This window comes from Natator depressus, chromosome 6 (genome assembly GCF_965152275.1).
Source record: "Natator depressus isolate rNatDep1 chromosome 6, rNatDep2.hap1, whole genome shotgun sequence".
NCBI lineage: Eukaryota > Metazoa > Chordata > Testudines > Cheloniidae > Natator > Natator depressus.
The window spans coordinates 3,103,724-3,244,372 of record NC_134239.1 but is presented as its reverse complement, the minus strand read 5'-3'; the positions used below and the strand labels follow the sequence as shown (position 1 = coordinate 3,244,372).

Here is a 140,649-nt window from a genome sequence, read left to right as displayed (position 1 = left end):
GCAAACCCACACATAGGAAAGACTATCAAGTCTTTACTGACACAGGGAGTACTACGTAGATGTACTTCCACGGCCAGTTCCCCGATTTGGCCTGTGAAGAAACCAGATGGTTCTTGGGGGTCTCACAATTTGTAATTTGTAACATCTGAATCAGATCACACCCACTTGTGCCCCTACAGTGGCCAAGATGCCAGATCTAATCAAGTCCTTTGATCCAGAGGCTGTGTGGTTTACTGTCCTTGACATCGGTAACAGCTTTTGGACATTATCATTGGCCCGCATTTCACAGTACCGTTTTGCATTTAGTTTCCAGGGGGTCCAATATTCCTGGACACGTTTACCCCAGGGGTATAAAAATTCTCCAGTTTTATTCTGTGTGCAATGAGGTGGGTACTGTCACAATTTTCTAAACCAACTGTTCTGTTTCAATATGTAGATGACCTTTGTTTGGCAACACGGACCAAGAAGGAGCATCTGAAAAGGCTTGACGAGCTCCTGCAGTTCCTAAAGGAAGCAGGGCTAAAATGCAATCCGGCCAAGGCACAGCTAATGGCCAACAGTGTCTCTTTCTTGGGCCTCATGCTGACAAAATGAAGTAGAACCCCGGCGCAACAGAAAGTGGATGCAATCCAAACATTGCCTTTACCGCAGGACCCAACGGCTTTAAAATCCTTTTTGGGTTTAACTGGGTACCACGGGGATTTCATTCCCAATTTTGCTTCCATTGCAGGTCCCTTGTACCAACTGTTAAAGAAAAGTGTCCAATGGAAATAGAATGCGGAACACCCGGAAGCAGTATCCCAGCTGAAACAGGCCATTGTCAAGGCTCCGGTGTTGATCACTCCAAATCCTGAGACACCCTATCATCTGGAGGTAGCGGTGAGTGTTAATGTGTTAGCGACTGTGGCTTCACAAGGGAGACATGGGAAAACCAGACCTGTGGCCTATGCCTGGCGTTTAATGTCATCAATTGAACTGAAGTATGACAATTGTGAAAAGTACCTATTGGCCACCAGTTGGGCCACACAACACTTATCTTTTCTAATCGGCCTCAGCCCGATCACATTACACTCATCGCACACTCCCCTTCAGTTCTTACTGTCCAAGAGGGTATAAGATGGGCAAGTCTCAGATGCTCGCTGAGCCCACTGGGCACTGATTGCTGCTGTAAGGGAAAACTATTGCAGTAAAACCTGTTGTTAGGACACCATCTTTGTTACCAACTGCCCTACTGTGCCAAGGGGAGCCACGTGTGTGCCCCGATCTTGATCAATTGGATCTAAGGGGGAGGGAAAAAGAAAGCTTTTCCGACCATTGATCCAGGAAACAAATTCCGTTAAGAGGTATCACTTCTTTGTTGATGGTTCTAGTTATTACCATCAAGGCAAACCTTATACCAGTTCATCCTGAGGAGAAAGGAGAGCCTTGGGAGAAGGCATATTCATGCATTCCACCAATACACTGAATTAGCAGCGGTGGCTTGTGTGTTGGAGTACTGAGTGCCGTTCTCCATCACCACCACGTACCAAAGCATTTGTCTGTTTTCAGACTCTGCGTGAGTATGCAATTCTCTCACAGAGTTTCTACCATGTTGGGAGACAAATGGGTTCACATCTTCTGATGGCTCACCTATTAGGTATGCATCGCTGGTGAAATACATGCGCTGGTTAGCAGTAACAATCTGTGGTCCAGGGTGGCCAATTAAAGTAAAAAATAATAAAAGCTCACTGGAAATTAGAACTCTATACTACAGAAAATGGGAAGGCTGATAAATTTGCTAGAGAAGGAGCCCGATCAGGGGAATTCTGGGATAAAAAAGTTCAGGAATATTCTATTACTACCCCTAGTCCCAGATGCCCTATTGCCACAACGAAAGTTGTACAGGCTGACATACTGGATTTAAAAGAGATGCAGAAATTGGATAGAGACATCGTGTGAGTAATCCAAGAGCTTTCCAAGACAGAAGGAGAAGGGTCGCTAACAGTAGATCCTTTGTACAGAAGATATGAGCAGCATTTTCAGGTGTTGGACGGAGTTCTCATGTATACAGAAGGTCCTTTCCCTGTATGGGTAGTTCCAGCTCACTTACGGAGGGAAATGATGTACATGGTTCATGACACTCCTACAGGAGGACACCAGGGAGTGAACAAAACTGTCCAGCTTCTTGCATCTGTGGGATGGTGACCACTTCTCAGGATGGATGTGCAACAATATTGTGAGAACTGTCTGGCATGTGCCCAAGCTAATCCAACTCCATTCAAAAGAAATGCGCCACTAAAATCTCAGGTGTATAAAGGTCCTTGGATGGCGTTGCAGATTGACTTTGTACGTCCTTTGCCAAGGACTCAAAGAGGTAACCAATACCTGTTAGTGATTGTTGATCCTTTTTCAAAGTGGGTTGAGGCATTTCCTCTGAAGGCCAAGACTGCAAAAGCCACCACCAAGGTCCTATTAGAGCAAGTCTTCTCTCAATGGGGGATCCCTGCAGAGGTGGAATCAGACCAGGGATCACATTTCACTGGACAGTTCTTTAGGGACTGCCTCAAATTAGTGGGAGTCCCGCAGAGACTACACATCCCATACAGACCACAGTCATCTGGGATGGTGGAATGATCCAATCGGACTATAAAAGTAATGCTGAGGAAACTGGTTGATGCCAATGGGTGTAACTGGAACACTCTCATGCCTCTAATTTTAATGGCATTGAGAGCGACACTGGCTGCATCTTCCGATAAAACACCCTTTGAAGTGACGACAGGCCGAACGATGCGATTACCAGAACATTTAATTTGGCACACCAGTGGCATTCAATCAGAGGGAATAAAAATGGATACCTACCTGCAGAATCTGCAAGAACATTTCAATCAAGTCCACTTGCAGGTAGCTGCTAAATTGGGGAAATCCAGACAGAAGGCAAAGGCCTACTTTGACAAAAACCAGAGAGAGAACACATGGGAGGCTGGAGACCAAGTGATGCTGTTATCATATAAAGCACCAGAACATGGGCTGTGTAACCAATGGATCGGACCCTTCCGAGTCATTGATAAACTCGGTTCAGCAGTGTATAAGATTAGGAGAACAGAAGGCAAGCATAATAGAGACAAATAGAGAAACAAAGCCATTTGTAATATTCTGATAACAGGGGGATGGGCATGGAGTTTAACCTTATATAAACTTAAAGATGAGGATGAAGGACAATATGAAGTGCTCATTATAGCTACTTTTCAAACCAAATCAGGAAGCAAAAGATATGTACTAAATGTGACATTTGATCTTAAGGTTATTGACTAGGAGTATGACAATCCAAATGATGTAACTTGTCCAATGATAAACCCAGGACTTGCTAGCCATCTCACCACAACGCCCATATTAGGGGAAGTGATTAATCAGGTTCGGTTTATGCGTATTCCTGTAGTGTTAAATTTGTCTAATTGGTATCTAGGAGAATTTAGCTATTGTCGCATACCAAAGTGGCTTCCTTTTTCTCAGTACGACTTGTGGATAGGGATTGCAGCCTATCAACAACAAGTGCAAGATATTGTTTTGTTGGGGATGGATAATGAAATCCATAAATCACATACCTCTAGGAGAAAGCATAGCTTGAATCTTCTTGGAAGTTTAGGATCCCTAACAGGACTATTTGGTTCAGGAGTGTCGATCTGGAACCGAGCGAATACTTGGAAAATTCACAAACATATAGATTATGTGTTACAAGAGGAAGCCAACCGAATGGTCAATCCAATGTTACAGGGAATAAAGGGATGGTCACAGGAAAAGCAATTTACTGTTCATAATATGTAGGACATAACCCAACTATTTAATGAGACCCAACGTAAAATTAATCCACTAATCGCTTTAAACAATGATCAGCACAGGGATCAACATTTAGAAAAGGAGATTATATGCCCTGCATATGGGGAATATGTTGTAAATGCAATCACTGATACATTACAATCCTTACGATTGGGAATGGTTTCCGACTTCATTAAAAATGAGCAACTGTTATGTTGGTACTGTCCAAATGTTTTCAAAGGCTGGAAATGGAACGATCTGCATGTTTGGATCCATGCCAGCATTTATCGGTGGGTGTTATGAGAGAGATGGGATCTGTGACACCTCACCCCAACCGAAACGGTTGTTCTCTTTCTAAAGGTTGTATGATGGCACAATCCCTGTATGTCTCTTTCACAGTCTTGATACCGGTATTTGACCCAGACAATGATGTGTACGGCAATTGGTAGCTGTACATTCTATAGGTCACCTCAAAGGCGACATCTATAGGGAATGTGTTAATGCACCTCCCCTGGTGGTCTATCACACTCCAACTCAGACCTGGAAAGTACCACAGATGGCCCATTGCTCTGAAAAAGGGCCTCAGTATTTCTGTAGGTGTAACATGTTTGAGACAGACACTGTTCTGTGTGGACTGCAGGGAGAGAAATTACGGAATTCATCATTGTCATGCCTGGTGAGGCTGACCAAGTGGAAGACTCCAATGGAGAGGGTGACCTATGCTGGAAATAGCCAATTTTGTGTGGTTACCAACCAAAAGAGGTACCAATATGGTCCCTTGAAGTGTTCTGTCACGGAACCAAATTTCTGTTTTACTCCAAAGCAACCCACTTTGATAGGGAATCAAGCTATTCCCCCATTCCCACTTTCGAAAACATCACCATTGTCCAGTCCGACGCAGCCTATCAGGATTTAACTATCCAAAGTACACCCACCTTTCTTGTCTACATTCCCCCACTAGGGTTACAGTTAAAGTCATTATTGGTTCGTAAGGAGATCCACCTCATACACATTACTAACAATATGAACAAAGCCAAACAAGTTATTACCCAGTTAATGAATGAGGGTGATAAGCCTGCAACAACTCCCGGGGAGAATTTTGGGTTATTATTTAAGGAACTGCAGTTGGGATTAATTTCCTTGTTTTAGGATGCCTGCAGTATAAATCTAACAGGCCCAAGCAGAGATCTAGACAGGCACCAAATGTTAAGGATAATGAATATGTATATATGGTGCCCACTCCAGAAACGTGCCAGGGTCCAAAATACTATCTTTATAATACCCTTCCTCCACCCCGACCGAGGGAAAATCTCCCCACAGATACTTAACCACCTACATACATAACTATGTGATGGGGTTCATTGTTGCAAACCACCCCATCAAAGGGGGGCGTGTAGCCTATAGGATTAACCTGCTTGCTTGCATGTATATTTCTTTTCATATAGTTTAAGTATTTGGTTTATTGTAGTAGGTTTATAGATTTATATTAAAGTAAGTTCGGCTGTAATGCAAGAAACTTACAGGGCATATCCTGTATATTGAGCTAAGGCAAAGTTAGCATATCCGTATCTGGGATCTTTCACCCAGATAGCAAAGTTGGCTTCCTATGTCTGGGACCTTTCACTCAGAGAGCAAAGTCAACACACACACACGTCTGAAACATTTCACATAGATAGATAGATAACGGTACAATGGCATGGGGGGTTCCAAGTCTGTACCCTCAAACTTAACAGGGACGCCACAAGGAAAGAACCAAAATAACCGAAAAAACAAAAATAACATGTGTGAATGATGTAATGTCATTAATAGGTATGTACACGACATCAATATGTACAAACATACCAGCCTATGGAGTAAGTGTACCCTAACATTTTGGGGGTGAGAAATGAAGTTTGGGCATCGAAGGAGGGTTCAGGCACCTGTGCCCTATAAAAGAGGTGACCCACCTTGCTAGAGAAAGCCTGTACTTGTTTTTCTTAGAACTTTCTTTCCAAGGGGACTAGGCTAAGCTTGGTTTCCCTAAGCTTTTGTTCTTAGTTTTGTTTATTAGGTTTTGATTTTAAGTTTAAGTTAGTTAAGTAAACTCTAAGGTAGCTTTGAGAGCTCTTAGCTCCAGCTTCTTCTAAGCTTTGCACCTCTCACTCAAGCATTGAGGAACCTGAACCTCCAAAGGGGAGGCTGGCCCCGTGTCTCTCATCACCAGGTTATCAAGGAAGGGTGTGAGTATATTAATCAAAGCTTTGTAGCCCATAATGCCATACGTATCTTTTGAATAGCAGTAATACAGTTGTAACTTTGTAACTCGGATTATTTTACCTATAATCACTACTTCATTTATCTTAATAAAAAGTCTTCAAGGATATATCTGTCTCAGTGTGAGTTCCCTGCCATCCCCCCGAGGGCCCTTTGAAAATTCTGTGCAGTCTGATTTGGGACAACAACCTTATTATCTTATAATCAGACAGATTGACGAGCCTAAAACCCATGCTATTCAAATTATTAACCTCCTAAATAAGGCAACAAGGGTCTGGGGGGTTAGAGCAAGGGGGCTGGGAGTCAGGACTCTTGGGTTCTATCCCAGCTCTAGGAGCAGAGTGGGGGCTGGTGGGTTGGGAAGGAGCTGTGGGGGAGCCAGGACTCCTGGGTTCTATCACGGGCTCCCTGACTGAAACGTAGGCCCACCCTCTCTGTGCCTCAATTTACCCACCTGTAAAACAATCCAGCTGATGATTGTTTCTCTTTGCACAGGGCCCACTCTTATGTGCCACTGCCCGAAAACAGTGTTGATATCTGTGGTCTTGATTCTCATACCCTCCACTGGGAGGGGTGGGAGCTGCGGAGGGCTGTCAGCTGAGGATGCTTCTGGCCACATCCTGGTGCCGCCTCTGCTCACGTGCTTACCGGCAGCCCGTGACTCATGTGGCCACAAAGAGTTGGGCCCCAGGAGCCCACATCATCTTGCCCGCGTCTGCGGCCCATTCCAGGACCCACGAATGGCTGGGGGCTTTGATGTGGACTGCAAGGCCCCTTTTGAAATGGGAAGGAAATGGCCACACCCTGACAGGTCCCCTCTGCTCCGCCCCAGAGGCAGCTGCATCTCACACATCCCTGGATGGGGAATGGCATTTGGCTGTTGGATTAAGATAGGAGCCGGTGCCCCTAGAAAGGAAAGGCCCCATTCTCCACCCCCCTGACTCAGTCAGTGCCCTGCCCTGGGGCCAGATTAACCCCAGCCAGCATCTCTGAAGGACCCAGCCATCTCTTCCCCCATGTTCCTCTGGCATTTAAAATGTCAATGCCCTGACCCAAGGACAAAAGGCATGAGAAGGGGGGGAAACAGAGCCACTGGCACAGGGAGAGGGGGAATGGGGCACACAGAGCCCATGGCATGGGGTGAGGGGAAATGGGGGCACACTGAACCCCAGGTGTGCAGGCTGCACAGAGCCTCTGGAATGGGGGAGGGGGAATCGGGGGCACACGGAGCCCCTGGCATGGGCTGGAGCCTTTTTGACCTGGCTGGAGAGCCTCAAAGTCACCCCCAGACTGGGCTCATACTCCCTGGTGCCCATCCACCCCTGAGGGATCTCTCTTTCTCATACCCATGGCCATCACTTCCAGAGCGTGTCCAGCTGAGCAATTCTCACCCAACTGGACTGTTACACAGAGATGTGAATGGCCCACCTTTAAGATGCCACCCTAGTAGCAAACACGCTTTCCCACTGCTGTCCGGCCGTGACTAGGGGGCCCGGGTTAGGAGAGGAAGGCTGTTGACCTTTCTGGACTTTTTGCTCTGTGTGATTTCTGGTAAATGCAAAGTAAAGGCTGGAAGCCAGTGACCCTGAAAGAGTTTTACTTCCAGTTTCCTATTGGCTCTTTTTCTCCATCATACAAAGCAAACCCACCTATCAATGTCCCGGGAAGGTGGGAGGGTGCTAGCCCACCCACAACTGAAGGCTCCGACACCAGCTCAGGGGGAGAAACCACTAACAAAGCCCAAGTTCAACTAAAGTCAAGGGAAAACAAAGGATCAAACAGGAACAGGGGGTTACAGGGCCATCCCTAGGGGGGTGCAAGGCCCAGGACAAGCCCCCTCCACCCAGGCCCTGCCCCTGCCCCTTCCCCTCCCTGCTCCAACCCTTACTCTCAACCTTCACCCCTGCTCCACCCCCAACCCGGCTCTTCCCGCTCCCGCTCTACCCCACTCCACCCCTTCCCGCAAGTCCCCTCCTCCGAGTGATGCGGATGAGGAGGCAGGCCCAACCTCTGCAGCCAGTGCCAGGCCACCCCATACACACACACACACACACACACTAATCCTCTGCATTACCCTGGGCCCCACATGGCCCCCCAAAGCACGGGGCCCAGGGTGGTTGCCCCAAACCATCCTATGGACAGGATGGCTCAGACTGGTGCCGACGTCTAGGTCTCCGGCAGCCACTGCGGGGGGTAGACCTCTTTGCGGAGCTCGTGCTGCACAATCCCCAACTAGGTGTAGGGGTCGCGGGGTCCCCCGCAGTGCGCCGGAGGCTGGTCCTGGCAGGAAGCACCAGGATCGGAGACTTCCTGCACTACGAGCGGAGCGGGAGGGACTGGATGGATCCCCTGGCTGTTAGTTGTTTCATGGGGCTTTCCAGCCCTCATAACTCCTGGCGTCTACTCCCGGAGGTGAGGACAAGCTTACCGCCCGCCTCTGTGGCTTTCCTTGAGTAGGTTCCATGAGAGGGTGCTCCCAGCCCGCCCCTCACCCCTGCCCTCTCGACCTTGTTATCGGGCCCCTGCCCCTCCTACCCACTCCTTCTGACAACTTGAGAAGGCTACATAATCTGCAGCCAGTTCGTTTCTGAATCACGTGAAGGAAACCTCTGAATACACGCCTGTGCTCCACACGTTTCATTTGCTCACCGTCATGTCCCACCCCAATACATAGAGCTAGCACCTTGTGCCATCTATTGAGGGTGAGGAACCCCAGTGAGCCAGCCTTAATTCCACCGGGGTTCTGTGGCTCGCCAGGAATATCAGCTGATGGCTCCATGAAGATACTTGCACATTTCACACCGATTCCAGGCACTTGCCCTTTTGTGGCACGAGGGAGACTCTGGTGCTTGTTTACCTCGACTGCACCAGGTTGCAGACCCCTTGGATGGAGGAAAAAAGAGCTGCCAGTCATACCGGAGCCCTTGGGGGAGGCAGAGGAAGGCGTGTGCCAACACACTTCATGCACCTTAAAGGAGTCTCTGCAGGGCCTGGAGGTTAGAGACTTGGACTTGCGTGCAGAGGCAGACCAGGCCCTGTCCTTCCTCCTCTGGGCAAGACTGAGAACCCCCACAGAGACCCAGTGCAGTCCTGGCCAGAAAAACCCCAGAGCTACCTTCTGGAGCTGGGACAGGAAATCCAGGGCGAGGCTCAGGGTGTTGAGCCAGTGCCAGAGCATGGACGGGACTAGCTGGTTGAGCACCAGTGCTTTACCCCACAGGAAAAGTCACCGGCACAGTCTGGTCCACCTCCACAGCCGCTCAGCCACCCTGCCCTCCAAATCCTGCCTGTTCTCCGATGGAGAGGGATGGGTGGAGGAAAGGTGAATGCTCAGATAGAATAGCAGACCCATGCTCCACTGGATGGCCTGAAGCACGGGTGAGGGAGCTCCGTTGCTCCCCATCCCCGACCACCAGATCAGAGCTCTCGACTCAGTTGACCCAGGAGGAGGAGGCTGCTGAGTAGATAACCAGTCAGGCCTCCACCTGCACCAGGGTGCCTGGTCCTGAACCAAGAGAAGCACTTTGGTGGCATATGCTGACAGGACCACCCAAAACTCCAGCTCCCAGAGCACCAACCCTATCAACCTCCACCAGAGGAGAAGGAGGAAGGGCTCAATGGCTAGAGTGTGCAGCTGGCCTAACAGCTGATCAGTTCAGTCAGGGTCAAGTTGAGCCTCACCAAACACTCCACAGAGGTGCACAGCACCTGCAGGAAACCCACAAACAGTGGCTCAAATGCGAACGCCCGCAGAGTGCCCAGGAGATACCCATAGTCCACCCTGTCGAACACCTTCTAGTGCTCAGGGAGAGGAGAGCGAACGACAGACCGTCCCTACACAAGAGTTCAAGGAGGTCCCCGAGCCAACCAGTGTGGACCCCAGTCACCAGGGCCATCCCTGGGGGAGTATGGGGCCCAAGAGAACCCCCCCTCCACTCCAGGCCCACCTCCACTCTATCCCTTATTTCAAGTCGCCACCCCACCTCTTCCCGCACCTGCTCTGCCCCCACTGCACCCCTTTTCCCAAGCCCCTGCCCTGCCTCATCCCACTGCTGCTCCGTCCCGCCCCCGCCCCCACTCTTCCCCTCTCCCCAAGCCCCCACCCTGCCTTTTTCCAGCTTCCACCCCTCCTCTGAGTGACACTGAGACCCAGCAGAGTGGGATGGGCTCAGGCCAGGTCACTCACTGCTATCAGCACCAGGGCCACTACTAGGCCCCCAGGGCATTCTGGACCACCCATCTGTCTTGGAAAAATCCTATTTTAGTTTAGGTATAAGTTAGAATGAAGGATAATAAATAATGTAGTATGTATTAAATGTATTCATGTATTTTGTAATTATTATTTGATGTACCCTGCCAGCCACCCTTTCTAAAAGCAGGAAGCAATGGCCTAGTGTGCCCTTGGTAAAGAGGCATCAGCCAGAATCTTGTGTCTGCAGCTGATTTCAAGGCAGGAATAGACTCTTAGGTTCACCACTTTGCTGTAAGTTTAAAGTTAGCATTGTGAAATAAGTAGAAGAGTGTGATGATTGGTTTCTTTAAATTGTGACTTGATGTTCCTGCTTAAATCTTCATACTGTTTCTGTGTAAATCAGTCCTGTTTTATGTGTGAATGAGGGATGTGTGTGTTAGAAGATAAGTGTGAAGGTCATCACTGGACCAGATATTCTAGGGAGGAACCAAAGACAGATCCAAAGGCACCAGGAGACTGCTGTGTACCCCAATAACATTTTGAGGAGCAGGGCAGATTGACAACTCTAAAAGGTGAGGCAAGCACCTATCAATCAGGAGAAGAGACCTGTAACCAAAACCAGTCTGGGGTAACTCCCTGAGGAATGGGTGGAAGGATGAGAAGAACAACTTAAGAAAACAAGCACTGGACAAGCACTCATCAAACGGCAATTGATTACAGCATGACGGTGCGAAACTCACTGACCCCCAATGAAGGAAAATTACTATAAAGCAGGGTGCTTTGTCATGGGACTTTGGGTTCGCCTTACCACAACTTCAGCACATTGGATCGTGACAGACAGAACCCAGCTTCCCCACTCGTGACCAATCTAACTGGCCATTAGATTGGTCTGAGCTACAGACTGGTAACTATAACATTGACTGATGGGACAGTGCGTGTGTATCTGAGTGTGCGTGTGTGTTTATGTGAGCATACGCTAGCTGATTTCATAGAATCATAGAATATCAGGGTTGGAAGGGACCTCAGGAGGTCGTCGAAGTCCAACCCCCTGCTCAAAGCAGGACCAATCCCCAATTTTTGCCCCAGATCCCTAAATGGCCCCCTCAAGGGTTGAACTCACAACCCTGGGTTTAGCAGGCCAATGCTCAAACCACTGAGCTATCCCTCCCCCCAAAAATTTACTATTCTATTCTTCATAAACACGGCGTACTGCCTTATCCCCTCAAAAAGATCCTGTGTGCTTCTTATAAGCATAACACATCCCCTAAAGTGTGGGGCCCCCAAAGTGTGGGGACCGGGGCGGTTGCCAATAACAGCCAAATGGCTTTCATTATGACCGTGTAGGCTAGGCTGAGCAGTGAGATGGGACACCAATTCTAAAGGTTGTGATGCAGAGGTCCCCCTCAAAGGTTTGGGGGAGGGGGACACAGGAGGGGGTGGCTATGGCGTCCGAGCTGGGCCTCCAGGTCACCATGTCACCAGTCGCTGGGGTATCCATTCTCCAGGCCATTGGCTGGGGTCCCAAGTTCTGTCACTGGTCCCTGTAACCACAACCTCCCTCTCCCATTATCTCGTTAAACCAGTAAAACACAGGGAAACTGAGTCCCACCACCTCTGCATGCACATCTTTGAAAAACCCAAAAAATCCCCCACTTCGTCACAGTAGGAATCGGGCTGCCTGCAACTGGATTCTCCTTAATTAAGGTTCTCTCTGTTTCTCTTCTTTTAGGGAGGATCAGAGACCAAACAGCCCCTCTCTGGTGAGGGACCCCGTCGCACCGGCCATGCCCAGATCTGCTGCTTCATCCCTCTCCTCCTTCTCCTGGGAGATAGGGGAAGGGGGGAGACTCCATCTCCAGGAAGGGTGCGGATCGGTGGTCTGCCCAGCCCCTGGAAGGGCAGGGGGCTCAGGTGGGAGAGGTGTGAGGTCAGGATATGCCTTTTTCCAGACTGGAAGAGGGAGGAGAGAGGGGCCTCAGAAGAGGGGGTGCGGTGGGGGCGGGGCCTCAGGGAAGGGGGCGGAGCACCCCCAAAAAAAACTAGAAGTCAGCGCCTGTCACTGTATTTATATGGCACAAAGCAAAGCCAGGCGACCAGAGACCTCTTTAGAAGCTGGGACTCACACTAGCTTCTGGCACAGACAAGGTAAGTGCCATTTAGTTATTGCAAAACGTTTGAAAATGTAGACGAGGAATCCCGGGGCAAAATCCTGAGTTCTTCAGGGGAAGGGGAGGGGATCCCCCTCCAGGATCTGACCCCACTTCTCCAGCTGGTGCCAGGTAGGGTAAAGGAACTGCAGCACTCACTCAGCTGCCCTGGGGTGTCTCTCTGTGTGGAAGACCCTCAGCCCTCCACTAACCCCCTGATCCCCTCCTTGACCCCCATTCTACCCCAAGTGCCCCTCCCCCATTTCTTCCCCCACTCCTTCTTGCCCCCCAGCTCCCCTCACTCTGCCAAATGAATAATTCCTTCCTGACCCCCAGATCCAAGCACAATGCCTGGGGGCAGGGAAAAGGTATGGACACTGTTACCCCTCAAGAAAGAGATCTTCGAGTCATTTTGGATAGTTCTCTGAAAAAAGAGTGGCCGTCAAAAAAGTGAACAGAATGCCAGGAATAATTAAGAAAGGGACAGATAATAGGACAGAAAATGCAATATTGCCTCTATATAAATCCATGGTATGCCCACATCTTGAATACTGCTTTCAGATATGGTCATCCCATCTCAAAAAAGATTGGAAAAGTTTCAGAAAAGGGTAACAAAAACTATTAGAGGTATGGAACGGCTTCCATATGAGCAGAGATTAATAAGACTGGGACGTTTGAGCTTGGAAAAGAGACGTCTAAGGGGAGATATGATTCAGGTCGATAAAATCATGACTGGTGTAGAGAAAGTAGATAAGGAAGTGTTGTTTACTACTTCTCATAACACAAGAACTAGGGGTCACCAAATGAAATTAACAGGCAGCAGGTTTAAAAGAAACAAAAGGAAGTATTTCTTCACACAACACACAGTCAATCTGTGGAATTCCTTGCCAGAGGATGTTGTGAAGGCCAAGACTATAACAGGGTTCAAAAAAGAACTAGATAAATTCATGGAGGATAGATCCATCAATGGTTATTAGCCAGAATGGGCAGGGATGGTGTCCCTAGGCTGTCTTTGCCAAAACCTGGGAATAACCGAAAGGGGATGGATCACCTGATGATTCCCTGTTCTGTTCATTCCCTCTGAGGTACCTGGCATTGGCCACTGTCGGCAGACAGGACACTGGGCTAGATGGACCTTTGGTCTGACACAGTATGGCCACTCTTAGGGACACACAGTGTGGGGGGTGAGAGGGCCTTGTTTCCTGCTCCAGAATCCTGTCTCACAAATAGGGGGGCAGAGATGGGGACTCAGGGCACCCCCAGATCCTGGAACAAACATAGGTAGGGGGCTGAGGTCATCCACAGATTTTGGCATGGCCAGAGCAGGGGAGGGAGGGGCTCAGACGCCCTCCATGCCTAAACCCTGCCACTCGCCCTGCCCCCTTGTCTCCCTTCCCAGTGTCCCGCCCCTCCCCACACCCTGTCCTGAGAGCAGAGAGGGGCAGGAGGCAACACACATCCCCGGAGACAACCCAGCACCCACAGGTTTCAGAGTAACAGCCATGTTAGTCTGTATTCACAAAAAGAAAAGGAGGACTTGTGGCACCTTAGAGACTAACCAATTTTTTGAGCATAAGCTTTCGTGAGCTACATCCGATGAAGTGAGCTGTAGCTCACGAACGCTTACGCTCAAATAAATTGGTTAGTCTCTGAGGTGCCACAAGTCCTCCTTTTCTTCCAGCACCCACAAACGCTGGCTCCCCAGCAAGTTCTCAGCTTTCAGTAGAACCCAAGAGTCCTGGCTCCCATCCCCTGTGACTGGGGTCTCAGGGGGGCCACCCTGGATCTCTATATCCCCTCTCTAGCCTGCCCGACCCCACTCCAGATTTACAATTGGATCACTGATGTCAGGATCTGGCCATTCCCCCCAGCCAGTCCCCCTCACTCTCCCTTCTCCCCCTGATCCTCCTGGATTCTTTGGGGGGGGGGGGATTTTGCTGTAGGTGGGGGTCCCTCTTTCTTCCTGCCCGGCCTCCCAATTGATGAACCCAGAGAGCTCAGGAGAGCTCAGCTCCCTGCACTCTGATCCAGCTGACATCTGCATCAGGGCGGCCCCTAGAAATGATGCCGTTCCAGCCCAGCGGCCGTGATCCCCACACGGGAGCCCTGTGCTTTGCTGCAGACAGGTAACCCATGGGGCATGTGGGTTGCGATCTTCTCTCTCTCTCTCTCTTCTCTCTCTCTCTTCCTGCAGGAGGGAATGGGGCTGTGCATATTTCAGCAAGGTCACCCTACTTCCTGTAGCTCACGTGGGGGATTCAGTTCCCGGCCCAATGAGGGGAGATTCATTTTGCGGGTGGGGTGGGCACAGGTGCGTATCTGCGCAGCTCTCTATTACATGGAATGAGAACTATTCACCCATGTGTCTCAGGTCCCCTACTACAGACAACCAACTGCCCCCTACTGGTCAGACTCAGAACTACCAGGTTGTATGTGTCCTAGTCCCTGTACTGCTCACATCCAGCAGCAACTCTCCTTCAGAATCGGCGGGCAATGGGGTAGGCAGGCTATAGCACAGGTTGTTGGAGAGCTCTTCTCTCAGATTCAGGGAGGGTCGTAGCAACTTGCAGGCTTCTGGGATGCTGCTAGGATGTGTTGTGCCTGTGGAACTGCCTGCCACTAGATTGTCGTTAATGAATCCTCTCTCTGTTTTTCTCCCTCCAGGGAGGCTCAGAGTCTGAAAGCCGCTCCCAGGTGCGGGGCACCATTGCATCAGCCATGGCGAGCTATGGTGCCTTCATCCCTCTGCTGCTGCTCTTCCTTCTCCCTGGAGTCTCCCCCGACTGCTACATGGTCACAGCTGAGGAGTGCGATGAGCCCATGGACTTCGTGCCCGCGCACAGCTTGGTGGGGGAGGGCATCGACGTGACCACGCTGGAGTGGACGGGGGCCAATCTGGTGGACACCAGTCTGTGGCGCCGCCCAAATGGCACCTGCACCCTGTGCGAGAACCGGCTGCAGGGGAGACAGCACCAGAGGCTGCCGCTGGCCGTGGTGGACTGGAGGGTCCACATCTCGTGCAACCGGGACCTCAGCAGCTCAGTGGAAGAGTCAGCCGCAGCAGTGGGCCGGGCACTGGCGTTGGATGTGAACAATGACTGGATGTCAGAGCTGGAGTTGCTAGAGGAGTCCCATGGCCCGGCCTTGGGGGGGTCCAAATCCCAGCTCACCAGCTACTCTTACCAGAAGGAGCTGCAGGACAAGTACATGTTCGTGCGCCAAGAGATACCCTGTGTGTATTACAGGTGAGAATCCCCCACCCCGCCCTGCTCCCTGCAGCCCAGCGCCCCCTACTGCTGCAGTGGGGTAACGAGGTAGCACTGACTGAAAGAGGAGAGCGTCTCCCACTGCCCCCCCTACCTGCCAGGGAAGCCACGGAGTGAGCACTGGGGAAGTGGGGCCAGTTTGTTCAGGGGGAAGATGCAGGGGGTCTCTGGTTGGTTCCTAACTCGTCTCTCTTTCCCCTCTGGGCAGGCTGAGGCTCACTCAACACCCCCCATTGGCACCCCAGTTCTCCCAGGCCCTGAGCAGCCTCCCATCTAGCTACGACTCAGCGATATACCGACGCTTCCTGGCCACGTACGGCACCCACTACGTGAGGCAGGCGGACCTCGGGGGGTACATACGGCGGCTGATAGCCATCCAGACCTGCCGGGCAGTGCTGGACGGGCTGACAGCTGCTGACATCAAGGCACGCCTCGATTCACAGTTCTTGCAAGACCTGGGCCTGAGTCAGACCAGCAAGCAAAGCAGCCAGGGTGAGGAGAGCTCCCAGATGCTCTACATGGAGAAGCGCATCCAGGTGAAGGGTGGCCACAGCTACTCCAAGCAGCTCCTCTCCACCAAGCAAGACGCCAACTCCTTCTCCACCTGGATGGAGAGCCTCAAAGCCAGCCCCGACCTGGTCGCCTACTCTCTGATGCCCATCCACACCCTGGTGAGACCGGGCGACCGCCGACGGGAGGTGCTGAGGCAGGCAATAAAGGAGTACGTGTCTGAGCGGGGACACAAGAAGAGTTGCCCTCGTAGCTGCCCACAAGGGGGCCAGGCCGACATCTCGGACCCCTGCAAATGCTATTGCTCGGGCAACCCCCTCACCAACTCCATGTGCTGTTCACTTAACCGGGGCACGGCCCGGCTGAAGGTCCATGTGCTGCAGGGCACAGACCTGTGGGGAGACACCACGTCGGCCACCGATGCCTACGTCAGGGTCCTCTTCCAAGGACAGATCATGGAGACGGGCCACATTCGTAACAGTAACAACCCCATATGGTCAAAAGACCTGGACTTTGGGCCAGTGATGCTGCCAGTGAAGCCCGAATTGAAAATCGAGGTGTGGGACAAGGACCTATGGAGGGACGAATACCTGGGTGACTGCAACACCTACCTTGAGGTCGGCAAGAGCGAGATGCTCACCTGCAGCCTTGAATACGGCCACTTGGAGTTTTCCTACATGCTGGAGTGTGGGCCCAACCTGGGGGGCAACAACTGCCATGAGTACGTGCCTGTGAGAGGCTAAGGGGCTAAAACTCAGGAATGCTGGCTCCCAGCCCCCTGCTCTATCCCACTAGCCCCTACCCCCTTTCCCGAGCATTACCAAGTCTCAAAAGAAAATAAAGCGGCTACACCTTTCCAAACTCACCCAGCCCGTCTCAGAGAGAGTACAGGGGGTTGTTTATAGGAAATCTCTTAGTTGTTTCTAGTAGTTCTAGTTTTGATGCACATAGAAACCATGAAACTAATAAATGTGTGTGTATCCTTGCATTATTTTGTTTTTATTAATAAAGGTTCTCCTCGCGCTCGCCAGCCACCCATGGGCTCTGTTGCCCCCCTATGGCACATGCCTGTGGTGAAGTATATCCCAGAGCAGGACAAGAAATTGGCACATAGGATGCATCGAACGGGCAAGTCAGAAAGTTCCCAAATTTGGGGATGTTTCCTTCATTGAATGAGTCTGGGGATTGGAGGCTTCTCAAATTCTAATGACGGGCGTCTACACTGACACTGGTTGATCACCAAAACCGCTCCTCCACCCCTTTTTCAACTGGAACAGTGTGTTGAAGTCCCCTAGTACAAAAAAGACCCAAAACAAGCCCTCCGCCAGAACAAGAGCTCCCCCACAAATCTGAAAGAATTAAAGCAACTTTTGAAAAAAGCAAGCCCAGTTCCGCCAGGTACAATCTGCCCCCGCCCCCTCCCCGGTGCCTCCTCTTGGGAACGCCCTCCCCTGCTCTCAGGTCCCCTGCTCGCTGCTTCTCTGGCACCACCCTGGTGCCTGTGGTTCTCCCGACCAGACTTTGTCCTTATAAAGCATTAAACTAGGGATTGCACCCTCAGTGCTACTGTCAGCTCAGCTCATTGTACCCCCATCAGTGCCCTGGGTACCCCACTTCCTGCAGTCCCTTTTTCCTCTCCCATGCTGGGAGCTCTGTAGCCCCCATGACAGGGGGTCTGTGCTCTCCATTCCCCCACCCTCCCATACCAGGGGCTCGGTTTGCCCCCTCCCCTTCACTCCCCTCCTACATGCCAGGAGCTCTGTGCCCCACAATTCCTCCCGTGCCCCCTCTTCTCATGTCTTTTTGGCCTATCGCAGAGCTCAGTAGTTAAGAACATAAGAGCGGCCACACTGGGTCACATCAATACTCCATCTAGCCCAGTCTCCTGTCTTCCAACAGTGGCCAACGCCAGGTGCCCCGGGGGAATGAACAGAACAGGGAATCATCAAGTGATCCATCCCCTGTCGCCCATTCCCAGCTTCTGGCAAACAGAGGCTAGGGACACCATCCCTGCCCATCCTCGCTAATAGCCATTGATGGACCTATCCTCCATGAATTTATCTAGTTCTTTTTTGAACCCTGTTATAGTCTTGGCCTTCACAGCATCCCCTGGCAAAGAGTTGACATTGAGGGTTCACGGTGTTGACATTTTAAATGCCATATGGACACTGGGCAGAGATGACTGTGCCCTTCTGAGATGCTGGAAGGGGTAAATCTGGCCCCAGGGCAGGGGCCTGGCTGGCTTCAGGGGATGTGGAGAATGGGACATGGGGCCTTTCCCCTCTCAGGGGTGGTGGCTCCGACCAAGCCCCAAGGCGGGGCACTGGCTGACTCATGGGGGTGGGGAATGGGGTCTTTCCCCTCTAGGGGGCAGCGGTTCCTATCAACCCAACAACCACACACCATTCCCCAACCGAGGGGTGTGTGAGATGCAGCTATCTCTGGGGTGGAGAAGACAGGACCTGTCAGGGTGTGGCCGTTTCCTTCCCATTTCAAAGGGGACCTCGCAGTCCACATCAAAGCCCACGGCTGCAGGTGGGGCTGGGGCTGGGCTGCAGACGCAGGCAGGATACTGTGGGCTCCTGGGGCTTGACCCTTTGTGGCCACATGAGTCACGGGCTGCCAGTAAGCGCATGAGCAGATGCAGCACCAGGATGTGGCCAGAAGCCCCCACAGGAGACAGCCCTCCACAGCTCCCGTCCCTCCCCCACAGTGGAAGGGTAGGAGAATTGAGACCACAGAGGTCAACAGAGCTTTGGGGCAGAGGCACATCACAGAGGGCCTAGCGCTGTGCAAAGAGAAACAATCATCAGCTGAATTGTTTTACAGGTGGGGAACCTGAGGCATGGAGAGGGCGGGGGTAAGCCAAGGTCAGGGAGCTGGGGATAGACCCCAGGAGTCCTGGTTTCCAGCCCCATCGCCCTCTGCTCTAACTCACTAGCCCCCACTTCCCTCCCAGAACCAGGAATAGAACCTGGAGTCCTGGCTCCCAGCCCCACCCTCCTCTAAGCCACTAGACCCCACTCCCCTCCCAGAGCTGAGGAGGGAACTCTAGTGGGTTAAATCTGTGGGGCCTTGTACAGCAGACACAGAAGAAGGAAGAACACTGGGAGTCTTTGCAATGGAAAATAGTCCATGGAGACCTTTACTGTACCAGTAGCCCATACCCCTTTCCCAGCTGGCCCCAGAGCAGGGGGGTTCGTTGGGAACGGGACACAGGGCCTTTCCTCTCTAGGGGGCACTAGACACCCTTCCCCACCACAGCTACCAACTACACAGGCATCCCCAACACAGTCACCTCTTCTGGCTGGCTTGGGCAGATGGGTGATGGGATCTGGGGCCTTTCCCGTGGAGGGGGTGCTTCTGATCGAGCCCCTGGTGGGGAGGACTTGACCGTGTGTTTTCATAAGGAACCCTCCGGGGCGGGAGGGAGGACAAGTGGGTCGAGATGGGCCAGAGCTTCTGGGGTTCCTACATACCCTGTCTCCCAGAAGACCCAACAAGACGAACATGCACGACGGGCAAGAAAAGCACAGAAAAGAGAGAAAAACGTATAAACCACTGACTCTCCCTCGTAGCCTCCCGGCTGGAGAAACACAAGCCCAGGCCTGGCTCCCATGGCCCATGCCGAGAAGTGGCAAACTGGTCCCAGCAACGGGTCAGCAGTTTTGGTCAGACGTATTCCTGGAGGTTTCATCACAAAATAATCCTTCATTGAAGTTTAACTTTCGGTTCCTGGAAATGCCAGGCCAGTCCTGGAGGGTTGGCAACCAAAGATGCTGCCTTGACCAGCTAAGTCTGACTCTTCTCAGGGAGAGGTGGAAAAAAGAAGGGGGGAAGGAAAAGAAGAGCATGGGGGAGAGGGTGGGAGCAGGAAGTCCATGTCTTACCTCCCGGGCCTTGTTTGGGATTCAGCCGGAGACAGTGGAGGTGGCAACATCACCTTGGGTCCCTCTGTCTCACCTGACCCCAGCTCAGCTCCTAGACCCAGGACACTGAAGGACCAACGACATCATGGTGGAGCCCAGGAGATGGTGCCGGTGGCTCCCATCTGTCCATCTGGCTCTACGGTGACCAGATAACAAGTGTGAAAAATTGGGACAGAGTGTGGAGGGTAATAGGAGCCCATATAAAAAAAAGCTCCAAATATCGGGACTGTCCCTATAAAATCAGGACATCTGGTCACCCTACCTGGCTCTCTCTCCATCCTGGAAAGGGGGCGCTGGCCCCAATAGCCCCTCCTCTCTTGCTTTTGTCCACCAATCAGGCCTCATTTCCGACCCGCCGATTTGGGTCCATTCGTTCCCATTCTCTTTAATGGTGGATCTCCGAGCCAGGCAGCATCAGAAGGAGACTAGGCACGGCTCGCTCATCCGCAGTCGCCATTACGGGAACAAGGCAAAAAACAAGGGATCAGGGCACATGTTGAGGTTCGGTGGGTGAAAAGCGTAAGATCTGCCATAGCAATTTACAGCTTAACCCCGCCACGGCTGCAGCTGATGGAGGAGCAATGGGGGTGTCTGCTGGGGGGGCTGCTCCCAGAGTCTGGCCCAGCTAAATGCTATACCAGAGTTATCTCCTAGGGATGCTCCCCAGTTAGATCATGTTTGATCCCTGCAGGGTGCTCTGTGGCCAGACAGCAGGAGTTGGGAGGGGGGCGCTTGTCACCCTAGACACGACGGAGCCGGTGGAACGAGCTCTGAGCTCACTGGGGTTTCTGTCTCCGTGAGAGAGAGATCAGGGCAGCGCTGCGCAAGGGACAGGTTTGTCAATCCTTATTGGACCCCTCTGGGCATACGGGGAGAAGACAGGGCCTTACCGGGAGACAGCCAGGTAGAAATGCAGGGAAGGGGCATTTTCTGTGCTGATCTCAGTTTTTCATGCTATCTAACCTAAATCTCTCTGGCTACAGATTTAAACTCTTGCTTTTTGCCCTGCTTTCTGTGGCCAGTGACAACAATTGATCCCCATCCTCTTTATACCAACCGTAAACATATTTAAAGACTGTTCCCAAGTCCCCCTTGTTTTCTCAAGACTAAAGAGGGCCAGATCTTTAACCTTTCCTCACTGGTCAGGTTTTCTAAACCTTTCTCATTTTGGTGGCTCTCCTCTGGACTCTCTCCAGGGTGTCCACATCTTTCCTAAAGTGCGATTCCCAGAGCTGGGCACAGTTCTCCAGCGAAGGCCTCACCAGTTCCGAGTAGAGCAGGACAATTACCTCCCACATCTTACTTACGACACTCCTGTTTGTGCACACCAGAAAATTCATTTTTTTCTCACCCGCATCACGCTCTTGACTCATATTCAATTTGCAATTCTCTGTAGCTTCCAGGTCCTTCCCGACACTGCGTCCTCCTCAAACTGAATGATTGAAGTGATGTGAAAACCTGCTTTTCACGCAGTTGGCTGGCTGTGCCAAAAACTGGGGGAGGGAATTTGGGGGGGGGGTGAACCTGAAAAGAAAGAAAAATCAGATGTTTGTTTGGCAAAGTGAGAGCACAGGGAAGAAATCATGTTGGGTGAAATGAAATGGTTTCATTTGGAGATTTAGTTGGGCTTATAGGGTAGAGAAGGGAGCTGAGCCAATGTGGCTGCCCTGAGGGTGAAACTTGCTCCCATCTGTCCACCCGACCTCTTCATCGCCACCCCAAAGTTCTCTCCAAAACGGGGCAGTTGCCAAAATAACCCCGCTCCTGAGTTTGTCCAGCAAGCCGGCCTCATTTCCAACCCCCCAGATTTGATCCGTTCATTCCCCGTTCCATTCTCCTTCTGAACCACACATATCCGAGCCAGGAGGTGCCGCCAGGACCATCGGAAGGAGACGAAGCAGGACTCGCTCAGCCGCGGCTGCCCTTACGGAAGCTAGGCAACAGGCAGGGGATCAGGACACGTGCTGAGGTTCCATGGGTGAAAAGCTTACTATCTGCCCTAGCGATTTGCGGCTAAACCCTACCGCGGCTGCAGCTGATGGAGGAACAATGGGGGTGTCTGCTGGTGGGCAGCTGGTCCCAGCGCCTGGACCACTTTGGATCCAGCTAAATTCTATTCCAGCCATAGGCGCCGACTCTATGGGTGCTCTGGGGCTGGAGCACCCACGGGGAAAAATTAGTGGGTGCTCTGCATCTACCATCAGCCAAGCTTCCCTGCCCCCCCACCTCCTCCTCCCGCCCCCCCCCCGGATGTGCCGCGTCCCCTCTCTTATGCCTACCTCCCAGCATTTCCCGAGAGGCCACCACCAAACAGCTGTTTCACTGCATTAGCACGCTCTGGGAGCGGGGGAGGAGTGGGAATGTGATGTGCTCAGGGGAGGAGGCAGGGAAGAGGCGGGGCTGGGGTGAGGATTTGGGGAAGGGTTGGAATTTGGGGAAGGGGTGAGAAAAGGTGGGCCGGGGGCAGGGCCTTATGAAAGAGGTGGAGTGCAAGTGGGGCCAGGGGAAGACCGGGGGATCGAGCACCCACGGGAAAGAGGAGAAGTCGGCGCCTATGTTTCCAGCATTCTCTGCTAGGGACACCCACCAGTAAGATAACGTTTGAGCCCCACAGGTGGCTCTTGGGAGTGCTGGTCAACCTAAGGGCGACAGAACCGCTGAAGCGAGCTCTGAGCTCCTTGCATTAGCCTGGGATTCTGTCCCTGTAAGAGAGATCAGGGCAGAGCTGTGCGAGGGGCGGGTTCATAAATCCTCATCGGACCTTGCTGGGCATACGGGGAGAAGACAAGGCCCTACAAGGCGACAGATCGGTAGAAATGTAGGGAAGGGGCCTTTTCTGTACTGATCAAAGTTTTTTCTAACTTAAATCTCCCTTCCTGCCAATTAACCCCATTACTTCTTGTCCTACCTGAGCAGTTGATCCCCGGCCTCTTTATACCAGCCCTGAACATATTTAAAGACTGTTCTCGAGTCCCCCTTGGTTTCTCAAGACTAAATATGTCCAGTTTTTTAACCTTTCGTCACAGGTTTTCTGAATCTTTTCTCATTTTTGTTGCTCTCCTCTGCACTCTCTTTAGTGTGTCCACATCTTTCCTAAAGCCTTTTTTGCAACTCATTCAATTTATGATCCACTGTAGCCCCTCGGTCCTTCCCTACACCAAATCCTCCTCAAACTGAATGACTTGGAGTGATGCCAAAAACTCGGGGTCGGGGGGGATTTCATTTTGGCTTAACCTGAAAAAAAATTCAATTTTTTGGCAAAGTGAAAGCCCATAAAAAATATCATGTTCGGTCAAATAAAATGCTTTGAGGGTTTTTAAAATCAAATGGGAGATTTTGATTGGAATTGAAATATCAAAATGTCTCAATTTTTTTCACCATTTTGGGGGAGCGAGAAAAAATTTCTGAAGTTGACACAAATTTGCTAAATTTCTTCTGTCAACTTGAATCTGTATTTTTTTATGAAAATTTTGGCCCAGTTGTAGCCCAGTTCTAGTTTTGGCCCCCTCTTGGGTTCTATCCTGTCTCAGGGTGAAGAGGGGAGTTTGGTTGGTCAGAGGGGTGGGTCTGGTGGGTCAGAGTGGTGGGGCTGGGAGCCAGGACTCCTGGGTTCTATCCCCAGCTCTGGGAGGAGATAATCATAAAGCCTCCCTAGACTCCTACCCTGAGTCAGAGCACTGCACATACAGAAGGAACTGACACAAAATGAGCCACTCATGGGGACTGGAGATGCATGGAGAAGCACTGCCCCCTACCGGTGGATACTGTAATTCAACAGGCCTAACAGGAGACACATTCAGGTTAGTTCAGTGACCCACAACCCCAAAGTCCTCACCCAGCACTGAGATGAAGCCATCTCTGGGGAGGGGCAGCTGGGGAACAGGTGCAGGGTAACGTCACAACAGGAGGGCCATGTTTCGTTCAGTCACTAATGCAACTTGGAAATGTCACTCCACATTGCAGCTTTGAGGTTAAGAATTAAAATAAAGTGCTTGGGGTAGAACCCAGGAGTCCTGGCTCCCAGCTCCCCTGCTCTGACCCACTAGCCCCCACTGCCCTCCCAGAGCTGCGGCGAGAACTCAGGAGGCCTTAACCCCTTGCCCGGTTAATGGGGAGAGCCAAAATCTGGCTTATGCTGCCGTGGATCAGACACAGCTTGGCTCGGGAGTGAAGAGACAAAGTGTGACGTTATTAATATGAACTGGGACCGAATAGATCATTGTTGCAATCAAGGTCCTGTAGTGGCACCAAATCGTGTATAAAGGGGGTCAAATAAGGTGTCTAAGCAAGGTTATGGTTCGCTGGTTATGATTACGCTGTCTGTTTGCATGTATCATTTTTGTATTTAAAGTTATAAGTATTGGCTCTATACTGTCTGTATTTCAAACTTTTGCTATACTTCTGGGTGACACCCCAGACAATTTGGCTTCAGCACTGCCTAGCCTGCTTGATGCCCCATTAAGGACCATCGGCGATACAACTGACCCACTGAGAGAAGGCAGATACAGCAAGGCTGTGACTCAGCCAGGCATGCAGGGACATGCCTATGGACAGAACTCTAAGGTTTTTCCAGGTCATGTGTTGGATAGTTTGTCTTTGGGACAAAGAAAGCAGAGACCACATGGCAAGAGACTATAAAAGGCTGCTGCAGCTCCTCCATCTTGTCTTCAGTCCTGCTTCTGGCCTCTGGAGGAACCTTTCTAGAAACTGAAGCTCCGAACAAAGGACTGAATGACCCCTCCCAGCTGTGGATGTTCTCCAGAGACTTGATTTGAGCCTGTACTTTATTCCATCACTGCTGCAAGCCTGAACCAAGAACTTTGCCATCACTGTGTGTCATTGATCCCATTTAACCAATTCTAGCTCTCATCGATATCTTTTTCCTTTTATGAATAAACCTTTAAATTTTAGATTCTAGAGGATTGGCAACAGTGTGATTTGTGGATAAGATCCGATTTGTATATTGACCTAGGTCTGGGGCTTGGTCCTTTGGGATCGGGAGAACTTTTTTCTTTTACTGGGGTATTGGTTTTCGTAACCATTCATCCCCATAACGAATGGCACTGGTGGTGATACTGGGAAACTGGAGTGTTTAAGGGAATTGCTTGTGTGACTTGTGGCTAGCCAGTGAGGTAAAACCAAAGTCCTCTCTGTCTGGCTGGTTTGGTGTGCCTTAGAGGTGGAGAACCACCAGCCTGAGGCTGTGACTGCCCTGCTCTAAGCAATTTGTTCTCAGCTGATACTCTCAGAAGTGTCCCACCAAGGGCAGCATCGTTACAGTGGCGTAGTCGGCAGGATCCACAGAACCAGGTCAATTAAGCTTTGGATCAGAACCCCACGCTATCCAAATTGGAATTTTTGTACTGAGAGTTTTGCTGGGTAAAGATCAGTGATCATGAGCCAGAAAGCGTCAGCAGAAGAAATCAAGCTGCAGTTTGAACATGAACAAAGACTGGCAGAAATTCGATTGCAGAAACTAGAAGCTAAGGCAAAAGTGGAAAGACTTAAGCTCCAACTCAAGAAAATAAAGGAACAACAGGAACTGTATCATCCTGGAAAGCCAGTTTCTCTCAACAGCAAAGATGGGCACAGAATCTGTCCAGCTTCTAACATCACTCTTGTTAAAGCAGATCTTGTCAAAAAGGAAGATTACTTACCAAATCAGAGAGTGAATGTTGTAGTCCTCTGTGAGTTTACTGTAAGCGTGCCTTTAGCCAGAATCCACCTTGAATGGAATGGTACTAAGCATGAAGTTATAGCTAGTGTAAGGAAGTTATTGCCTAAGGATTTTTTGATTGGGGAAGATATTAAAGCTTTGTTCAGTCCAGGTAACCAGTCACAGGAAAGGAATGATCTTAAACCTGTGTCTATTATGGGCAATGATTTGCTGGGGAGGGTTTCTCCAAATGTTTGTCTGAGAAAAGAGCAGTTTGTCTGTGAATGAAGTTTCTGAATGTCTGTCTAATGTCTCAGAAGTGAATCTGGAATTAGATCAAGCACAGAAAGCACTCATTGGTCAGGAAAATGTTTCTCAGGAGCAAATTAAAGTGGATGGTCAGGTTAAAGCCCTAACTGAGGAAGGAAAGGGTAGGTTTCTGATGGGAGAGGAGGGCAAGGAAATTTTGGAGCAGCCTAGGCAGCCTTGTGAGCTGATGGCTTTATCTAGTCAGCAGTTTGGGAAGGCAAGGATAATGGAAGATGAGTGTCCTGTACCTTACCTGTTACCTGCGTGGAGAATTGTGACAGTGAAGGAAATGTACCTGTATCTGTTAGGGGTATTGACTTGCCTAGGGAGGGAGCTACCCCAGTCTCGAAGCAGTTGTCTGTGAACAGCCCTGTGTGTTGGGACAAGGGAAATGAAATCCCAAGCTGCGTGACTATAAAAGGGGAAGGTTTCTCCAGCTCTTCTTTGTTGGTGGAGCAGACAGAAAGTGCCTTTCAGCCTGTGATAGTTGAGAATAGTGCCGTTGTCTCAGAGTTGGTTCTGGATTCAACTAAAGTCCAGGAAGGGACTGATCCTAACTTGTGTCTGCTAGGGAGAATGGCACTGGAACTAGGGTGTATCCAGTTAGTGTCTTAGCAAAATCCCAGAGACCAGACAATTCTGGTGTTTGTATTTTGCCTGTTGCTAATGTGTTGCTGGGAAAGGGTGTAGCAACTCTGTCTGATCAGGGTGATGCCCTAGCTGGGGCATGAGGAAAGCATAAAGGTAATTTGATTGAGTTGCCTACTGACAGTTTGGAAACTCATAGGCAGAAGAAAAAAATTCCTAAGCTTGTGTGTGCCAAAGGGAAGAAGAATGCTTCTAACCTTTTGATTATGAAATCTTGCCTGAAAGGGGATTGTGTAGGAATTTGCCTAATGAGCCAAAGGTGATTCTGGATGTAAGTGAAACTCAAGAGTTGGTAGTGGCTTAGCAGAGCAATGCTTCTGTGGAGCAAGGTAAAGGTGAATTGGTGCTTAGAAAGATTCCTAAAGAATAAAATTTTCGGGGTAGTCTTTGCAAGCAGTTTGCTGCAACTGAAGGGTGTGGATGTAATTTAATCAAGAAAGTTTCAGTTCCTAACAGCCAGAGGGTTTCTGTTGTGAATGGATCCACTGACTTTCCTTTTGAAAGATCCAGTGTGGATCGCTTAGAGAAGGTCTCAGAAGAAATGAAAATTGTCAGGGAATTTAAACAGCCCTATGACCAAGTGGCTGTGTTTGGCCAGCTTGTTGGGAAGACAACGGTGTTGGAACAGGAATGTCTCCACGCTAATTCTTTAAGTGAGCAGTCTGTGCTTCAGGGTCTGAGGACAGATTTGGTTACTGGTGTTTCAGAGCACAACAGTTGTATGGCTGAATGCTTAAGGATGCATAGGAGAGCGAGCAAACCCTCACCCTCAGACTCTTTGAATTTGTGTGGTATCTCTTTAAGACAGAGTCCAGCCTTGGAATTCGTAGCAGTTAAGGATCTGAAAACTGGTGAACAGGCTCCTGTCTGTGTTGATGCAAATTACCTGGCTGACAGGGAGAAGAAAGACTTGCTAATAGCTGCTAGCAAAGAGAGCACACCCAATCCGCCAGTGAATTCTGTTAAGCAAGAGAAATTTGGGTTTGATCCTTCAGGAAAAGGAGGAAAAAAGAGAACTTACTTTTGCAAAAGGAAGCCACAGGGTAACCCTAAAATGCTAAAACCCCAATGGTATTGGGCCAGAGGTGTGGCATGACACAAATAATTGTAAATGGACACTTGCAATGAATTTGTTGTTATTGCTAATTTTGATTTTTGTAACTAATGTGTTGACATTACCAAGGACTGTAAAAATATGTAATGTATCCAGTCTTTTGGGAAATCCCTTGAACTAGTTAAAAGTAATACATAAGAACACACTACAGTCATCACTAGGACTGCCATCCTCATGCCGAGCAGGTGAAGTGACAGCAGCCACCCCCTCCTCTGCCTCCCTCCCTCAATCCCTACCCTCATATCATCTCTTCATGCCCCTACTCTGCCCCAAGGGCCGAGCTCCACAGCGCAGCCTGGTTTACATAGTGGGTGCCCTACATGGCCTGGAAGGGCTGGTACACGGATGAGTGGTAGCTGGGTGGCAGGAGCTGCAGGGCCTGGGTGAAGTGGGGTGGCAGCAGTGGGCTTTAGGATCCCTTAACCTTCCCAGAGGGAAAAGAGAGAAGAATTAGGAGCCAAACAGAGACCTCCCCCGGATTCCCTGGGGCAGGGGCTCTGTGGTGGGTGACCTCTCGTTGCGGTCAGTCCTGGCCCCGTTGCCCAAGTGCAGCATTAGGGGTTGCTGTTCTCCAGAAAGAAGGGCGGGGTGGCTCGATAGAGGATGCTGTGCTGCAGGGGGCCATCAAGGGGCGCTGCAGGGGAGTCTCACCTGTCATACACACAGGACACCTCGTGGTGCACGGATATGAACTTGGCCTGTGCTCCTTCAGGTAGGTGTAGCTGGTGAGCCAGGATCGGGAACGCCCAGGCCAGGAATTGGGACTCATCCAGCAGATCCAGCTCCAACTTCCAGTCATTGTTCACATCCGACCCCATTGCCTGGGCCGGGTCCATGGCTGAGTCTTCCACCAAGCTGCCTAGGTCCCGTTGCACCAGCTGTGGACCCTCCAGTCCACCATGGCCAGCAGCAGCCTCTGCTGCTGGCCTCCCTGGGGCAGGTTCTGGCACAGGCTCCAGGGACTGTTCAGGCCGCACCACAGGCCGGGGTCCATCAAGCATGGTCACGTCGATGGCCTCCCCCGCCAGGTTGTATGCAGGCAGAGGGGTCACGTTCTCATCGCACACCTCAGCCTTGCTGGTGTAGCACTCGGGGAAGACCCCCCAGGAGAAGGAGGAGGAGGAGAAGGATGAAGCACCAGATCTGGGCATGGCCGGTGCGATGGGGTCTCTCACCAGAGAGGGGCTGTTTGGTCTCTGATCCTCCCTAAAAGAAGAGAAACAGAGAGAACCTTAATTAAGGAGAATCCAGTTGCAGGCAGCCCAATTCCTGCTGTGATGAAGTGGGGGATTTTCTGGGTTTTTCAATGGTGTGCATGCAGAGGAGGTGGGACTCAGATTCCCTGGGTGTTACTGGTTTAAGATAGAGTGACGTTGTTGTTACAGGGACCGGCGATGGAACTTGGGACCCCGGCAAATCACCTGGAGAATGGATACCCCAGCGACTGGTTACCTGGTGATCGGGAGACACAGCTCGGATGCCACAGCCGGTTCTGGCCAGCAGGAGAACAATGGGCTGCAGAAACAGGACCCCAGTGACCTGACCAGGTGGTTCCAGACCTAGAGGAACAAAGGACAGATGAGAGGAGAGGCTGAAAGGAGAGGAGGCCCAGGCGACCCTGTTTACCTGGACAGAAAACAAAGGACGGGGCAGGGCTTGGGGGCAGGTGATATCAGAGGCTCAGCTGCAAAGCTCAGGGTCTCTGGACTGGGGAGAGGGAGCAGGCAGACCCCACCTGGATGCAGGAGGGACTGAGATGTGCTGTGCGGAGGGAGGCCAGGCCTGAGAGCCCTGAGAGTTCCTTCGCTGTGTCCAGACATTCAATGAACCCTCCTGTTTTATCATGGCTGAGAGTCGTTCTGGGCTAGAGAACAGGGTGGCATTGGACCCTCTGGGAGTGGAGGCCCCGGGGGTCCAGTCCAAGTGGACTCCCTGAAGGGGCCCATGGCAAGAAACAGGCATGCTAAAGGCTCAGAGAGGTGCAGTTCCAGGAGACAGAGAGGGTAACCCTGGAAGAGAGTGGACCCCCGAGAAGGGCTTTCACACTGAAGGGGGTTCTCCCCAGGGACCACACCGGGCCAAGAGTGGGCACGACCTGTGAGTCTGTGACACCTGTGTGGTGCTCTGGGATGGACTCCCCATGGTCAGAATGGGCCACCAGGACTGGCAGAAATTGCCTCTCACTCTGGCTGAGTTCTCAGAAGCCCTCCGTCTCCTGCCTACTGATCAATCTCCAGGCATGGACAGACTGACCGTCGAGCTCTACCTCGTGCTCTGGGATGTCCTTGGCCTGGACCTTGCTATTGTCTGGACCCAGTCTGTAGGGAGCACAGTGCTACCGCTATCATGCAGGTGAGCCATGCCCACCTTGAAGGGGGACCTCTGCAACACAACCTTTGGAATTGGTGTCCCGTCTCACTCCTCAGCATAGCCTACATGGTCATAGCAAAGGCCATGTGGCTGTGATTGGCAGCTGCCCTGGGCCTCATGCTTTGGGGGATCAGGGGTGCGCTTCAGGGGTGTGTGTTATGCTTATAAGAAGCACACAGGATCTTTTTCAGGGGATAAGGCAGTACGCCGCGTTTATTAAGAATACAATAGTAAACCAGCTAGTGTATGCTCACATAAACACACACATACACATTCACTGTCCCACCAATCGATGTTATAGTTACCAGTCTGTAGCTAGGACTAATCTAACGGCCAGTTAGATTGGTCACGAGTGGGGAGTGGTGTCCTGTCAGTCATGATCTGATGCTCCCAAGTTGTGCCAAGGTGAACCAAAGGTCCCAAGGCAAAGCACCCTGCTTTTATAGTAATTTTCTTATATTGGGATCAGTGAGTTTCGCACCGTCAAGCTGTAATCAATCACCGTTTGATGAGTGCTTGTCGACTACTTGTTTTCTTAAGTTGTTCTTCTCATCCTTCCACCCATTCCTCAGGGAATTGCCCCAGACTGGTTTTGGTTACAGCTCTCTTCTCCTGATTGATAGGTGATTGCCTCATCTTTTAGAGTGGTTAATCTGCCCTCTTCCTCAGAATGTTTTTAGGGGTATACAGCAATCTCCTGGAGCCTTTGCATCTGTCTTCGGTTCCTTCCTAAAACATCTGGTCCGGTGATGGCCTTCACACTTATCTTCTAACACACACATCCCTCATTCACACATAAAACAGGATTTATTAACATAGAAAGAGTACGAACATTTAAGCAGGAACATCAGGTTACAATTTAAAGAAAACAATCTTCACACTCTTCTACTTATTTCACAATGCTACTTTAAACCTATAACAAAGTGGTGACCGTAAGGGTCTATTCCTGCCTTGAAATCAGCTTCAGACACAAGATTCTGGCTGATGCATCTTTACCAGTGGCACACCTGCCATTCCTTTCTGCTTTCAGAAAGGGTGGCTGGCAGGGTACATCAAATTATAATTACAAAATTCATTAATACATTCTACATTGTTTAGTATCCTTCATTCTCACTAACTCAGACCTGAACTAAATAAGACTTTTTCACTACAGATGTGGGGTCCAGGGTGGCCTGTGGGGCTAGCAGGGGGCCCTGGTGCTGGCAGCAGCAAGCGACCTTGCCTTAGCCCACCCCACTCCACTGGCTCCCAGTGACACTCAGAAGAAGGGGTGGAAGCCAGAAAGAGGCAGGCTGGAGGCTTCAGAGAAGGGGTGGAGTGAGGGTGGGGCAGGGCGAAGCAGGGAAAGGAAGAGGCGGGGAGGGGCTTGGGGGAAGGGATGGAGTTGGGGTGGAGCAGGGGCAGGAAGAGGTGGGGTGGGGGCTTGGAAGAAGGGGTGCAGTGGGGGTGAGGCCTGGAGTGGAGGGGGTCTTGGGCCCTGTACCCCTCCATGGATCACCCTGGTGACTGGGGTCCACGCTGGCTGGCTCAGGGACCTCCTTGAGACCATGGGTAGGGATGGTCTGTCGTTCACCCTCCTGTCCCTGAGCAGAAGAAGGCGTTCGACAGGGTGGACTATAGGTATCTCCCGGGTACTCTGCGGGCGTTCGAGTTTGTGTCACTGCTTGTGGGTTTCCTGCAGGTGCTGTGCACCTCCGTGGAGTGCTTGGTCAGGCTCATCTGGATCCTGACCGAACCGGTCAGCTGTCAGGCCAGCTGCACACTCTGGCCATTGAGCCCTTCTTCCATCTCCTCTGGAGGAGGTTGATGGGGTTGGTGCTCTGGGAGCCAGAGTTGTGAGTGGTCCTGTCAGCATATGCCAATGACGTGCCTCTCATGGTCCAGGACCCAGGTGCCCTGGTGCATGCGGAGGCCTGCCAGGCAATCGACTCAGCAGCCTCCTCCTCCAGGTCAACTGAGTCAAGAGCTCTGACCTGGTGGCCGGGGACGGGTGGCAGGGGAGCTCCCTCCCACCCACGCTTCAGGCCATCCAGTAGAACACGTGTCTGCTACTCTACTCACTTTTCCTCCACCCATCCCTCTCCATCAGAGAACAGGCAGGATTTGGAGGGCAGGGTGGCTGAGCGGCTGTGGAGGTGGACCAGACGGTGCCTATTCCTGTGGGGTAAAGCACTGGTGCTCAACCAGCTAGTCCTGTCCATGCTCTGGCACCCGCTCAACACCCTGAGCCTAGCCCTGGATTTCCCGGCCCAGCTCAAGAAGGTAGCTCTGGGGTTTTTCTGGCCAGGACTGCACTGGGTCTCTGTGGGGGTTCTCAGTCTCCCCCAGAGGAGGAAGGACAGGGCCTGGTCTGCCTCGGCACGCAAGTCCAAGTCTTCCACCTCCAGGCCCTGCAGAGACTCCTTTAAGGTGCATGAAGTGTGTTGGCACACGCCTTCCTCTCCCTCCCGCAAGGGCTCCGGTATGCTCGGCAGCTCTTTTTTTCTCCATCCGAGGGGTCTGCAACCTGGTGCACAGGAGGTACACATGCACCAGAGTCTCCCTCATGCCACAAAAGAGCAAGTGCCAGGGACAGGAGTGAACCGTGCAAGTACACGCCCGTGTTCAGGGCTCCATGAAGGAGCCATCAGCTGATATTCCTGGCAGACAGCAGAATCCAGGTGGAATAAAGGCTGGATCACTGGGGTTCCTCACGCTCAATAGATGGCACAAGGTGGCACCTCTTCATATTGGGGCAGGAGACAAGGGTGAGCAAATGAAAAGTGAGGAGCATGAGTGTGTACAGATGTTTCCCTTGTGTGATTCGGAAACGAACTGGCTGCAGATTATGTAGCCTTCTCAAGTTGTGAGAGGGAGTGGGTCGTGGGGGTCTTACAGGGCAGGGGCCTGATAACAAGTTCGAGAGGCAGGGGTGAGGGGCGGGTGGGGAGCACCCTCTCACAGAACCTACTAAAGGAAAGCCACAGAGGTGGGCAGTAAGGCTGCCCTCATCTCCAGGAGTACATGCCAGGAGGTATGAGGGGTGGAGAGCCCCATCAAACAACCAAGTGCCAGGGGACCCACCCAATCCGGTCGGCCCCCCCATTCATAGTGCAGGAGGTCTCTGACCCTCATGCTCCCTGCCAGGATCAGCCTCCTGCGCACTGAGGGGGACCCCGCTACCCCTACACCTAGTTGGGGAGTGTGCAGCAAGAGCTCCGCAAAGAGATCTACCCCCGCAGTGGCTGCTGCAGACCTAGACGTCAGCACCTCTCAGAGCCATCCCTTTCATAGGATGGTTTGGGGCAACTGCCCCATGCTCCATGCTTTCCGGGGCATGTGGGGCCCAGGGTGGCCCAGCGGGTTAGTGTTGGGGGGTGGCCTGGCCCTGGCAGCTGGGGTCGGGCTGCATCCACTTTAGTATCACTCTCAGGAGGGGAATTGGGGGAAGGGCTGGAGTGGGGGCAGAGTAGGGGTGGGAAGAAGCGGGGTGGGGCGGAGCAGGGGTGAGGGTTTAGGGAAAGGGGTGGAGCAAGGATCGGAAGGGGAAGGGGCAGGGCCTATGGCAGAGGAGGACGGGGTTGTCCCGGGCCTTGCACCCCCCTAGGGATGTCCATGAGACGCATGGCTCTGTAACTTCCTGTTCCTGTTTGATCATTTGTCGTCCCCTGAATTTAGTTGAACCTTGGGCTTAATTAGTGGTTTCTCCCCCTGAGCTGACACAGGAACCTTCAGTTCTCAGGGTGGCAGGTTTTGAATAATTTTTGGTGGTGCCCAGAAAAGGTCCAAGTCCCGTCCCCCCACACCTGCCTTGTAAGCCAATATATATTTTTTAAAATAATGTTAAAATGTGAGGGCTCTGGGGTGGGGCTGGGGATGAGGGGTTTGGGGTGTGGGAGCAGTTCAGCAGAGGGTTGAGGTGCAGGGGTGAGGGCTGTGGGGTGGGGACGGGGATGAGGGGTTCAGAATGCAGGAAGGGGCTCAGGGCTGGGGCAGAGGGTTACGGTGTGGGGGAGTGAGGGCTCTGGCTGGGGGTGGAGACTCTGGGGTGGGGTGGGGCTGGGGATGAGGAGTTTGGGGTGCAGGCAGGCTGCCCTGGGGCTGGGGCCCGAGAGGAGGACTCCCCCGCAGCACACTCACCTCACACCACTGTCCCTCTCGGGCCCCTCTCTGGTCCAGGAAACCTCCTCACCTCCCCTGCTGCTGCCCCTCACTGTAGCCTTACCGGCAGTGAGGGGTGGGTCTGCCCCTTGCCCAGCGTGTTGTGGGTGGGCTAGCACCCTCCCGTCTTTCCAGGACTTTGATAGGTGGGTTTGCTTGTATGATGGAGGAAAAGAGCCAATAGGAAACTGAAAGAAAAACTCTTTCAGGGTCGCCGGCTCCCAGCCTTTACTTTGCATTTCCCAGAAATCACACAGAGCATAAAGCCCAGAAAAGGTCAATAGCCTTCCCCTCCTAACCCGGGCCCCCTAGTCACGGCCGGACAGCAGTGGGAAAGCGTGTTTGCTACCAGGGTGGCATCCTAAAGGTGGGCCATTCACATCTCTGTGTAACAGTCCAGTTGGGTGAGAATTGCTCAGCTGGACACGCTCTGGAAGTGATGGCCATGGGTATGAGAAAGAGAGATCCCTCAGGGGTGGATCAGCACCAGGGAGTATGAGCCCAGTCTGGGGGTGGCTTTGAGGCTCTCCAGCTAGGCCAAGTAGGCTCCAGCCCATGCCAGGGGCTCCATGTGCCCCCATTCCCACTCCTCCCATGCCAGGGGCTCTGTGTGCCCCATTCCCCCTCCCCCCAAGCTAGTGACTCTTTGTTTCCGCCTTCTCATGTCTTTTCTCCTGACAGACTGACATTTTAAATGCCAGAGGAACACAGAGGAAGAGATGACTGGGTCCTTCTGAGATGCTGGCAGAGGTTAATCTGATGCAGGTCTTTCCCCTCTAAGTGGTGTCAGCTCCTATCTTAAGCCAAGAGCCACACGCCATTCCCCATCCAGGGATGTGTGAGATGCAGCTGCCTCTGGGGTGGAGTGGTGGGGACCTGTCAGGGCGTGGCCATTTCCTTCCCATTTCAAAAGGGGCCTCGCAGTCCACATCAAAGCCCCCAACCATGCATGGGGCCAGGACTGGGCCACAGACGCAGGCAGGATGGTGTGGGCTCCTGGGGCCTGAGTCTTTTTTTGATACGGGACCCCCTGTCTGACAGACTGCTTTTTTTCTTGCTGGAACAAACTGTCCTCTGGGGGGAAAGGAGCCATGGGTGGACCTGCTGGGGATGTTGCTGCTGCTGGAAAAGGCCGATCCTGTCTCCCAGAAGACCCAACAAGATGAACACACATGAAAGGGGACAGAAAAGACCAGCAGAAAGAGCAAAACTGTTGTAGCCTCATAGCTGGAAAAACAAGGCCCCAGACCCCGCTCTGACCAGCCACTTCAAGGCCTGGCAAACTTGTCCCAGCAATGGGCCATTTTGGTAGCCAATTTTGATAGGATGTATTCCTGGAAGGTCCATCACATGACATCATCTCTGCAAAAGATGTGGTCTGGGCCAGCAGCGCCAGACTCTTCTCAGAGAGAGGCGAAAAGAGCAAGAGAAAGAGGCGAGAGAAGAAAGAAGAGGGGGAAGGAAAAGACGAGCATCAGGGAGGGGGAGGGAGCAGGACGTCCACATCTCACCTCCCTGGCCGGGTTTGGGATTTAGCCAAAGCCAGCGGGGGTGGCAACATCACCCGTCTGTCTGGCCTGATCCCAGCTCAGCTCCAAGGCCCAGGACAATGAAGCCCCAATGATGTCATGGCGGTTGGGTCGCCAACCTTCCAGGACCCTCCTAGAACCTCCAGGAACAAAAGATTCATCTTTCATTAAAAATTCTGTCTTGTGATGAAACCTCCAGGAATATGGCCAGCCAGAATCGGTAACGCTACCTGGTAAAGACCAGGAGACGGTACAGGTGGCTGCCCTGATCGCTAACCTTGCTCCCATCTGTCCACCTGGCCTCTTCATCACCACCCCAAACTTCTCTCCAAAAGGGGGCAGTGGCCAAACTAGTCCCTTCCCTCCTGATTTCGTCCACCAATCAGTCCTCCAAAATTATTATCTGTTAGGGACTTCCATCATTAAGATAATGTTTGATCCCTGCAGCGTGCTCTGTGGATATATAGCAGGAGTTGGGAGGGGGTGCTTGGTATCCAAAATACTGAAGCTGCCTAATTGCATTATGAGCTCCCTCGAAGGAACACCACCCATAGCCAGGAATGATCAGTTCTCATCGTCTAGCCTGAATAAAACATCTTTGATATACTCCCTTAAATCATCAGTTTTGCCACCAAGAAATCTAGTGTTCTCCCTTGAACCATTGTTCTTTTTTGACAAAGACCCCTATAAATGCTCAAGTAAGCGTTCTGATGCCTGGATCCAAAATCTGCATCAGTTACATTGGGACTTCTTCTTCTCCTGATTGAGGGTGCTGGGGGCTCTGCTTGTCTCCAGTGCTCCAGACCCTCAGCTACCACCACCACCTGGGACCCCCGATCGATTCAAACTTCAATTCAAACCCTCCCCCACCCCTCTCGTGAGTGTTTTTGGCTTCCCCATTCACTCTGCAGCAACACTCCTCATACCTAAGCTAAAGACCTCTGCAGCGCCCAAAAACCCTGTGGGGTTTGCTCATCAAGTGGGTTACTACCAGAATAATTGTACCGTGAAAGTGGGGTTAGGGATGTGCTGAACCTAGAGCCTATGAGGATGGAAGCTTGAAAGTGCTGTTCGACCCAGCCCGCTCAGGCGTGCTCTATTCCAGTGCAGTGCCCATGGCATATGAGGGTGGCTGGCAGCTTGGAAGTGCTGATCAACCCAGCTTACTAAGTCCAGGGACATATAAGGGATCAGCTTTGGAGTGCTGATTAACCCGGTCCTCATAGACACGCTTTGTTAATGTGTGTGTGTGTGTGTGTGTGTGTGTGTGTGTTCATCTGATTCGGGGGCTGGAAGAACCCAGCTCTGGGGAACCTAGGTCCTGCAGGATAGCTCTATGGGAGGGAAGGTGCAGCAGGGAGAAGTAGAGCTCTGTATGAGACCACAAGTGACACAAGCACTGATAGAATTACAGAACACACACACTCCCCACACACACACAAAGAGTAACCCTCAAAAATGAGTGTAACCCAAAGTAACAGGCAAATCTGGTAACACACCCTAGAGGCGATGGGGGTCTGTGGAAAGAGCTACGAGCTCCTTGCTTCAGACTGGGTTTCTGTCTCCATGAGAGAGAGATCAGGGCAGCGCTGCACAAGGGACAGGTTTGTCAATCCTTATCGGACCCCGCTGGGCATATGGGGAGAAGACAGGGCCTTACTGGGCGACAGCCAGGTAGAAATGCAGGGAAGGGGCGTTTTCTGTGCTGAGCCCAGTTTTTCGTGCTATCTAACCTAAATCTCTCTGGCTGCAGATTTAAACTCTTGCTTCTTGCCCTGCTTCTGTGGCCAGTGAGAACAATTGATCCCCGTCCTCTTTATACCAGCTGTGAACATATTTAAAGACTATTCCCGAGTCCCGCCTTCTTTCCTCAAGACTAAACATGGCCATATTTTTAACCTTTCCGCACAGGTCAGGTTTTCTAAACCTTTCTCATTTTGGTGGCTCTCCTCTGGACTCTCTCCAGGGTGTCCACATCTTTCCTAAAGTGCAGCTCCAGGAATTGGGCACAGTTCTCCAGCGAAGGCCTCACCAGTTCCCTGTAGAGCAGGACAATTACCTCCCACATCTTACGTACGACACTCCTGTTTGTGCACACCAGAAAATTCACTTTTTTCCCACCCGCATCACGCTCTTGATTCATATTCAATTTGCGATTCTCTGTAGCCTCCAGGTCCTTCCCAACACTAAATCCTCCTCAAACTGAATGATTGGAGTGATGTGAAAACCTGCTTTTCACGCTGTTGGCTGGCTGCGCCAAACACTCACAGGGGGGAAATTTTCGTCTTGGCTGAACCAGAAAAGAAAGAAAAAAACAGATGTTTGGCAAAGTGAAAACACAGGGGAAAAGTCTTGTTGGGTCAAATGAAATGTTTCGGTTTGGGGGTGTTGGGGTATGTAAGGGTTAAATAAAGACCTGGGTGACCATGGTAACAGGGAGTATGGCCCAGGCAAGCAGTATTTCTTGATAGATAAAGTTTGCTACCCTTCTCCTTCCTTTTTGCTTGTTAAGGATAGATAAGCGTTGCAGCTGCATCAGGAATGCGGTTGTCTAAAGAATACCCATTGTATAAAGTACTGTTATCTCTCCTCTCCCTTTTTCCCAGCTACATAAACGAGCTCGGGGTCGTGCCTCCTTCCTCCTGCCCCTGAAAATTGCTGATTAAGGGAATCTGTGGCTACAATTACTGCAAAGAAATGTATATTGAAGGTAAAAGTGCCTGCGTAATATGCTTAATGCTGTAAATAGTAAACAGGGGTGGGTATAATCATATTCAGTGTATGGCTATTAATATTCAACATATGGAGGGTGGAGTCACATGAGTTAGGGCAGGGGGTCTGGAGCCAGGACTCCTGAGTTCTATATGGGGAATTTCAATTATCCCCATATTGACTCGATAGATGTCACCTCAGGATGGGATGCAGAGGTAAAGTTTCTTAACACCTTAAATGACTGCTTCTTGGAGCAGCTGGTCCTGGAACCCACCAGAGGAGAGGCAATTCTTGATTTAGTCCTAAGTGGAGCACAGGATCTGGTCCAAGAGGTGAATGTAGCTGGACCGCTTGGTAAGAGTGACCATAATATAATTAAATTTAATATCCCTGTGGCAGGAAAAACACCACAGAAGCCCAACACTGTAGCATTTCATTTCAAAAGGGGAACTACACAAAAATGAGGAGATTAGTTAAACAGAAATTAAAGGGTACCGCGCCAAAAGTGAAATCCCTGCAAGCTGCATGGAAACTTTTTTAAAAAGACACCATAATAGAGGCTCAATTTCAATGGATACCCCAAATTAAAAAACAGAGTAAGAGAACCAAAAAAGAGCCACCGTGGCTAAACAACAAAGTAAAAGAAGCAGTGAGAGGCAAAAAGGCATCCTTTAAAAAGTGGAAGTTAAATCCTAGTGAGGAAAATAGAAAGGAGCATAAACACTGGCAAATGAAGTGTAAAAATACAATTAGGAAGGCCAAAAAAGAATTTGAGGAACAGTTAGCCAATGGCTCAAAAAGTAATAGTAAAAAAATTTTTAAGTACATCAGAAGCAGGAAGCCGGCTAAACAACCAGTGGGGCACTGGACGATCGAGGTGTTAAAGGAGCACTCAGGGACAATAAGGCCATTGCGGAAAAACTAAATGAATTCTTTGCATCGGTCTTCACGGCTCAGGATGTGAAGGAGATTCCCAAAACCGAGCCATTCTTTTTAGGTGACAGATCTGAGGAACTGTCCCAGACTGAGGTGTCATTAGAGGAGGTATTGGAACAAATTGATAAATTAAACAGCAATAAGTCACCAGGACCAGATGGGATTCACCCAAGAGTTCTGAAGGAACTCAAATGTGAAATTGGAGAACTACTAACTCTAGTCTACAACCCTATCATTTAAATCAGCTTCTGTAGCCGATGACTGCAGGATAGCTATTGTGACACCAATTTTTAAAAAGGGCTCCAGAGGTGATCCCGGCAATTATAGGCCTGTCAGCCTGACTTCTGTTCCGGGCAAACTGATTGAAACTATAATAAAGAACAATATTGTCAGACATATAGATGAACATAATTTGTTAAGGAAGAGTCAACATGGTTTTAGTAAAGGGAAATCATGCCTCACCAATCTACTAGAATTCTTTGAGGGGTCAACAAGCATGTGGACAGAGGGGATCCAGTGGATATAGTGTACTTAGATTTTGAGAAAGCCTTTGACAAGGTCCCTCACCAAAGGCTCTTAAGCAAAGTAAGCTGCCACTGAATAAGAGGGAAGGTGCTCTCATGGGTTGGTAACTGGTTAAAAGGGTAGGTATAAAAGGTCAGTTTTCAGAATGGAGAGAGGTAAATAGTGGTGTTCCCCAGGGGTCTGTTCTAGGACCAGTCCTACTCAAAATATTCATAAATGATCTGGAAAAGGGGGTAAACAGTGAGGTGGCAAAATTTGCAGATGATACAAAATTACTAAAGATAGTGAAGACCCAGGCAGACTGCGAAAAGCTACAAAAGGATCTGTCAAAACTGGGTGACTGGGCAACAAAATGGCAGATGAAATCTAATGTTGATGAATGCAAAGTAATGCACGTAAAAAAGAATAATCCCAACTAGACAGATACAATGATGGGGTCTAAATTAACTGTTAACACTCCAGAAAGAGATCTCGGAATCGTGGATAGTTCTCTGAAAACATCCACTCAATGTGCAGCAGCAGTCAAAAAAGCAAACAGAGTGCTGGGAATAATTAAGAAAGGGTAGATAATAGGACAGAAAATATCATATTGCCTCTATATAAATCCATGGTATTTCTTCACACAACGCACAGTCAACCTGTGGAACTCCTTGACAGAGGATGTTGTGAAGGCCAAGACCATAACAGGGTTCAAAAAAGAACTAGATAAATTCATAGATAGGTCCATCAATGGCTATTAGCCAGCATGGTCAGGGAGTATGTCCCTAGCCTCTGTTTGCCAGCAGCTAGGAATGGGCGACAGGGGATGGATCACTGGATGATTCCCTGTTCTGTTCATTCCCTCTCGGGCACCTGGCATTGGCCACTGTCGGAAGACAGGACACTGGGCTAGACAGACCTTTGGTCTGACCCAGTCTGGCCGTTCTTAAATTCTTATATTACTAAATAAGGGGTTTGGGGATATTGTAGCAAATTTGTGCATTTACATATTAACTTAGATAAAGAAATGTGATGTGATTAACCTGGTGCTCACTTGACGGTGCTGTGGAGGGGAACGAGTTATGCAAAAAAGAAGCCCATTGACTCAATCCGCTTCTGGGTCCCCCTGCTCCTCTCTCTAACATCAGGAACTTTAAAAATAAAATAGAAGATTTTGACTGCAATTGAAATACCAAATTTTGTCAAGATTTTGGACCATGTGAGGGACAGGGACGGAAACAATTTGTTGAAATTGACACAAATTCGCAAACTTTCTGTCCGCTGGAATCTGCATTTTTTTTAAAAAAAAATTGAAAATTTTTGCTGAGTTCAGGCCGGGAATCTGAGCTCCCCAGCTGTGGCTCACCTAGGACCTAGCCCCGCCTCTGAGAAGGGAGTGGGGTCAAGTGAGTTAGAGCAGGGGGGCTGGGGCCAGGACTCCTGGGTTCTATTCCTGGCTTTGGGAGGGGATCATCATAAAGACTCCCTAGAGTCCGAGTACCGCACATACAGAAGGAACTGAGGGTAAAGGAGCAGCTCCTGGGGACTGGAGATGCACGGAGAAGCATCACCGCCTACTGGTGAATACTAAATTTTTTATTAAAGCTAATGTTTGGAATCAAGTTTACGTTACAGGGGTTTAAAGGAAAGGCACTGTACATCTGGGGGTCACGCTTGGATTATGAGAAATGAAAAGTCTTGGTTATAAAGCTGACAAGATATGGACAAGGGTGGAGTTTGTCCCTTGGGCCATCGGTGTCTGGTGGATCTTCTATAGACGGATACAGTCTGTCAGGGAAGGAAATGGGTTATTTCCCTGACTGTGTTCCTTGCTGGAGGTCTCCCGGGGACTGGAGATGCATGGTGAAGCATCGCTGCCTACTGGAGGACACTGTCCTACAGCAGGCCTAAGAGGAGACACGTTTAGGTTACTTCAGTGATGAACGACCCTGAAGTACTCACCCAGCACTGAGATGCAGCCACCTCTGGGGAGGGGCAGCTGGGAAAAGGAGGCAGCATCTCAGGAGGCAGCAGATTGGGGGGGGATGGCTGTCTCCTTACTGGTGCCTGGCACCTTTGCTCTGCACCCCCAGCCTCTGCTTCCCTCCATTCCCATCAGCCCCTGATCTACTGCTCGCCTTGGCCCCTCCCCTCCGTCACTCTCCCCACCAGCTCTCAGTCTTAGCACGGCCTTCACGCTGCCTGTGTTGTGCCAAGGGGGGGCCCTCACCCCCAGGCCTTGGCTGACCCCTCTCTTTCCTGGCCCACCGCACCCCCTGCTCTTTGTGTTTACAGGGATGTCAGCTGGCCAAACCCCCCACAACAAGCCAGGGAGGGGTCTCTGACGTCCTTGTCTCTCCACTCCCGAGCCAAGCTGTGTCTGACCCGTGGCAGCATGAGCCAGATTTTGGCTCTCCCCATTAACCCGGCAGGGGGTCAGGACTTCTGGGTTCTCTCCCCAGCTCTGGGAGGGCACCAAGTTCCAGTGGGTTAGAGCAGGGGAGCTGGGAGCCAGGACGCCTGGGTCCTACCCCGAGCGCTTTATTTTAATTCTCAACCTTTAAGCTGCAATGTGGAGTGACATTTCCCAGTTGCCTTGGCAATGGAACGAAACATGGCCCTCCTACTGTGACGTCACCCTGCACCTGTTCCCCAGCTGCCCCTCCCCAGAGGTGGCTTCATCTCAGTGCTGGGTGAGCGCTTTGGGATCCTCGGTCACTAAAGTAACCTGAATGTGTCTCCTGTTAGGCCTGTTGAATTACAGTATCCACCAGTAGGGGGCAGTGCTTCTCCATGCATTTCCAATCCCCATGAGAGGCTCATTTCGTGTGCGTTCCTTCTGTATGTGCAGTGGTCTGACTCAGGGTAGGAGTCTAGGGGGGCTTTATGATTATCCCCTCCCAGTGCTGGAGAGAGAACCCAGGAGTCCTGACCCCCTGCTGGATAACGGGGAGAGCCAAAATCTGGCTCATGCTGCCATGGGTCAGACACTCTGACCCACCAGACCCACCCCTCTGACCAACCAAACCCCACTCTCCACCCTGAGCCGGGATAGAACCCAGGAGGGGGCCAAAGCTGGGGACCTTGGAGTCCAAGCTAGAACTGGGCAAAAAATTTCATCAAAAAGTACAGATTCAAGTTGACAGAAGAAATTTAGCAAATTTGAGTCAACTTCAGAATATTGTTTCTCACTCCCCCAAAATGGTCAAAAAATTGAGACATTTTGATATTTCAATTCCAATCAAAATCTCCCATTTGATTTTTTAAAACCCTCAAAGCATTTTATTTGACCGAACATGATATTTTTTATGGGCTTTCACTTTGCCAAAAAAATGAATTTTTTTTTCAGGTTAAGCCAAGATGAAATCTCCCCCCGATCCTGAGTTTTTGGCATCGCTTAAGGAGGATTTGGTGTAGGGAAGGACCGAGGGGCTACAGTGGATCACAAATTGAATGAGTCAAGACCATGATGCAGTTGCAAAAAAGGCTTTAGGAAAGATGTGGACACACTAAAGAGAGTCCAGAGGAGAGCAACAAAAATGAGAAAAGATTTAGGAAACCTGACCTGTGAGGAAAGGTTAAAAAACTGGACATATTTAGTCTTGAGAAACCAAGGGGGACTCGAGAACAGTCTTTAAATATGTTCAGGGCTGGTATAAAGAGGCCGGGGATCAACTGCTCAGGTAGGACAAGAAGTAACGGGGTTAATTGGCAGGAAGGGAGATTAGGTTAGAAGAGAGAAGGAAAAGCTTTGATCAGCACAGAAAAGGCCCCTTCCCTGCATTTCTACCCAGCAGTCATCTTGTCAGGCCTTGTCTTCTCCCCATACACCCAGCAAGGTCTGATGAGGATTTATGAGCCAGCCCCTCGCACAGCTCTGCCCTGATCTCTCTTACAGGGACAGAATCCCAGGCTAATGCAAGGAGCTCAGAGCTCACTTCAGCGGTTCTGTCGCCCTTAGGTTGACCAGCACTCCCAAGAGCCACCAGTGGGGCTCAAATGTTATCTTACTGGTGGGTGTCCCTGGCAGATAATGCTGGAATAGAATTTCGCTGGATCCAAAGTGGGCCAGGCGCTGGGACCGCGGCTGAGCGAGCCATGCCTAGTCTCCTTCCGATGGTCTTCGCAGCACCTCCTGGCTCGGATATGTCTGATTCAGAAGGAGAATGGAACTGGGAATGAATGGATCAAATCTGAGGGGTTGGAAATGAGGCCGGATTGGTGGACAAAATCAGGAGCGGGGTTATTTTGGCCACTGCCCCCTTTTGGAGAGAAATTTGGGGTGGCTATGAAGAGGCCGGGTGGACAGATGGGAGCAAGTTTCACCGTCAGGGCAGCCACCTGTACCGTCTCCTGGACTCCACCAGGTAGGGTTGCTGATTCTGGTTGGCCATATTCCTGGAGGTTTCATCACATGATAGAATATTTAGTGAAAGATTAACCTTTAATTCCTGGACATACCCTGCCCCCCATTGTTCCCCCGCCCCCTGCATTCACAGTAGAGACAAACACCTCTGTCTGAGCCCTTTCCAGCGTCTGCTCCTATTCTTTGTCCAACACCACACTGCTCTTGGCTGCCGAGAGAGTAAGGGACTGGGTCAGCTCCCTTCTCTACCCTTTAAACCCAACTGAACCTCCCAGAGCCAGGGATAGAACCCAAGTTTCATCAGTCCCAGCCCCCCCTGTTCCAAACAGCTCCCTCCCATCCAGGAGGTGGGAATAGAACCCAGGAGTTCTAATTCTTAACCTCTATGCTGCAATGTGGAGTGACTTTTCCAGTTGCTTTGGTGATTGAATGAAACCTGGCCTGACTTGTATTTTGTAATAATAAATGCTAAATAAAGCACTTTTTAAAATGTCCCATGTTACAAAAGGTTTGATTCTCGTGTGATTGGCACATGTGGCTCCCCGTGTGTAAAGATTGTTCCCCAGATGCTCTGCCCCAGAGGTGGCTGCATCTGAGCACTGGGTGAGCCCTCCTGGTGTGATGTCATCATGTCGCTGTTCCCAAAATGCTGGTCCCCAGAGGGGGCTGCATATCGTTACCAGGCAGCCCTCCTGGTGTGCCATCACCTTGTGGCTATGCCCCAGCTGCCTCTCCCCAGAGGTGGCTGCATCTCAGTGCTGGGTGAATACTGCAGGGTCATTCATCACTGACATAACTTGGATGTGTCTCCTGTTAGGCCTGCTGTAGTATGCTCCCCAATCTGGGTCGATACTGATTATGTACTATGTATGTACCTTGTGAACCTTGTAACTGATATTTCTAATCTCTCATAACTCGAGCCTGACCCCAGATGTACAGTACCTTCTTCCTTAACTTGTGTAACTTTGACTTTAAACGTTAGCGTTGATAAAAATTTTAATATGCACCAATAGGTGCCGATGCTTCTCCGTGCATCTACAGTCCCCGGGAACTGCTCCTTTAACATCAGTTCCTTCTGTTTGTGCAGTCGTCTGACTCAGTGTAGGCATCTAAGGAGGCTTTATGATTATGCCCTCCCAGAGCTGGGGATAGAACCCAGGAGTCCTGGCTCCAATCCCCCCACCCCTGCTCTAACCCACTTGGCCCCACTCCCCTCCCAGAGCTGGGATAGAACCTGGGTGGGCCAGGGCTTGGGGAGCTCAGGCTCCCGGCCTGAACTGGGCAAAAACTTTCAAATTTTTTTTATTTTAGATGCAGATTCAAGTTGACAGAGAAATTTTGCGAATTTGTGTCAATTTCAGCAAACTGTTTCCATCCCCGTCCCTAAAATGGTCCAAAATTTTGAAACATTTTGATCTTTCAATTCCAGCCAAAATCTTCTTTTTGTAAAAAATCCCTCCACCTTGAAGCATTTCATTTGACCCACGATGATTATGTTCCTGTGTTCTCACTTTGCCAAACAAACAACTGATTTTTCTTTCTTTTCAGGTTCACCCAAAACTAAAATTTTCCCCCTGAGTGTTTGGCACAGCCAGCCAACAGCGTGAAAAACAGGTTTTCACATCACTCCAATCATTCAGTTTGAGGAGGACGCAGTGTCGGGAAGGACCTGGAGGCTACAGAGAATCGCAAATTGAATATGAGTCAAGAGCACGATGTGGGTGAGAAAAAAGTGAATTTTCTGGTGTGCACAAACAAGAGTGTCGTACGTAAGATGTGGGAGGTAATTGTCCTGCTCTACTCGGAACTGGCGAGGCCTTCGCTGGAGAACTGTGCCCAGCTCTGGGAGCCGCACTTTAGGAAAGATGTGGACACCCTGGAGAGAGTCCAGAGGAGAGCCACCAAAATGAGAAAGGTTTAGAAAACCTGACCTGTGAGGAAAGGTTAAAAATCTGGCCCTCTTTAGTCTTGAGAAAACAAGGGGGACTTGGGAACAGTCTTTAAATATGGTCATGGCTGGTATAAAGAGGACGGGGATCAGTTGTTCTCATTGGCCACAGAAAGCAGGGCAAGAAGCAGCCAGTTTAATCTGCAGCCAGAGAGATTTAGGTTAGATAGCACGAAAAACTGGGCTCAGCACAGAAAATGCCCCTTCCCTGCATTTCTACCTGGCTGTCACCCGGGAAGGCCCTGTCTTCTCCCCGTATGCCCAGCAGGGCCCGATAAGGATTGACAAACCTGTCCCCTGTGCAGCACTGCCCTGATGTCTCCCTCACGGAGACAGAAACCCAGTCTGAACACACACACACACACACACACACATTAACAGAGTGTGTCTATGAGGACTGGATTAATCAGCACTCCCAAGCTGACCCCTTATATGTCCCTGGACTCAGCAGGCCGGGTCGAGCAGCACCTCCAAGCTGCCACCCTCCTATGCCCCGGGTTCAGCACGTCTCTATCCCCACTTCCACATTACAGTCGTTCTTGGTCGTAACCCACTTGATGAGCAAACCCCACAGGATTTTTGGGCACTGCAGGGCGTGACATTGCACTCCATATGATTTCATGAAAATATGGTAAGAAGTTTGAATACAAGGTAACTGGAATGTGCTTCATGCAAAAGGTCTCTTGTAAGGTACCATTACAAAGCTTATAATCTACTGAGTGTGGTCATCCTATTTGTCTGAATGTATCATTCTTGTATCTGAAACTGGGAATATGACATATAACTCTGAGGTCCTATTGTAATTTTGCAAAGTGTGGGCCATTAATGGTGGTTTGGAATCTTGATGGCTCCCATCAACTAGGATAATTGACTGTAGATGGCTCTGTTTACTTGCAAGCCTTCCCATGAGTCAGGCCAGGGAAGAATGAAGGCTTGGGGTCTCACAGACCGTGTGACCATGTCACCTGGTACTGAAATCCATCTTAAACCTGGTGCTTTTCCATTTAGAAGGAGCGGTGGGGATCCAGAGAGACAAAAGATTCCCGTCTTGTACCAAACCTATGTAAGGGGCTGGAACAGAACAAAGGGGCTACAGTCATGAGAAATCCACTAGCTACCACCTGAGCTGGAACAAGAAGTGTACCGGGGAAAGGATTGGGCCCAGACTAGAAAGGAGTCTAGTCTATGAAAGAAGCTTATTTGAACATCTCTGAGGGTGAGATTTTATTTGTAATCAGTTTCTTAATGTATTAGCCTTAAACTTGCGTGTTTTGTTTAATTTTGCTTGGTAACTTACTTTGTTCTGTCTATTACTTGGAACCACTTAAATTGTACTTTTTATATTTAATAAAATCACTTTTACTTATTAATTAACCCAGAGTAAGTAATTAATCCCTGGAGGCGCAAACAGCTGTGCATATCTCTCTATCAGTGTTATAGAGGGCGGACAATTTATGAGTTTACCCTGTATAAGCTTTATAGAGAGTAAAATGGATTTATTTGGGGTTTGGACCCCATTGGTAGCTGGGTGTCTGGGTGCTAGAGACAGGAGCACTTCTTAAGCTGTTTTCAGTTAAGCCTGCAGTTTTGGGGGACATGGTTCAGACCTGGGTCTGTGTTTGCAGCAGGCTAGCATGTCTGGCTCAATGAGACAGGGTACCAAAGTCCCAAGCTGCAGGGGAAATGGGCTTAGAGGTAATCTCAGCACATCAGATGGCAGTCCCAAGGGGGTTTCTGTGACCAGACCCATCACACAGGGGTCTTTAGCTTAGGTACAAAGAGAGTTGCTGCAGAGCGAATGGGGAAGCAAAAAACACCCACAAGAGAGGGAGGGAGGGTTCTCACCTCTCTGTGAAGCTTGAATCGATCGGGGGTCCCAGGTGGTGGTGGTAGCTGAGGATCCGGAGTGCTGGAGACAAGCAGAGCTCCCGGCACCATTAGTCAGGAGAAGATGACGTCCCGGTGCAACTGATGCGGAGTTTGGATCCAGGGATCAGAACACTTACTTGAGCGTGTATAGGGGTTTTTGTAGAAAAAGAACAATGGTTCAAGGGAGAATACTAGATTTCTTGGTGGCAAAACTGATGATTTAAGGGAGTATATCAAAGATGTTTTATTCAGGCTAGACGATGCGAACTGATCATTGCTGCCTATGGGTGGTGTTCCGTCGAGGGAGCTCACAATGCAATTAGGCAGCTTCAGTATTTTGGATACCAATAGTGGATTTATTAGTAGAATTGGTCTGATAACTACTGAGTTGGGGGTGTGCAGGCATGGGTTCATTAACATCAGGAGCAGAGATTTCCCATCATGCAGTGCTTCCCTGCTTTTCTGGTCCCAGAGTCCAGTGCGGTTCTTGCCTTGGAATTTCTGTTCTCCATGCTGTATGCCAATGGAGATGCCTCCCTGTCCCATCTTTGATGCAAATGAGGCTAGGGGAGTTGCCTTAATCCTGTCACCCTTGTCCGGAGGGGCTTTGGTGTGTCTCCCTCTGCCATTTCATTGCTTTTTGTAAGTCTTTCTTCTGAGCGGTTTTGATTGGAGCAGAGGTTGGGGCGGGGGAAGGTCCTTTGTGAGGCAGACAGGCTGTATACTGTGCCCTGGTTTCCCAAAAACACAGAGCTGGTAGGTAACATGTGACAAGCGACTCCCGCCCCCAACTCCTGCTATATATCCACAGAGCATGCTGCAGGGATCAAAAATTATCTTAATGGTGGAAGTCCCTAGCAGATAATAAAATTGGAGGCCTGATTGGTGGAGAAAACCAGGAGGGGAGGGACTAGCTTGGCCACTGCCCCCTTTTGGAGAAAACTTTGGGGTGGTGATGAAGAGGCCAGGTGGACAGATGGGAACAAGTTTCACCCTAATGGCAGCCAGCTGTACCGTTTGCCAGGCCTTGAAGTTGCTGGTCAGGGCGGGGTCTGGGGCCTTGTTTCTCCAGCTATGAGGCTACAAGGGTGAGTCAGCAGCTGAATTTTGCTCTCCCTTCTGGTCATTTCCGTCCCCTTTCATGTGTATTAATCTTGTTGGGTCTTCTGGGAGACAGGATCGGCATTTTCCAATGGCAGCAACCTCCCCAGCAGGTCCACCCACGGCTCCTTGCCCCGCAGAGGACAGCTTGTTCCAGCTAGAAAAACATCAGTCTGTCAGACAGGGGGTCCCTTACCAAAATACAAGGCAAACCCCCCCACCCACCCGGGGCTGGATCAGAGAAGCGTTCCCTTGATGGGAAAGGCCCCAAATCCCATAACTCACTTCCCTGAGCCAGCCGGCAGGGGGCCAAGGTGGAAGCTGACTGTGTGGGGGACACCTGGGCAGGGGCTGGCTGTGGTGGGGGAAGGGCCCCAAGTCCCATTCTCACGCACCTGAGGCTGCCAGCCCCCTTCCCTCGGGATGGAGTGAAGCTGGCATCCCTAGAGGGGAAAGGCCCTATGTCCCTTTCCATCCAGCCCCTCAGCTCTGGGGCCGGACAGGAAGGGGAGTTTAGCCGATTGGTACAGTAAAGGTCTCCACGGCTTAGTTTCCATTTCAAAGGCTCCCAGTGTTCTTCCTTCTTCTGTGTCTGTCACACAAGGCCACAAAGGGCTCTGGGAGGGGAGTGGGAGCTGGTGGTTTGGGAAGGTGGGGCAGGCAGCCAGGACTCCAGGGTTCTATCATGGGCTCCCTGACTGTGACCTAGGCCCACCATCTCCCTGCCTCAGTTTCCCCACCTGTAAAACATTCCAGCTGATGATTGTTTCTCTTTGCACAGGGCTCAGCAGGCCTGCTCTGATGGAACTCTGCCCCCAAAGCTGCATTGACATCTGTGGTCTCGATTCTCGTACTCTCCATTGGGAGGGGTGGGAGCTACGGAGGGCTGTCTGCTGAGCGTGCTTCTGGCCACATCCTGGTGCTCACGTGCTTACCAGCAGCCCGTGACTCCTGGTGGCCACACCAGCCTCCCTGCGTCTGCAGCCCACTCCTGGTTCCACCTATGGCAGGGGACTGTTATACGGACTGCAAGTTCCCCTTTGAAATGGGAAGGAAATGGCCATGCCCTGACAGGTCCCCACCACTCCACCCCAGAGGCAGCTGCATCTCACACACCCCTTGGGTGCGGAATGGCGCGTGGCTCTTGGGTTAAGATAGGCGCCGGCACCCCTTAGAGGGGAAAGACCCCATTCCCCATCCCCCTGACTCAGTCAGTGCCCCATCCTGGGGCCAGGTTAACCCCTGCCAGCATCTCAGAAGGACCCAGCCATCTCTTCCCCCGAGTTCCTATGGCATTTAAAATGTCAATGCCCTGACTCACGGAGAAACGACATGAGAAGGGGGGAAACACAGAGCCACTGGCATGGGGGGAGGGGGATGGGGCACACAGAGCCCCTGGTATGGGGGGAGTGGGAATGGGGGCACATGGAGCCCCTGGCATGGGCTGGAGCATTCTTGGCCTGGCTGGAGAGCCTCAAAGCCAGCCCCAGTCTGGGCTCATATTCCGTGGTGCCGATCCACCCCTGAAGGATCTGACTTTCTCATATCCATGGCTACCACTTCCAGAGTGTGTCCAGACAAGCAAGTCTCACCCAACTGGACTGTTACACAGAGATGTGAATGGCCCACCTTTAGGATGCCACCCTGGTAGCAAACACGCTTTCCCACTGCTGTCCGGCTGTGACTAGGGGGCCCGGGTTAGGAGGGGAAGGCTGTTGACCTTTTCTGGACTTTGTGCTCTGTGTGATTTCTGGTAAATGCAAAGTAAAGGCTGGAAGCCAGTGACCCTGAAAGAGTTTTACTTCCAGTTTCCTATTGGCTCTTTTTCTCCATCATACAAAGCAAACCCACCTATCAAAGTCCCGGAAAGGTGGGAGGGTGCTAGCCCACCCACAACTGAAGGCTCCGACACCAGCTCATGGGGAGACACCACTAACAAAGCCCCAGGTTCAACTAAATTCAGGGGGAAACATATGATCAAACAGGAACAGGAGGTTACAGGGCCATGCCTCTCATGGCCATCCCTAGGAGAGTACAAGGCCCGGGACAACCCCCCACACAGGCCCTTTTCTTGCCCCTTCCCATCCCTGATCCACCTCCTTCCCCTAAACCCCCACCCCTGCTCTGACCCACTCCAGCCCTTCCCCCAAGTCCCCTCCTGTGAGTGATACTGATGTGGATGCAGCCCGACCCCTGCTGCCAGTGCCAGGCCACCTCCCACATACACTAACCCTCTGGGCCGCCATGGGTCCCACATGCCCCCCAAAGCACGCGGCCCAGCGCGGTTGCCCCAAACCATCCTATGGACGGGACGGCTCAGACTGGTGCCCACGTCTAGGACTGCGGCAGCCACTGAGCGGGTAGATCTGTTTGCGGAGCTCCTGCTGCACAATCTCCAACTAGATGTAGGAGTAGCGGGGTCCCCCTCAGTGCACTGGAGGCTGGTCCTGGCACGAAGCACCAGGATCTGAGACCTCCTGCACTACGAGTAGGGGAAAGGAAGAGATTGGGTGGATCCCGTGGCACTTGGTCGTTTTATGGGGCTCTCCACCCCTCAGGCCTCATGGCATGTACTCCCGGAGGTGAGGGCAGCCTTACCACCTCCCTCTGTGGCTTTCCTTGAGTAGGTTCCATGAGAGGGTGCTCCTCACCCTCCCCTCACCCCCGCCCTCTCGACCTTGTTATTGAGCTCCCGCCCCGTGAATCCTCCTGCCCCCCAACCCACTCCCTCTGACTACATAATCTGCAGCCGGTTCATTTCCGAATCACGCGAAGGAAACATCTGTACACGCTCCTGTGCCACACGTTTCATTTGCTCACCCTCGTGTCCCACCCCACTACGTAGAGGTGGCAACTCTATGTATTGACAGTGAGGAACCCTGGTGAGCCAGCCTGTATCCCACCTGGGTTCTGTGGCTCACCAGGAATATCACCTGATGGCTCCATGAAGGTACTTGGACATTTCACACCTATCCCAGGCACTTGCCCTTTTGCAGCATGAGGGAGACTTTGCCACATGTTTCCCTCAAGTGCACCAGGTTGCAGACCCCTCGGACGGAGAAAAAAGAGCTTCTGGGCGTACCGGAGCACTTGGGGGAGGCAGAGGAAGTTGTGCACCAACAAAGGGCCTGGAGGTGGAAGATTTGGACTTGCGTGCAGAGGCAGACCAGGCCCTGTCCTTCCTCCTCTGGGGGAGACTGAGAACCCCCACAGAGATCCAGTGCAGTCCTGGCCAGAAAAACTCCAGTGCTACCTTCTGGAGCTGGGCCAGGAAATCCAGGGCCAGGCTCAGGGTGTTGAGCCGGTGCCAGAGAATGGATGGGACTAGCTGGTTGAGCACCAGTGCTTTACCCCATAGGAAGATGCACTGGAACAGTCCAGTCCACAGCCACTCAGCCACCCTGCCCTCCAAATCCTGCCTGTTCTCCGATGGAGAGAGATGGGTGGAAGAAAGGTGAATGCTCAGATAGAGTAGCAGACCCATGCTCTGCTGGATGGCCTGAACCACAGATGGGAGGGAGCTCAGCTGCCACCTGTCCCCGGCCACCAGGTCAGAGCTCTTGACTCAGTTGACCCGGAGGAGGAGGCTGCTGAGTAGATAGCCAGTCAGTCCTCCACCCACACCAGGGTGCCTGGGTCCTGAACCACAAGAAGAACGTTGGTGACATATGCTGACAGGACCACCCAGAACTCCGGCTCATCGTCCGGAGCTGTCAAGTTTCCTCCCCCACTCTGAACTCTAGGGTACAGATGTGGGGACCTGCATGAAAAACCTCCTAAGCTTATCTTTACCAGCTTAGGTCAAAACTTCCCCAAGGTACAAAATATTCCACCCTTTTGTCCTTGGATTGGCCGCTACCACCACCAAACAAATACTGGTTACTGGGGAAGAGCTGTTTGGACACGTCTTTCCCCAAAAAATACTTCCCAAAACCTTGCACCCCACTTCCTGGACAAGGTTTGGTAAAAAGCCTCACCAATTTGCCTAGGTGACTACAGACCCAGACCCTTGGATCTTAAGAACAATGAACAATCCTCCCAACACTTGCACCCCCCCTTTCCAGGGAAATGTTGGATAAAAAGCCTCACCAATTTGCATAGGTGACCACAGACCCAAACCCTTGGATCTGAGAACAATGAAAAAGCATTCAGTTTTCTTACAAAAAGACTTTTAATAGAAATAGAAGTAAATAGAAATAAAAAAAAATCCCCCCTGTAAAATCAGGATGGTAAATACCTTACAGGGTAATTAGATTCAAAACATAGAGAACCCCTCTAGGCAAAAACCTTAAGTTACAAAAAAGACACACAGACAGAAATAGTTATTCTATTCAGCACAATTCTTTTCTCAGCCATTTAAAGAAATCATAATCTAACACGTACCTAGCTAGATTACTTACTAAAAGTTCTAAGGCTTCATTCCTGGTCTATCTCCGGCAAAGACAGAATATAGACAGACCACATATACCCTTTGTTTCTCTCCCTCCTCCCAGCTTTTGAAAGTATCTTGTCTCCTCATTGGTCATTTTGATCAGGTGCCAGCGAGGTTACCTTTAGCTTCTTAACCCTTTACAGGTGAGAGGAGATTTCCTCTGGCCAGGAGGGATTTTAAAGGGGTTTACCCTTCCCTTTATATTTATGACAGGAGCAGATGGAGGAAGGGCTAAATGTGTGCAGCTCGCCTGAGTGTGCAGCTCACCGGACAGATGACCGGTTCAATCAGGGTCAAGCTGAGCCTGACCAAGCACTCCATGGAGTTGTACAGCACCTGGAGGAAACCCACAAAGAGTAGCCCAAACTCGAACGCCTGCAGAGTGCCCAGGAGATACCCATAGTCCACCCTGTCAAATGCATTCTCCTGCGAATGACAGATCGTCCCTATACACGAACTCAAGAGGTCCCAGAGCACACCAATGTGGACCCAAGTCGCCAGGGCCATCCCTACGGGAGGAACGGGGCCCACAACAACCCCTCTTCCACTCCAGGCCCCCACCCCCACTCCACCCTTCTTCCAAGCCCCCACCCCGCCTCTCCTCACAGCTGCTCTGCCCTCACTCCACCCCTTCCCTCAAACACACACTCTGCCTCTTCCCACCCCTGCTCCGCTCCACCCCGTCCCCAATCCACCCCTTACCCCAGAACCCACCCTGCCTCTTTCCGGCTTCCACCCCCTCCCATGAGTGACACAGGGAGCCAGCAGAGTGGGGTGAGCTGGGGCTAGGTCGCTCGCTGCTGCCAGCACCAGGGCTCCTGCTAGCCCCACAGGCCACCCTGGACCCCACATCTGTAGTAGAAAAATCCTATTTTAGTTTAGGTATGAATTAGTTACGATGAACAATAATAAATAATGTAGTATATATTAAATGAATTGATGTATTCTGTAATTATAATTTGATGTACCCTGCCAGCCACCCTTTCTAAAAGCAGGAAGGAATGGCCTAGTGTGCCATTGGTAAAGATGCGTCTGCCAGAATCTTTTGTCTGCAGTAGATTTCAAGGCAGGAATAGACCCTTATGGTCACCGCTTTGTTATAAATTTAAAGTTAGCATTGTGAAAGAAATAGAAGACTGTGATGATTGGTTTCTTTAAATTGTAACCTGATGTTCCTGCTTAAATGTTCGTACTGTTTCTGTGCAAATCAGTCCTGTTTTATGAGTGAATGAGGGATGTGTATCTTAGAAGATAAGTGTGAATCTAACTAACCATTAGATTAGTCCATGCTACAGACTGGTAACTATAACATCGACTGGTGGGACAGTGCGTGTGTGTCTGAGTGTGTGTGTGTTTAAGTGAGCATACGCTAGCTATTGTATTCTTAATAAACGCGGCGTACTGCCTTATCCCCTGAAAAAGATCCTGTGTGCTTCTTATAAGCATAACACATCCCCCGGAAGCGCGGGGCCCCCCACGCTATGGCCATGTAGGCTATGCTGAGGAGTGAGATGGGACACAAATTCCAAAGGTTGCGTTGCAGAGGTCCCCCTTCAAAGGTGGGCACGGCTCGCCTGCACAATAGGGGTAGCACTCTGCTCCCTACGGACTCAGCCCAGACAATGGCAAAGTCCAGACCAAGGACGTCCCAGAACACGTGGTAGACCTCCACGGTCAGCCCATCCATGCCTGGAGATTGATCAGTGGGCATGAGAGGGAGGACTTCTGAGAACTCAGCCAGACTGAGAAGCAACTCCTGCCAGTCCCAGTTGCCCACACTGACCATTGGGAATCCATCCCAGAGTACCTTGCGGGTGTCATGGACCCACAGGTCGTGCCCGGTCTTGGCCCTATGCGGTCCCTGGAACCACAGCTCTCTGAGCCTTTAGCATGCCTGTCTCTCAACATGGGCCCCCTCAGGAAGTCCACTCAGATGAGATCTCCACACCCAGAGGGACTAATGCCACCCTGTTCTCTAACCTGGAGCGACTCTCAGCCAGCGTAAAACAGGAGGGTTTATTGAGCATAGGAACTCTCAGGGCCCTCAGGCCTGCCCTCCCTCAGCACAGCACATCTCAGTCCCTCCTACATCCAGGTGGGCTCTGCCTGCTCCCTCTCCCCAGTCCAGAGACCCTGAGCTTTCCAGCTGGGCATCTGATATCACCCGCCCCCAAGCCGTGCCCCTGTCCTTTGTCTTCTGTCCAGGTAAACAGGGTCGCCTGGGCTTCCTCTACTCTCAGCCTCTCCTCTCATCCGGCCATTGTCCCTCTCGGTCTGGAACTGGCTGGTCAGGACTCTGGGGCCCCGTCTCTGCAGCCCATTGTTCTCCTGCTGGCCAGAACCAGCTGTGGTGTCCAAGCTGCATCTCCCAGTCACCAGGTCACCAGTCACTGGGGTATCCATTCTCCAGGCCATTCACCGAGGTCGCAAGGTCCGTCGATGGTCCCTGTAACAACAACCTCACTCTCCCATTAACTGGTTAAACCAGTAACACCCAGGGAATCTGAGTCCCACCCCCTCTGCATGCAAACCATTGAAAAACCCAGAAAATTCCCCACTTTGTCAGACCAGGCATTGGGGTGCCTGCAACTGGATTCTTGTAAATTAAGGTTCTCTCTGTTTCTCTTCTTTTGGGGAGGATCAGAGACCAAACAGCCCCTCTCTAGTGAGGGACCCCATCGCACCGGCCATGCCCAGATCTGGTGCTTCATCCTTCTCCTCCTCCTCCTCCTTCTCCTGGGGGGTCTTCCCCGAGTGCTACACCAGCAAGGCTGAGGTGTGCGATGAGAACGTGGCCTCTCTGCCTGCCTACAGCCTGGTGGGGGAGGCCATCAACGTGACCATGCTGGGTGGACCCCAGCCTGTGGGGCAGCCTGAAGAGTCCCTGGAACCTGTGCCAGAACCTGCCCCAGCGAAGCCAGCAGCAGAGGCTGCCGCTGGCCATGGTGGACTGGAGGGTCCACAGCTGGTGCAACCGGACCTCAGCAGCTCGGTGGAAGACTCAGCCATGGACCCGGCCCAGGCAATGGGGTCGGATGTGAACAATGACTGGAAGTTGGAGCTGGATCTGTCGGATGAGTCCCCATTCCTGGCCTGGGCGTTCCCGATCCTGGCTCACCAGCTACGCCTACCTGAAGGAGCACAGGCCAAGTTCATATTCGTGCACCATGAGGTGTCCTGTGTGTATGACAGGTGAGAATCCCCTGCAGCACCCCCTGCTGGCCCCCTGCAGCACGGCATCCTCTACCGAGCCCCCCGTCCTTCTTTCTGGAGAACAGCAACCCCTAATGCTGCACTAGGGCTATGGGGCCAGGAGGCACCACAAGGGGAGAGCACCCACCACAGAGCCCCTGCCCCAGGGAATCCGGGGGAGGTCTCTCTTTGGCTCCTAATTCCTCTTTCTTTTCCCTCTGGGAAGGTTAAGGGACCCCAAAGCCCCCGGCTGCCACCCCACTTCACCCAGGCCCTGCATCTCCTGCCACCCAGCTACCACTCATCCATGTACCGGCCCTTCCAGGCCATGTAGGGCACCCACTATGTAAGGCAGGCTGCCCCGGTGGGCAGGGGCCTTGGGGGAGGGTGGAGAGTGGCGAGGGGCATGTGTGCAGGCCTTGGGGAGGGGGCAGAGTGGGGGCGGGAAGAGATTATATGAGGGCAGGGATTGGGGGAGTGGGGCAAAGGAGGGGGTGGCTGCTGTCACTTTATCTACTCGGCACGGCAGTGGCAGTCCTGGTGGTCACTGTAGCATCCCTGCCCCACCTCCTCACCCAGTGCTTGGACCCCACACGGCCTAGGAAACCATGACAGCTGGGGTCTGCAGAGCTCTGTGCCAGCCTGGGTGGGCAGCGGGCTTCCCCCAGCCCTGGGATCAGCGGGGTGGGCAGGGGAGTGGATTGGACTTTCCCCAGTCCCAGCTTCAGAGGAGAGACGGGAAGGGTGGGGACTTAGTCCCCAGGAACGGTGCGCATCGGGGGTCTGCCCAGCCACTGGGGGGGCAGGGGGCTCACCCGGGGGTGGTGGGAGAGGTGTGAGGTCAGGGTATGCCTTTGCCCAGACTGGAAGAGGCAGGAAAGAGGGGCCTAAGGAGAGGGGGTGCAGTGGGGGTGGGGCCTCAGGGAAGGGGGAGGAGCACCCCCAGCGAAAACTAGAAGCCAGCGCCTATGACTGGATTTATATGTCGTAAGGCAAACCCAGGTGACCAGAGTCCTCTTTAGGAACTGGGAATACTCCAGCTTCTGGCACAGACAAGGTAAGTCCTGTTTTGTTATTGCAAAACATTTGAAAATGTAGAAGAGAAACCCTGAGATCTTGAGGGGGTGAGCGGGGAGATCCTCCTCCAGGATCTGACCCCACTCCTCAAGTTGGTGTCCGGGTGCAGAGGGGCTGAGGAGGGTAAAAGAAGTCCCTCAGCCACCGCACTAGCCCCTGATCCCCTCCTTGACCCCCATTCTACCCCAAGTGCCCCTCTCCCATTTCCACCCCTACTCCTTCTTGCCCCCCAGCTCCCCTCACTCTGCCCAATGAATAATTCCTTCCTGACCGCCAGATCCCAGCACAAGCCTGGCGGCAGGGAGAGGGTATGGACACTGTTACCACTCACGAAAGAGATCTTGGAGTCATTGTGGACAGTTCCCTGAACTCATCCACTCACTGTGCAGCGGCAGTGAAAAAAGCGAAGAGAATGCGAGGAATCATTAAGAAAGGGATCGATAACAGGACAGAAAATATCATCTTGCCTCTGTATAAATCCATGGTACGCCCACATCTTGAATACTGCGTGCAGCTGTGATCGCCCCATCTCAAAAAAGAGATATTGGAATTGGAAAAGGTTTGGAAAAGGGCAACAAAAAGGATTAGGGGTATGGAATGGCTTCCGTAGGAGAAGAGATTAACGAGACTGGGACTTTTCAGCTTGAAAAGAGACGGCTAAGGGGAGATGTGCTTGAGATCTACACCATCATGACAGGTGTAGAGAAAGTAGATAAGGAAGTGTTGTTTACGACTTCTCATCACACAAGAACTAGGGGTCACCAAACAAAATTAAGAGGGGGGCTCAGGTCGCCCACAGATCTTGGCCTGTCCAGAGGGGGCGAGGGAGGGACGAGGGAGGGGCTCAGACCCCCCCCCCGTGACTAAACCCTGCCACTCGCCCTGCCCCCTTGTCTCCCTTCCCGGTGTCCTGCCCCTCCCCACACCCTGTCCTGAGAGCAGAGAGGGGCAGGAGGTAACACACATCTCCAGAGGGGACCCAGCACCCACCAATGCTGGCTCCCCAGGAAGTCCTCAGCTTTCAGAAGAACCCAAGAGTCTTGGCTTCCAGGCCCTGTGACTGGTGTCTCACGGCGGCGGGGGGAGAACCCGAGATTGCTCAATCAGGGCAAACTGCAAAGGATGGAGCAGACGATCCCCAAAACTGGTGGTTTTTCTAATACTTAGAGTCACCAAGCCAGCAACAAAACAGCTTCCGCAAGAACTGACTGGTTACTCAGAAGCCAGAAGAGTTCCCTTAAAAAAAACCAGCCTTGGGCTCCAAGCCAGACAGCCAAGTCAAATATGATAAGGATTACTGAAAATCTTACTCATCATATAAACATACTGGTGAAATTCCCCACCCGGTCAGTGACTATTTCAGCTCTTACCCAAGTGCACGCTTACAACCAACCCTTGTCAACTAAACTAAACGTTATTACAAAAGAAAAGAGAGAGTATTGGTTAAAAGATCATTATCCATACAGCTAGGAATAGAGTTCTTAGGTCAGTTTCATAGTAAAGATGGTGAGCTGCAGAACGGCAAAGAGTCCTTTTCCCAATCGGTTCATCAGGTTATAGTCCCAAGACAGCCAATGGCCAATATCAGCGTGATCCAGACGGGAGCCGGAGACCTCAGTCTGGCGACTCAAACTTCCCCCATGAAGCTTAAGCAGATCTGAGATGGCAGGATCAGGGCCCAAGAGTTCTTTTATAGTTCGTGGCTTTGAAGTAAAACCTTCTCTTTCCAAAGGACCACCGGTAATTAGCTGCATGGATTAACATTATGTAACTGCCCACCTCCCATCATTTACAAGTAATTAACTGCACGCCTAAAAGAGGGTGAAGACAGCGATGTTCCTACATTTACAGTTAACATCTCCTTTGGATCTCTGAATTTACAGAATATAGTGACAGGCAGGAACCGTTTGGTTACATTGTCAACCTATAACAGCATATATGGAAACACACACAAAACACAATCATTATCTCCTAATATGTCTCCAAAGGTTGAATATGGGCTAGTTAGTCTGCTAGTGTTTAACCCCTCTTGGCCCCGTGTCCCCCACCCCCCTTCTAACCCCTAGATCCCACTCCCCTCTCTGAGCCAGGGATAGAATCCAGGCATCCTGGCTCCCAGCCCGCACCCCCCCACACACCCCCGATCTAACCACTAGACCCAATTCCCCTCCCAGACCAAAGGAAAGAACCCAGGAGTCCAGGCTCCCAGCTCCCACCAGCATCCCCTGCTCTAACCACTAGATCCCGCTCCACTCCCAGAGCCAGGGAAAGCACCCAGATGTCCAGACTCAGAACCCACTCCCCTCCCAGAGCTGGGGAGAGAACCCAGGAGTCCTGGCTCCCAGCCCCCCTGCTCTAACCACTAGACCCCGCTCCCCTCCCTGAGCCAGGGATAGAATCCAGGAGTCCTGGCTTCCTGGCGCCCCTCTCTAGCCTGACTGACCCCACTCCAGATTTACAATTGGATCACTGATGTCAGGATCTGGCCCTTCCCCCCAGACAGTCCCCCCACACTTTCCCTTCTCCCCCGATCCTCCTGGATTCGTTCGGGGGGGGGGGATTTCGCTGTAGGCGGGGCTCCCTCTTTCTGCCTGTCCCGCCTCCCAGTTGATGAACCCAGAGAGCTCAGGAGAGCTCAGCTTCCTGCACTATGATCCAGCTGACATCTGCATCAGGGTGGCCCCTGGAAATGCCACCGCTCCAGCCCAGCTGCCGTGATCCCCACACGGTAGCCCTGTGCTTTGCTGCAGACAGGAAATCCATGGGGCAGGGGAGCCTGGGGGAGGTGCTGGGAAGCAGCAATCGGGGTAGCTGTGGGGACATCACCGTACCCCAGGACCCACGCCAATGCTCCCCAGAGCTCTCTGGGTGGCTGTTCCCCTGCTGCCCTGCCCCAGAGGGGCTGCATCTCAGTGCCAGGTGAAGGAGCCTGGCACATACAGCGATTTAGGAGGTAAGACATGAAGGGAATTGAGGACACTCGTGTGGGTGCGTTTCTCTTCCTGCAGGAGGGAATGGGGCTGTGCATATTTCAGCAAGGTCACCCTACTTCCTGTAGCTCACGTGGGGGATTCAGTTCCCGGCACAATGAGGCGAGATTCATCTTGGGGGTGGGGTGGGAAGCAGGGGTGGGCACAGGTGCGTATCTGCGCAGCTCTCTATTACATGGAATGAGAACTATTCACCCATGTGTCTCAGGTCCCCTACTACAGACAACTAAACCAACTGCCCCCTACTGGTCAGACTCAGAACTGCCAGGTTGTATGTGTCCTAGTCCCTGTACTGCTCACATCCAGCAGCAACTCTCCTTCAGAATCGGCGGGCAATGCGGTAGGCAGGCTATAGCACAGGTTGTTGGAGAGCTCTTCTCTCAGATTCAGGGAGGGTCGTAGCAGCTTGCAGGCTTCTGGGATGCTGTTAGGATGTGTTGTGCCTGTGGAACTGCCTGCCACTTGATTGTCATTAATGAATCCTCTCTCTGTTTTTCTCCCTCCAGGGAGGCTCAGAGTCCAAAAGCCGCTCCCAGGTGCGGGGCACCATCGCACCGGCCATGGCGAGACCAAGTGCCTTCATCCCTTTGCTCCTCCTCTTCCTTCTCCCTGGAGTCTCCCCCAACTGCTACACAGGCACAGCTGAGGAGTGCGATGAGCCCATGGACTTCGTGCCCGCGCACAGCTTGGTGGGGGAGGGCATCGACGTGACCACGCTGGAGTGGACGGGGGCCAATCTGGTGGACACCAGTCTGTGGCGCCGTCCAAATGGCACCTGCACCCTATGCGAGAACCGGCTGCAGGGGAGACAGCACCAGAGGCTGCCGCTGGCCGTGGTGGACTGGAGGGTCCACATCTCGTGCAGCTGGGACCTCAGCAGCTCAGTGGAAGAGTCAGCCGCAGCAGTGGGCCGGGCACTGGCGTTGGATGTGAACAATGACTGGATGTCAGAGCTGGAGTTGCTAGAGGAGTCCCATGGCCCGGCCTTGGGGGGGTCCAAATCCCAGCTCACCAGCTACGCTTACCAGAAGGAGCTGCAGGACAAGTACATGTTCGTGCGCCACGAGATGCCCTGTGTGTATTACAGGTGAGAATCCCCCACCCCGCCCTGCTCCCTGCAGCCCAGCGCCCCCTACTGCTGCAGTGGGGTAATGGGGTAGCACTGACTGAAAGAGGACAGCGCCTCCTACTGTGCCCCCACCTGCCAGGGAAGCCAGGGAGTGAGCACTGGGGAAGTGGGGCCAGTTTGTTCAGGGGGAAGATGCAGGAGGTCTCTGGTTGGCTCCTAACTCCTCTCTCTTTCCCTTCTGGGCAGGCTGAGTCTCGCTCAAGACCCCCCACTGATGCCCCGGTTCTTCTGGACCCTGAGAAGTCTCCCACCCGGCTACAACTCATCCATATACTGGCCCTTCCTGGCCAAGTATGGTACCCACTATGTGAGGCAGGCAGACCTGGGGGGGCAGGTGCGGCAGCTGACGGCCGTCCAGACCTGCCGGGCAGTGCTGGACGGGCTGACAGCCACCGAAATCAAGGCGCGCCTGGGCTCCCAGTTCTTGCAAGACCTGGGCTTGAGCCCGCTCTCCTCCAGCGCCCAGTCCAGCAACGAGAGCAGCCAGGGCTGGGGGAGCTCCCAGGTGCCTTACATGGAGAAGCGCATCCAGGTGACAGGTGGCAACAGCGACTCCAACCAGCTCTTTTCCACCGAGCAAAATGCCAGCTCCTTCTTGACCTGGATGGAGAGCCTCAGAGCCAGCCCCGACCTGGTCTCCTACTCTCTGATGCCCATCCACGCCCTGGTGAGACCGGGCGACCCCAGGCGGGAGGCGCTGAAGCAGGCAGTGAAGGAGTACGTGGCTGAGCAGGGGCACAGGAAGAGTTGCCCTTGTAGCTGCCCAAAAGGGGGCCAGGCCGACACCTTGGACCCCTGCAAATGCTACTGCTCCGGCAACCCCCTCACCAACTCCATGTGCTGTTCACTTAAGCGGGGCATGGCCCGGCTGAAGGTCCATGTGCTGTGGGGCACAGACCTGTGGGGAGACACCGTGACCGACACCGACGCCTACGTCAAGTTCTTCTTCCAAGGCCAGCAGCTGCAGACGGGCCAAGTTAAGGAAGATAACCACCCCATCTGGAGAGAAGACCTGGACTTCGGGCCAGTGACGCTGCCAGAGCTGCCCAAACTGGAAATGGAGGTGTGGGACGAGGACGTATTGAAGGACGACCTCCTGGGAAGGTGCTACACCTACCTCAAGGTCGGCAAGAATGTCAAGCTCACCTGCAACCTTGAACACGGCCACTTCAAATTCTCCTACACACTGGAGTGCGGGCCCAATCTGGGGGGCAACAACTGCCATGAATACGTGCCTGTGAGAGGCAAGAACTGAGGAGTCCTGGCTCCCAGCCCCCACTGTTCTAACCCAGTAGCCTCCACTCCCCTCCCACAGCTGGGGATAGAACCCAGGAGTCCTGGCTCCCAGCCCCCGCTGTTCTAACCCTCCAGCCCCCATTCCCTTCCCAGAGCTGGGGTCCAAAACCAGGGGTCCCAGCTCCAAGTCTCATGAGAAAAAAAAAGGGCCTGAAACAAGCCCAACCCATCTCAGAGGGAGAGTTGTGTGTGTATTTGTGTGTGTGTGTGGACGGGGGCGGGGGGGGGGTTATACAAATTCCATTATCTTTTTTTCAGTAGTTCTAGTTCTTTGCTGCCTACAACAGGAAGTTACACATTAAAAACAATAAGCGCTCACGGACTTCCCTTGTTAAGGAAAGAGGTCACCCTCTCGCTCGCCCCCCGCCGCGGGCTCCGGTGCCTCGTGGTGGGACGTTCCCGCATGGCACCGTTGAAGCATCTTCCGGCGCGGGATGCAGCGAGAGGGCAGGATTTTCTTCACTGAGAGGGAGCGGGGGCAAATTCTGACGACGGGCATGAGTCACCGAAACCGTGCCGACCACCGGTTTTATAGCGCGACTTTGGTAGGGTGAGCAGATGTCCCGATTTTATAGGGACAGGCCCAAGAGTCGGGGCTCTGTCTTATAAAGTAACCCCCCGCCTCCGTCCCGATTTTTCGCATTTGCTCTCGGGTCATCCTACGCTTTGTGCCGAAGTCTCTTCGTACACAAAGGAAAGAAAGCTACCTCCAAATAAAACAAGCCCCAAACCACCACCACCCCCGGCCGTCGCTCTCAAAAAATGTAAGCAACCTTTAAAAAAAAAAAAAAAAAAGACCAATTCCACTTATTATAGGGCAGTGGTTCTCAAACTTTTGTCCTGGTGACCCCTTTCACACTGCTAGCCTCTGAGTGCGACCCCCCCCCCTTATACATTAAAAACACTTTCTTTAGGTTGAACGCTATTATAAACGCTGGAGGCAAAGCAGGGTTTGGGGTGGAGGCTGACAGCTCGCGACCCCCCCGTAATATCCTCACGCCCCTCTGAGGGGTCCCGACCCCCGGTTTGAGAACCCCTGTGATAGGTGGACTTGCCCGCCTCTGGCGCCCCCTGCTGCCGCCTCTGGGGAACGCCCTCCCCTGGCCTTCTGGGGCCCCTGCTCACCGCTGCCGCCCTGAGGGGCTGGGAAGCTCCCGACCAGGCTTAGCCCTCGTAAAGCATCAAACTAGGGGTCGCAGCCTTGGGTGCTGCTGACATTCGAGCTCATTGCACCAGCGCCCTCTGGGCCCTCTCCTTGCAACCCCTCCCAGTTCCCCTACATGCCCAGGGCTCTGCGTGACCCCCATTCTCCCTCCCCCTAGGCTAGGGCTCTGAGTGCCCCCCATTCCCCTCACCCCGCCATGCCAAGGGCTCTGATTTGGGATTGAGCCGGAGCCAGCAGGGGTGGCAACATCGCCTGGGTCCCTCCATCTGGCCTGATCCCAGCTCAGCTCCTAGACCAAGACAACGAAGGCCCAAGGACGTCGTGGTGGAGCCCCGGAGATGGGGCCACTGGCTCCCCTCTGTCCACCCAGCTCCCTTCATCCCCGCCCCCAGTGCTCCTCAAAGGGGGGCGGTGGCCAGAATACCCCTCCCCTCCCGCTTTTGTCCACCAATCAGGATCGGTTCCGACCCGCCGCTTTCGGTCCATTCGTTCCCACTCTCCTGGGGGATGCTGGATCTCCGAGCCAGGCGGCGCTGCAGCCCCAAGAGATGCCTGGGCAGATACGGGGAAGGGGGGCAAAGCAGCACCCCCTCCCTGCCGCGCCCAAGGGCTGCGGGGGCAGGGTTCAGCACTCCCTGTCTGGCTTCAGCCGGGGGACTTCAGGGGTGGGCTTCAGCCCCCCTCTCCTGATTCAGCCAGCGTCTCTGCCGGCGGGCATCAATCCCCCCACCGCTGCGCAGTTCCAGGGGTGGTCTTAACCCTTCTCCTTGGGCCTTGGGGCTCTGGCAGTGGGCTCCATGCTTCAGCCCCTGCCTCCCCCCCCAGCTATGGGGCTCTGGGCTTCGCCCCCTCCCCCCAGATCCAGCCATAGGGCTCTGGATTTCAGCAGAGCCAACCTTACTGGGTGCCATGATCAAGGTGATCCTGGGGTGCAAGAGCATAGAAGGGAGCTCACGGCCAGTGCGAGAGGCGGGGGGGGGGGCACCAGGCCCGGGGCGATCCGTGAGGGAGGCAGCAAGGGCCAAGGGCACCAAAATACAGCTGTACGTTATTTTTATTATTGAGTCTGCAAAAAAGACCCTACATAAATAAATGACAATGATTCGGACGTGTATCTGTGCTCACTTATTTGTTTTCCCTACAGTTAATTAACAATTATACAAAAAAAAAGGGGGGGGGGGTCAGAGCGGCTTCCAGCAAACGTTGGTGTCGGCACTTTGAGGCCAAAGGTCCATCGAGACCAGGGTCCTGTCCTCCGACAGTGGCCAGTGTCAGGTGCCTCAGAGGAAATGAACAGAACAGGGAATCACCCAGTGATCCATCCCCTGTTGCCCATTCGCAGCTGCTGGCAAATAGAGGCTAGGGACACCACCCCTGCCAATAGCCATGGGTGGACCTATTCTCCATGAATTTATCTAGTTCTTTTTTGAACCCTGTTATGGTCTTGGAGCTCACAACATCCTGTGGCAAGGAGTTCCACAGGTCGACTGTGCGTTGTGTGAAGAAATACTTCCTTTTGTTTTAAACCTGCTGCCTGTTAATTTCATTTGGTGACCCCTAGTTCTTGTGTGATGAGGAGTAAACACTTCCTTATCTACTTTCTCCACACCAGTCATGATTGTATAGACCTCAATCATATCTCCCCTTAGCCGTCTCTTTTCCAAGCTAAAACGGCCCAGTCTTATTAATCTCTCCTCCTACGGAAGCCGTTCCATACCCCTAATCCTTTTTGTTGCCTTTTTCCGAACCTTTTCCAATTCCAATATCTCTTTTTTGAGATGGGGCGACCACAGCCGCACGCAGTATTCAAGATGTGGGCCTACCATGGATTTATACAGAGGCAAGACGACATTTTCTGTCCTATTATCGATCCCTTTCTTAATGATTCCCAGCATTCTCTTTGCTTGTTTGACTGCTGCTGCACGTCGAGTGCATGTTTCCGGTTACTTCAGTGACCCCGGTGTACTCCCCAGGCACGGAGATGCTTCCACCTCTGGGGAGGGGCAGCTGGGGAAGAGGCGCAGGGTGACGTCGCGCCAGGAGGGCTCGCCGGGCGCTGAGAGGCGGCCGCTTCTGGGGCAGGGCAGCAGGGGAACCATCTTTGCACGCCGCCAGGCACTTGCGCCGATCGCACGAGAATCAAACTTTTTGCCACCCACGGGACGTTTTTCACATGATTTATCATTTTTATTACAAAATACAAGTCAGGCCTCATTACATTCAGTCACCAAGGCAACAGGGAAAGGTCACTCCATATTGCAGCTGAGAGGTTAAGAATTAAAACAAAGACCTAGGGCAAGAACCCAGTCGTCCTGATCCTCTGCCTGGTTAGTGGGGAGAGCTAAAATCTGGCTCATGCCCCAGTCAGTCAGACCCAGCTTGGCAGGGGGGGGCAAGTGGAGGGGCAAGGAGGTCAGAGACCCTTCTCCGGCTTCCCGTGGGTGGTTGGGTCAGTTGACACCCCCGCCCCATCCACAGGGATCAGGGGGTGGTGTAGGCCAGGGAAGAGAGGGGGCAGCCCAGGCCTGGGGGTGAGGGCCCCCACTTGGTATGCCGCAGGCAGTGTCAAAGGCCATGCTAAGGCTGGGGGCTGATGGAGAGTGTGATGGAGGAGAGGAGCCAAGGAGAGCAGTAGAGCAGGTGCTGATGGGAGTGGGGCAAAAGCATGGGCAGGGGGGTGCAGGGCAAAGGTGCCAGGCAGTGGGCCATGTGGAATGGCGCCCCTCCTGCCAGTCAGCTGGGGGATAGAGAGGGTCAACTGAGGCGGGAGTGGGTTTGAATGGGATCATGATTAAATACTGAGCCCCAGTGGGTTAAGGCACAAGAGACATGGGGAGGGTGGCCTCCCCTCAGACCTGGGGATAGAACCCAGGAGTCCTGGCTCGCTGGGGGGGACAGGATGCCCACCCCAGAAAAGCCACCATGCTGCATTGGCACTTACCTCACTGGCAGTGTGAACAGAGACCGGCCCCACCCTGCCCCCTAGAGGGAACCTCCCGTTAAGGCAGTGATGGGGCATTGTGAGCAGGGAAGGTCGGAGGGCACACCCCACCCCCCTGGCAAACAGCAGCCCATGGGCCTAGGATGCCCCAATACCCTCACTGGGGCATGGAGTCCCCCACCCTAAGGAGGGGAGTTGGGGAGAGCAGCAGGTACACAGGAAGTGGCACCATTTGAGACAGGAAGTGGGCACACCTGGAGAGGGGGGCGGGGCACGGACCATACCACAGAGAGCAGGCCCGCCAGAGACAGGACGCTGACACCAGAGCGGAGGGGCCGGAGCACGAAAAGGAAGTTGGCGTTACCATAACAGGAAGTAGAGACTGAGAGCAAGAGGCAGGGCCCACAGGAAGCCGATTTTCCCCAAACAGGAAGTAGATACTGGCAGGAGGGGCGAAGAGACAAGAAGTGGGCTTGGCCGGGTAGAGGTGGGCTTAGAGGAAGTTGACTTGCTTAGTGCATGAAGTTAATGCTAGTGTGAGGGGCTTTGCCACGCAAAGTGGCATTGCCCAAAACAGGAAGAAGCTCAAAGGGGAGGGACAAGGAGGACGAACCGTCAGACCAAAATGCCACAAATTCACAGACCTCGGAAAATCAGAGGCTCTTCAGGGTGGATCTCACCCCTACTCCAAAGGCAAGAGATACGAGGAGTCCATAGAAACCGTTCTGGACAGGAAGGGGCTGGCTTGTGCTTAAAGATCAGGATTTGAACCCGGCATTCGCTCCGGCCATCAGTGCATAAACCTCCCAGCAGGGGGCAGTGGTTCCGCTGGAAGACGGGGCCGCGCTCACGAATCCTGAAAGGCAGAGAATATAGCTGGGGTTAGAAACACAATATGGGCCCACCCAGCCCCAGCATCCCCCTCCATCTACAGCAGTGGTGTGTGCTGAGGGGTGATTACGCCCCATGGTACTTACCAGCAAGCCCCAGCCCCACAGCAAGGGGAGAGGGGGCGGAAACCGGACGCAGGTCTAGCCGGTGGCGATGGCCACTCCAATGATAACCACAACGATGACCACGGTGACCGAGAGGCAGATGATGATCATGACCTTCTTCTACCAAGCCCCGCACAGAAAGGGAAAGTGTTAGCGGGCGGGGGACTGAACCCAGGACTCCTGGCTTCCCACCTTCTGCTGCTTAACCCACTAGACCCCACTCCCCTCCCAGAGCTGGGGATAGGACCCAGAAGTCCTGACTCCCAATCAACAGTGAGGTGTACAGAAAGCGGGATGCGGGTCCTTTCTCCTCGAGCGGCATTGGTTCTGATCCGATTGCTAAGCTGGGGGCCGGGGGGGTAAGACTGGTTTGCTCAGTGGGGTGGGAAGGGAACATCAGGGGACCCACCTTGCGGGCTTTCTGCTGGTTCTCCCTGGCCGAGGTGAGATGTTGGTGTCCCTTATGGACGTAGTTCTCCGAGTCCAGGATGTTCTTCTCAATCCGGTTGATCATCTCCCCCTACAGCCCAAGGGAGAAGGAGGTGGTTGTGATACCCTCAGCCGGTCCAGGATTCGGGGAACAGGGAACAAGGGTGAGAGACGGGGGACTATGAGGCGGGAGAGCTGAAACGGAGGGGAGATGGATAGGAAGCGGCCCTTCCCCACACAGGAAGTGGCCATTGGCAGTGGGGGGCGGGAATGGGCAGGGCACACAGGAAGTGGCCCTGCCTAAAACAGGAAGCGGATATTGGCTAGAGCGGGCAAGTGGAAGTGGTGGCTGGCGGGAGAGGGCGGGCCCGCGGGAAGGAGCCAGCTGCCCAGAAGAGCAAAGCTGTGCCCCTGGGGGGGTTCTGGGCCCCCCCATACCTGCAGCTCCACCTCGATGGCGAGGTAGGTGAACATGTCATGCAGCTCCTGGATGCTGCGCTCCAGCTTGAGGATCTCGTCATGCCGGGTCTCTATCTCGTTCAGCGCCTGCTTGGTCACACGCGTGTCCTTCATGATCTGGGAGGGGAGGGAGGGGGTCAATAGCCTGGCCTGGCCAGACCCTGCCCCCCCCCCATCATTCTCCCACACACACACACACACACACACACACCCCCATCCCTGGCACTCACGTTAGAGACAAACACCTCCGTCTGGCCGCTCTCCAGCATCTGCTCCAGCTCTTCGTCCGACACCACGCCGCCGCCAGCTGCCAGGAGAGTAAGGGACTGGGTCCGCTCCCTTCCGTACCCACTGGACCCCACTCCCCCCCCTCACAGCAATGGATAGAACCCAGGAGTCCTGACTCCCAGCCTGCCACACCCATCCTAACCCACTAGACTTCACTGCCCTCCCAGAACCAGGGATCGAACCCAGGAGTCCCGACCCGGGTCTAGTGATGCAACCCTACCCGTAAGCCCAATATCGAGAGATTTGGTCAAAATCGGTGCCCTTTCACCTTGGGACAGTACTGTAGTGCTCTTGCGCCATTGACAGAATGGATAAAGACACCGACGGCTTGTGATCTCCTTGTTCTTCTCCTTGTTAAGCTGCCCTTGGAAGCTCAGATCCTTGGGAGTTAAGCCCCAAACAAATTACACGTGGAAACGTGAGCGTATCTGGCGATCTTAGGGCAAACGGAGCTGAAAAATCAGCCCGGACAGTTCCGAGATTTCCCCCAAACACACCCAGCCAGAAGAGGCACCATCCTCAGCTCTCAGCACGTCGAACTCCCACACGGCAGGGCCCGACGAACACGACTCCACCCCGAGCAGGGCGCAGCGTAGGGTCGTTGGGGTTTGAAAAGGACACTTGTTTGAAAAGATCCGCGCTGAGCAAGGTCCTGGCCGGGTCAATGGCTGGATGGGAGACCTCTGTCAACAGACCCCACACCCTTCCCAGGGCCGGGGAGAGAACCCAGGAGTCCCGACTCCCAGCCTCCCTCCCCCATTTCCAGGGCTCTCACCCACCAGACCCCACTGCCCTCTAGAATCCGGGGATAGAACCCAGCAATCCTGGCTCCCAGCCCCCCTGCTCTAACCCTGGCCTCCCCAAGGACATTGGAACAGGTTTATCGTCCACTGATTCCCCTGCATGGATTTGACCCATGAATTCCAGCCCCACAGCGCAGACCCCTGCTGCTCTAGCTCCAGGGGTCACCTCCCTTAACAGGTAGCAGCTTTACAGCCTCTGTACACAGCTGAAGGGGGAATGCCATTGGCTAGTAGCAGTGGCTGGTTGTTATCCTCACTGCAGACCTAAAGGAGGTGCTCCATTAGCAATAGGCCATTAGCCCATATCGATGAGCCACTAAAGGGGCACGTTCACTCGACAGGTTACATCCCAGGGCCCTCCCTAGGGACTAGGGGCAGGACCGTCTGGCCAATGTAGAATCCCAGTCGGGGATCTGCTCCGTCAGAGGGGCAGGACCCATGGCTCTGCACTGTCAGAAGGGCAGGACCCCTTGACCAGTCCAGAACCCCAGCCAAGGACAAGGACCATCAAAGGGGCAGGACCCCTTGGCCAACCCAGAGTCCAGGTTGATGTTCTGGACTGACGGTGAGGCGCGATACACGGCTCTAGACATCGTAGGGGCAGGATCCGGGGGGGGATGGAGGGAAAGGCCCCAGGCTAGGCCCAGAGGCCGGCACTTACTGATCTGCAGCTGGCGGTGGATTCGCTCCACATTGCGGTCCCGGTACTGCGACTGGATGGTGTTGCACTTGTTGATCAGCTCCAGGAACTGCTGGGACAGGATGCCGTGCTGGGAACGGGGAGGAGAGGGGGGTTAATCGCAGCTCCTGGGCCCAGACCCCGCCCCCCACCAGCACCCGCCCCCCACCAGCACCCTCTTCACAGGCCCCTCACCTGGGTTCTCTTCATCCGGTTGTTGATGGCATTTCTGTTCTCGTCCTCCTCGCCCTTCTTGGGCTCAATGGCTGGAGAGAGACTGGAGTTGATGGAGAGAACCCAGGAATCCGGGTTTCCAGCCCTGCCCCCACCCCACCTCCACTCCCCTCCCAGAGCTGGGGACAGAACCCAGGAGTCCGGGCTCCCAGCCCCCCAATTTCACACTCACTTTTCAGGCGGCGCCGAATGTCTTTGGCCAGGTCCTTGATCTCCTCACGCAGTCTCTGCAGATCTCGCTTCATGTCTGGGGCAGATTAGGGGGTGGTGTCAGATGTCAGCCGAGCCCCCCACCCTCCCAGGGACAATCCCAACCCCAGACTTTTAAGGGGTCCCAAAGATAAGCCTAGATCCATCCACTCCTGTGGGGAAGTTCAAGAGCCCTCCTCCCCAGGACTGATCTAGGCAAAGCCCTCCACTCCCCAATACTACCCAAAGAGCCCCCCTTCGCCTGCCCCACATATTCCCCCCCCCGACCGCCCCACATATTCCACCCACCAAACTGCTCCCCACACACCAACTATACCCTTTCCAGACCTTCCCTTACATCGCCTCATGTTCCCACCCCAGATTCCCCATGCCTGCAGATCGCCCCATAAGCCTGGTCACATGCCCCTCCACATCTCCCTTTGTGTTCCCCTCTTACAAATTTCCCCAAACCCCCTTTCCCATCCTCCCCAACCCACCCTTCCAGTTCCCCTCATCCCCCTGCCTCTTCCCCCTCCACTCTCCCAGACCCCCACAATACCCCACCTCACCTCCAGCTTCCTAACCCTACCCCACACTTCCTCCTGAAAGCCCTCCCTTCCCAACACTACCCCGTACTCCTCCCTGGCACCCCTCCAGCCTCCATACACATAAACCCCTTGCCCCAACCCAGACCACCCACACCCTGCAGGGAACCCACAAACCATGCCCCTCCCCCCCAACCCAACCCTGCCACGGGGACCCAGAATTTGGCACAGGCCATGCATGATGCCATGTTACAAGCCACATTGGGACAGGGGGCGCATTGTGTCAGTGCTGGAAGGATTCCTGCCCCCCAGCCCTGCACCCCGCCCCCCCCAAGCTTACTGTCCTCCGGCAGCGGGGTGGCCAGAATCGTGGTCTGATGCTTTTCCAGATCCTTCACCTTCCCCTCCAGGGTCTTCAGCGCCTCGCGGATCTCCTGGGCCTGCGGAAGCGGAAAACAGACAGAGATGAGACCACCCTGCAACCCGGAGCAGCCAGTCCCCAGCCCTGGGGCTGGATCAGAGCCAGCGCCCCCTAGAGGGGAAAGGCCCCATGTCCCGTTCCCCACCACTCTGGGCCAGCCACGCCCCCACTCTGGGACTGGAGTTGGCGCCCTCTGGAGGGCAGAGGCTGTGTTACCGTCTGGAAAAACTCGTCCAGTGGCTCCCCTTCCTCCTGGAACTTGGCCGATCCTGGCTTCACGACCAGGACCATCCTCTCGGCCCCCTCATCGTCTGAGCTCCCGTCATCCTGCGGGGAGGGGGAGGTCAGGCACTGGACACGGAGCCCCGCTCTGCAGCCAGCTCCATCCTTCACACCTCACCCATCCTCCTCTGCTCCCCCTTCCCGCCCAGGCTGCTCCCCCGCCCCCCATCTCCTTCTTCCTGCCCCAGCCCCTATCCACGCCCCACCCTGACCCCTGCCCTTCCGCCCACCCCCCCAACCCGATGCCCAACACTTTCCACCCTCCCCCACTATACGTGCCCCACTCCAGCCCCCGCCACCCACTCTGCCCCTCTTCCCTGGGCATGCTTTGGCCCTGATCTCCCGGCCCCATATCTGTGCCCTTTCCCCAACCTTCTTTCTGGTCCCCCCATTCCCTCGCCCCCACACCAATCCTCATGCCATCAATTCACTGGCTCCAGGTCCTTGTCCTGGCCCCACTGGGCCCAGCCTGGCACCATCCCCCACCCCACCCCATCTAACCCCAGCTACGCGAAATCCATTAACGCAGCAGCTGGGGAGCTCAGTAGGGAGCGCTCTCCCCTTGCAATCGGCGCTGGCTCCCCAGCTCTGCCGCAGATGCTCTGTGTGATTGGACACGGGACTGCATCTCTGGGCCTCAGTTTCCCCATGTGTAAAATGGGGAGAATGATCCTGCCTTTGTCTGCTCGGACCATGAGCTTTTCAGGGTGGGGACTACCTCTCCCCATGTCAGCGCAGAAGGCCAGATACCAGGGTGAGGGGCATGGACAGAGGGAGATGGGGCTGGGGAAAGAGCGGAGGTGGGAGGGACCTCCCTGGGCACAACAGCCCGGGGGGAGGGAATCAGAGGGGGGAGAACAGCCATGGGGGAGGGGACAGGAGAGGGGAACAGCCTAGGGGGAGGGGGGAAGACCCTGGGGGTGAATGGGGGGGAGCAGTGGGGGGAACATCCCGGGGGGAGGGAGCCAGAGAGGGGAACAGCCTGAGGGGAGGGGGGAAGAGCCTGGGGGTGAATGAGGGAGCAGTGGGGGGGGGGGAGGACTCCCAGGGGGAACAACCCAGGACAGGGGGGAGCAGAGGGGGGGAGGGGGCTCACGGGGGGCGGGGGGAACAGCCCAGGGGACAGGGGGGGAGGGAGTTCCCTAGGGGGAACAGCCCGGGGGGGGGGGAAGCAGAGAGGGGAACAGCCTGGGGGGAGGGGGAAGAGCCCAAGGGTGAATGGGGGGAGCAAAGGGGGGGCGACGCCTGGGGGGGAACAGCCCGGGGGAGAGTGGGAGGAGCAGAGGGGGGAGGGGGCTCCCTAGGGGGAACAGCCACGGGGCGGGGGGGGGCTCTCACCTCTCTGAGTTCCTGCGTTCGATCCCTCATGGTCTCTCCCAGCCGTAGGGGCCCCCCCACCCCTTCAGCCCGCCCGATATGGAACTCTCCCGCCTCGCTCTGCCCATGCGCAGGGCGAGCGCCACCGGAAGAGTAGGAATCCCGCGCCGGAAGTAACTCCGCCCCGAGAGGAAGTTGCCCCGAAGCGTGTCTGGCCCCGGCAATGCAGGGGCGGCGGGAGGGCCGGAAGTCGCTGACCCCCAGGAGGCAAGGGCCGCGACCGGAAGTGGGGTCGCCCCGACAGGATATCGCCCCATGCCCAGGAGTCTCCGTCCCGGAAGTTGCTCTGCCCTGACCGGAAGTTGCCCTCCCGGCGCAGAAACACGTCACCCCGCCCTTAGCTCTTTTGGCTCGGGTGCGCGCCCGAAGGACACCATAAAGATACTGGGGTGGACAGACAGTCGCTCTGGTCCTCCCAGATCTCTGTGTCCGCAGCTCTGCGCGCTCAGCCAGCTGCTGATCCGGCCCCAAAAACCACCGCGTCGGGACACGCACAGCCCCAGAGAGACCAACCATAGAGTGACCAAGCCAAGAGAGACCAGAGAGTCACCTTGTCAACTCCAGGGCGGGGAGCTGGCGCGGGGGCGGGAAGAATGGGCTACGGGGCCTTTCATAGAATCCTAGAAAATCAGGGTTGGAAGGGACCTCAGGAGGTCATCTAGTCCAACCCCCTGCTCAAAGCAGGACCGATCCCCAACTCAATCATCCCAGGCAGGGCTTTGTCAAGCCGGGCCTTAAAAACCTCCAAGGAAGGAGATTCCATCACCTCTCTAGGTAACACATTCCAGGGCTTCACCACTCTCCTAGTGAAAAAGTTTTTCCTAATATCCAAGCTAAACCTCCCCCACTGCAACTTGAGACCATTACTCCTCGTTCTGTCATCTGCTACCACTGAGAACAGTCTAGAGCCATCCTCTTGGGAATCCCCTTTCAGGGAGTTGAAAGCTGCTATCAACCCCCCCCTCATTCTTCATTTCTGCAGACTAAACAATCCCAATTCCCTCAGCCTCTCCTCATAAGTCATGTGTTCCAGCCCCCTAATCATTTTTGTTGACCTCCGCTGGAAATTTTCCAATTTTTCCACATCCTTCTTGTAGTGTGGGGCCCAAAACTGGACACAGTACTCCAGAGGAGGCCTCATCAATGCTGAATAGAGGGGAATAATCACGTCCCTCAATCTGCTCGCTATGCCCCTACTTATACAGCCCAAAATGCCGTTAGCCTTCTTGGCAACAAGGGCACACTGTTGACTTATATCTAGATTCTCGTCCACTGTAACCCCTAGGTCCTTTTCTGCAGAACTGCTGCCGAGCCATTCGGTCCCTAGTCTGAAGCGGTGCATGGGATTCTTCCGTCCTAAGTGCAGGACTCTGCACTTGTCCTTGTTGAACTTCATCAGATTTCTTATGGCCCAATCCTGTAATGTGTCTAGGGCCCGCTGTATCCTATCCCTACCCTCCAGTGTATCTACCTCTCCTCCCAGTTTAGTGTCATCTGCAAACTTGCTGAGGGTTCAATCCACATCATCCTCCAGATCATTAATGAAAATATTGAACAAAACCAGCCCCAGGACCAACCCTTGGGGCACTCCGCTTGATACCTGCCATCAACTAGACATGGAGCCGTTGATCACTACCCGTTGAGCCCGATGATCTAGCCAGCTTTCTATCCACCTTATAGTCCATTCATCCAGCCCATACTTCTTTAACTTGTTGGCAAGAATACTGAGGGAGACGGTATCAAAAGCTTTGCTAAAGTCAAGGAATAACACATCCATTGCTTTCCCCTCATCCGTCAAAGGGGCCCATACACTGAAAGTGGACGAATACAGAGACAATTAGCATGGCCCCCGACCAAGGATGACACACTAATTGTGAAGTGGCCTAGTGGGGAGAGCACTAGACTTAGACTCAGGAAACCTGGGTTCTTTTCCCAGCTCTACCACTGGCCTTCTGCATTACCTTGGGCAAGTCACTGCCTCTCCCTGTGCCTCAGTTTCCCCTTCTGTAAAGTGGAGATAAAGACACTGATCTCCTAGAGTGAGACAATGTGGGGCTGGTCTGGGAAAACCCACCTATCAATATTGCACATACCTAATGAGTTGATGCACATTATTAGGTGTATTATGGTAGCATTTAATAGAGACTCAGTGATTTGCCAAGGGTCACACAGGGAGTCAGTGGCAGAGCTGGGGATAAAACCCAGGAGTCCTGACTCAAAGTCCAGTGCATTAATTACAGGATCTATGATGCCTCCCTTCCGGCAGCTGGCTGGAGGATCGTCCTGAATCCATGCCAAGTGCCAAATCCACAAGCCCAACTTCCCCTTTGACATTGGCAGGTAAATCCCAGGGTATTGCTTTCGGCAGCAAGGCACTGGCTGCTGCTCTTCTCTTCTCTGTGACTGAACGCCCATGCTGCTTGCTTGGCACTTTCCCTGCCTGTCTCTCTGCACAATGAGTCAGGGCTGGAAATCATCCTGGTGGGAACCAGAGTGAATTAATTCGTCCCGCCAAGGCCAAGCTGCAAAGCCAAGGGGACAGAGCAAGGGACAGTCCTCAGTCCCAACCTGCAGCCCCTGCTATCCCAGCCCTGGGCTCCTCCTGCCCCACACTCAGCGGGTGCCCTTCCATCCTGCCCTGCAGCCCCCTGCTATCCCAGCCCTGGGTTCCTTCACCTCAGCACTGCTGGTGCCCCTAAATCCTGACCCACAGACCCCTGCTGTCCCAGCCCTGCGGTCTTATACACACACAGTGCTGTCAAAGCCCCTCAGCCCCAAACCACAGGCCCCAACTAAACCTGGCTGCAAACCCACCATGGTCATTTCTGACTCCCCTCAAAGTCATCGGTTTAACCCCACTTCCTAAGGATGAATGCCAAGTGAGTCAGCCCTAATTTGGCTCCTCCCCTTCTGAGCCCCAGCCCTCTTCCATGCTGACTCACCCCTTACATTCATGGCCATAAACTAGCTGCCTTGATTACCTGACACACTCCAGCATGACTCACATGCCATAGCTACTGCTTCCAGTAAAAAAGGACTGTAGAGAAAAACCACCAGATAAAGTCATCCATTTATTCATTCTTATCTATTAGGTGCACTAAGGTGGCATCACTGACCTTGTGGGAGATCAGGGTCCCTGTCGTGCCAGGTGCTCCACAGACACAGAGTGAAAGAAAGAGCCTGCCCTCAAGACTTCCCCATCTTAGGCCATGTCTACATGAGAACTTAGATCAGCCAAACTGTTGTCGCTCAGGGCTGTGAAAAAAACACCCCACGGAGTAGCATATTTGGCCGGCATAAGCACTTGTGTACAAAACGGTATGTCGATGGGACACGCCCTCCTGCCAGCATAACCACCGCCCCTCGTTGAGCTGGTTTTATTACATCAAAAGGAGAGCGCTCTCCGGTCGCCATGAAGCGGCTACACGAGAGATCTTACAGCGGCGCAGGTGTATCAGAACAGCTATGTTGCGGAAAGCTTGTAAGTGTAGCATGGCTTCGTATATTATCACAAACAACATGCATATCTTTCCACAAGGGCACCAATCCATCCTTTCAAGTCCTAGTCATCCATCCATCCATCAGCCCATCATTCTGTCCATCCATCCATCTTGACAAGCTGTAGACATCCATCCTCCCATCATCCCGGCTATACCCATCCCTCCTTCCACCCATCCCAACTACACCCATCCCCCCTTCCACCCATCCCGGCAAAACCCATCCTTCCTTCTACCCAACCCAGCTACACCCATCCCTCAATCCACCCCTCCCGGCTATACCCATCCCTCCTTCCACCCATCCCTGCTATAGCCATCCTTTCTTCCACCCACCACAGCTATACCCATCCCTCCTTCCACCCACCACAGCTATACCCATCCCTCCTTCCACCTATCCCATCTATACCCATCCCTCCTTCCACCCATCCTAGTGATATCCATCCCTCCTTCTACCCATCCCTGCTATACCCATCTGTCCTTTTTCCCATCCCGGCTATACCCATCCCTCCTTCCACTCATCCCACCTATATCCATCCCTCCTTCCACCCATCCCAGCTATATCCATCCATCCTTCCATCCATCCTGGCTATACCCATCCCTCCTTCTACCCATCCTGGCTATAGCCATCCTTCCTTCCATCCAAGGTCTAGACATTGAGCCATCTAATCTCTGTCCCTCCTTCCCTCCATCCACCTATCTCTTCTCTAACTCTACCTATCTCTTCTTCTATCCATCCATCTATCCTCTACTTTTCCTTCCTTCCTCCCTCCTTACAGCCATCCATGCTGTACCCTTCCTTCTTCCTTTCTTCCTTCCTTCCATCCATGCCTCCAAGCCCTTCATATAGCTCTGTCTTTCACCTCCAGCTCTCTTAAAATCAGTGCCGTGGTTCTAAATGGTACCAATACTTTTGAATGTCCCCCTCACATCTCGAACACTTACATCTAATTCCCCAGCTGCAGCAGCCAAAGGAGTCTAGGACCACTCGTTGAACACGCCCATTGCAGACAGGACCGGGTGTGGTGTAGCTCACAATGGCTATTTGGGCTTAACCGTAAATTCCCTTCCAAGGGGAATGATTTGTTCACCATACAATTATACTGGTCCAGCAACAATTGTGGGGGCAGCTATACTGGGATAAAGGAGTCGTATCCTGGTAGAACCTATTCCCCTTCCTGTATTGGACTAGCTATACTGGGATAGGTAGTTTTATCCCAGTTTAGCTGCATCCATGCAGCGGGGATCATATGGCTTTAACGAGGCTAGGATAGATAAACCGGTGCAACCTGTGGTATCAGGCTCAACGCTTACTGTGAGAGCAGAGCGCCCCCTACTGGGCCCACCACGCCCCTTGCAGCACAGCACCCCCAGAGCCGCTCACTGGGGCATTGGGGGCCAGCACTGACTGTCGTGGGGGGGGGGGGAGAGAGAGAGAGAGTGCTTTGATTTTTTTTACCGCACACATTGTGGTGTTGAGCAGCTATCCATGGCTGTGAGTGTGTGTGTGTGTGTGTTCTGGTTGGGTGCCCTACACAACCACAACATACACAGTTCCCTCACACCACAGCAATGAGTCCTTACACAACCACAGCATAAAAACACTGAGCCACTGACACCACAACACTGTGTGCCCTACACAACCAAAACACACCCAGCTTCCTGACACCACAACAGGGAGTGAGCTACACAACCACAACACAGACCCACAACCCTCTAATATCACAACAGTGAGTGTCCTACACAGCCACATCACACTCACACACAATGCCATAACTGTGAGTCCCCTACACAACCACAACACATACAAACATTCTCTCCCAGTCTTTCATGCACACACTCTCCAAGACAAACCCCAGCACAGAGACCCACAATCCACACTCAACACTGTCACAAGCTAACACACTTAAGAGGATGCACACACACTTTCACAACTACACTTCAACACCCCTCATCTGCTGACAGATACACACATACTTTAGCACCCCTCATCTCCTGATAAAAAACACACACAAACACACAACCTCACAATCACACTCCAGTATCCCTTATCTGCGGATATGCACACACATGCACACACACACTCTAAAAACCCTCTCATCTGCTGATAACACCCACCCCCTCACAACTTCACTCTTACACTCCACATTTGCTGATACACACCCACACACACAGCTGCACGCGCTCTAAAACGCCTCTCCTCTCCTGATGTACACAACACACACTGGCGGCTTCAGAGCAAGGCGCACGCCCCCCCAGTGCCCACTCCTGGAACAACACACCTAGCTGAACCAGCTGGAGGCAGGCTCTGAGGCAGTCACTCACGCACGCACACACACACACACACACACACTGCAACACTCACAGACACACACACATTACACACTCTCTGAGACATTCACTGACACAAACACTCACAGACACACTGACACACGGACACACTAATGCTCTGAGGCACACACACACACATTGAGATACTCACTGACACACTGCAACACTCACAGACATACACTGACACACACTCTGACACACACACACACACTGAGGCACTCACTCATGCACACACACACATTGCAACACTCACATACACACACACTCTGAGACACTCACTGACACACACACTGACCCACTGCAACACTCACAGACACACACATTCACAGATGCACTCTGACACACTCACAGACACACACCAATACATGCTCTAAGACACACACCCACTGAGACACTCACTCACACAAACACACAGACACAGAAATACTGACACACTCACTGACACACACACTCACACACACACACACACACACTCTGAGACATTCCCGGGTCACACACTCACAGACACACTTGCAGACACACTGACACACAGACACACACTGCAACACTCACAGACACATACGGACACACACACTCACAGACACACACTGACATGCTCTGAGATACACACACGCACTGAGACACACAATGACACACACTGCAATACTCACAGACACACACAGTCACAGACACACTGACACACGCTCTGAGACACACACACACACTGAGACATTCACTGACACTCACAAACACTCTGACACACAGACACACACAGACACACACACTCACAGACTCACTCTTACACACTCACAGACACACACGCACTGAGACACACAATGACACACACTGCAACATTCACAGACACACATACTCACAGACACACTGACACTCACAGACATACACTAACACACACTCTGAGACACACACACTGAGACAATGACACACACTGCAACACTCACAGATGCACTCTGACACATGCTCTGAGACACACACACACACCCCGAGACATTCACTGACGCTCCCAAACACTCTGACACACAGACACACACACACACTCACTCACAGACACACTCTGATGCATGCTCTGAGACACACACACACACTCACACACACACACACCCCGAGACATTCACTGACACTCCCAAACACTCTGACACACACACACACTCACTCACAGACACACTCTGACACACGCTCTGAGACACACACACCCCGAGACATTCACTGACACTCCCAAACACTCTGACACACAGACACACTCTGACACACGCTCTGAGACTCACACACACACACACCCCGAGACATTCACTGACGCTCCCAAACACTCTGACACACAGACACACACTGCACCACTCACAGACCCACACTCACCGGCTCACAGACCCACCCAGTGACACACCCGCCGAGCCACTCACACGCACAGACCACCCCCAAAGCTGCACAGCCCCGCCCCCCCCCCAAACTACAACTCCCAGCGCTCCCCTGGGGGGAGGGGGGGCAGGCGGGCCGGGAGGGGGTGCAGGGAGCATGCCCAGACCCCCATCTCCCCCCTCCCTCCATCCTTCCCCTGCATCCCCCCCCCCGCCCCCTCTGCTGCATCAGCACCAACCTCCCTCCATCCTTGAGCAGCGGCAGCAGCCTCCCGCCCGGAGCAGGGAGCTTCGCCCGGCGCTGCAGTAACCCAGAGCCTCCCCCCCACCCCCACCTCCTCCTCTCCCCCCCCCCACGCCGCCCCGGCAGCAGGGCCCCCCTCCCCGCCCGGCTCGCGGGGTCTGCGGCAGCTGGAGGAGGGAGCAGCGTGAGCAGCCATGAAGGACCGTACTCAGGAGCTGAGGACCGTAAGAGCCAATGTCTCCTTTCTACCTAGCCTCGGGGGGACCCCCCCACATACCCCCAGGGCCGGGGGGGCGAGATCCCTGACTGCCCCTGGGGAGGGGACACTGGGGGGCGACCAGATCCTCCCCCCCCTCCCCCCGCCAAGCTGAGCTCTCCAAGGGGGAAGGGAGATCAGACCCCCCCCTCCCCAAGCTGAGCTCTCCAAGGGGGAAGGGAGATCAGACCCCCCCCTCCCCAAGCTGAGCTCTCCAAGGGGGAAGGGAGATCAGACCCCCCCCTCCCCAAGCTGAGCTCTCCAAAGGGGAAGGGAGATCAACCCCCCCCCCAAGCTGAGCTCTGCAAGAGGGAAGGGAGATCAGACCCCCTCCCCTCCCCAAGCTGAGCTCTCCAAGGGGGAAGGGAGATCAACCCCCCCCCCCAAGCTGAGCTCTGCAAGAGGGAAGGGAGATCAGACCCCCCCCCCAAGCTGAGCTCTCCAAGGGGGAAGGGAGATCAGACCCCCCCCCTCCCCAAGCTGAGCTCTCCAAAGGGGAAGGGAGATCAACCCCCCCCCCAAGCTGAGCTCTGCAAGAGGGAAGGGAGATCAGACCCCCTCCCCTCCCCAAGCTGAGCTCTCCAAGGGGGAAGGGAGATCAACCCCCCCCCCCAAGCTGAGCTCTGCAAGAGGGAAGGGAGATCAGACCCCCCCCCCAAGCTGAGCTCTCCAGGGGGCGGTGGTGGTCGGGGCAGACCCCCGAGCTCAAATCTCCCAAGGGGGGAAATTTAGATGGGGGGGGTCCATTGCTGAACTCCCAGGGAGTGTGTTTGGGAGGGGATCCAGCCCCCCCCATAGGGACCCAGAGGGAGGGGATGAGTTGGCGATAAGGTGCGGGGGGATAACCCCTCCCCGGGATATATTTCTGTGGGTCTATGGGAAGGGGTATGTGTGATGGATGCGGCGGGGGGGGGGGGTGATTCAGACCCCCCCAACCCCTTTCTTTCTAGCTGCATCCAACCCACTCCCCACCCCCTCTCTGGTGCCCCAATCAAATCGGACTTGTCTGTTTCATAATATTTTCCCCTGGTGATATTTCGCCAGTTTCCTGGCCAGGATTCCTATCCCCACCCCCCCTCCACTCTCCTTTGGGGGTTTTCTGGGAGGATGCAGGGGGGGGAGGGAGGGAGGAGGATTGCAGTGGCAGGATAAAATATATATATGGGGTGATGGAGAAAGAACCACCCCTTTTCCTCCCCCCCACCCCCAATTTATGTCACAGATCAAGGTTGGGGCGGTGGGCGGGAGCTGGGAATCTGGGTCTTTGCAAATCGTTCTCTCAAGGGAAAAGCAGGATCTATTTCTGTCTGTGATTCCTGTGGGTTATATTGGGCTCTGGTTGTGTGTGTGTGTGTGTGTGTGTGTGTGTGTGTGTGTGTGTGTGTGTGTGTGTGTACGTGCTTGCTCATTTCACTCCCCTAATAAAAATATCGCAGATGGCGAGAAAATTCTCTCCACCGGGATACACGCGGTTCAGGCGCGTGTGTGCGTGTGCGTGTGTGTGTGTGTGTGTGTGTGTGTGTTTAACAACAAATACCCAGGGAGAAACACAGTTTAATTACAGCCTGGGGGGAGGGGGGGGAATCCTTCCAAAATTGCTGGTTGATTTGCTTTCCGCTTTGCTGCTGGTGGATGGATGGATGGATGGATGGATGGATGGATGGATGGATGGATGGATGGATGGATGGAGACAGACAGACAAAGCTGCTCGGCGGATGGAGTCTTAAATAAGTGGTGGCAAGCGCGCCCTTCTGCAGTGAACAGAAGCGGGGGGCTTTTTCCCCCCTAGGCTGCGAGGCGGGAGGCAGGGAAGGCTGGCTGGGACGGAGGGACCGGGAAAGGCAGAGAGGAGGAGAGAGGCAGCCGGGACTGGAGCGTGCTCTTTGGTTGCAGGGACACAGGGATGGACGGAGGCTGGTTTCGGTGAGCGGGCGGCGCGCCCCTCGCTACGAGGATGGAGGGATGGAGAAAGGCAGCGAGGCGGAGAGATGGGAATGGGTTTCAGAGCTCCGGGCTGCTCCTGGGGAGAGTGAAGGCGGCTGCCTTCTCTGTGGCCCTTGGCCCAGGGGCCGCCAGGACTGAGGGGGGCTGAGGCCTGCGGGAGGCCCTGGGCCCCGCGCCCCTGGCCCAGCGGCAGGTGTGGGCAGGTGGGTGCAGGGAAGATGGCCCGGCTGGCTGCTGGCGCAGTGGGTGCTGGGGCGGGTTTGCTGCAGGGAGCGGAGGGGGGTTTTCGCTCGGCGGTGGGGAGTGAATGCAGCAAAGAGACACAGGGTGTGTGTCTGTGTGTGACAGAGAGTGTGTGACGTGCGTGTGAGCGACGTGTCTGTCAGCGTGTGATGAGCATGTGTATGTGATGTGTGTCTGTGTGTGAGCGACGGCTGTGTGTCTGTCAGTGTGTGTGTGTGTGTGTGTGTGTGTGTGAGCAATGCCTGTGTGTCTGTCAGTGTGTGTGTCTGTGTGTGAGTGATGGCTGTGTGGCTGTGTGTGTGTGGCCGTGTGTGAGCGACGGCTGTGTGTCTGTCTGTCTGTGTGTGTGTATGAGTGATGGCTATGTGTCTCTGTGTGTGTGTGTGTGAGCGATGGCTGTGTCTCTGTGTGTGTGTGTGTGTGTGAGCGACGGCTGTGTGTCTGTCAGTGTGTGTGTGTGTGTGTGAACGATGGCTGCGTGTCTGTCAGTGTGTGTGTCTGTGTGTGAGCAACGGCTGTGTGGCTGTGTGTGTGTGGCTGTGTTTGAGCGACGGCTGTGTGTCTGTCAGTGTGTCCGTGTGTCCGTGTGTGAGCGATGGCTGCATGTCTGTCTGTCTGTGTGTGTGTCCGTGTGTGAGCGATGGCTGGGTGTCTGTCAGTGTGTGTGTGTCCGTGTGTGAGCGATGGCTGCGTGTCTGTCTGTGTGTGTGTGTGTCCGTGTGTGAGCGATGGCTGTGTGTCTGTCAGTGTGTGTGTGTGTGTTCATGTGTGAGTGACAGCTGTGTGACTGTCAGGGTGTGTGATGCGAGAGAGTGTGTATGTCTATGTGTGAGCAATGGGTGTGTGTCTGTCAGTGTGTGTGACATGTGTGACGTGTGTGTGTATGTGAGTGACGAGTGTTTGTCAGTGTGTGTCTATGTGTGAGCAATGGATGTGTGTCTGTGAGTGTGTGATGAGTGTGTGAGAAAGAGTGTGTGTGTGATGTGTGTGTCAGTATGTTTGACATGTATGTGTCTGTGTGAGAGCGGTGGGTGTGTCTGTCAGTGTGTGAGTGTGTGAGACACTTGTGTCCATTTGTGTGATATATGTGTGTCTGTGTGTGAGCAATAAGTGTGTGTCTGTCAGTGTGTGTGAGAGAGTGTGTGTGTGACGTGTGTGTCTGTGTGTGAGCAATAGGTGAGTGTCAGTGTGCGTGATGTTTGTGTTGTGTGTGTAAGTGTGTGTCGTGTGTATGATCTGTGTGTCTGTGGGTGAGCAACATGTGTGTCTGTCAATGTGTGTAATGTTAGAGAGTGTGTGTGTCTATGTGTGAGCAATGGGTGTGTGTCTGTCAGTGTGTGTGATGTGTGTGAGTGTGAAAGAGTGTGTATGTGATGTTTGTGTGTCTGTGTGTGAGCAATGGGTGGGTGTCAGTGTGTGATTAGTGTGTGTGTGTCAGTATGTGTGTGTGTCCGTGTGTGAGTGATGGGTGTGTGTTAGTGTGTGAGTGTGACAAGACTGTGTGTGACACATGTGCATGTGTGAGCAATAAGTGTGAATCTGTCAGTGTGTGTGATGTGTATCTGTGTGTGTGATGTGTGTGAGCGATTGAGCGTGTATGTGATCTGTGTATCTATCAGTGTGTCTAATGTGTGGGTGGGTGGGTGAGAGAGAGAGTGTGTGTTAGTGTGTGGGTGTATGAGAGAAACTGTATGTGTGACATGCATGTGTCATTGTGTGTGTGGTGTGAGAGTATGTGTGTGATATGTGTATGTCAGTGTGTTAGTGTGAGTGAGTGTGTGTGAGAATGACATATGTGTGTCTGTCGGTGTGTATGTTAGTGTGTTATATGTGTGTGAGTGGCATGTGTGTCTGTCAGTGTGTGTGTGAGAGAGAGAGTGACACATATGGGTCAGTCACTGTGTGTGTGTTAGTGTGTGTGTGAGAGAGAGAGATGGAGGGGACACTCAGAGTGTGTGTGAGTGTGAGAAAGAGAGCTGTGTGTGTTGGTCAGTCAGTGTGTGTGAGAGAGAGTGAGTGTGTGATGTGTGTGTCTGTCAGTGTAAGTGATGTGTGTGAATGGTTGTGTGTGTGAGAGTGTTTGTCAGTGATGTGTGTGCCCATGTCAGTATGCATGTCTGTGCATGCGTCAGTGTGTGTGTGTGTGTGTGTGAGAGAGAGAGAGAGAGAGTGTGTCAGTGTGTGTGTCAGAGCGTGTGTTTGTGTCCGTGTGTCTGTGTCTGTGTGGGTGTGGCTGCATGGGTTATAAAACCAGGGACGCTGGGTGGGAGATGGCACGCCCACATTTGACAGACACATTTGCACATGCCCACACATCTGACACACACACACACACACATCCACCACCATCCACTCCGAAACACACACACCATACAGCCTGACAGCAGATGTCTCGTGTGCTTTCTCTCCCATCTGGGTGACTCTGAATGTGTGGGTGTGTTGTGGCCCCACAAACCTACCCTGCTGGGCTGGCTGGGGGAGCTGCTTACCCGGACAGTGCTGAGCGGTGGGGAGACACTGGCATGACAGCTCCCACCGTGGGGCAGCGGCTGGCATGAGGAGGCCCCGAATTGCCCCCCTGCCCCTGGCACAAGGCCACATGCGAGCCACATCTCGCCAGAGGAAGCTAGGGGCTAAGATCATCCAGTTAGGGGGCAGGTCCCGGACGGAAGCTACCCCCCACCTCGCCAGGTAGATACAAGGGTGTATGGGGATAGATAGATAGATAGATAGATAGATAGATAGATAGATAGATAGATGAGAGGGGTGTATGGGGATAGATAGACAGATGAGAAGAGTGTATGGGGATAGATAGATAGATAGATAGATAGATAGATAGATTAGATAGATGAGAGGAGTGTATGGGGATAGATAGATAGATAGATAGATAGATAGATAGATAGATAGATAGATAGATAGATAGATAGATGTGAGGGGTGTATGGGGATAGATAGACAAATAGATGAGAGGAGTGTATGGGGATAGATAGATAGATAGATAGATAGATGAGAGGGGTGTATGGGGATAGATAGATAGATAGATATGGGGGTGTCTGGGGAGAGAGAGAGATACTCTCCCTCCCTCTGTGTGGGTACAGATCTCTCGGTAGCGCTGGCTCTCCCTGCCCGCAGCACTGGGCTCTTGGCAGTAGCTGGGTGGTTGGTGGGTACCCCGGGGGCTGCCATTCGGGCCCCCCCACAGCACAGGCCGTGTGTGTCTGTGTGTGTCTAACTGTGGCTCCACGTTCCTGCCCACCAGTCCCTCCCTGCCAGACAGCTGCAATGCAGGTGCCCGGGGGGAAGAGGGCAGCCGCAATGGGGCGCTTCTGTCTCTCCCCGTCAGTCGCCCCAGCTCAGGGTGCCTGGCAGGGGGCAGATACTTGGCTGGGGTCTGGGCCTTTAGCACTGGGTTTTATTGGCTCCTCTGGAAGGTTTCACTGCAAGGGGGTGGTGGGGGTGCCAGTCCAGCAGACAGAGACATGCGGACACAGCCAGACAGCCAGACTCTCTCTCCCCGCAGCACACACACACACACCCCAATACACACACACAGTCTCTCTGTGAAACACACATGCTCACTCTCTCCAGCATACACCCTCTCTCCAATACACACACACACACTCAGAGACACACACTTGCACTTTCTCTCTCACACACACAGACACACACAACATCTCTGTTCCCCCACACAGTCACACTCTCAATGTCTCCCTCACACAAGCACACTGTCACACACACACACACACACATTCGCTCTCAGACACACAATGTCAAAGATGCAGAGCCACACCCCCGCACACAAGTCTCACAGATGCTCACAATCTGTCTCATACACCCTCAGACACACAATCACACACACACAACCGCTCCCACACAAACATAACCTCTTTTACACATACAGACATAGTGACACACACAGAGATACACACAAGCTCTCCTGAACACACACAGAAAGACACAGCCTCTCTCACACACACACACAGTCACATAGACACATGCTGTCTCTCTCCAACACACACACACCCTGTCCCCTCCCAACCCTCTCAGCCCTGAGACCCCAGAGCAGTGGCTGGAGCCCCACAGTTGGTGGGGACCCAGACTCCAGCCTGGTTGCTATTACTGTCAAGGTGAAGCGCCAGGGTGTAATTTGTGCCAGGGCTGGGCAGGTCAGAGCCCCGGCGCCTCTGGGCCCGGCAGGTCAGAGCCCCAGCACCTCTGGGCCCGGCAGGTCACAGTCCCGGCGCCTCTGGGCCCGGCAGGTCACGGCCCCAGCGCCTCTGGGCCCGGCAGGTCAGAGCCCCAGCACCTCTGGGCCCGGCAGGTCACGGCCCCGGCGCCTCTGGGCCCGGCAGGTCACGGCCCCGGCACTCCTGGGCTCGGCAGGTCAGAGCCCCGGCACCTCTGGGCCCGGCAGTTCAGAGCCCCGGCTCCTCTGGGCTCGGCAGGTCACGGTCCCAGCACCTCTGGGCTCGGCAGTTCAGAGCCCTGGCACCTCTGGGCTCGGCAGGTCACGGTCCCGGCACCTCTGGGCCTGGCAGTTCAGAGCCCCGGCACCTCTGGGCTCGGCAGGTCACGGCCCCGGCACCTCTGGGCTCGGCAGGTCACGGCCCCGGCACATCTGGGCCTGGCAGGTCACGGCCCCGGCACCTCTGGGCCCGGCAGTTCACGGCCCCGGCACTTCTGGGCCTGGCAGGTCAGAGCCCCGGCAGCTTTGGGCTCGCTGCGTCAGGTATGAATGTAAAAAAATTACTTGTGCCCCGGCACCTCTTTCATTACAGATGAAGCATTGGCCCACATCTGGTGCCAGAGGCAGTTGGGTCCTACCAGCTCTGCAGTGTGGGGCTGGGACCCCCAGGGTACCGGATGGACAGACTGGACAGGAGCAGGGAATGAATCTGGGTCAACCAGCATGGGGGGAGCAGCGCTGTGGGTCCCCTCTAGGACGGGGACAGAGAGGGGAGATTAGAAAGTTTGGAAGATCCATCCATCTATCCATCTCCATATATCCTCTCCTATCCACCCATCCACCTATACCCCCTCTATCTATCCATCCATCCCATCCATCCATCCATCCACTTATACCCCCTCTATCTATCCATCTATCCATCCATCTCCATATATCCCATCCATCCACTTATACCCCCTCTATCTATCCATCCATCCATCCATCTACTTATACCCCCTCTATCTATCCATCTATCCATCCATCTCCATATATCCCATCCATCCATCCATCCACTTATACCCCCTCTATCTATCCATCCATCCATCCATCTACTTATACCCCCTCTATCTATCCATCTATCCATCCATCTCCATATATCCCATCCATCCATCCATCCACTTATACCCCCTCTATCTAGCCATCCATCCATCTCCATATATCCCATCCATCCGTCCATCTTTCCCCATATACCCCCTCTGTCTGTCCATCCACCTCTATATATCCCGCTCCATCCATCTACCCATCTATCCATCCATCCCCATATACCCTCTCCAACTATCTATCTATCAAGACAGCCAGGCCCATACACTCCCTCCATCTATCTACCAATCCATCTATGCATCTATCCCCTTATGTCCCCTCTATATATCTACCCATCCATCCCCTTTTCCCCCTCCATCTACCTACCTATCCATCCATCCCCATATACTCCCTCCATCTACCAGCCTACCCATCCATCCTCATACACCCCATCTATCTTTCTGTCTGTCTAGCCATCCATCCCTATAAGCGTCCTTTCTCTCTCTCTCTCTTCCCATAACCCCCCCACTCTCTGTCCCTCCCAAACACAACCCTTTGGGAAGAAAGTGGGGTCTAATGGGTTAGAGCAGGTTGGGAGCCAGAACTCCTGGGTTCTGTGCCGGCTCTGGGAGGGGAGTGGAGTCTAGTGGTCAGAGCAGGGAAGGCTGGGAGCCAGAACTCCTGGGTTCTGCCCCGGCTCTGGGAGGGGAGTGGAGTCTAGTGGTTAGAGCAGGGAGGTGGGAGCCAGGACACCTGGGTTCTGTGCCGGCTGTGGGAGGGGAGTGGGGTCTAGTGGTCAGAGCGGAGGCGGTACGGGGGAGAACCCACGGGCGGGGGCAGCAGTCGTGGGGCGAGCAGCCATGAAGCTGTTTAAGTGGCTCCGTATTTGGGCAGCTGAGTCTTTTTTTAGCCCAGTGCTGTGACGCTGGCGCCCTGGGTTTTCCTCAGCCAGCGAGGGGGGGGGCCGTGCTGCTAAATACGACGCGCGCCTCTCGGGGGCCGGGAGTGAACGGGAGCCGTAGCACTAATTATGATCAAGGATTACTCCGCAGGAGCAACCCAGCGCTTTGGGGGCCTGTCAGCGTCGCTCCCCCGGCACTGAGATGCAGCTGCCCCTGGGGTGGGGTGTGGCAGCTGCTTAACGGCCATGGGTGGGGGGACACCCCTGCTTATACAGCTTGACCCTATGCCCCTGCTAGAGAACCCAGGAGTCCTGGCTCCCGGCTCCCCCTGCTATAACCCACTAGACCCCACTCCCCTGCCAGAGTCAGGGAGAGAACCCAGGAGTCCTGGCTCCCAGCCCCCCTGCTCTGACCCATTAGACCCCACTCCCCTCCCAGAGCTGAGGAGAGAACCCAGGAGTCCTGGCTCCCAGCCCCCACCCCACACACACACTCTAACCCACTAGACCCCACTCCCCTCTCAGAGCTCTGGATTTCCATCACTTTCCCTACAATTTGAACATTCCCCCCCCCCCCCCCAGTGCTCCTTACGTCATCCATCTCCCCCCCTGCTCCCATCCTGAACCCTGCCTAGACTTTCCCCTGGTTGCGGGGCTTGAATCCTTTGGCTCCCCCCAGGGCCCCCCTCTTCCCTGCCTGTCCGTGCTGCAGGCTGCCCGTGATGGAGATCCCTGCATGATGCTGCAGCAGAAAGCCAGCCCGAGAAAAGAGCTGCAGGGGAAGGGAACTGGCGACTGACAGGCTGTACAGACAGACACCGAGAGGGCAGGAAACAGGCACAGAGAGACACACATCTACAAACACCCACAGAGACACACTGACCCCAGCACAAACACCACACCCGCCCAGCAGGGCACCCAGCGGCACCAAACGACACACACGCGCCCACTGTCACACAGCCGCCAGGCTAGAGGTGCGCAATCAAAGGTAGAGAGATGCCTTGACACAGACACACGCTGGGATACATCAGTGGTGTGTGGCTGTGTTCGACTCACAGCCACAAAACCGCAGGTGTGCACGAAGGCACACAACCAGGCAACCACGCCGGCCTGCAGACACGCGCACACACGCACTGCGACGCTCATGGACTGACACCCAGACACAAGCCGCAGATGTGCAGAAAAAGCCGCAGCCACACACAGAGAACAGGCAAAAACACACACAGACACACAAACCTACTAACACAGAGACACACAAACTGGATGCCCACGGAAACCAACAAACGGGCACACAACCAGACACGCAAGCACACGGAATCACAGTCGCGTGCACACCGACGCCAAACAGACCCACACGGACAAGCACGCACCCACAGACACAAACAGGGCGCACGACCTCACACACCCACAAATACACAACGTGACACACACTCGCACACATAAAACCACAGACACCCCTCCCGCACAGGCAGAGAGCCACAGACACACACACACACCCAGCCACAAAAGCCCAGGCACAAATACACACACACACAGCCTGTGTGTCGTATGGCCGGGCAGGCTGGTGAAAGGGTGTGGACTGCTTGTCTCTGGGGAGGGGTCAGGAGGAGAGATGGGGCGCTGGAGGGCCAGAGAACAAGGAGTGGGGAGCAGTCTAGCTACGTTTTGGGGGGACCCCTCCTCCCTGTATGACAACAGAGGCTATAGGGAGGACACCTGAATCTTGAATGCCCCACTCCCCGCAACACAACACCCCCTAGCGCCGCACTGGGGCAATGCGGCCAGCCCTGACTGCCAGGGGAGAGCGCCCCCTATTGGGCCCCCGCCCGGCTCCCTGCAGCACAGCGCCCCCTAGTGCCGCACTGGGGGATTGGGTCAACGCTGACGCCACTCCGGAGGCAGGTTATTTTGGGGATGACGGGTTCCTGGAAGGACAATGGGAATGTGAGAGTCCCCCAAGCAGAGGATGGGCTGCCCTCCGCCCCCTTTCCCCCCCAGCCACCGGAGCGTGTGCGTTATGTCACCGCTCCAACACACCAAGCAGTGACCTTGAAGCGAAGGAGACGCATGAGACATGCGAGCCAGAATGCCCTCCAGGAGAGGCACACAGACACAGCCTCGGCCACAGCCCCTCCCCAACCCATCTTCACCCCTCCATGTCTCGATCCCAGACCCCTCCCCTCCTGGAGCACCTTTGGGACGCCCCATCTCTCTCCAGCTTCAGGGGGATGGGTCTTTCTCCCCCCCCAGCTCTAGGGTGGGACCCCCTGGCCCATGCCGGTACACTCCCTGCAGTGCTGGGGCTCTGTGCAGGGAGCATAGCCCACCCAGGGGGGATGTTCCCACACCGGCAGTCAGACCATGTCGCCTGGGGTTAGATCAAGTTTGGAAAGCGTCTTATGTAAGTGGAGTATAGTCGTGGCATAGACAGGGCTGCATGTAGGGCTGTGGAATGGAGGAGCATGAGATAGATAGATAGATAGATAGATAGATAGATAGATAGATAGATAGATAGATAGATAGATAGATAGATAGATGGGGTGTAGTGGGAAGAGATGGGGGTGTATAGGGATGGATAAATAAAGGTAGGGTTGGAAGAATTTGACTTTTTAAAATTAATTTTGATGTTTATTTTTAAGCATTTTTTTCCAATTTTTGTCAATTTAAATTTTCACTGGTGCACAAAATTATGGGGTTCACGCAATTTTTTGTGTTTGTATTGATTTCAATTTTCAGAGTTGTGGGAAATTCCCTGGGGGCATGAGGCCATAATTATTTAATGGCAGGAGATGCTGAGATTCAAAAAGCGTTGTAACCGTTACAACACCAATTGTCCACATCACATGTCAACGCATACGCGTACACTTAAATCAAACTCTCCTCTCAGGCAAAATCTTCCTTACTTTGCCCAGTTGTCAGTTTCAGTTATTATGGATGGAAATATTTTGTTTCATTGTTCTGTGTGTGTGTACGGTGAAATCGATGTTTAACAATAAAAATTAAATCCCTCAAAGCCTAGATCAGTGGTTCTCAACCTTTCCAGATGACTGTACCCCTTTCAGGAATCTGATTTGTCTTGCGTACCCCCCCCCAGTTGCACCTCACTTAAAAACTACTTGCTTACAAAATCAGACATAAAAATACAAATCGTGTCACAGCGCATTACTACTGACAAATTGCTGACTTTCTCCTTTTTACCATATAATTATGAAGTAAATCAACTGGAATATAAATATTGTGCTGGCATTTCAGTATGTAGTATACAGAGCAGTATAAACCAGTCAGTGTATGAAATTTTAGTTTGGACTGACTTGGCTGGTGCTTTTCATGTAGCCTGCTGTAAAACTAGGCAAATATCTAACTGAGGTGATGTCCCCCCTGGAAGATCTGTGTGTACCCCCAGGAGTACACGTAACCCAGGTTGAGAACCACTGGCCGAGGTAAAGGAGTCTGTAGCTAGCTGAGCTAAGTATCAGAGGGGTAGCCGTGTTAGTCTGTATCCACAAAAACAACGAGGAGTCACCTTAAAGACGAACAGATTTATTTGGAGTGGGTTTTTTACCCACGAAAGCTTAGGCCCCAATAAATCTGTTCATCTTTAAGGTGCCACCGGAGACCTCGTGGTTTTTTTAGCTGAGATAGATCATAGTTGCAGAGAGATCCGTATCTCAGTAGAGACAGAGAGAGAACTAGACACATAAGTGCAAATCTGGTTGGAAAACCATTCCTAGAGAGGCATTATCAGTGGTTCACACTCGTGCTGGAAGGGCGTAATGAGTGGGGTTCCGCAGGGATCAGTTCTGGGTCCAGTTCCATAGGCGTGGGAACTAGGGGTGCGGGGGGTGCTGCAGCACTCCCGGGCTCCTGACTGCCAGCCCCGTGCCTGGGGTCCCAGCTGCCGCCCCATGCACCCCGGGTTTTGGCTGCCGTCCCCACACGCCCGGGGTCCCAGCCTCCGCTCTCGGGGGTGGGGGAGTGGGTAGGGGTAAGGGGGCTGGTTTTTAGCACCGCCACTCTTAAAAATATTCCAGCGCCACTGTCCGGTTCTGTTCAATATCTTCATCAAGGATCTAGATAATGACGTAGAGAGGACACTTATAAAGTTTGCAGACCATACCAAGCTGGGAGGTTGCAAGCGCTTTGGAGGATAGGATTAAAATTCAAAATGCTCTGGACAAACTGGAGAAATGGTCTGAAGCCAATAGGATGGAATTCAATAAGGACAAATGCAAAGGACTCCACTTAGGAAGGAACAATCAGTTGCACACACACAGAATGGGAAATGACGGCCTGGGAAGGAGGACTGCGGACAGGGATCTGGGGGTCAGAGCAGATCACAAGCTAAGTGTGAGTCAACAGTGTCATGCTGTTGCAAAAAAAAGCAAACATCCTTCTGGGCTGTATCAGCAGGAGTGTTGTCAGCAAGACACGAGGAGTAATTCTTCCGCTCTAATTAGGCCTCAAGTGGAGTATCGGGTCCAGTTCTGGGCGCCACATTTCAGGAAGGATGTGGACAAATTGGAGAGAGTCCGGCGAAGAGTGACAAAAACGATTCAAGGTCTAGAACCCATGAGCTGTGAGGGAAGATTGAAAGAACTGGGTTTGTTTAGTCTGGAGAAGAGAAGACTGAGAGGGGACATGAGAACAGTTTTCTAGTATGTAAAAGGTTGTTACAAGGAGGAGGGAGAAAAATTGTTCTTCTTAACCTCTGAGGATAGGACAAGACGCAATGGGCTTAATTGCAGCAAGGGCGGTTTAGGCTGGACATCAGGAAAAACTTCCTACCTGTCAGGGTGGTTAAGCCCTGGAATAAATTGCCCAGGGCGGTTGTGGAGTCTCCATCATTGGAGATTTTTAAGAGCAGGTTGGACAAACACCTGTCAGGGATGGCCTAGGTAATACTTAGCCCTGCCATGAGTGCAGGGGACTGGACTAGATGACCTCTTGAGGTCCCTTCCTGTCCTACGATTCTATAGATAGATCTCCCTATCCTCCAAAACAAATATCTGTCTATCCATCTCCATACACACACCCCTCTATCTGTGGGATGTAATGGGTTAGAGTAGATGGGGCTAGGAGTCAGGATGCCTGGGTTCTATCCCTGGCTTGGTAGGGGAGTGGGGTCTAGTGGGTTAGAGCAGGAAGGGAGGGATGGGGGTCAGGGTTGCTGGGTTCTAGTCTTAGCACTGCATGACCTTGTTCCACCCCCTTTGGCACTCTGTGCCTCAGTTTCCCCAGCTGTTGCAGTAGATCTGTTCCTTCTTTAGGCCAGGCTGACTTTAGTGTTTGGTGAGGAAGGATGGATGGGGAACCCCAGTGAAATTATTTAGGGGGACCCCTCCTCTTAATCTCTTGCCTCCCACATCCCGCTTCCCGCCTCCTCTGCCAAAACCAGACACCGCATCGCCCATTGTTAACTGTGGGGTGGATGCAAGACCCCAGAGCCACCCCTGTCTTTAGTGGGGAGCACTGGGTCCTATTCCCTGAAGGCTTTTGGCCTAAAGAGGGTCAAAGCCAGGGTCTCAATTTTTCCCCTCTCCCAAGATTCAGCCTCCCTGTCCAGCCAACAAACTACTCCAGGCCCAGGCTCTGTTGGCCTTTGTAGGCCTTGCAGGCCACCGTGGGCAATGTGGTGTATAGGACAGCACCCCAAAGTAGGGTTGCCAACTTTGGTTGGATGAATTCCTGGAGGTTTCCTCACATGACATTATCTTTAACGAAAGATTACTCATTAAATCCTGGATGCTCCAGGCCAATCCTGGAGGGTTGGCAACCCAAATGGGGATAGATCGATCAATCGATCAATTGATCGATAGATAGATAGATAGATAGTGGGTGTTTCAGCAGAGTTGTGGGTGGGGGAGCTCATGGCTTGAATAGCATGGGGGAACTGCAGATTGGTGTCGAAGGGCATTTTATGTCCTAAATTGCAGGACAACTGCTGCGCTCCACCCCAGAGATGGCTGCATTTCAGGGCTGGGTGAGCCATCCCTACGTGGTGTCGCTGGGTGGCTGTTCCCCAGCTGTCCCACCCTAGAGGTGGCTGCATCTCAGGGCTGGGTTGTGTGATACATGCCTGCCCACCCTGGAAATTGCTCGAAGGTGGCCGCTGGGATCCGTGTGCATCTGGGGGAGACAGCGCGGGGTCTAACGTCTTCTCTTCTCTCCTCTCCAGGCCAAAGACAGCGACGATGAAGAAGAGGTGGTTCATGTGGACCGGGATCATTTTATGGACGAATTCTTCGAACAGGTGAGAGATGAAAGGCTGCTCTGCGTATGAGTTGGTCCCGGTTTCGCCGGGAGTCTCCCGGAATCAGGCTCTATCTGCCGGAGGCTACTCAAGCCAAACCAGGAGATTTTAGGCACTAAAAGTTCGTCGGCGCAGCGGGGCTAAGGCAGGCTCCCTGCCTGCCCTGGCCCTGCACCTCTCCCGGAAGTGTCCGACATGTCCCTGTGGCCCCTGGAAGGGGAGAGGGATTCCGCGCACTGCCCCGCCCCGAGCGCCGACTCCACGGATCCCACTGGCCGGGAACTGCAGCCAATGGGAGCTGCGGGGGCAGTGCCTGCAGGCAGGGGCAGCTCGCGGAGTTCCCTGCCCCCCCTCCAGGGGCAGGGCGCGGAGTCCCCTGCCATGAGCCCCCTCCTGCAGCTTGCACCCCACAGCCCCTCCTGCACCCCAACCCCCTGCCCCAGCCCGGAGCCCCCTCCAGCACCCAAACTCCCTCCCAGAGCTTGCACCCCATACCCCCTCCTGCACCCCAACTCCCTGCCCCAGGCTCAGCCCAGAGCCCCCTCCCACACTCCAAACCCTTCGGCCCCAGCCCAGAGCCCACACCCCCTCCCACACCCCAGTCCCCTGCCCCAGCCTCGTGAAAGTGAGTGAGGGTGGGGGAGAGCGAGCGACAGAGGGAGAGGGAATGGAGGGAGCAGGACGGGGCCTCGGAGAAGGGGCAGCGCAGGGATGGGGCCTTGGGGAAGGGGGAGGCGGGGGCGGGGGGCAGAGCAAGGGTGTTTGGGTTTGTGTGACTCGGCAGTTGGCAACCCCAGTCCTACTCCTCACCCAGCTGCCATACCCCAGACCTGGCTGCATCTTAGCCCCTTAGCTCGCGACATGGGGTTTCTGTGTCACCTGAAATAACTCCTGCCAAGGCAGGTGGTTCTGAATTAGCCCGCAGCTGGCCTCATTAATATTCAGACAGGGTGATTAACAGGCAAAGGAGCTCACTAATGATGCAGTTTGTCCTTCGCACGCAGGTGGTGATGTCGTAAATTATACACCTGGCCTAGTTAATTCTGCAGCCATGGCGGGTCGGGTGCGGGGGGCAGGAGGAAGTTCATTTCCAACGCCACAGCATGCTGCTAGGGGGCGATATGGGACAAGACCCAGGGCCTTAGCCCAGCGCCCCCTAGTGCTGCGCTGGGGCATTGGGGCCAGCACTGACTGCCAGGGGAGAGCGCCCCCCACCGAGCCCCCCGCCCCGCTCCCTGCGGCGCCCCCATACCGAGCCCCCCGCCCCGCTCCCTGTGGCACGGCGCCCCCCTCCGAGCCCCCCGCCCCGCTCCCTGCGGCACGGCGCCCCCCTCCGAGCCCCCCGCCCCGCTCCCTGCGGCGAGGCGCCCCCCACCGAGCCCCCCGCCCCGCTCCCTGCGTCGCAGCACCCCCCTCCGAGCCCCCCGCCCCGCTCCCTGCAACGCGCCGCCCCCATACCGAGCCCCCCGCCCCGCTCCCTGCGGCACGGCGCCCCCCACCGAGCCCCCCGCCCCGCTCCCTGCGGCGCCCCCATACCGAGCCCTCCGCCCCGCTCCCTGCGGCACGGCGCCCCCCCACCGAGCCCCCCTCCCCGCTCCCTGCGGCGCGGCGCCCCCCACCGAGCCCCCCGCCCCGCTCCCTGCGACGCGCCGCCCCCCACCGAGCACCCCGCCCCGCTCCCTGCGGCACGGTGCCCCCCCACCGAGCCCCCCGCCCCGCTCCCTGCGGCACGGCGCCCCATCCTGGTATGCCTGGAGACTGGGGTTCCCCCCCTGCATGTATCTGTCTGTCTGTCCACCCCCAGGTGGAGGAAATCCGCGGCTGCATAGAGAAGCTGTCGGAGGACGTGGAGCAGGTGAAGAAGCAGCACAGCGCCATCCTGGCTGCTCCCAACCCAGACGAGAGTGAGTTGGGGTGCCCCAGGCTGGGGGGGGTTCTCTGAGCCCCATCGCCTCCCTGCTCTGCTGGGGGGAGAAGAGGACGGAACCTAGAGGAGTCCACCCACCCCTTCCTTCCTCCTTCCTTCCTCTATCAACCCTTTCACCCCTTTACCTACCGACCGACCTATCCCCATACACCCCCCTCTGTCTATCCAACCCTCTCCTTTCATTCATCCCTGTCCGCCCATACATCCCTCCCCCTTCCTCCTGCCATCCATCTCTCTGTGCCTGCATCCCTCCCTCCCTCCCGCTATCCGTCCATCCCTCTCGCCTCCTCATCCTCCGTCTGTCCAGCCACCCATCCGTCTGTCTGTCCACCAGCCCTCTAGCCAGCCCTCCATCTGCCTACCCAACTGTGTGTCCCGCCCTCCATCTCTTCGTCACTCTGTCCCTCCATCCCTGCCTCCATCCTGTCATCCTGTGAATGCACCTACCTGTCCGTAGCCACGCTTCTCTCCATTCACCCTTTATTCACCCCGCTGTTCCAGGCCCCGTCCCCCGTGTGGAAGGGGGGCAGGGAGGGGACGCCCCCGGGGGGGCATGCCCGCCATGGGGATCCCAGGGGGCCAGGAAGGTGGCCTCAGCCCCAGTGTGGGAGGCGGGCATGGTGGAGACTCTTCCATCTCATGCCCCTCTCTTCCCCCCGTGCAGAGACCAAGCAGGAGCTGGAGGACCTCACGGCCGACATCAAGAAGACGGCCAACAAGGTGCGCTCCAAGTTGAAAGGTACGAGCCCGCGTGGCCATATTGGCTGGTTCTGCACCCCCTCCCCTCCAGGGCACGTCACTCCGCCCTGAGAAATAGTCCCCTTCTTCCATGTCAAGGGGGTCCGTGGCTCTGACGCTGCTCCTCATGTCTCTCCGCAGCCATCGAGCAGAGCATTGAGCAGGAGGAGGGGCTGAACCGGTCCTCGGCTGACCTGCGGATCCGTAAAACACAGGTATCCCTCCGCCCTCCCCCCCGACACAGGTATCCCTCTGCCCCCCCAAACACAAGTATCCCTCTGCCATCACCCCCCCCAAAACAGGTATCCCTCGCCTTCCCCAAACACAGGTATCCCTTCGCCCTCACCCTCCACAACATAGGTATCCCTCCACCATCACCGCCCCTGAACACAGGTATCCCTCCACCCTCACCCGCCACAACATAGGTATCCCTCCACCATCACCCCCCAACACAGGTATCCTTCCGCCATCACCCCCCCAACACAGGTATCCCTCCGCCATCACCCCCCCCAAAACAGGTATCCCTCGCCTTCCCCAAACACAGGTATCCCTTCGCCCTCACCCTCCACAACATAAGTATCCCTCCACCATCACCGCCCCTGAACATAGGTATCCCTCCACCATCACCCCCCAACACAGGTATCCCTCCGCCATCACCCCCCCAACACAGGTATCCCTCCACCCTCACCCGCCACAACATATGTATCCCTCCACCCTCACCCCCTCCCCCAACACAGGTATCCCTCCGCCATCACCCCCCAACACAGGTATCCCTCCGCCATCACCCCCCCCAACACAGGTATCCCTCCGCCCTCACCCGCCACAACACAGGTATCCCTTTGTCATCACCCCCCCCAACACAGGTATCCCTCCGCCATCACCCCCCCGAAAACAGGTATCCCTCGCCTTCTCCAAACACAGGTATCCCTCCGCCCTCACCCGCCACAACACAGGTATCCCTCCGCCATCACCCCCCCAACACAGGTATCCCTCCGCCATCACCCCCCAACACAGGTATCCCTCCATCTTCCCACCCCCAATATCCCTCCCTCCTGAAGCCCCAGCCTCAGCATCATCATCTTCCGGAGCCATCCTCTCTCTTCCTTCCCTTCCTTCCCCACCTCTCCAGCTCTCTCCCATCACAGCTCCCCGCAACCCTCCCTCCACTAAGCCGAGGGCGGATCACTCACAAGCTCACTCAGCCCCACAAGCTTCCGCCACCGAAGGGAACCAAAAAGAAATCGCCCCGCTCTGCGTCTCTCACAGTGTCTCCCTTCCCCGCCCCCTCCCCCCAGCACTCCACCCTCTCCCGTAAGTTCGTGGAGGTGATGACGGAGTACAACGCCACCCAGTCCAAATACCGGGACCGCTGCAAGGATCGGATCCAGAGGCAATTGGAGATAAGTATGTTTGGATTCGGGGGGAGGCCGTGGCAGGGTGGGAAGCTGTGGTTGTGTGTGTGTAAGAGAGAGTGCGGCACTTCCCCTTGCAGGTGGGAATCAGGGCCCTAGGTGTGTGTTTGTATGTGCGTGCGCACACCCTCAAAGTGCTGAGTGACCCCAGTGCGGCGCTAGGGGGCGCTGTGCTGCAGGGAGCGGGGGATCAGCAGGGGGCGCTCTCCCCGGGCAGCCAGGGCCGGCCCCGATGCCCCAGTGCGGCGCTAGGGGGCGCTGTGCTGCAGGGAGCAGAGCTCAGTAGAAGGCGCTGTCCCATTGCAGTCAGGGCCGGCCCCGACGCCCCAGTGCGGTGCTAGGGGGCGCTGTGCTGCAGGGAGCGGGAGATCAGCAGGGGGCGCTCTCCCCTGGCAGTCAGGGCCGGCCCCGATGTCCCAGTGCAGCGCTAGGGGGCGCTGTGCTGCAGGGAGCGGGGGATCAGCAGGGGGCGCTCTCCCCGGGCAGCCAGGGCCGGCCCCGACGCCCCAGTGCGGCGCTAGGGGCGCTGTGCTGCAGGGAGCAGGGGATCAACAGGGGGCGCTCTCCCCGGGCAGTCAGGGCCGGCCTCGAGGCCCCAGTGCGGCACTAGGGGGCGCTGTGCTGCAGGGAGCGGGGGATCACCAGGGGGCGCTCTCCCCGGGCAGCCAGGGCCGGCCCCGATGCCCCAGTGCGGCGCTAGGGGCGCTGTGCTGCAGGGAGCGGGGGATCACCAGGGGGCGCTCTCCCCGGGCAGCCAGGGCCGGCCCCGATGCCCCAGTGCGGCGCTAGGGGCGCTGTGCTGCAGGGAGCGGGGGATCAGCAGGGGGCGCTCTCCCCGGCAGTCAGGGCCAGCCCTGATGTCCCAGTGCAGCGCTAGGGGGCACTGTGCTGCAGGGAGCGGGGGATCAGCAGGGGGCGCTCTCCCCGGGCAGCCAGGGCCGGCCCCGACGCCCCAGTGCGGCACTAGGGGGCGCTGTGCTGCAGGGAGCAGGGGATCAACAGGGGGCGCTCTCCCCGGGCAGTCAGGGCCGGCCCCGATGCCCCAATGTGGCACTAGGCGGCGCTGTGCTGCAGGGAGCGGGGGCTCAGCAGGGGGCGCTCTCCCCGGCAGTCAGGGCCGGCCCCGATGCCCCATGCGGCGCTAGGGGGCGCTGTGCTGCAGGGAGCGGGGGATCAGTGTGGGGGGGGATTTTGCTTCCATCAGCCCTGGAGCAATGGGCCAAGGCCACTGACCTTCTATCCCCTTCACAGCTGGCCGGACAACCACCAACGAAGAGCTTGAAGACATGCTGGAGAGCGGCAAACTGGCTATTTTTACTGATGATGTAAGTATCAGGACTGGGATGTCACCCGAAACAGGGCTACCCGTGTTCCAGACTTGGATGGGAGACCAAGTCAGTAGCCCAGTGCAGTACTAGCGGGTGCTCCCCCCCTCCCCGCCCCCCGGCAGTCAATGCTGAACCCAGTGCCCCAGCACTGTGTTAGGGGGTGCTGTGCCACTGGGGACAGTTGCATTTCAGCACAGGGCGAGCAATCCCCATGTAGCATAGCAGTGTGCGCTGTTACCCTGCTGCCCCACCCCAGAGGTAGCTGCATTTCAGCAATGGGTGAGCACTAGAAAGCCCTGGGGGATGGTGGGATGCTAGTTTCTATAATCCAGACTCCCTTCTGCTTCCACAGATCAAAATGGACTCACAGATGACGAAACAGGCTCTGAATGAGATCGAGACCCGACACAATGAGATCATCAAACTGGAAACCAGTATCCGCGAGCTGCATGACATGTTTGTGGACATGGCTATGTTGGTGGAGAGCCAGGTTAGAACCTGCCATGTTCTGAGTCTAGAGTGGGCTTCAGCCTAGAATCCACAGCCTTCTCGATGGTGGGGCCCAGGAGCTGTGGTTAAGAACCTGCAGAGTTCTCGACCTTGGAGCCCAGGAACTATTTTCGACAGCCTACAGCCTTCTGCATCGTAGAAACTATGCACTGTGATCTAGAACCCCAAGAGTTCTAGATTGTGGAACCCATAAACGATGGTCTAGAATAGTGGTTCCCAACTTTTTCTCTGCTGTGGCACAACTTGAGCTCCAGGGGCTCTTCCCCTCCCCTCCCCCCAGCTGGCATCTGTAGGAGGGAAGGGGAGGGGCAGAAGAGCCAACCCGTTGCTCACACAGGAGGGGAAGAGGGGAAGAGAGGGATATTGAGTTCTGATTGGTTGCTCCACCCCTGGAGGAGGCAGGTCAGTGAGGCAGATGACCAATCAGAAGGCAGCTTTCCCCCCTTTGTAGTTTTTCAGAAAATTCCTTGGCACCCCTGTTCAGGCCTGACAGCACACCATAGGGAAAACACTGGTCTAGAACCTGCAGGCCCTGGGGGATGGTGGGATGCTCATTTCTATAATCCAGACTCCCTCTGCAGGGAGACTGCAGGGTTCTGAACCTTTGGCCCATATTATCCACAGCCTTCTGCATCATAAAACCATATACTGTAGGCTAGAACCTACGGAGTTCTAGATTGTGGAACCCATGAGCTGTGGTATACAACGTACAGGGTTCTAGACCTTGGGACCCATGAGCTATTTCTAAGGTCAGGGTCCTAGAACCCATGTACTCTATAACCTGAAGAGTTCTGGATTGTGGAACTCATTAGCTATGTTCCAGGGTTCTGAACCTTGGGGCCCATAAGCTATTATCCACAGTCTTCTGCATCTTAGAACCCATGCGTTTTTCCTAGATCCAAGAGAGTTCTGGATCAATGAACCCATGTGATATGGTCTGGAACGTATAGGGTTCTATACTGTGGAACCCAGGAGATTATTACCTCAAGAGCATTCTGCATCTTAGCACTCAAGAGTTATAGTCTAGAACCTGCCGCTGTCTGGAACATGGAACCCAGAAATAAATCTCCAACCAGCAGAATTCTAGATCATGGAGCCCATGAGCTATGCTCTATAATGTACAGGGTTCTGTACCTTGAACCCATGAGATTATTGTCCAGACGCCATCTGCATCCAACAGCCTTCTGCACCTAAATGCAACAGTCTGTGTTCTGAATTATGGAATCCATACATTATGGACCGTTCTGGCATGATAAATCCGAGAATGAACTATTATCTAGAATCCACAGCCTTCTGCACCTTAGAACTTAGGTGTTGCACTAGAAAACCCAGAACGTTCTATATCATGGAACCCATGAAACATAGCCCATAATTTACAGGGGACTGTAACCTAGAACCCCTGAGATTATTACCTCAACCTGACAGCTTCATGAATCTAAGCCTCCATGATCCAGAACCTGCCATGGCAGTCTAGAACCGATAAGGTTCTGGATTTCAGAGCCCATGGTTGGCTTCAGCATTTCAGGATTAGCCAAGTTCTCAGTCCTTTGAGCCACGAAAACCTCAGAAGTCTTTTGCATTACAGAACAGTGAGAGTTCTGGATCGTGAAAGACATGAGCAATGGTCGAGAACATAATGCATTCTGGAACGCAGGACACTTGACAGCCAGATGGGTTCCCCAGTCTAGAACTCAGAGAGATCTGGATGGTGATGCTTCTGAAGATACTTACAGCTGCATGTGTTCTGCCATCTAGAACCCATAGCGTTCCAACACTCTGGGGCCAGGAAAAGTGCTAAGAGAGTCTCCAGATGGTGGGTGCTCTATCTTACACCCTACCGTAAGGTGACGGTCCACTCTAGAACTCCTCTAGAACATCAGTGGATCGAGGGTGCACGTTCTAGGTTCCAGCATGTACAGCGTTACGAGTTCTGAAACAGACTCACCCATCTTTCAAAGGTTCTGGCACCCGGGAAGCACTAAATGGGGCTGCTTTGTAGAGTCCAGCAGGGGCTGCAAAGGTGTCCCATGGTGTGCGTTTTTAAGCTCACAACAAGATTTCCAATTCAGCCGTTGGCTTCTCTCCAAAGGGCTGCCAGCCAAGGCCCCGTTGTGATGGGAGACTCTTCTCCCACGAGAATCTGGACTGAGGCTCATGAAACTCATTGCACACAAGACTCAGAAAAGCTTTCAGATAAAATTCACTGCTGACTTACAGCACCCTCCTAGAGGGGAAAGGCCCCGTGTCCCATTCCCTGCCCCCTTGAGCAACCCAGTCCCATTTTGGAGCCAATGCCCCCTGCAGGGCAAAGAGCCCAGGTCCCATTCCCTGAGATGGCTGGTCTTTCTGTGCTAGTTTACCCCTCACCTGGGCTCTCTGTTTCAGGGGGAGATGATTGACCGCATTGAATATAACGTGGAGCACTCTGTTGACTACGTGGAAAGAGCTGTGTCCGACACCAAGAAAGCTGTAAAATACCAGAGCAAGGCTCGGAGGGTGAGTGCGGGGATGGGGCTGGTGGGGGGGTGGACCCAACCTGCTCTGCAATGAACCCCCTTCAGCTGGGGAGAGAGGCTGAGACCCCACAGAAACCCATACACATATCTTGTCCGTCGCCACCCAAGGCAAGTCATCCCCGAGAGCCTCCTCCCACAGCAGAGGGGGAGACGCCCCACCGGAGCCCCTCTAGTCAGTCTCCTCCCTTCTCCTGTCTCCCTCTCTCCATCACTCCATCCCCAAGGCCTCTCCACACCACACACTTTGCTAATTTTGTGTGTGGCAGTCTCTGTCTATCCACTCCCTTCTGTCTTGGCCCCCACTTCCGCCGGCTGTCGAAACACTGCTATCCCATCCCTGGCCTCCCCCGCACCCACAGCTCTGCCGGTGCCCCTCACTCCCGACCCACAGCCCTCTTCTGTCCCAGCCCCTTGGCAGGGCAATGAGGGATCTCTGTCAGACTACTACCTGGCAATGTGAATAAACAGATGTGATGAGTCCAAGAGCGGGAGAGGAATGACGCTCCGGGTGAACATGAGGGTCAGGGACACCCTTTGTTTCCATCAGGAGATGGAGAGATCTAAGGAACTGAGGACCCCTGGTTTCTAGTCCTGGTTCTGAGAGGGGAGTAGAGTCTAACAGGATGGAGCCAGGGGAAATAGGAGCCCAGACTCCTGGGTTCTATTCCTTATTCTATAGATGGATGGTGATTTAATAAATCACCTTTTTGTGCAATGGAATAAATAAGAACAGCTGGGGTCACTCGGCCGTCGCTCCAGTGGGGTCAATGGGGCCAGATCCCCAGCTGGGGTCACTCGGCCGTCGCTCCATTGGGGTCAACGGGACCAGATCCCCAGCTGGTGGGAATCCATGTAGCTCCAGTGATTTCCGCCAGCTGAAGATTTCACTCCCCTGCTCGTTGTCTTGCTGGTGCCCAGTCCAGCCATGAAAGTATTAAAATAGCCATTAACATCTCTCCTTCCTTCTCTCTCTCTCTCTCTCTCGCTCGCTCGCTTCCTGGATCCCTGGGGTAATGTAGAAGAAAATTATGATTATAATTTGTTGCGTGGTCCTTGGTGTAGTTCTTGCTTCCTCAATTGGGGGGACTCTGGGGTTGTAAATTAAAGCAAAAAAATATATAATAATAATAATAATAATATAATAATAATTTAAAGAAAAATTGTACATGCAATGGGTATAACAGCACATGTTCCAGCTACCTATACATACACTCCTTGGGGGTCAGCAAATCTAAGTTTCTTGTTCTCTGCCATCTTTCCATCCATCTCTCCATCCCCCAGAGGCCTGGGTTCTCCCCAGATCTTCTGACATCCTTGACCACTGGTAGGAGGGCGTCGATTTGTCTCATAACCAACCTTTGGGTTCACAGTGACCCAAAGCTCCGGTTCCTCTTCACATCAGGGCTTAGCCTGGAGGGACGGTGTGGTGATCTGTCCTTTGTTAACGCTATCTTGTTTTGGGTTCTGCTGGGGATGGTGTGGCCAATAGTAGAGGGGAAAAATACCAGTAAAATACATGGGAAACTAGCATAACAGGATATTATACTGTCAATACTAGAATGTTAAGGAATGCCAGAGTGGTTACCACTCAGTTGTTATGAAAAAAAATACCAGTTTATTCTAGGAAATACGACAGTACCTGACTCTTACACTGTCAATACTAGCCCACTGAGGAAAAGAGGAGTCGTTACCCATCAGTCATTATGGAAAAAATACCAGAGAATTATATGAAACATTAGAGCAGCAAACTATTACAATATCAGTACTAAAATATTAAGGAATATCAGAATGATTACCAGTCAGTCACTGGCTGGGGGGGGGGACGGGACAACAGACTGCTACATAAAATACTAGAGTAACAGGAAACAGTGTTCATACTAGAGCATTGAGGAATTCAAGAGCATCCAGTTATACCTGAGGATGAATGAAGCACGATCCCAAAATACTAATAGTAACATACTAGTCCTGCAGTATCCAGGAAAACTAGAGTGCTAGGATTAACATATAGAGGAATGCTACAGCAGACTCCAATGCTACAGTATCAATGCTACAGTATCAAAAATGCTAGAGTACAAATACTGTCGTTCCAAAGAATGCTGTCATATCTCAGAATACTTCAATATAGATTCATAGATATCCAGGTCAGAAGGGACCACTACGATCACCCAGTCTGACCCCCTGCACAACGCAGGCCACAGACCCTCACCCACCACTCCTACAAAAAAACCCTGAAATATCAGTGTTACTGCGTCCAGGTGTACGAGAGCAATGCTACTAAAGTGCCCAAGAACCCAAACCGCTTCCACTGCAGTACCCAGGAATAGCGGAGTATTTATGCTACACTAGCAAGAATGCTAGAGTACCGATATTACAGAAGTCATGAATACTGGAGTAGCAATACAACAGTATGTAAGAGTGTAAAAACTGTCCAGATGAAGTCATCCCTCAGCAGAAGATATGAGAATACTACAAAATACTCCAGTTTCTAAAGATACTCCAGTATGCTTGACTTGGGGAAGCACATGGCTATTCCAGCTCACGCCTATTTCCAATTACACATGCCAGGAATGGTTGCCACTGTGTCAGGTGTTATTGAAAAAGAAATGAGCATTACTACAGAAATGCTACAAAATCAAATAATACTCCAGTATTCTAGATGGGGAGATCCTAACGTTCAGCCCCTCCTTTGCATGAGAGCAGCTATGAACAAAAAATATTATTAAGTTATTAATGATCAGGAAATGTATTACACTATGCCAGAGTAACAATACTGGGCCATTGTAAAATGTACTAGAATAATGTACACTGACAAGGCAAATGACACAGTACTTGAGGGTAATAACAGTAATACATGATCGCAAATACAACAGCCTTAGGAAGGATATTACTGTGGTGTCCTAGTGCAATGTTGGCTCCTACAACCTAAGCCCTCACAAAATACTGGAGTATAAGTACTCCCAAACACTACACCCTTATAAAACACTAGAATAATATTCTAAAGTAATAACAGGTCCCAAATACTAAACTCTTGTAAAATACTAGAGTAATAATGGCACCCCAAAATGCAAACGCCATATAAGATACTAGAAAAATAAGGGCTCCCAAATACTACAACCTTATTATAATTCTGCAGCACTGTAGAGTAATAATGGCTACCCAAATATTACACCCTTATAATACATTCAGATAATATATAAATACTGGACATACTGGTTTCTGGGGAGGAAAATCCCACCGTATTTTAGACTAAGAGTGGTGCCCAAATACTACACCTTTATAAAATTGCTTGGATACTATACATAATGACTGGTAATTATTAGTAATAAATGCTAAATTGTATGTCTATGGAAAAATATCACGGTATTCTAGAGTAATGGGCTACACATTTATTTAAAAATACCAGAGTTATATAGAGTAATGTGGAATATGCAACATTATGCCTAAGAAAAGAAAAAATACAGTATTCTGGAGTGAGAGTAAGTGGCCAAGTAAATACGTCCTTGATAAATATATTAAAGGAATATGGAGTAAAAATGGATATCCAAATAGCATCTCTTTGAGAAAAATACTACGGTAGTCTTCAGTAACAATGGCTTGCCAAGATCTACACCACTGTAAACATCTCAAATATTATACCCTCCTTTTAAAAGAATCATAGAATAGGGCAATGGTTCCCCACTAGGGGTCCGGGCCCTCTGGGGGACCATGAGCAGGTTTCAGAGGGGCCGCCAAGCAGGGCCAGTGTTAGACTTGCTGGGGCCCAGGGCAGAAAGCCGAATTCCCACTGCATGGGGCTGAAGCCCTGAGCCCCACTACCTGGGGCTGAAGCAGAAGCCTGAGCAACTTAGCTTCAGAGTGCCCCCTGTGGCATGGGGCCCTGGGCAACTGCCCTGCTTGCTACCCCCTAATGCCCGTCCTGGCTTTTATATGCAGAAAACCAGTTATTGTGGAACAGGTGAGACATGGAGTTTTTATAGCATGTTTGTGGGGCCTCAGAAAGAAAAAGGTTGACAACCCCTGGAACAGAATATAGTAACAATGAAACCCAAATACTACATTCATATAAAAATATTGCACCAGGGTATATTAGTAATAGCTCTGTGGGTAATACAATTATAGTACTGAATAATAAGGGCTGTTCAAATATGCCCCTGAAAAAATATTGCAGAAACCTAAAGTAATATTGGATAGCCAAGCAATACAGAGCTAAAAAATACTACAGTATTCCAGAGTAATGGTAGTTCTCCTAATACAACATTCTTATAAAAATGCTAGATCTCTATAAATTAATAATGGATGCCTAAATTCTTTACCTTTCTATGGTATATTCGGAAAAATTACTACAGTATACTACGGTAATACCGACCCTCCAAATATTACACCCTTATAAAAGATACTGCAGTACTCTAGAATGTTACTGTTTTCCAAAGAATGCACCCTTAAGGAAAATACCGAGGCAATATAGAGTCACAGTGAATGCTGAAATATTGTTCCTCTGGAGAAAATAATACAATATTATATAGCAATCATGGCTCCCCAAATACTATACCTTTTATAAAAATGCTAGAGTAATAACAGATGTCCAAATACTGCACAGTTCTAGAAATGTAAGACTAATCTAGAGTAATGCTGGCTATATTTGATTGCTGCAGTAATCTAAAGCAATACTGGTCCCCAAATACTATAGCTCTGCAAAATACTGTGGTAGTCTAGAGTAATAATGATTATCCAAATATGGCACTCTTATAAAGACCCTGGAGTATATAGTGTAATAGTGGCACTTAAATATAGCCTTGTAAAAAGTACGATAGTAATCTAGAGTAATAATGGTTCTCAAATGCACTCTTGTAAGAATACTAGAGTAATTTTGAGTCATAATGGCTCCCTGAAAAAAACACTTATAAAAATATTTCAATGATATAAAGTACTCATGACTCCAAAACACACTTTTGTAAGAATACTAGAATAATCTAGGGTAACCATGGCTTGCAAATACAGTTTGGAAACGATTCTCATTCTAGATTATGCTAGCATTTGTATACACTAAACTTCTATAAATAGTGATCTAATTAACAGTGGCTCTTGAATACACTTCTAGACTAATTTAGAGTAATAATCTTCCAAATACACTTTGGAAACAAATATTACTCTCGATTATTCTTGTTTTCTTTAAATAAATACTTCTCTAAGAAAAGTAACCTACAACAATAATGGCTCCCAAATACATGTTTATAATAATACTATAGTAAGTTAAAGTAATAGTGTCTCCCTATCAGACCCTCAGAAAATCATGGAGTAATGTGGAGTAATACCGGTCCCAAATACACCCTTGTAAAATACTAAAGAAATTGGAGCATTTATGGCTCCCAAGTATGCCATGATAAAAATACTGGAATAATAATGTATCTCCAATGGCTAGTCCTCCCAGATTACACTGCAGCATTCTGGAGTAATAGCCCCAAACGCTGCCATGTCACTATGGTATTGGAGTTCATTACTCTAGTACAGTGGAGTATGCTGTCAGGAGAGTGGGGTTTTTTGTGGGGGGTGAGGTTATCCCAGAGCAATATCAGCCACACCTGGGTATTAACAGTCTTCAAGGCACCCTACGGCGGAACTATCTTGTGGCCAAACGCCACTGAGAGCTTTGGCCTCAGGAGGGAATAGGCATAGAGGAAAGGACTATATTGCTACAAACCACGTGGTGGGACTGTGGCTGGTCCCTCATCCCAGATGGAGGGGTGATCACCCGTCAGGCTACGAGGAGACACCCCATCAGGACCCATTTAGCCCGTACCCAACTGGGGCACAATCATCCCTGACCATCTGCTGCCCCGGAATCCTGCTTTCCAATGTCCCAGCAATGGGGCGATATAATTCTGTGCCCGTACCTCGTCCTTACCCACTAGGTCGTCTTCCTGACTACTGTGTCACACTGTTGCATTTTATAACATACGTGGGTGCACGCACACACACACACACACACACATATATATAGTGTGTGTGTGTATTTCTATTTCCATACATATGTGTGTGTATTCACACACATGCTATTCACAACACATTTCTGCATGCTGCATATTGTATACATTAACGTATGTGTATCTACCTATATGTATATGCATAGGTGTGTATTTACTTATTTGTGATTTTGTGTGTGTGTGTGCGTGTGTATCTGTGATTGTGTGTGTATGTGTGCATGTGTATATGTATATTTGTGATTGTGTGTGTGTGTGTGTATATACACTTACACATTATATATATATATATAATTCTAGTTATGCTATATAAAACTATATCCTGTGAATAGGTAGATAGATTGAGATACATACGGTGTATACTACATATCTGTGTTTGAGTCTCCAGCTCAGTGGCTATAGACACAGCTGTCGGTGCAGCTGTAGCTAAATCCTGGTCACAGAGAGTCAATCTGCTGTATTTCAGGTGGGTCCCACCGGCCCGCTCTCTGACTGGGAGTGGGGGCGTCCTGTCTAGATCAGGGAGAAGAGTGAGGAACATTGGTCTGTGCAGAGCAGACACAAACACACCAAATATACTATACAAAAAGGGTGGGCCCGGAATGGGGCCAGGTCAGAGCTGGTGTCATTCAGCTTTGCTTCCTGAAGGCAAAGAAGATGGTAGTTTTACACCAGCTGGGGATCTGGCCCAGTGGGTGTGAGAATATATTGGAGGCAATGTGTATGTATATGTACCAGGATAGATAGATAGATAGATATGCACATGTGTATATATGTGTCTATTTGTATCTTAAATATCCTACAGATGTGTGTGTATATATATATATATATGTGTGTGTGTGTGTATAAACAAATATTAAATATACTATAGATGTCTGTATATGTGTATGTATTAGATATATTATAGATGTGTGTATATAAACACGAATATTAAATCTGGTATATTGAATTAAACCTCTATAATATATTTAATATTTCTAGTGTGTGTGTGTGTATATAAAGATACACACATATACAGCATATTTACTGTTTATGTGTGTAGGAGTATAGAAAGACAGACACATCTATAGTCTATTTCCTATATATCTGTATGCCTGAGTAAATATATTTATATTTAAGATAAATACACACATCTATAGGGTATTTAATATTTATGTGTATATTCATATATATAAAGATACATAAAGACACATCTACGGCATATTTATTATGTGTGGATAGATAGTATATTTCTTATGTATCTGTATGAGTGCAGATATATTTATATATAAATATAAGTACACATATATAATATATGTACAGTATGTATATTTACGATACATATATCTATATTGCATATATATATATAATATATATCTCATATATAGATATATATACGTAGATATATGTGCAAATATTTAGATTTATATACACACACTCACATACATATGTATAGGAAATATACCATACGCGTCTATATCTATCTTTATATAAAAATATATGCATAATATATATGCATATATTTTATATATGCATATATATTATATATATATGCATATATAAAATGATATGCATATATATGCATGATATATATATGTTGTATGTAAATAAATACACACATACATATATAGTAAATTTACTATAGATGTTTATCTACCTTTATATATGCATATCTATGCACACACACACATATATATAAATATATAAAATATCCTCTGTGTGTATCTTTATGTATAAGTATATAGCTACATTCCCATATACATAGTAGCTATACTATATATGTGTGTAATTACGTATACACACATATATCACAAATATACTATATACCTATGTATTCATACACACACAGTGTGTCAAAATATACTAGACACACACACACACACACACACACTCACAAACAGAGCCAGAATCCCAGCTGGTACAAATGATGATAGTTCCATGGATTTAGAACCACTAACCATTTCTATCAGCTGCGGCTTGGCCCCAGGATCTAGCCGTTATATGTTGTATGTGATCTGTGTGTGCGCTCACAATCCCTGTACCCAGCTACACAATCTCCATTCCGCCGTGTCTGCATTCCCAGCCCACCTTCCAGAAAAAAAAAAAAAAGGAACAAACCAAACTTAGATTTTTTGATCTTTTTTAAACAAAACACAAAAGCGAACAAAAAAAAAAAGCCGTTAAAAAAAGACTAAAAAAACAAAACAATGCGGGAGAAAAATTCCTACCGAGTTGTCGATGTCCCTCGACTTCCCTTTTTTGGGTATTGAGCTGTGTGTTGTTTCAGTGTGGGCTGTTTTCCTGTAATCTGTGGTGTGTTTGCTAAGAAACAAAAAAACAAATAACATCTTCATTTTTTCTTACCTTCCTCCCTTTCCTGTTTCCACTTCCGTTCTCTTCCTCTGCCCCTCTTCAGTCTGTGTGGCATTAAAACATTTTTAAAAAGAAAAATGAACTGGAAAAAAAACCAAAAAACACTTACATTTTCCCCCCTTTTGCTGCTTGGAAACATGTAAAAGAACAGCCAGAATAAATTAGTTTTCCAATCACCGCATGATCTGGGATCCTGTCTGGATTTATCGCTCCTCTATTTCCCCCGCCCCCGACCCACATTATTTGCTCCGCTTTGGATCGAGAGAGTTTTCCCCTCCCTCTCTCTGAAGCTGAGAGGAACCAATGTTTTCTTCCAGATGGGAGCTGTGAGATGGTTTTGGCCGGATAAATAGCAACACATCACACGCCTACACACGCACAAAGTGAACTGAGGATGTACAATAGTGAGCGGTGGTGCAAATGCACCCGCCCACCCATAGAGTGAACCGATTCGGGGGGGGGCGTGCAAAACACAAGTGCATTCTCACACACACAAGGCCTGATTTCCTCCAGCAGGGGGCAGCATTTCACACATACACACAGAGACACATAGACACACCCCTTCATGGCCAGTTTGATACAAACCCCAACAAATTAAATCACCTCCTATGGCTGAGAAGGTGGGGAGCTGCTACCATTCCTCATAGACAGGGTATCTCCGGGGCAGATATAATTCCACCTACTGAGTGAAGAACATATCACCCCTCTTCTCTACCCCCCCAGCTCAGCCAGGCACCCTGGGAGCGCCCCAAAAAGCAGCATCCTTCCCTCTGAGGATGCAGGGTGGAGGATTCCACTCCACAAAGCCCCATAACCTTCCCTCGTAGGTCAGGTTTTCCAAACCTTTTCTCGTTTTTGTTGCTCTCCTCTGGACTCTCTGCAATTTGTCCACGTCTGGCCTAAAGTCACAGGACTCCAGCTGAGGCCTGAGCAGAGCGGGACAATCACCGTCCGTGTCTTACCTACGACATGCCAGTTCATACACCCCAGAATGACATTCGTCATTAGCCTTTTTTCAGAACTACATCACATGGCTGATTCAGCTCCAATTTGTGACCCACTGTCACCCGCAGAGCCCTGCCAGCCATCTGACCCCCTACCCACTTAGTCCCCATTTTGTAGCTGTGCGTTCAATTTTTTCCTTCCTAAGTGAAGTACTTTGAACGTCTCTGTATTGAACATCCTGGTGTTGGCTTCAGACCAATTCTCCAACCCATCAAGGGCGTTTTGAGTTCGCATCCTGTCCTCCAAAGGGCTTGCCACCCCGCCCAGCTAGGGTCATCTGCAATTTGAATAGCGCGCTCTCCTCTCCATTAGCCAAGTCATTCGTGAAAATGTCAGATGGGCTAATACCGGACCCAGGACTGACCCCTGCAGGAGACGCCCTCCTGACCCTGTCACCTCATCCGTGTGAGGCACGCCCATGAACGCCACTAGATCAACGTGCGGCCCTGGATTTAACAAAGCAACCAGCGCGGGGTGACTGTGGTGGCCCTGTTAGGCCCTGATCATCAACGCAGTGTAGGCTCCTAACTTCCTTGAAGTCCGTGGAAATGAGCTGAATGAAATACAGTCGAGGATCCGGATTTTATAAACACACAACAGGCTTTGCTTTTGTGCCTGCAGGTGCCGATTCAGCCAAGCAGCTGGTCAGAGCACGAACGGGATGGATTTGCTGGCATCGCCTCTCCGGTCCCGTGCGCCCAAATCCATCCCTGCTCACTGCGGCACGTAAACCTGCCTTTGAGATGCCGACCTGCCGACTAGCGGGAAGAGTCGATGGGCTTTTGAGTGTCTTGTCCGATCCCTGCCCGGAGCCTAAAACCCTGTGGCTAGCTCACGTGTCTTCCAGCAAGGCGGCCAATCGAGAGCTGACGTTTCGGGCCAATCCACCGCCTCCTTTCGGAGCGTCTCTGCCTTTGGATCAGACTCAATGTGCTCTTGGCTGCTTTGTGGAAATCTGGGCCGCCCATCGATCCCATCGGGGTCCATGGGACGGCTTGCTTTAGCGAAGGACGTAACGAGAACAATAAGTGGCTTCAGATTTAAGCACGCCCATAAAGTTAAAGGCGTTCACGGCCCCCGTCAGTTTCAGCCGACGCGTCAGTTTCGGCAGGATCCCAGGCCCCATTCTGTTAACAGGGTCACCTCCCCCCCCCACTCCTCTCCTTCTTTTCCTCTGGGTCTATTTTGCCATTCGTTCCTTCCATCCCTTCTGCTGTGTGTAAATATTAACTGAGGAGCACGACGGGTCATTTCCTTTTGCCTGCTGAGTTGCTTTTTCCCCTCTGAATGCGCTTTTCCCCCCACCCCCAGCCTGGTCGCAGAGCATTCGAGTGTCACTTCTGGGCGTTTGCTTCTGAGTTTTTAATCTATTTGTTTTAAGTCTTTCTTTCTTTTCTTTTCTTTTTTTCATTGGAAAGCAAATGAATTGTCCGATTCTTCCGGTTTTCAATGTCTGTCCTAATGTGCGTCATTAAAGCCAGTGGCTAATTGCTCAACCTTGTCCCACTCAAGCAGGCGATCTAGTCTGTCCCCTTGTATAGCACAAGCCAGAGAATTTCATCTGGCAACCCCTGAACTTCACCCAGTGATTTACATTTGTCTGAAGCACACTGTCTAGAAAGTAAATGATTTAAGACAACCCAGATCTTTTAACTCCAGGCTTTGCTTTGCTAACAAAGACTCACCAGCCAGGCTTTTCAGAGAGTTTGATTATGTATATGCAGGATGCAGACATTTCATTTCATTAGCCATTAAAGGCCCGAAGAGATCATCCAGTCTGACACAACCCAGAGAATTTTCCCCCACCCCACTCTGCCCGTGATTCCTGCATTACTTTGAGTTTGAGCAAGAGGGTAGCCCGTGGAGACACAGCCAATGTCAAGCTAAACGGTGCCAAGCTATGGAGAATCTGTTGCATCTTTCATGTTGTTGACGCTGAATCTTGAAAGCCCATGAGATCAGCTTTAAAATATACCAAATGTTAGGTTATCGGCCTTCCATTTTGTTAACACTGCATTTTGGAGCTTTTCTCTACAACCCTATCAACTAAAAACTTGGTTTTTAAAAAACAGTTTGACAGCTGAGATTCCCCCGTCATCACAGGACACTGGGGCTTTAGAGTGAGTGCCAGCTGTCGAGAGAGTTGCAACGAAAATCTCCAAAGTTGGCCACGCTGCCGTGAAAAAATTTGTCCCTTGTTTCTGGCCTGAATTTGTCTGGTTTCACCTCTCAGCCACTGGGGCTCCTTCTGGAGATAATGCACAATCAAATCTAGCACAATTTGTGGCTTAAAAATATCAAGTTGAACTTCCCTGTCCCCTATAAAAAGATGAAGATTCACCAGCAAGGGTTAGACTTCAGAATTTACCAAATTGGGAGAAGATCACAGCTATCCCTCCTTAAAATTAATGGTCAGATTCACCCCAATACAACTCTTCCACCAGCACAATAGATTAGGATTTAGTCCCATAGGACCAAACAATTTGTCTCAGTAAGAATAAATATTTTGGGGCTAAAATATTGGGGTGAAATTACACTAAAGCGAAAAAATAGTCAGTCTTCATCTCATTCATTGTGCCCATCAGCAAAATGATCAAAGACTAGAATTTGATAGGAGCACACAGTTTGTCTCAGCAAGCATGAATATTTATCAGGTGAAATCCATGCTCAGAAAAAACCCAGGAAAGAGCCACAAGATATTTTCATCTCCTGCGGAAGGTTTAGGACTTAATCCCTGGCTTGACTGGAATTGTAATATTTTTTCTCTGCAAAACTTTTGTCTCACGGGTTTGAAAAAAGATGCTTGCATGTTTTAATGAAAAAAAAAACCTAAACATAAAAAAAAGAACAAAAAAAACCCCCCACCAAACCTGGTTTGAGATTGTGGCGTGTACCCTTTATTCTTCTGCCTTGCGCTCTGCTCTCATCTGGAACGAGAGAAAAAAACAAAGCAAAAACAACGAATGAATGAAAAAAAATTAAAGTCTGTGTGGGTTCAAAAAAACCAAAAAAAAGGACTCAAAAAGCACCTGTCGTCTGTTGTCTGTTTTCCTTTGGTTCTCATGGTTTCTGGTGGTGCCTTTCAGTTGTGTCAGCTCTCCACAACTTTCTCTCTCACCCGCTGCGCCTTTCTGTCTGACGCACTGCAATCTCTGAGCAACCTCCTTATGGGCGCTTGCCAACTTTCTAGATGGCGCTCGTCGGTTCTCGGCAACTGTCCGGCTCTCTCCAATTCTCCAATGCCTCTCCCTGTCCTCAGCTCGCTCCTGTCCCCTCTTCCTCTCCAGCTGTCCCTTCCAGGCCCTCATCCCCGTCTTGGCCCACCCTATGCCTCCATTCGGGCCGAGCGTGCGGACCCCCTGTCAGCCCGATTTCACGCCTGCCTTGGCCGGGCATCACGAGATGGAATCAGGGCCAGTCTTTCGCCACCATTCCCTCTATAGGTTTTCACAGAGGTGGGGGTATTGACTGGGGGGCGGGTCACACACAGGACTCATGGGGTGGGGGGGAGTCAGACCCCCTGATCCCAGCTAAAGCCAAGAAAAGGGTTCTTGAGCTGAAAAGTGTTGACAACCCCCCGCCCATATAGCAACCATCAACAGTGTAACAAATGGTCCCCCACCCGAAAGAGAAGAGTGAGGGGGGATTTGATAGCTGCTTTCAACTACCTGAAAGGGGGTTCCAAAGAAGATGGATCTAGACTGTTCTCAGTGGTAGCAGATGACAGAACGAGGAGTAATGGTCTCAAGTTGCAGTGGGGGAGGTTTAGGTTGGATATTAGGAAAAACTTTTTCACTAGCAGGGTGGGGAAGCACTGGAATCGGTTCCCTAGGGAGATGGTGGAATCTCCTTCCTTAGACGTTTTTAAGGTCAGGCTTGACAGAGCCCTGGCTGGGATGATTTAGTTGGGGATTGGTCCTGCTTTGAGGAGGGGGTTGGACGAGATGACCCCCTGAGGTCCCTTCCAACCCTGATATTCTCTGATTCTCATCTGGTCCTGTGCGTCTCTGTTTCTGTATGAACAGCTTTCCTCTCTTCAGTTCTTCCTTGTTTTTCTCTGAGACTGGAGGGGCTTAGTGAGTTAAAATGGGATGGCTGGTGGATCAGGACACCTGGGTTCTCCAAGAGGGGAGTGGGGTGGCACAGAGGGGGGCTGGGAGTCCGGACTCCTGGGATCTCTCCCCAGCTCTGGGAGATGTAATTATTTTGTGTGTGTCGGGTGCTTTGAGATCCTCGAATGACAAAGGGGGCCCCCCTCCGTCGGTCTATCCCCCTGTGTGCTGTCGCTTTCCTGTCAGGCATTCACACGCCACCCCCACCCCGGGGAGAGGACCTTCCTTCTGAGCTGCCTGTCTGTCTAGCTAACACCGGGGACGAGGGCAAATCTCTGGGCAGCAGCCACCGCCCCACTCCATCGCGGGCAGGAAAGAGGGCCCCAGGAATAAACAGGGCAGTGCGTCTCGAGGTGGAGATAGCCACAAACACGGAAGGCCCCGATCCCCTCCAGCAGGGGGCGCTCTCTCCCCTGGCCGTCAGGGCTGGCCCCAGTGGTAGGGGGCGCTGTGCTGCAGGGAGCAGGGCAGGGGGCTCAGCGGGGGGCGCTCTCCCCTGGCCGTCAGGGCTGGTCTCGGCGCTAGGGGGCCCTGTGCTGCAGGGAGCAGGGCAGGGGGCTCAGCGGGGGGCGCTCTCCCCTGGCCGTCAGGGCTGGTCTCGGGGCTAGGGGGCCCTGTGCTGCAGGGAGCAGGGCAGGGGGCTCAGCGGGGGGCGCTCTCCCCTGGCCGTCAGGGCTGGTCTCGGGGCTAGGAGGCGCTGCGCCGGAGGAGGCTTCACAGTTTGCATCCAGCGGATGCACAGGGCCCACGCAGCTGACACTGTTCGCAGCCAAGCAGCCGAGTGGCCTGTCTCTAAGCCGATTGGCGGCTAATCGCACAGGGCTGGGTAAGCCCCGCTCGTTACAGGCCAATCTCGTTAGAACAATCCCCTTGGGGTCAGAGTGACATATGCTGAGCCGGGGAGCACATCTGGCAGGGGCTGCATTAGCCTGTTTCTGCCTGGGAAATCCTGTTGTCTCCCAGAGCAGCCTGGTCCCCCCTCCCCGAGCGCCGCCCCCGCCCCCATGCCACAGCCTCAGCCCCTAATATTCATCCCCGCCTTGCTCCCCTGCCGGCAGCGCTTGCCCATTGTGCAGACACAGCTGCCTCTGGGGTGGAGTAACCAGAACAGCCCAGACTGCTGGAGAGAGCGCCCCCTACTGATCTCTGCCCGCTCGCAGCAGCACAGCGCCCCCTAGTGCCGCACTACAGCATCGGGGCAGGCCCTGGCTGCCTGGGGAGAGCGCCCCCTGCTGATCCCACGCTCCCTGCAGCACAGCGCCCCCTAGCGCCACACTGGGGCATGGGGGCTGGCCCTGGCTGCCCGGGGAGAGCGCCCCCTGCTGATCCCCAGCTCCCAGCAGCACAGCGCCCCCTAGCGCCGCACTGGGGCATCGGGGCCGGGCCTGGCTGCCTGGGGAGAGCGCCCCCTGCTGATCCCCTGCTCCCTGCAGCACAGCGCCCCCTAGCGCCGCACTGGGGCATCGGGGCCGGGCCTGGCTGCCTGGGGAGAGCGCCCCCTGCTGATCCCCAGCTCCCTGCAGCACAGCGCCCCTAGTGCCGCACTGGGTAATCGGGGCCGGCCCTGGCTGCCCGGGGAGAGCGCCCCCTGCTGATCCCCAGCTCCCTGCAGCACAGCGCCCCCTAGCGCTGCACTGGGGCATGGGGGCCGGCCCTGACTGCCTGGGGAGAGCGCCCCCTGCTGAGCCCCGGCCCCGCTCCCTGCTGCACAGCCCAAAGCCCCGGTCTCTACCCCCAAAGCTCTGCTGGTGCCCCGACTCGCAGCCCCCTGCTCGCCCGGCCCTGGGCTCCCCCCCCATCTCTTCCACAGCTCAGCCCAGCGAGCCCCTCCCAGCCGGGGCAGGAAACGGGGGACCAGCTGTTCCTAGCTCGTGTGAACCCAGCCCAAGCAGCGACGCCCCCCCCGCCCCCCGCCCTGTCCCTCAGGGGTCAGATGATGCCACAATTTCATTCTTCCCTCCATGAGCTAGATCCGCTCGGCCAAAGTGGCCAGCTGCTCCCGTCCGGGCCCACCCCACTGGCTGCAGCTTGCCCCGGAGAGTCACAGCTTGGGAGGCTGGTAAGGCCCCCCGCCCACCTCACCCCTGGCTGAGCATCCGGTCAGTGAGCCGGTTTGCGCAAAGAGAGGTCATCCCACCCCACCCAATCCACCAGCCCGAAGCAGTGCTCGCCATCCGGCCAGGCCTAACGCGGGCGGGGAATGAACGCACAGCCCCCCCCCCGCAGCCACGGCGTCTGGGCTGCAACTTGCCCGGGGCCATCGTCCCTTGTCAGTGGGGAAACTGAGGCACGAGCACACCCAAGGCCCTTCCGCGCCTAACGCTCTTCAAAGCCAAGGGGCATTAGACACCTGCCGTTGAGGGTCTAACCCTAAGGGATGCGCCCGCACTGAGGGCATCAACCCCAGGTCTTCGCACCACCCTGCCTCCGTCTCCTCTGCACTGATGGACGCCTGCCCCCCCTACCCCCGAATACAAGATGGAGAAGTGCATTGTGGGAGTTTTCCTCCCCGACCAGCCCTCTACCTCGGTGGACTGGGAGCTCCCACAGCGACCGCGGCACTCACAGGAAACCCTGCTGTGTGGGATCAGATGCTGGGGCATCGGGGCCAGCCCAGACCACCAGGGGAGAGCGCCCCCGCCCTGCTCCCTACAGCACAGCGCCCCCTAGTGCCTCACTGGGGCAGTGGGGCCAGCCCTGAGCTGGGGAGGTGCCCGGAGGGCAGGGCGAGGAGCGCCCTGTACCTCTCTGAGCTAACCAGCACTGCGTGAATACAGGTGTAGCCCTGCACCCCACCCGCCCCCCAGGCATCAGCCAGTTCCACCCCCCCCACCCCACCCCCGACACTGCCTCCCGACCGGTCACGCCCAAGCCCTTGGAAAGCGGGGCCTGCAGATGGGTGAACGTCTGCCATGGGGCCCTGGCCACCACGAGAGGGTGGCGGGGCACCACCGCCGAGCTGGGCCGGTGGAGACCCGGCAGATGCTCATTTGCGCCCCCCCCTCGCCCCCTCTCCCGCATCCCTTGGTTGACTGGTGTGAAGGCCAGAGGGGGCCAAGAGGCGTCCAGGTGGGCTCCGAGCTCCTCCGTTCGACCCGCCAGTCGGGTCCTGCCCGCCCGGTTGAGCCCATCCCGCGGGAGACTGATGGGGCGTGTGAGCCGGAGGGACTGCGGGGGGGGGCTGCACGGGTGGGACGATCCGCGCCCCGCACCGCGGAGGAAGGCAGAAGGAAACAGCCCCCGGGGACCCTGGGAGACATATTCCCTCCTGCCCCGAATCTGGCAGCCAGGCCCGCCCGCCCAGCCACGGGTTCGCTGCCCCTCCCCAGCCCTTCGAGCCGGCGGCCGTGGCGGTGACTCTCCTCCCCCCGACGGTCGGCCCGGGCATCCAGGTCCCAAACGGCCCGGCGTGGGCAAGACACCGCTGGGGGGGACAGAGACCCCCGGAGCCGCGGGCAGCTGCTGAGAAGCCCCAGAAGGTTCAGCCAGCTCCGGAAGCGACTGTGGAGCAAAGACCTGGTTGAGGGCAGAAATTCGCCCTGGCCCGCGTCAGGCCGGTCCCCTGCTCAGCGCTGCCCCCCCCGGGGGGGGGGCGGTGCCCAATGGCGCGGGAGCCGCGGGCCCCTTGTAACGCCGATCCGCTTCCGTCTGGGGACCCCGGATCCGGGCAGGGAAACTTCAGGGCCCACCCAGCCTGTCCCCAGCCAGCGCAGGATTACACCCGACGGGCCCACGATGGGCTAAAGCTTGAGAGCTAGGACTCCTGGGTCAGTCCCCAGCTCTGGGAGGGGACCGGAGTCTAGCAGTTAAAGCCAGGGGGGTTGCAAACCAGGACTCCTGGGTTCAGTCCCCAGCTCTGGGAGGGGACCGGGGTCTAGCAGTTAGAGCCAGGGGGTTGCAAACCAGGACTCCTGGGTTCAGTCCCCAATTCTGGGAGGGGAGTGGGGTCTAGCGGTTAGAGCAGTGGGGGCTGGGAGCCAGGACTCCTGGGTTCAGTCCCCAGCTCTGGGAGGGGAGTGGGGTGAGGCAGGGTAGAACTCAGGGGCACAAGAGGGTGCCTGATCTCGCTCATACGCCCTCTTGGGCAGGGACAAGCTCTCATTACTTGTCATTGTTGGGGGCGGGGATGGGATGGGGGGCCCACGCTGGCTTCCCCTCCTGCCACCCAGGGTGGTGCCCCAATCCAGATGTTCCTGCCAGGAGGCTGGCAGATGTTCTCCCTCCCCCTTCCCATCTCAGCTCTGTCCCAGAATGCGGTTAATCCCCTTCTTTCAATATTTAAACCACCCCGGGCCTAGGAGATTATCTCACTGTGGGGAGACAGTGGGCCCTGTACAGAGCTTGGGTGAGCCCCACAAATCCCTGCAGGAAATGAGCCCAGCCCACCTCCTAGACCCCACTCCCTCCCAGAGCTGGGGAGAGAATCCAGGAGTCCTGGCGCCCAGCCCCCACCCCCCCAAACCCACCAGCCCCCACTCCCCTTCCAGAGCAGGGGAGAGAACCCAAGAGTCCTGGCTCCCAGCCCCCCTGCTCTAACCCACTAGATCCCAGTCCCCTCCCAGAGCCGGGGAGAGAACCCAGGAGTCCTGACTGCCCCCACCCCCGTAGTGTGTATTTACACATGGCACCTAAGGTTACTGTGACCTTTACTGCACTGGGAACACTCAGGTCTCTGCCTATGGAAGGCGGCTGTGGGATTTCCACAGCCCCAGCCTTCGCCTCCGCCCAGGGATGCAGTGGTATGTAGGTCCTGACCTCCCCATTGCTCACATAGCCGCATATCGCAGCAGGGTGGAATGAGAGACAAAACAGAAACACCCAGGGAATCAGAGCCCCAGGCAGCTCCTCAGCTCCAGCAGCAATGCCAGGCACACTGGGCATAGAACCAGGAGTCCCGGCTCCCAGCCCCACCCCCTGCCACTCTAACCTCCCGGACCCCACTCCCCTCCCAGGGCCAGGATAGAACCCAGGAGTCCTGGCTCCCACCCCCTGCCGCTCTGACCTCCCGGACCCCACTCCCCTCCCAGGGCCAGGATAGAACCCAGGAGTCCTGGCTCCCACCCCCTGCCGCTCTAACCTCCCGGACCCCAATCCCCTCCCAGGGCCAGGATAGAACCCAGGAGTCCTGGCTCCCACCCCCTGCCGCTCTAACCTCCCGGACCCCAATCCCCTCCCAGGGCCAGGATAGAACCCAGGAGTCCTGGCTCCCACCCCCTGCCGCTCTGACCTCCTCGACCCCACTCCCCTCCCAGGGCCAGGATAGAACCCAGGAGTCCTGGCTCCCACCCCCTGCCACTCTAACCTCCCGGACCCCACTCCCCTCCCAGGGCCAGGATAGAACCCAGGAGTCCTGGCTCCCACCCCCTGCCGCTCTGACCTCCCGGACCCCACTCCCCTCCCAGGGCCAGGATAGAACCCAGGAGTCCTGGCTCCCACCCCCTGCCGCTCTAACCTCCCGGACCCCAATCCCCTCCCAGGGCCAGGATAGAACCCAGGAGTCCTGGCTCCCACCCCCTGCCGCTCTAACCTCCCGGACCCCAATCCCCTCCCAGGGCCAGGATAGAACCCAGGAGTCCTGGCTCCCACCCCCTGCCGCTCTGACCTCCTCGACCCCACTCCCCTCCCAGGGCCAGGATAGAACCCAGGAGTCCTGGCTCCCACCCCCTGCCGCTCTGACCTCCTCGACCCCACTCCCCTCCCAGGGCCAGGATAGAACCCAGGAGTCCTGGCTCCCACCCCCTGCCGCTCTGACCTCCCGGACCCCAATCCCCTCCCAGGGCCAGGATAGAACCCAGGAGTCCTGGCTCCCACCCCCTGCCGCTCTAACCTCCCGGACCCCAATCCCCTCCCAGGGCCAGGATAGAACCCAGGAGTCCTGGCTCCCACCCCCTGCCGCTCTGACCTCCTCGACCCCACTCCCCTCCCAGGGCCAGGATAGAACCCAGGAGTCCTGGCTCCCACCCCCTGCCGCTCTGACCTCCCGGACCCCACTCCCCTCCCAGGGCCAGGATAGAACCCAGGAGTCCTGGCTCCCACCCCCTGCCGCTCTGACCTCCCGGACCCCACTCCCCTCCCAGGGCCAGGATAGAACCCAGGAGTCCTGGCTCCCTGCCCACCAGGCTCTCTCAGCACAGGGGGATTATGGATGGAAGAACAGAGGCAGTTCTCAGGGAGGCCGGCGCCTGTTTAAGCTCTGAATTATAGCTCAGGCTGCCAACGTCAAGTGCTCGCTTCATTCACTGCTCTGGACAGCAGTGGTGCTACAGGGCAAAACTGAGGGTCAGCAATAGAGGGAGCGGGAGCCCAGGGCTGGGGGGGAGCCCAGGGCTGGGCTGGCAGGGGGCTGCGGGTCAGGAGTGAGGGACACCGGCAGAGCTGGCAGGGAGCCCAGGGCTGGGCTGGCAGGGGGCTGCGGGTGGGGAGTGAGGGGCACTGGCAGGGCTGGGGGGGGCGGGGCTGGGCTAGCAGGGGGCTGCAGATTGGGAGTGAGGGGCCCCGGCAGAGCTGGCAGGGAGCCCAGGGCTGGGCTCGCAGGGGGGAGCGGAAGCCGGAAGAAATTTGGACTAAAGTCAAAGATTTGCAAACAAACCCGGCGACCTTCGGCCGTGCCCGCACTGCGCCGGGCGGGGGAGGCAGGTTTCACGTTGCAGAGGGCCAGGGGTGAGCAAGTGCGGGGGCTGGCAGCCGGAGTGCAGCGCGGCGGCTGGGGATAATTAGAGCCAGGCTCGTTTAGCTGTCACAGGGGACGGGGAGGGATTGGCCGTGGCCCGGTCACCGCACCACAGCCAGGACCAGAGCCTGGCTCTCGAGGGGAAAGGCCCCGTGTCCCATTCCCCACCCCCTGAGCCAGCCCGTCCCCTGCCCTGGGGCCAGATGGGAGCCAGCGCCCCCTAGAGGGGAAAGGCCCCGTGTCCCATTCCCCACCCCTGAGCCAGCCCATCCCCTGCCCTGGGGCCAGATGGGAGCCAGCGCCCCCTAGAGGGGAGAGGCCCTGTGTCCCATTCCCCATCCCGCTGAGCCAGCCAGCCCCCTGCCCTGGGGCCAGATGGGAGCCAGCGCCCCCTAGAGGGGAAAGGCCCCGTGTCTCCTTCCCCACCCCCTGAACCAGCCAGTCCCCTTCCGACCCTACAAAAATAATCTTTTATCCATTATCAAGTGATCCTTTAACAGTTTAATTAATACATAAGTTACCAGACTTTGCTTGGTGTGTCTGCGTGTAATGGGCTGTAGGCGTTAGGCCTCTTATTAGAATTAGTCATAATAAAATATTATTAATTATTATTATTAACTATTGAGGAAATTAATGCTTGGACTAGAGGTATTAATGCGGGGAAGGAAAGCCTGGAGCTGGAGTTCCATGGGGAATGGACTCCAATCCAAGAGGTGTAATACCCGGGTTGGTCTCCATGGAGAATGGAGTCTAGTCCGGCAGATAATACATAGGTGGGAAGGAAAGCCCAGAGCTGGATCTCCATGGAGAATGGAGTCCAGGACCCAGATTTCTTGAGTACGATCCGGGTCCAGCTGTTTGACCCTCCTCTGTGATGACATGGGTCTTGGGGGGGGGGACTCCAGGTCCAGAGCCCTTTACAGTAGAGCCGGTTCCTCACCCAAAGTGCACTGGGGATCTGGACCAAAGCACTAGGATGGTAACAAAATCCAGATTTGGCTCCATTTGCAAACAGAGTGGGCTGGTCTGCAGTCATGCACTTGGGGGGGGAAGCAGAAGCTGGACTCCCGGAGTCCAACACGGATCTGGATCCCAAGTCCCCCGTGTGCTGGGATGAGACAAGACCTGGACTGGCAAATTCCTGGGCACGGAGGGGCACAGCCTGGACGCAAAACCCAGATCTGGAATCCATCTCCATGGAGCCGGACTCACTGGAAGGCTGTAGGTAGGATCAGAGCAAAACCCGATGCGGATTCCCACATCCCCTGCTCAGACACCCATGGGCTGAATCAAAAGCCGGATCCGGATTAACACATCCCCTGCCCTGACACCCGCGGAAGTAAAACCCAGATCTGGATTTCCTGCTCCCCTGGCACTGACCCTGGTGGGTTGGAACAACACCTGGATCTGGATCCCCCTCTCCGGAGCTGGATTCATTGCAAAGATACGTGCAGGCTGGAATCGAGACCCGGTTGCCCAGTCCACCGCTCCGCTCTGGCTCCCACCCGCCCTACTTCCCCGCCTCTCTCTGGGCATCGACCTCCTGGATCCAGGCCACAGTGCGGGCTCGGCTCTCCTCCCAGGTGTAGAGGGGCTGGTAGCCGAAGTGGCGCTGGGCCTTGTCCGTCTGCACCGTGAAGGTGGTGCTGGCCACGGCCAGGGTGTACGGGTTGAGCAGGGGGGCGTAGGAGAAGAAGGGCCGGAGAAGCCGCCGGATGAGGCTGTTGGCCAAGGCCAGGCAGCGCAGGAGCCAGAAGGGCACGACGGGCTGGGAGCCCACGAGGCGGAAGCCGCAGGAGGCCAGGATCTCCATGTTAAAGTCCTCGTAGCTCTTGTAGGGGGAGGCGTCATAGCAGAAGTAGACCTGGCCCCCGATGGCCACCGGGGCGTCCTGCATCTGCCGAGCCACCAGCACGTGCATCCAGGCCACGTTGCCTGCAGGGGAGACAAGGGGGGGTGGGTGTCAAACGCCCAGCCCTGATCCGCCCCAGGAGGAGACAGTGGGGCTCTCACATCCCCCCTCCCAAAGATACATCTCCCCGTGGTTGGCCAGGAATTCAATCCTGCCTGTGAGCTGCAGCCACTAGATGGCGACATCGCTCAGACACACACACACACACACGAGCCCAATCCCCTCCAGCAGGGGGCAGTGCTACACACACATAATCCCGCCCCCGGACCACGCCCCATTTGCACAGTCTCCCTGCATCTACATGCACAAACCACACCGGTGCCTGCCCCCCCCCCACCAAGGAGTATTAGCAGAGCTGGGGGGGGAGGGATCTGGGCTAGCAGGGGCTGCGGGTCGGGAGTGAGGGGCACCGGCAGGGCTGGAGTGGGGGGGCAGGGCTGGGCTAGCAGGGGGCTGCGGGTTGGGAGTGAGGGGCACTGGCAGGGCTGGGCAGGGGGACAGGGCTGGGCTAGCAGGGGGCTGTGGGTCAGGCGTGAGGGGCACCATGCTCTCACTCACCCACGTAGACCCGGCCGTGCTCGGTGCTGACGGGAATGGCCCGGAGCAGCCTCCGTCCCGTCTGCAGCCCCTTCTCGTAGAATTCCTTCATTAGTGGGTGTTTCTCCCCATAGATCCCCGTGGGGCGCAGGGCGCAGGTTACCAGCCATCGACCACCCCCCAGCTGTGGGCAGACATGGGGGTGAGCACCAGGATGCCTGGGTTCCCAGGCCCTAACCCAGACGCCTGGGTCCCATCCCCTCACTCCCCAGAGGCTGAGTGCTCTGTGTGATGCCCTCCCAGAGGCCTGGGTCCCATTCCCCAACCCAATCTCTCTCCCACCCCCCACCCCCCCGATGGCTGCAGAGTCCTTAGTGGGCTAGTCCTGGATGCCTGGGTTCCATTTCTTTTCCCGGACACCTGAGTCCCATTTACTCCCTCCCTGGTGCTGGGGGGCTCCCTAGAGGTGCTGACCGTTCCTTGACCCGGACACCTGGGTCCCATTTCCTTCCTCCTGTGGGGTTACGGGACAGAGGATGCAGAGGTCCATGGCGAGGGGGGTCTAACAGATGCGTAGGTCTCATTCCCCATCCCAGGGGCTGTGCCAGGGGGTTGGGGGCTACTTACAGGCATCCCATTGGCCTCAATGACCATGCGCTCGGCCCGTGCCTTGCTCAGAGGGTACGGCTGCTCGTGCAGGGCATCGTAGGCCGAGTCCTCATTCCCCCTGCAATGGGCAAGACACAGGCACTCAGGGGCAGTGCCACTTCCTTCCTGCCTGTCCCCTTTCCAGGATCCCACGGCCCCCACCATCCCTCTGCTCTGAGCTCTGGCAGTCCCCGCACCCCTCCTCTTAAGCCCTTCCCCCTCTGCTGGGATCCCACTACCCCCACCATCACCTTGCTCTGAGCTCTGGCAGTCCCCGCCCCCCTCCCCTTAAGCCCTTCCCAGTCTGCTATGATCCCACCACCCCCACCACCCGTCTTGCTCTGGACCATGGTGTGATGAAGTGGGACTGTTCTTAATGTTTCCTCTGAATACTGTAGGGGTGCCTCAGTTTCCCCTAGGCATTTCTTAAGTCTCTAGGCGGTGGGATAAGAGGGTGTAATTGTTGCAGAGCAAAGGGCCAGTGTACATTAATGGCCGACACTCTGTCTCCTGGCAACTGCTGGCCTGGGCCCTTCCCCCCTGCAAGGTGAGAGCTAAAGGGTTGGAGAACAAAGGAATCAGGTGCCCTCCTGGCCGGGGAAAGGGACAAAGCCCAGAGGAGGAGGGGCTGGAGGGTGAGTTAGTTGGGGGCTGGCTGGGGACATGGAGTGAGGTGCAGACGTGGTTGTCTGGCTCACTGCCCCCCAAAATGGACCCGGCTGAGGGGTCCTGTTCTCTGCACCTACAAACTCTGTGTTAGACTATGTTCCTGTCGTCTAATAAACCACCTCTTTTACTGGCTGGCTGAGAGTCCCGTCTGACTGCAGAGTTGGGGGGCAGGACCCTCTGGCTTCCCCAGGACCCCGCCGGGGCGGACTGGCTGTGGGAAGCGCACGGAGGGGCAGAGGAGGCTGAATGCTCCGAGGTCAGACCCAGGAAGATGGAGCCGGGGGAGCTGTGTGTCCCGCAGACAGGCTGCTCCCAGAGAGGAGACTTCCCCCGAGTCCTGCCTGGCTGCGTAGGGGGCAGCTCCAGAGCATCGCCCGGGGACCCCGTGACACATGGCCACCTGCCCAGCCTCTCCCCCTCCGCTATTCCCCACCACCCCACCCTGGAACCCCCCCAGCCAGCTCCAAGCAATGGAGGGACATTGAAACAACCCCCAGCCAGCGCTGGGTGGAAGCTGCTGTCCCCAGCCACCCACAGCTGGAAGGGCCGCACGGGAACTGTGTGCAGCAAAAAACAAACAGAGCACAGCTGCTTGCCTCCTGAAAAGCTTCAGAATATGAGAACAGGACCCAGGCATCCGGGATGACAGACAGGCGTAGCCCGGGCCGGGGCGGGGAGAGACAAAGATGGGGAACGGGACCCAGGCACCCGGGAAGGGCGTCACGGCTTAACATGCCCAGTGCCTGCAGTGTGTTTGTTTCGTGTGGCGGTTGCCATGGGGCTGGGGTGGGACCCCTGAGGGAAGCCCTGGGTGGGGCTGGAAACAGCTGAGGCGGGGTGGGAGCCAGAGACCGCAGGCAGGGAGGGGCGGGGAGTCATGGAACCACAGAGTCACAGAACCGGAGGGGACCTCGAGAGATCCCGTCCCCTGCACTCACGGCAGGACGAAGTATGATCTAGACCCGTGGTTCCCAAACTGGGGGGTCATGAACCCTTGGAGGGTTTGTGAAATGCATCTCAGAAAAAATTCGGGAATGAGGGACAGAGCCATCCCTAGAGACCCCGGGCGTGGGGGCTGGCAGCCCGTGACCACGACTTCCTGGCAAAACACCTTGAAGCTTTGCTATAGCCGGGCGTTTGTTTTCCTGGACTGCTCAAGACCCGAAGGCTTGGGGGAGGAACTCTTTAATTGCGTTGGCTTCTTAAATACCTTCCTGCTGTTTCAGGTCTGATACTCCCTGATAAAACACGGAGGAGGCTTAATCAAAGAGATAGAAGCTACGGCCGTGAAGTCTTGGAAGAGCATTGCCGTTTTCATAATGTAACACAATTAATGCAACGATACGTAATAATGTAATACTAAATGGTGTGCAGTGAGGGTACCAAATTATTTCGAAGAACTCCACATCTGTAATTTATGCTCAGGCAAGGGAGAAAATCCCTGGAAATGTTCATTTTTCAGAGGGGGTTCGCGAGAGCTGATATTTTCGTGAAAGGGATTCGCGGGTTGTTTAAATTTGGGAACCACTGATCTAGACCATCCCTGACAGGGGTTTGTCCAACCTGCTCTTAAAAATCCCCAGTGATGGAGACTCCACCACCTCCCTGGGCAAGTTATTCCAGACCTTAGCCACCCTGACAGTTACAAAGTTTTTCCTAATGTCCAACCTAAACCGCCCTTGCTGCAATTAAGCCCACTGCGTCTTGTCCTATCCTCAGAGGTTAAGAAGAACAATTTTTCTCCCTCCTCCTTGTAACAACCTTTTACAGACTTGAAAACTGTTCTCACGTCCCCTCTCAGTCTTCTCTTCTCCAGACTAAACAAACCCAGTTCTTTCAATCTTCCCTCACAGCTCATGGCTTCTAGACCTTGAATCATTTCTGTTGCTCTTCTCTGGACTCTCTCCAATTTGTCCACATCTTTCCTGAAATGTGGCGCCCAGAACCAGACCCAAAACTCCAGCTAAGACCGTATCCGCGTGGAGTAGAGCGGAAGAATTACTGCTCGTGTCTTGCTGACAACACTCCTGCTGATACAGCCCAGAAGGATGTTCGCTTTTTTTGCCACAGCGTGACACTGTTGACTCATATTTAGCTTGTGATCCACTATGACCCCCAGATCCCTGTCCGCAGTCCTCCTTCCTAGGCCGTCATTTCCCATTCTGTGTTTGTGCAGTTGATTGTTCCTTCCTAAGGATGAGGGCCTTTAACCCCTAGGACGCCTGGGTTCTGTCCCTGGCTCTAGGAGGGGACTAGGGTCTAGTGGTTAGAGCGGGGGGGCTGGGAGCCAGGAACCTAGGTACCTGTAGAAGGGATCCCCCTTGGTGTTGGGGCCCACAACCTCCATGCTGCTGGTGTAGATCAGATACTGGGTCCCATGCTCAATGCAGGCGTCAATCACATTCTTGGTCCCTGGAGGTGGGGGTTGGGGGAAAGGAAAACATGGGGTTAATCAGGTTTCTGCGCACCCCTAACTCTGCCTGGCATGAGAGCCTTCTCCTCCACAACCCAGCCCCTGCACCAGGTCCCGGAGCAGCCAGAGGGGTGGAGGCTGGGAGCCAAGACTCCACGGTACCTCAGTTTCCCTTCTGCACCTAAATTCTCCAGCTCCGGAATCATTCTCTGTTCCTCAGAAGAGGTGGATCAGGCTGCTGGGGCCGGGACCTTGGGCAGGGCTCGTGCGGGGGCTAGTGGGCCCCCCCGGATTCACTTGCCCACCCAGTAACGCTATTTGTGTTTGGTAAAGAGCTCGCAGAGGCGTCACCTGCAGCCTCTTCCCTCTTTAGTCACTGGGCTGCATGGGAGGGATTTTCCGAAGCTCAGGGTTTTCCGTGGAAACCTGGAGGCGAGACAGACGGCCCGAGCCAAGAGCAGCGGAGATCGCTCCGAGGAGCGGGAAAGGAGAGGAGACGTTCAGGATTGCAGTCCCAGGCTCAGCCTCAACGGGGTGCTGGCTGTTGGGGGTGGGGGGGTGTTCCCGGCTACTCCAGAGCCAGCAGGGGGCGCTATCGAGCGCGAGGCAGGAAGGCTGGCTGCCAGGAGAGAGCACCCCCGCCGCGCTCCCTGGAGCAAAGCGGCCCCCCCACCCCACCCCCAGCGACGTGCGCTGCCCCAGCCCCTTCCCATACCGTGAACGTTCACCTCTGTGATCTTCTCGGGCGGGACCCTGCCCCACACGTCCACCAAGCTGGCTGCGTGGATCACCACGTCCGCCCCCTTCACAGCAGCCCCAACGTCCGTGGGGCTACTGATGTCCCCCCGGATCAGGTTCACCTTCACCTTCTCTGAAACAGAGAGACAGAGCCCCGGTGAGAGGGCTTGAAATGGGGCAGGGGGCTAGGAGCCCAGACTCCTGGGTTCTCTCCCCAGCTCTGGGAGGGGAGTGGGGTCTGGTGGTTAGAGCAGGGGGGCTGGGAGCCCGGACTCCTAGGTTCTCTCCCCAGCTCTGGGAGGAGAGTGGGGTTTGGTGGTTAGAGCAGGGGGGCTGGGAGCCCGGACTCCTGGGTTCTCTCCCCAGCTCTGGGAGGAGAGTGGGGTCACTTCTTTTACTGGTGTCTTGACAGTCACCGATCCTCTTTCCTGCCATCTGGGCTGGGTGTCATCCAGGATTCCTGGCTCCCATCCAGTGCCAGCCCCCCTCCGCATTCCTGTCCAGCCACCACCTGACCCCTGCGTGTCTCTCCATCCCTGCCTTCCAGCTGTTTCCTCGGCCTTCGGGGGAAGGAGACGTTCCTCCGGCCTTGAAACACATTTTCCGATATGAGCCACCAGATGGAAACAGACAATGGGACATCCTCCCGCAGAGAGAGGATCACGCAAGCACGGGAGATTTGGGAAATGGGAAACAGGACAGGATGCCTTTCACCTCTAGGGGGCGCCAGCTCCCATCCAGCCCCAGGGTGGGGACTGGCTGGCTCAGGGGGGTGGGGAACAGGACATGGGGCCTTTCGCCTCTAGGGGGCGCCGGCCCCGATCCAGCCCCAGGGTGGGGACTGGCTGGCTCCGGGGGGTGTGGGGTGGGATTTGAGGCCCAGATGAAAGGTGATTTCTCAACTCTCTTTTCTCAGAAAAAACTTGATTCCCTGTCTAATTGGCTCCAGTCAGGAATCCAGTGGAAACTCTCCAGGCATTTAGAACCGGAGCCGTGATTAATTTATCTTATGGAGCAAAGCAAGTTTGAAAGCCAGTTTCTTCCAATGGAAGTTTCCTAATACATAGCTCTGCTGGTGCCCCTCGCTCCCGACCCACAGCCCCATGCCAGCCCAGCCCTGCCCCCCAGCTCCCGACCCGCAGCCCCCTGCTAGCCCAGCCCTGCCCCCCCCCAGCCCTGCCGGTGCCCCTCACTCCCGACCCGCAGCCCCCTGCCAGCCCAGCCCTACCCCCCCCAGCCCAGCCCTGCCCCCCAGCTCCCGACCCGCAGACCCCTGCTAGCCCAGCCCTGCCCCCCCCCAGCCCTGCCGGTGCCCCTCGCTCCCGACCCGCAGCCCCCTGCCAGCCCAGCCCTACCCCCCAGCTCTGCCGGTGCCCCTCACTCCTGACCCACAGCCCCCTGCCAGCCCAGCCCTGCCCCCCAGCTCCCGACCCGCAGCCCCCTGCTAGCCCAGCCCTGCCCCCCCCAGCCCTGCCGGTGCCCCTCACTCCCCACCCACAGCCCCCTGCCAGCCCAGCCCTGCCGGTGCCCCTCGCTCCCGACCCGCAGCCCTCTGCTAGCCCAGCCCTGACCCCCCCCAGCCCTGCCGGTGCCCCTCACTCCCGACCCGCAGCCCCCTGCTAGCCCAGCCCTGACCCCCCCAGCCCTGCCGGTGCCCCTCACTCCCCACCCGCAGCCCCCTGCCAGCCCAGCCCTGGGCTCCCCCCCAGCTCTGCCAGTGCCCCTCACACCCGACCTGCAGCCCCCTGCCAGCCCAGCCCTGGTCCGCACCCCTCTTTCTGCTGGCTCTCCCATTTCACCTCTCTCTCTTTGGGCAGGGGCTGGCGGGAGTAGGATGCCGGTTAAAGGCCTGCCTGGGTTATGCTGGGGTGTTGCCAAGGTGAACAAGTCCAGAGCCTGGCCCAAGACCATAAATGGCAGGGCCCAGCCAGCTCAGGATCGAATCAATTCTGCTCCTGCCTCCAGCTCACTGACAGCATCTGGTCCTGCCTGGGAGCAGCTCTCCGCTGCCTTCAAGGGGTCAGGCGCAAGGCAAACGCTGACCACACAGCGTGGGTGCTGCTGGAAACCAAATAGACACTCCATCCCCCTGCTCTAACCACCAGACCCCACTCCCCTCCTACAGCTGGGAGAGAACCCAGGAGTCCTGGCTCCAGCCACCCCCCCCACTCTAACCACTAGCCCACACTCCCCTCCCAGAGCTGGGATAGAATCCAGGAGTCCTGGCTCCCAGCCCCTCCCTGCTCTAACCACCAGACCCCACTCCCCTTCCAGGGCCAGGTACAGAACCCAGGCATCCTAGGGACTAGTGTTGAGCACTCTGGAGCTGGGAGTCAGGATGCCTGAGTAACTGCCCCCCCCCACCCCCACCCAACACGCACACACACTACGTGACTTAGCACACACAAAACACAGACACAAATGCTATTGTTCTGGGTTGACCCATAGAGGCAGCAGCTGGAGATACAGCCCTCCCCCACCCAGCTGTCTGATCCCCCCCCACACACACACTCACTCTGAGATCACCACCTGCAGGCCGAGCCCTCAGATAGGAACCAGCAAAACATGTTACTTCCTTCAGTGTCCGTGTGTGTCTGTGTGTCCACATGTACTTCCCCCTGCTGGAGGGAATCGGGCCAGGTGGGTTGGAGACAAAGTGGGAATGGTCTATACTATTTTTAGGACCTCCCCCATGTGTGCCTCAGTTTCCCTCTGTACTTTGCTTGGCTGCCTGGGGTGGGGGAACAAAAGGGTTAACGCTGGTCGTGGAACAGCATAGGAGACGGGGTGGGGAGGGGTCGGACACCGGGCTGTCTCGGACGCAGCAAGGGATGGGTTGAAAATGACCCAGATCAACAGGGATCCGCAGAGACGAGCTCAGCTCCCAGGATGCTCAACCGCGGGAAGCTCAGGCCGGGTGGCAGGGATGAACTCAGCCTGGCCCTGCCTGGAGAATGAGGCCCGAGCTGGGACCAGCAGAGGATAAAGCGGGGGGGTGCTCCTGGAGGAAGCTGGGCACTCACTCCCGGCTCTGGGCGAAGCTAAGGGGGGCCAGGGCCGGAGGCCAAGTGAGCAATAAACCTGGCGCTGCTTGGAAAAGGTGGCTGGATGTCCCTGCCAATGCTGGCTGGGTGCCGTGGGTCCTGCAGTGTGGACACGCCTGTACACCCAGGGGTCTGCCTGAGTTGGACTCGCCAGGCAGGGCTAGAGGAGCAAAGCAGGGGGGGCTGGAGCCCAGACACTCCGTCTCAGAGGCAGGGAGGCTGCCGGGCCGCCCCTGAAGGAAGAGTGGGACCCCTCGGGGGTCCATCCCAGGTACGGGGGTCCCTCCAAGAGACTGTTTAAAACCTGGGATGTAACACCGGTCCTGTGGCTCCGGGACAGGTGGCGGTAGCGGTGGGATCCACAATCCACCAGGAGCATTTGGCAAGAAGTGACTTGTGGGCAGTAAAAACAAAGTCAAAGGAAACAGCAGGAGAATGGTGCCTAAGCCCCACTCTCGCTCGGACAGGGAGAGAGGGGTAGCACTGGCAGCTCCTGGATCTGGAGTAGGGGAGGGGCAAGAGGACCCACAGAGGGGTAACTGGGGAAAGGCCTCGGGGTGCCCATTCCGCAGGGAGCCGAGATACCAAATTGTTGCCTCAGTTTACAGGGGTTGCGGGGGGGTACAGATGCCGACCTCATGGCCGGCGAGAAGTCCTGCACTTTGAACCTGACCAGCCCCGCGGCCCGGCCCCTCCCTTGCACCCCCTCCTCGGTCCCAAAGCGAGAGTGGTGGGTGGCCGGGGAAGTTCCAAAGGCCCCATCACACCTTAACAGGGTGTTCAGAGGACTCAGGGTTTGACACCCCCCCCCCCCCAAGCAGGAGAATATCTCCACAAGTGGGGGCCGGGTGCAGGGCTCACGCCACTGGAGGATTCATTTAATCCGGCCGGGTTGGAGCGACTCTCGGAGATCCGCCCCCACGAGGGCAGAACGTGGCTGGACAGGAAGCTGGGGGAGCTGCCGAGCGTAGGCCGGTGGGCAGACAATTTGCAGAGAGTAAGCTGAAGGGGAGTGGGCCAGATCGGGGGCTCCCACGCGGGCAGACCTCCTGCAAGGGATCTCAGGAGGAGGTGCAACGTTTATAGGAAAACAGGGCACAGGTGTCCGATGAAATCAGGGTTGCCCAGGACGGAGGCGATCACTCATCCACCGCCCAGCCAGGGAGGGCAAACTCTGGGATTGATCTCTGGGGGGAAAGCCATCACCCAGCCAGACCCCTTGGGGGCAGGGAGGATCCCACCGCAAGCACCATCTCCTGCTGGACTCTCCTGGATCTCAGACTCCTGTGGTCCCCAGTGGGGTCAATGGTCAATGGGGAGACCGCTACTGGGTGGAGAGATTCTAGGACGGAGGGAAACCTGGCATGAAAATGGCATAGCGAGTACACTTATAAAGTTTGCAGACCATGCCAAGCTGGGGAGGTTGCGAGTGCTTTGGAGGTTAGGATGAAAATTCAAAATGCTCTGGACAAACTGGAGAAATGGTCTGAAGTCAATAAGATGAAATTCAACAAGGACAAATGCAAAGGACTCCACTTAGGAAGGAACAATCAGCTGCACACATACAAAATGGGAAATGACGGCCTAGGAAGGACTGCGGACAGGGAACTGGGGGTCAGAGCGGACCACAAGCTAAATATGAGTCAACAGTATCACACTGTTGCAAAAAAAAAAAAAAAGGGGGAGGGGGAACATCCTTCTGGGCTGTATCAGCAGGAGAGTTGTCAGCAAGACACGAGGAGTAATTCTTCCGCTCTAATTAGGCCTCAAGTGGAGTATCGGGTCCAGTTCTGGGCGCCACATTTCAGGAAGGATGTGGACAAATTGGAGAGAGTCCGGCGAAGAGTGACAAAAACGATTCAAGGTCTAGAACCCATGAGCTGTGAGGGAAGATTGAAAGAACTGGGTTTGTTTAGTCTGGAGAAGAGAAGACTGAGGGGGACTTGAGAACAGTTTTCAAGTCTGCAAAAGGTTGTTACAAGGAGGAGGGAGAAAAATTGTTCTTCTTAACCTCTGAGGATAGGACAAGACGCAATGGGCTTAATTGCAGCAAGGGCGGTTTAGGTTGGACATCAGGAAAAACTTCCTACCTGTCAGGGTGGTTACGCCCTGGAAGAAATTGTCCAGGGAGGTTGTGGAGTCTCCATCATTGGAGATTTTTAAGAGCCGATTGGACAAACACCTGTCAGGGAAGGTCTAGATAACACTCAGTCCTGCCGTGAGTGCAGGGGACGGGACTGGACGACCTCTCGAGGTCCCTTCCAGTCCTGTGATTCTGTTCCAACCCCCTCAAACGCTGCAGGGCCATGGGACCCGGGCTAAGGGCCCAGGTGCGGAGCTATTTGGCTCAGATCCCTGGACAGACACAGGACGGCTCGGGCAGGGGGTGGGTAGTGGGGGCTCCCCAGCTTGGATGCCCTCCTCGGGAAAGACAGCGTCACTTCGAGCCACAAGTCAGGCCCTGGAGCTGTGCCAGCTGAAAGTTCAAACCAGGGCTCAGAGTGGAGACGTCATCGAAAGTGCGAACAGCTGAACTGGCAGGGAGCGGACGGTCCCTCCCCAGGCTTTGCCCCTAACACAGAGGAAAGGCCCTTGAGCCTCAGGACGCTCATGAGCAACCCTGGCCCGTGAGCGGGACCGAGCCCCAGCCAGCTCCGCACGCAAGACATGAGTCACCCGGGCGTGCCTGCAGCTCGCGGCCGTGACCCAGGGAGCAAGCTCCCGGCCTGCCTGCCCTGGCCGGGAGAGCCGAGCCCGGTGGGATCGGAGCCTGGGGCAGGAGACGCGGGCAGGCTCACCCGGGCCGGGTGGCGGGAGAAGCCCCAGGGAAGGGGAAAGCAGCCGAGAGGTGGCGGCCAGCCACAGAGACGCCTGCCCAGAGTGTGACACAGCCCCGGGGGGGTTCCCTTAACCAACAGAGCCCAAATCACAGCCTACCGGGGGGCTGGGGGGGGGAGAGGACCCTGCCCTGGGCGGGAGAGCAACGGGGTCCTTGCATGCACACAGCCCTGGAGGGGACCTGCCAATGTGGGGGAGCGCCCTGCGCCCCTGGCCAGCAGAGCCCCAGGGATAGGGCTCAGTTAAGACCCAGCTTTGCAGGGGGACAAACCTACACTGCCCCTTCCCCCAAATACTCAGGGGGTCCTTCCCTCCCTCCCCCCACAGCTTAGGGGGATGGGCACCTCAAGCCAGCTGAGCCATGGGGGAAGGTGAGTCCCCTGCCCCCCTCACCCCCTGGCAGATGAGGGGAGGGGGTCATGGCAGGACCCAGCCCACTTTCACACCCAAAGGTTTCAGGGTGGCAGATGGGTGCTGGGTGGGGGGGGGGGCATGAAAACTTCCCCCTCCCCCCATACACCCAGTTAGCATCATCTAAACGAGCAGCCCTACCGGGGGGAGGGGAAACTGCTCCGCACGGAGTGTCAGCCGCTGAGTTTGGTGGTTAAGAAACCAAGCTGGAAGGATCTGAAAGTGGCTGGCAGATACCGTGGGTGGCTTTGAACTCCCTCCGGGACACGGGTTAACACGCCCCTGCTTGGTTCGGCCTCCAAGGGGGAGGGGAGGGATGAAGTGGGGATTTCCTGTAATATTTTCCAGAATCCCACTCTGCCTCAGTTTCCCTCTGTTATTTTCACAGCTGTCCCAGGAGGGCAGGGGGGATGGTTTGGAGACCTACAGCTCAGTCTAGGAGGTGGGGAGGTCACGGGGCCAACTCTGAAGGAAGGGAGCGGGGTCCCTTGGGGGTCTGGCCTACTGGTGGGGTTCCCCCAAGGGACCGTTTCAACGCTGGGGTACAGCCCCATGCAGCCCTGCCCCCTGCTGGAGGGAATTGGGGGGGGGAGGGTGCACGCCCCGTGCCTCACCTGTCCCCAGCTGCCCCAGGGCCGGATCCAGCTGCAGATCGAAGACACGCACCTCGGCCACGTTGGACGACCGCTCCACCAGCATCCGCACCAGATGGGAGCCCAGAAACCCACAGCCGCCCGTCACCAGATAGACCTGGCGGGCCCGGTGCCACTCCATCAGGCCCTGCGGGGAGAAGGGAGACAGGACGGGGGTTAGGCAAGGGGGGTGGAGATGGCAGGCCAGGGGGAGCTCAGGCTGGGGGGCAGGCGGGGAGTTTGCATACCAATCCTTTCTCTCTGCCCTGGATGCCTCCTTCCCGTCCCCTTCACTCCCTGGGAAATACGGGGCCCCTCGAGATCAACCCCCAGCACTGTGGTCCCGGACTCCTGGGTCCCAGCCTGCCAACATCCCGAGACCCTCCCGCCCCCAAATGGCATGGCCCAGATGTCCCAGACTTAATGACCCCTCTGTGGCAGGTGCCGACTCCCAGGGCTATAATTTACGGCTTTGCTACCCCGGATGCCTGGGTTCCCGCCTCAGGGTTGCGGCTTGTGGGAACCGTAAGCAGACTGGAGAGCAATTTCCTCTCTGAAATAGCGAAAGACAAAAGGAAGCCTGTGTGTTTATGAGCCCTTGTCAATAGCCAGGAAGCAAAGCCGCCCTTGAATTTACAACAGCCCAAACCATTTTCCGCATCACAATGAACAACAGGGGAGGACAAGCGGCGGCTGGGTTGGCTCTGGGGTGGGGAACCAAGGGAACAGCTGTACAGGGATGCCGAGATGCAGCCACTTCTGGGGCGGGGCAGCTGGGGAACAGCCGCACATAAATAGGTGGGAGAGATAGCTTAGTGGTTTGAGCATTGGCCTGCTAAACCCAGGGTTGTGAGTTCAATCCTTGAGGGGGCCCATTTAGGGAACTGGGGCAAAAAAAAATTGGGGATTGGGCCTGCTTTGAGCAGGGGGTTGGACTAGATGATCTCCTGAGGTCCCTTCCAACCCTGATATTCTATGAGTCCAAACGCCGCATGGGGACGGCTCACCTGGCCCTGAGACGCAGCCACCTCGGGGCGGGGGGCAGCTGAGGAATGGCCCGCCCAACCCCTTTCCCAGCCTCCTCTGCGTCTCAGAGGGAACATTTCTTGCCGTAAGCAGCTGGGCTATTTTAAAGAGCGGTCTGGAGGTGACCTTAGCATGTCCTGTCGCTTTTCAAAGAACTTCCTTTTCTGGCTCTTTCTGGTTCACTGCGGTTGGAGGCCGTGTGCTGTAAGGACTGGGGGGGCTCAGCAGGGGGCGCTCTCCCCAGGCAGCCAGGGCTGGCGCCGATGCCCCAGTGCGGCGCTAGGGGGCGCTGTGCTGCAGGGAGCGGGGGATCAGCAGGGGGCGCTCTCCCCGGGCAGCCAGGGCCGGCGCCGATGCCCCAGTGCGGCGCTAGGGGGCGCTGTGCTGCAGGAGCGGGGGATCAGCAGGGTGCGCTCTTCCCTGGCAGTCAGGGCCGGCGCCGATGCCCCAGTGCGGCACTAGGGGGCGCTGTGCTGCAGGGAGCGGGGGATCAGCAGGGGGCGCTCTCCCCAGGCAGCCAGGGCCGGCGCCGATGCCCCAGTGCAGCGCTAGGGGGCACTGTGCTGCAGGGAGCGGGGGATCAGCAGGGGGCGCTCTCCCCAGGCAGCCAGGGCCGGCGCCGATGCCCCAGTGCGGCGCTAGGGGGCGCTGTGCTGCAGGGAGTGGGGGATCAGCAGGGGGCGCTCTCCCCGGGCAGTCAGAGCCGGCCCCAATGCCCCAGTGCGGCGCTAGGGGGCGCTGTGCTGCAGGGAGTAGGACGGGG

General features: G+C 54.2%; 4 protein-coding genes, 1 long non-coding RNA gene and 1 pseudogene across 9 annotated transcripts in view; 3 read left to right on the top strand and 3 right to left on the bottom strand.

Moving 5' to 3' along the window:
- The first annotated feature begins 12,104 nt into the window (after window positions 1-12,104).
- Window positions 12,105-16,903, top strand: LOC141989819 (perforin-1-like). Its single transcript, XM_074956743.1, has 3 exons — window positions 12,105-12,148; window positions 15,049-15,629; window positions 15,859-16,903. Exons 2-3 carry the CDS (start codon window positions 15,103-15,105, stop codon window positions 16,901-16,903), a joined length of 1,572 nt encoding a protein of 523 aa, XP_074812844.1. The 5' UTR covers window positions 12,105-12,148; window positions 15,049-15,102.
- A 40,994-nt stretch (window positions 16,904-57,897) lies between these two features.
- On the top strand, window positions 57,898-70,533 carry LOC141988489 (perforin-1-like; annotated as a pseudogene).
- On the bottom strand, window positions 66,765-74,321 carry STX4 (syntaxin 4). Of its 2 annotated transcripts, none has more exons than XM_074954288.1 (11): window positions 73,514-73,616; window positions 72,772-72,882; window positions 72,475-72,574; window positions 71,573-71,647; window positions 71,362-71,432; window positions 71,149-71,257; window positions 69,627-69,703; window positions 69,376-69,513; window positions 68,918-69,028; window positions 68,491-68,628; window positions 66,765-68,369 (listed from the first exon to the last, which is right to left on the bottom strand). In XM_074954288.1, the coding sequence occupies exons 2-10, from the start codon at window positions 72,844-72,846 to the stop codon at window positions 68,545-68,547; spliced, it is 840 nt and encodes a 279-aa protein (XP_074810389.1). In that variant the 5' UTR covers window positions 72,847-72,882; window positions 73,514-73,616; the 3' UTR covers window positions 66,765-68,369; window positions 68,491-68,544. The 2 variants fall into 2 exon arrangements, with proteins under 2 accessions (XP_074810389.1, XP_074810387.1); XM_074954286.1 differs by lacking the exon at window positions 73,514-73,616 and adding an exon at window positions 74,176-74,321 and having other exon boundaries at window positions 66,766-68,369.
- A 7,420-nt stretch (window positions 74,322-81,741) lies between these two features.
- On the top strand, window positions 81,742-113,022 carry STX1B (syntaxin 1B). Its single transcript, XM_074954284.1, has 10 exons — window positions 81,742-81,856; window positions 96,396-96,470; window positions 98,275-98,374; window positions 99,062-99,136; window positions 99,277-99,350; window positions 100,431-100,539; window positions 101,799-101,872; window positions 102,228-102,365; window positions 104,771-104,881; window positions 105,921-113,022. Exons 1-10 carry the CDS (start codon window positions 81,827-81,829, stop codon window positions 105,999-106,001), a joined length of 867 nt encoding a protein of 288 aa, XP_074810385.1. The 5' UTR covers window positions 81,742-81,826; the 3' UTR covers window positions 106,002-113,022.
- Window positions 102,038-117,685, bottom strand: LOC141988486 (uncharacterized). Of its 2 annotated transcripts, none has more exons than XR_012639761.1 (5): window positions 117,266-117,685; window positions 117,131-117,163; window positions 116,071-116,198; window positions 113,223-113,275; window positions 102,038-105,906 (listed from the first exon to the last, which is right to left on the bottom strand). It is a non-coding gene; the product is annotated as an uncharacterized LOC141988486 (long non-coding RNA). The 2 variants fall into 2 exon arrangements; XR_012639760.1 differs by having other exon boundaries at window positions 117,107-117,163; window positions 117,266-117,640.
- Window positions 117,686-125,511: 7,826 nt separating this feature from the next.
- Window positions 125,512-140,649, bottom strand: part of HSD3B7 (hydroxy-delta-5-steroid dehydrogenase, 3 beta- and steroid delta-isomerase 7) — a 20,217-nt gene continuing 5,079 nt past the window's right edge. For all 3 annotated transcript variants that reach the window (XM_074954283.1, XM_074954282.1, XM_074954281.1), the window contains exons 2-7: window positions 138,843-139,008; window positions 131,913-132,068; window positions 131,088-131,196; window positions 128,095-128,194; window positions 127,489-127,651; window positions 125,512-126,953 (exon numbers count right to left, since the gene is read on the bottom strand). In XM_074954283.1, the coding sequence (XP_074810384.1) occupies window positions 126,529-126,953; window positions 127,489-127,651; window positions 128,095-128,194; window positions 131,088-131,196; window positions 131,913-132,068; window positions 138,843-139,002 (1,113 nt within the window). In that variant the 5' untranslated portion in view covers window positions 139,003-139,008 and the 3' untranslated portion in view covers window positions 125,512-126,528. The remainder of the gene's footprint in view (window positions 126,954-127,488; window positions 127,652-128,094; window positions 128,195-131,087; window positions 131,197-131,912; window positions 132,069-138,842; window positions 139,009-140,649) is intronic.

What these genes read in the sequence shown, in the direction of transcription:
- LOC141989819 (XM_074956743.1), top strand. Translation starts at nt 15,103, where the DNA reads ATGGCGAGCTATGGTGCCTTCATCCCTCTGCTGCTGCTCTTCCTTCTC. An exon ending in ATACCCTGTGTGTATTACAG is followed by an intron (nt 15,630 to 15,858) that starts GTGAGAATCCCC and finishes CCCTCTGGGCAG; the next exon opens with GCTGAGGCTCACTCAACACC.
- STX1B (XM_074954284.1), top strand. Translation starts at nt 81,827, where the DNA reads ATGAAGGACCGTACTCAGGAGCTGAGGACC. An exon ending in TGCTCCCAACCCAGACGAGA is followed by an intron (nt 98,375 to 99,061) that starts GTGAGTTGGGGT and finishes CCCCCCGTGCAG; the next exon opens with AGACCAAGCAGGAGCTGGAG. An exon ending in TGCGGATCCGTAAAACACAG is followed by an intron (nt 99,351 to 100,430) that starts GTATCCCTCCGC and finishes CCCTCCCCCCAG; the next exon opens with CACTCCACCCTCTCCCGTAA.
- STX4 (XM_074954286.1), bottom strand. Translation starts at nt 74,205, where the DNA reads ATGAGGGATCGAACGCAGGAACTCAGAGAG. An exon ending in CACCCCGCTGCCGGAGGACA is followed by an intron (nt 71,648 to 72,474) that starts GTAAGCTTGGGG and finishes AATCTGCCCCAG; the next exon opens with ACATGAAGCGAGATCTGCAG. An exon ending in CCATCGAGGTGGAGCTGCAG is followed by an intron (nt 69,029 to 69,375) that starts GTATGGGGGGGC and finishes CTTGGGCTGTAG; the next exon opens with GGGGAGATGATCAACCGGAT.